Source organism: Bacillus rossius, chromosome 1 (assembly GCF_032445375.1).
Source record: "Bacillus rossius redtenbacheri isolate Brsri chromosome 1, Brsri_v3, whole genome shotgun sequence".
Classification (NCBI taxonomy): domain Eukaryota; kingdom Metazoa; phylum Arthropoda; class Insecta; order Phasmatodea; family Bacillidae; genus Bacillus; species Bacillus rossius.
In genome coordinates, this window is record NC_086330.1 from 62415760 (window position 1) to 62537655 (window position 121896).

The window sequence follows — 121896 nt, forward strand, 5'->3', positions numbered from 1 at the left end:
AATGTTATAATTTATTATCCGTTACTTATCTTAAATTTGACATTTCTCAAATGAAGTACAATTTATAACCATTTCCCAACTGTCACTTGCAAAGCTACAAATGATGTTTGTTGTGAGCACAGATAATCACGTCAAGTTGTTTACAAACACCGTCATCAGAACAACAGTGGCAGAAGGAGAAGTAGACCATATGCAACTAATAATTAGAGAACACTCAAATTAGAGACAAGTTTCATGAAGCAGACTATAGATGGAGATATCTCGATGAATATCTGTTTCCGATAACACTGCTCGGTCACTATCAGATTCAGCCTTCACGCGTGTCGATAAAACGATTTTGCTCTATTTCACACCGATATTTCTCTTGTCGATTATCCTCGCACTGAGAAGTCTCCTCGTTCACGGATAGAGCTTCCAAAGTTACTCGCCTAAAACCATATAGTCTCACCAATGACAGAATACATTGCTGGAATAAGGGCTCTTGGTTTTTTTTTTGTGCGTAAATTGTTTTAAAACGTACATCAATTATTCCATCTATACACTCTAACTTTTATTGACACTTAGATGAAAACATCACTGAGATGAATTATTTTATTTATATATCTACGGATGTGCCTATAAAACTTGATTATCAATAACTGTATTTTCAGGGCACATTTTTTGTAATTGTAGTTAGTTGTTTCTTTATGTTTTAATGGTGTGGAGAAATATAATATCCATTAAATCCATTAATCCATGAAAATGTACAGTACTTAAAGTTTATTAAAGCTGGCTCCTTAAAAACATAATTTTTGTTTTGTGCCGTGGTTAAAACAATATCTTAGGCTACATTTTGCGTGTTGTTCACGTCAAAGCCTATGTATCACAAATATTTACTACTCTGAGTATAAAATATCATATCAGTTGATTGACTGAGTTGTTAAAAAAACAAGGCTAAATAGCAAAGATGGCGTAAAGAGACCATACGACTCGTGCAAATGTATCCTTATTATACTTTCACCGCCTTTCACCGAACAGGGACTGTGAAAATTAAAAACTTAGTAATTACTTATAAATAAAGTTAAAATTACTCATTAATGTAATGAATATTTTTTTTGAAAGTACAAGCATACTTCCATTGCTTATTAGACTTCCCCCCCCCCCCCCCCCCAAACATAACATGTAAAATACTATTTTTGAAGTGTTAGGTTTTGTGTACACGGTAAATAATTTAAGACAATACATGAAATAAATTAAATTTCATTTTAGAGCTTTGTTGATATTTGAAATAACTTAAAGCTTACATCGTTGAAGTTATCACAAAATCTAAACTTTTTAAATGCGTAAGTTTTCAACTAGGTTACGATAGATTCTAAATGAATTGCCCTTAAAAAAAACCCTATCAAATAAAGGAAACATCGTAAAGGTTATGTAAAATATTATAAAAGATTATATTTTTTTCTTACTTTTGTGCAAAGGCATGCTGCAGAAAATGTTAAATAAGTAATAGTCATCATGACGCATGGCTATGTGAAGCATCACGCGCAGGTTTTAACACGTCGCAGGTAAGCCCCTGCGAGTTGTGCAGATACAGCACCGCACAGCAGCCGTGGTGTCTTGGCAGCAGTAGAGCTAGGGGCTACTGTTACCCACATGTCAGCTGGAAGGAACAAAACTCAATTGTGTGTGCAGTTTAAGTTTTCATATAACGATGGATTCCTTTTTACGCGTTAGCCCTATAGATTGAAATAATGCATCTTCACGCTGATAGTTCGTAAGTGTACAATTTTAAATTTGAAACATTAACACAAATCACGAATCATGAAAATTTGAAGTATTTATGTTATTTTCTGTTATACTTAGATATGAACACTCACCTCACAATGATTAATTCTCGTTTGGTTTATATTACTTATACCTATATACAAGATAATTTATAAACACGTTTTATGACATATGTGGCAAACCAAAACAATGAGAAACTTTAAAGTTTAAAATGTTTATTTAATTTTAACAAGATGGGCAGTATTTTAATAAAATACCTTGTCGAAAATCGGGTCCAAAGCCGGGATTTAGTATTTTTAAAAGTCTTTTTCGCATTTATCGGAGCCGTTTCATTATATAGTTTAAAACTTCGGTCTGCAAATGTAATGATTCGATAGTCAACGTAGCTGCTCCGTAAGCGAATTCTAGCGGTGGGTGCGAAAACTATGTATGATACGGTTTCCAGAAGTGTATTTGAAAGCACACAATCCTACTCATATTACAAAACGCGAAAGTTTGTAAGTATGGATGGATGGATGTTTGTTACTCTTTCACATAAAAACTACTGAATGGATTTGAATGAAATTTGTCCTACAGCTATCTTATAACCTGGATTAACACATAGACCCCATATTTATATGAAATTCCATCCCTAAGGGAGTGAAAAAGTGATAATTTCATTTTATAACAGAAAAAAATCATAGGTCAAAGACAAACAAATAGTGAGTGAGTGTCATTTCTCTATGTCTGACACACGATCATACACATAGCAAGGTCTGGAAAATTAATGTTTTTCTCCTTGGTGAGACCAGTCCGCTTAGTGGAGCTCGCAGTGGCTAGAAAAATAAAGGCGCTAATAACAGTTTTGTTCTTAACTTCGTCAATAGATAGAGTTGCCTCGAATTTTTAACGCACAATCGTTTGATGCGTTTGTCATGTCTTTAATTTTCGTTTGTTTGTGCCGTATGCGTTCCTATACCATTCATCCGATTGCGATGAAATTTTGGTGATTTGATATGCGCATGCCCATGAAGGTTACTGAGACGGTCTAACTATTTTTCAATAGTTGGAGCACGAATCGTGTCAAAAAATGTGTTTATTTCATTTTATATAGCAGCACTTCGTCTGTTTTTGTTGTATAAGTGCGCACACATGACACAATTTATTTAAATATATAAGAGATACAGAGATAGAGTGATATTTATAGAGTGAGATAGAGACGGAGAGATAAGTTGAGATAGAGTGAGGTATAAAGAATGAAATGGGTTAGATAAAGAGATATACCTATAGATGTTTAGAGCTATTTAGAGACTTATATATAGAAGATATAGAGATAGTGGGAAGTATATATGTAGATTTAAAGAGATAAATAGAGATAGAGAGATACATAGATGTATATAGATGTAGATAGAGATAAATATATATATATAGAGCAGGGGCGTAGGAACCGGGGGGGGGGACAGGGGGGACGTGTCCCCCTGAACTTTTTGGGTGGAGGGGACTGTCCCCCCCAACTTTATAGACCGTGATATTTTTATTTTATAATATTATTCCGCATTATTGTTACGATATTTGAATAAATCAATAATCTAAGCAATTTTAAGCGAATTGGGTACCATGCAAAACGTACCGATGTTATTAGAAATAGAGTTTACCTGCAGGACTACGCCCCTTCCACTTTGCAACCAGATATAATGTCTACTGTCATTAGACAGCTTAGCTCCCTCCCTCCTCGTGTATCATACACCTATACATATCGTCTGTGAGTGTACTTGCACATTCCTTGAATAATCTTAAGTATTTCGGTTTTTTGTTGTCGTTTTGGGTATTAGGAGTAGTGGTGTAGAAACATGTGTTGAGCAGTAGACCAGAGAGTTGTAGATGTAGAGTCAAACTACTTACGTGTGCATTAGCATTTCATTTTATCGACAATGAAAAGACGAAAAACTGTTTTAGCATATTTTTCAATAGCCAAAAGACAGTGTGAAGGTGCTCATGCTGAAACTTCATCGAACGGAAGAGAACCAGTTGTAAGTGGAACTGAGGTGAGTAACAATCTATCATGAGAAAAATTCTGGTGGTACAACACATTATAAAATTGATTATTAATTAATTATTCTCTCTGTAATAAAGTGGCAAACACATGTGTGTATTTGGTTGGGGGGGGGGGGATAGGAGGCGGTTTTGAATTACAATTAAACCATTACATTTAACACTTAACTCTTAACTGTGATTTTATGATTTGTAGTCTTAAGTTTCTGTCCCTTGCTGGTAGTAACTCATACTTAAACATAAAAGAGATAACAAAGTTAAAAGGTTAACTTAAGGATTTGTAAACATTGAAATAAAAATGTTTTTTATAAAGTCCACACAAATTTAAAAACCTATTTAACGGCTATGCATACATAAAAAATTCTACTAAACATAGAACAAGTATTCATGTAAATAAAAAGTTGGCCTTTTCTTAAAAATGCAGTTATTATAAATAAGTTACCTGGTTCGTTTCTCAGTGGGGTCATCCGAATTTTGGATGTGGAAATTATGCAGGCTGTTAGTGGAATGATGGAAGCAGTTACTCTGATAGAAGACTCAATCAGCAAAATGAGATCTGAAGTGGAATTTAAAAATATACTTACTGAGGTAAACCGTTTTACTACAGAGCACAACTTGAAAGAGTTGTAGTTACCAAGACAAAGGTAACCACCGAAACGTTTCACTGGGCCAGCAGATGTTTTTGAAGCAACAACCGTTGATCAATATTTCCGCAGAGAGTTCTTCATGATAGTCGATTCTGCTGTTAGTGGGCTGCATTCCAGATTCAACCAAGAAGGCATAAAGAAAATGCAGAAACTGGAAGACCGTTTGCTCAAGGGAGAAATTTGTGACGAGCTAGCAAGTTATCCAGAAGTGAATTCTCAGTTACTGAAGACTGAAGTTGAACTATTTTTGAAGAAGCATAAGCCAAAATCTGTTAAGGATGTATCAAAAATACTATTGAACTCGGTGCTAGAAGTTAGGCAGCTGTTTTCAAATATAGAAGTGGTTTTGAGATTGCTGCTTGTTGTACCCAGCTATTCTTGTTCAGCTGAAAGAAGTTTCAGCTCTCTACGCTTAAAACTTATCTCAGGTAGGTATGTTTGAGTTTTAGTGAAACCTTACAAAAATTATTTGGCTTTAATAAATATTGTTTTTGTAATTTCATGTGTCGGAAAGTAATTACCATTAAATTTAATTTTTCAGATCAACTATGACACAGGCAAGACTTAACCATGTAGCTGTACTACATGCTCATCAACATGAGCTGGACGTACTTGATTTAAACGTCATAGCGTCTCAATTTATAAGTAAGAATAAGAGACGGGGACATGTGTTTGGTAAACGATAACGAGCTACAGGCAGTCGGGAACTAGTACAGCAGAAAGACTTTAATACAAACAAATATATGCGGTGTTATTTAAGGTATCGAATAGTGACGTGTACTGGAGATTTTAAATGTGTAGCTAATCAGTCAAAGTAGTCGTGATATAAGATGTAGCCTATTAAGTGGACAAGAAGGCAAAGTTTATGAATTATAAACAATTTGTTTTAATGTTTCCAAGTGTACATGTCTTTTTTTTAAATTTTGATTGAAAATATCGTTTGTCAATTAGTTGTAGAAAATAATTTATAAAAATATCATTATGATTGTAAAATAATACTATTTAATTCCATCCGAGTAAAAAAAAAGAGAGCTTGTGCCCTCCCTGCCTTCTGCCCAACTTTATTTGTAAATTCTTCACTCATCAAATGTTATCTTAAGGAAACAATAATAATTTTTACACCCATGTACCCAATGGTTAGATACAAAAACTGCTTAAAAAGCGCTATTTTGCACTTTTAAAATCAAAATTTTCCGGTGGAGGACCCCCGGACCCCCCGTCTTAGTAGGAGGGAAATGGATTTACGTGACATCAAAATCATTATTTGTCCCCCCCAACTTTATGAACACAGCTACGCCAATGATAGAGAGATGGATAGATGATTTGTATATGTGGAACTACTTCAAACATATTACAAAACAAAACTGAATGAGGCATTGCAATGCAGGCCGAGCATTAGCTAGATAATGAATCTTTTCAATATTAGTAATCTCTTATTTTTCAGCTTTTTTCTATATTGCTTTATAAAGTCTAAATTACATATAGACCAGGTAAATAATTATAAACTGGCAGAACAACGTCTGTAGGGAGCTGAAAGTGATATAAATTAATTTTCACACTTGAAATTCAAATTAAGAAGACAATTACTAACTACATCTGATTTCGAAAAAGGTCCCCTTCACCCTGTGTTCAGCCCGGGTAACGCCGGGTATTGCAGCTAGTTTTCGTATATTTATCACGCTCGGTATTATTTTAAAGAATTCTACGTTACATTTCGTGCCCGAGCTTCATATTAAGAGTGTATTTGCAACATGAGAACATCTTCATTGAAAGGGCTCTCGGTGGCCGAGTGCTTGCTAACGCGTGGCGCTCAAGCGGCGAGGGCCGCAGGTTAGCGTCCAGCCCCGACATCACTCAGCTCACGAGCACTGATTCAGCCTGCCAGTTGTAATGTCGGAGGTCCCGTCGCCTTAATGTGGCCGTGGATGGGTCGGCAAACCATCCCATATTTATGCATTAAAGATGTCTGATTACGAATAGCATTTAGGACAGCCAAAAATCACAGGAAGAGTTTTATTTTCAGAACTTTTTAGATTTCATAATTTTGTTGTACAGTAAGTAGATTTAAAACTTATTTTTCGAACAAGTTATTCTGGGCAAAAGCCCGGCCAAGCCTCACCACCTCCTCCACCTGGAACTAAACCCCAGTAGGGGTGTACCAAGTGCACTACTTTAATTCCCAATTTTTTGGCCTATATTCCCATGTTTCCATTGAGTGACTTGATTTTCGTCACTCGAGGGCCATTAACCAGAATAACCTATCCAACCTGTTTTCACCGCCGGCGCTGCAGCCAGGTTATAGCTTTGTCAAATTTTCAAATATATATGCATTTCTTGTGTCCACAATTATATAAACCGGCGGTGGATATATAAAAACTTTTACCTCATCAATCCACGTGGAATCACCCCGCATGTCCCCGGTGACAGGACGATTACTAGTACCCGGCACCGAACCCATGCGGGGGCGCCGATTCCACAGCCAGCAAGTGTTTCTCTTCTTTTTCTTCCATAGTTTTATCATAAAATGCCAATCCAGTCCATCTGTTGCATCCGCAACCCTCTCCAACACCTGCTTCCAATTCCCTTACTTAATCATTCTGGTTCCATCAACAGTTGTCACTTTAGTGAGTTAATAAAATGCCAAATCCGAGCAAGAGCTATGTCTTGATATTCTTCTTCTTCTTCTTCTTCTTCTTCTTCTTCAACTATTGTCTCTTGTCTTACTATTCTCCACTATAGCAGGTGTTATTCTCCTTCTTGATATTCTTGAAGGTCCATTGCTGCCATCCAGCTATCGAACTCTTCTAATCTCTTGCCAATCTCATTGCAATAATTTTTCCATATCCTTTGACCCTCTGGATCAGCCAACAACCCAGAAATGTTCCAGAGGGACAATTGTAAATTTGATGCAAGGTCTTCATAACGTTGCCGAATGTCATGCACCTTAGAACATTCCAACATAACATGGATGGCAGTATCTGGAAGCCCGCAGACTGCACACATTGGGTCGTCCACCAAGTTCATGGTGTACAATTTAGCCTTGAAATTTCCGTGACCCGTGAGATACTGAGTGCAGTAATGGTCCACTGGAATAGTCCGTCTCTCGAGGCGTTCTCTAATATTCGGAAGTATCCGATACGTATATCTGCCATTGTTGGAAGAATCCCAACGTTGTTGCCATGCATCAAGAGTAAGTTCTCTGGCGATCCGCTTGTCTCCTTTTGAGACTGGGCCACCGGTAGCAAGCAATGACAATTCTCCTCGTTCCTTCAGGAGTAAGTCAATAGGGATTGCTCCCGTGACTACTTGCAAGGCCTCAGTAGATGTTGTCCGATACGCCTTAGCCACAGTTAACAATGCAGTTCTTTGTGCAGTAAGCAATTTTCTCTTGATGTGAACTTGTAGTGCTGCGTGGTACCAGACCACTGCAGCATAACAAACTACTGCAATAAAGGTGGCTTCATAAATCCTCATCATGGTATTATACACTAGCCCCCATCCAGCCGGAGCCACTGAACGCATTTCATGAAAGAGGATAGTTGACTTGCAGCTCGTTTCTTTGGCATGTGTGTTAAATTGACCACATTGATCCAACCAAACCCCTAGGTACTTCAGAGATGACACAGCTTTCACTGGTCTTCCGTCGTACCTGATCACCGGGGGTCTATTTGAGCTAAGTCTTCCCTTTAGCATAACAGACTCCATTTTATCCGGAGCTATCTTAAGCTTGCACCGCATGGTCCAGTCTCGGACAATGGTAAGAGCCTCCTCCGCCTTTTCTTCGAGGAGCCGTCTTGAATTGCCTGGGATGATAAGCAGGCCATCATCGGCATATCCGAAGATGTCACACCCGTATGGGAGCTCCAATCTGAGCAGTTCATCAAACAAGATATTCCACAAGAGAGGACCCAAGACGGATCCTTGGGGGCATCCCTTCGTAAGTACCTTATTGCAGGAGACATATCCCATAGTGCAAACACATGTTCTATCATGAAAAAAGGAAAGAACCAGTTTGTATAGGTTCTTTGGACAGTTGAGCTCCTTCAACCTCCACATAATCTGCGGCCACCAGGCATTATCAAAGGCCCCTGCAATATCCAGTGTAATAGCCATGACATACTGTGCGTTGGTGGTGTTAACTTTTTGCATCATTCGCAGAATTGCCTTTTCCGTGCTCCTACCCTTCCGAAATCCATACTGCAAATCACTCAGTCCATTATGGACATCCAAGAATTGAGTGATGCGTAAGGTTATAAGCTTTTCCAAGATTTTTCCAAAGAGAGGAAGCATGGTCAAGGGTCTATATGATTTGACATGGCCAGGATCCTTACCATTGCCCTTATATAAAATCTTCAATATTCCCTTTTTCCAGTCACTTGGGAATGTCCCCGTCAACAATGCACTGTTATATAGTGCTAGCAAATCCTTATGGACTTCTCCATAGACTCTAAGAAGTATCTCAGATGTCACATTGTCGTGCCCAGGAGCCTTTTTTAATCTCAGGGTCTTAACGACCTGCAATAATTCAGCTGCACTAAATGGGGCCGTATCCTCCGTAGAGGGAATGGCAATCATTGCTTCTCTCTTGACCTTCTGGTCTTCTGTGTCATTTTCTGGACTATCATCCGGAAGCAATTCATGTAGCACCATATGCAAGTTTGCCATTATAGATGGTTCCTCATTTTCATCCAGCAGAGATGGTATCTCCAAGGGTCGCTTAAGTTTGTTCACACATATCTTATATATCAGACCCCATGTATCAGTATTTCCAGTCTCCGTTACGGTTTTCCGCCAAGAAGCTCTCTTGGCACCCCTGACTGTTTTAGTATAACTTTTCTTGTTTCTTCGGTATTCCACGAGTAAAGCACTCTTCAACTCTTGATCAGTCTGCCGCTTCATTCGTTTCCGAAGAGACTTGAGTCTTGTTCTCTGATCTTGCAGATCTTGTGTCCACCAGCTATGACTCCTGTTCTTGCCTGAAAGCTTTTCCATGTGCTTGTCGCAAACTGCCATAACTGCTTCTCTAAGACGGACTGCGTCTTCTTCAACCTCTTGCAACATATTGGACCGATATTCGTCCATTTGCGATTTCAGCATGTTATTGAATGCCTTCCAGTTTACCCTCTTGCATCCGTATCTGGTTGCAGAGGGTTCATGAGTAGGTAGCTGGTCTTGGGTGGCAATTTCAAACAAGATCAACCGATGATCACTTGTGATCTCGTCAGTTACTCTCCAATTTGTAACTGCATGCTTTAATCTCCTGCATGTCAAGGTGACATCCAGGAAGGACTCACTATCATGGGCCGGTGACACATATGTGGCCATGGATCCAGGTTCATTAATGACTCTTAGGTCATTGGCAACTATAAAGTTGCTTACAAGTTCACCTTTATCATCCATAACTGGTGACCCCCAAAGGGGGGACTTCGCATTTATATCACCACCAAACAGTATTCTGCTTGTTCGTACATGTTGTAATATTTTAACCCATTCTTGCAGGTGGACCTCTGTTTCTTCAGCGAACTGAAAATAGGAGGAAACCACATTGATAATAGTGGATCCAATCTCTAAGCGCACGCACACATGATGCTCTCCACTGATCTTTGGTAAGAAAAGTGCCGTAATCCGAGGATTACGAATCCATACAGCTGCCTTGGGATTTTTCCCAGAGGTAAAAGTCCTGTCAGGCATGCCAACCAGCTTTCCACGTACAACATAAGGCTCCTGGATTAACACAACGTCCAGATGCATTTCCTCAGCAACCAATTGGATTTCAGTTGTTGCTACAGCAGACCTTTGAAGATTAATCTGCCCGATTAGGATGCTCTTGCTCAAGTTATCCATAATCGATTCGATTTAGTTCCCTCGACAAGGCCTTTTGGTACTCTGTGCAGTCTGTAGAATCCACTCTGTGGTTAAAGTCCTTTTTTAATCTCTTACAATTAGCACACTTCTCACCCTGTTCTTTAGCCTTACACTCCGAGTACTTATGTCCCGTCTCCCCACAACACGAACATGTCAATTGGTCTCTGCACTTGAGGGATGTATGGCCATATCCCTGGCACTTATAACATCTGGTTGCGACCACATAGTCACGAATCCTGCAAGAGGAAAACCCTATGTAGATATGGCCCTTAACTATCAGCATGTTCCGGGTCTTTGGGGAACACTCCACTACCAGGTGGACCTTATCCTTATTCTCTTTCGGCCCCCTGCGTAACCGAACTGTGCACTCAGAAAGGAACTGCTCTTGCGTCAATTCAGTACCTTTAAAATTCTGCTCATAGACAGTTTCTAATAATTCAGGCTCGTCGAGTTCCCTGGGAACATCATATAGGATAACCTTGGGTCCTCTCCCTTTAGGTGTCTCAAACCTTAGCCCGAGAGCCTTGAGTCGTTCTGCATTTTTGAGCTTCTCAATTGTTTCACTGTCATCGGACTCAATTAGAATCCCACCTTTACCAATTTTACGTACACCTCGGACCTGGAGTTGATCCTTAACAGGGTCCACATTCTGCATAATTTTGCTTTTAGTCACCTCACTGCTCTGGTTGACATCCTCTGGATATGCCACAATGACCTGCTTCTTAGGTCTCACAGTACTCCATTCTTCCTTATTCTGTACTGTTGTCTTGTCACCTCTTTTCAATACACTTGAGAAAGTAGGACGCAAAGGTTGTGTCTCTTGATCTTGGGTTTTATAGACTCTTTTAGAGTTTAACTCGCCACGCAATTCTGCATTGTTCAGGAGTGCTCGGTCCAACAGACCCTTAAGCTGTACAATTCGTGGCAGCATGTAATTGCCAGCCTCCTTGTTAACCTTTGATCCATCACGCGTTGCATAGTCCGTCAGATCCTTCAATAATGTTTCGGCCTTTTTAAGCAGGATCTTTTCAGGAGACTCCTGCTGATCAGAATTCCCATCATCCTCTTTCTCATAACAGGTTTTCTTTACCAAGTCCTGTAAGACAAGCTTTACCACTGAAGGTTCTTGACCATATATGATGGGATACACAGTTAGGATCCATGCCCTTTCTGCTGGAGTAGGTACAGGCACACTACTCCACACTGTTCGGCCATCCAAGATTTTGTCTATCCAATATGATATCTTATTTACATCAATCGGCTTTTCCAGAATTACTTTCTGTAAAGCCGGTCGCCTCACTCTCCAGTCACCCATTAGGGGGTCTGGAGGAGGGACCATCAGGTCTTCATACCATGTTTTAGTCATTTCAGAGTTCAGTATATACACTGCCCGTGCTATTGTGCCTTATTCTCTTAGCTATTTATCTTTGATACAGCCTCCGCCTCCCGGCGGGGGGGGGGGGGGGGGGGTTTAAGGCCCCCTTTACCCTCTTAGCCGTCAGGGGACTTATGGCAGGAAAGTCCAAAGACTTCTTCAGCTCAGTTTTAGACAGAGCCTAACTGACTAATTGCCACTGATCGTTGCCACCCTTCGGCCCACGTTGAGGGGGGGGTATTGTCCGACCTAGCTTATTGCGGCTCTCTACCTTCCGCGACACTCAATGACACTCAGTGAGTGGGGGTTGCTCGAGGTGCGGCACAATCCGTCGGGTGTAAACTAAGAGTACCCCGAGAAAACCCCCTTATTTTTCGAACAAACGCCATTGCTTATTTGCACAGTATGTCACAGAGAAACCTGAAGAAAAGACAAGGATACGAATATCCAAACACACACAAAAAAAAACCAAAATTAGCCGATGCCAAAAGTAAAATACGTAGACAGCACAGATAATTCCTTGGAAGAAATTAGTCAGAATACAGTATCACAGCACAGACAAACACAACGGGCTGACAAAGACGAGACAGTTGCAACAAGGACAGCAAATACAGGGAAATTACGACCTTTGACAACACAGCGACGAAAAGACGAACCCAGCGGTGATAATAAACAGATAATTTGAATAAGACAGCGTATAAGAGAATAAAACAGTTGTCTGACTCTCTACTTTTCTTGATTTCCCCCTTCCCCCTATTCAATATCGAGCATCCACTCTTGAGCTTCGCACATTTCATTTGGCTCTGTTGAGTCATTATCTGACCTAACCTACAAGTTGTGAGGAAATTTCACTTTGAAAATTAAGTTAAACCAATAGCATACAATTTGTTTTTGAAGTGAAACTTCTTTGCTCAAGGAGCTACAATTTTCAGGCGTTACGAAAATTCCGATCACACGAGGGGAATTGTTAGGTACGTGGTGGGGGAACCGGTAGAGGAGGAGAGTGCGTCAGAGTCGACGCCACTCCAACGCATGCACTAGCGGTAAAATGGGAAGATGGCAAGAAAGGGGGTGGGGGTAGGTACGTAGCGCAGCATGCTATATGCTAGTTTTAACGACCGGAAGAGATGGCGGCAGGGGAGAGGTAAAATGACGCATTAATGATGCTACGACATTCTCGTAACGCTGCTTGTGTTTGTCTACTACTCAGTTTTCGTAATGTCTTACGGTTGACGCAACCATATTTATATTATTTTATTTAAAGTATCTACAATTTATTTATTCGTGTGTAAAATAGTTATTGATTAGTGTAATTAACTTTATAAGGATCATTTACTTTTATGTGATCATTTTGGTTGAAATTGTAAAAAAAAGTATGGACCTAAGAGGTTAGCTTTATGAGTGTATTTTATCATTGGTATGTGCACATCGTGATTTTAAATGTCTTGTAGACATATAGACTTGTCATATAGACTTTATAAGTGTAATTTTTGTTTGATTGGAGTATTTTTTGTTCTTTCATTTTATTCAGCTGAAGAACGTGTTTTAACATCATGCCTAAAAATTAAAAAAAAAACTGATAAATATATTATGAAAGGCAACGTGGGAATAAACCGTCAAAAGAGGAGCCAAAAAGTGCCAGTGAACGGTGTGAGAGGACATGGTGTGGGAAAAAAAGTTATAATTTGAGATCATTCCCGTATCCTTACTATTCTCAATGATTATAACTTTTTCAATAAAAAATACTAATAATTTATATCTATCTATACATAATCAGTAATAAATTTCACTTATATCGCGCGCTGGACTCAACGTATAGTCTACATTTTTTATAAATGTTTTGTATTGTTAAGCTAAAATTAACTTTTGATAAGTTAGCAAAGTTTTAAAACTATTTCAATTTCCTAAATCTGTCCTCACTCCATGTTCTTTTACTCTCCCCAATCCTTGCACATTTTGTCTGTCTACAAAATTTAGGAGCACAAAAGCACTTGTGCTCAAATGAAACTATCAATAAAGTTTTCGATAAAGGTAACACTGTAACGGAATACGTTTCAGAGTTTTAATATAAAACCAGCATGATGCTGCTGTTGGGTTGTGTAAAAAACTCAGTAAATTACACAGAAAAATGGGAATTCATGTGGGTAATAGAACCTTTTACTGGCATTTGATATGTTAATCATAGAGGTAAGACGTTAGGGCGGCGCATTCTGCCCCACTATTCGCATCTCTTGCGATAAGTCTTGACGCGGGAACCAGTTCACTGCACTGTTAGTCCACCCGCCTCACAGCGGCGTCGTGAGGGAGAGGGGGATCCAGACGCTGGCCCTGTGTCTCTATTCACTGGTGGCTGACTTCTTCGAAGAAAGCATAGAGAAGCTTGTGTCACTATATGATAAATGCCTCAACCGTTATGGCAATTATGTAGAAAAATGAGTAAGACCCTGCTGAACCTTAGGTGGCAAAATTATTATGGTATGTAAAGTGACAGCTACAGAAGTCCCTGCATTACAGACAGACTCAAAAATAAATATGTATACGTTTGTTGTTGTAGCTAAGCATACCCCAAAGAAGTGGTCCCGCCTGAAGTGATACTTGCACCTGAAGTGACTGCCACCCGCGCTACACCCCTGTGTAGCGAGTGTATAACCCAACAGACGCTCCACCTTGTACCCAGTGCGCTCGCGCCCCACCCAGAGCCGCGCAGTGGAGGGGGTAACCACGTGACTGATCACACGACCTCCCTCCCCTCCGACCGTCCAGGGCGAAGTTGGAGTGAAAACGAGGTTCTGGATGGTCGTAGAACATAGGGGAAGGCGACCCGAGGGGTATATAAAACCCAACCTCGAAGCAGAGACCTACGGAAGCGCTGGAACGCCACTACAAGACTTGCCGCCACCCTGCATGGTCCACCAAGAAGACCGTCACTCTGCCCGAACAAACACCAAATTCCGGTGTAGGAATCAACCTCCTCGAAGGGTAAGCTGGACTTAGTCATTTTTCGTCGTCGGTCGGACTTAGCCCAATTCGCAAGGAGCAACGCCAGAGCGTAACGAGATAATTAGCGACTAAGTGCCAAAGTATTCAACGACGAGTAGAGTGTCGCCTGTGTGGCTACCAAGAGACTCGTTGGAAAAGTTGTTAAGGAGGGCACTTTGTATTCGCGTGTCCGAGACAGAGTCGGACAATAACAGTGGGCAACGATACGGGCAAGTGCATGTATGTAGATGACAGTGTGGTCAGACAGAGGCAGGCAAACCATGGGCAGTGAGGGAAAACTACCGATTTAGACCGGAGTACACTAGTATTGACACGCACATCATATAGGAGTAAGCACTTTGAAATTATGAGACATTAGAGTGTTTGTGCCAAGTGCGGACAGCGCGACAGCTCAGCCCAGGGGGATTCGTGGCCTGTCCTTCGCAACTCTCTTCGCAGTCATCAAGGGAACTTCTGGTTCCGGACAACTGCGCACCAGCGGAGTCCATCCACAGTCGAGAGGGAAGCAGGGCGCTGGATGGCCGGTGCGCAACCTACAGTGGCGCCGTCCGGCCGTATTGGACCCGATACCACCAGAGGTCTGCTACACGTGAATGTTTTTGTAAGTCACAAGACGGCTTTCAACTGAAAACTTTTAAAACACAATAATATTTTGGTAAAACAAAGACTTAATAAATATTCTTTTGTTTTATATATATTTATTTAATGTACTTGTGACTCGCTATTGGTGCTTAGAGGAAAGTGAGCAAAAGAACTTCAGAGATTTTCTATTCTTATGCAGTTAAATAAACTGTCATTTTATGTGTAATACTAATTGTTGACATATGTATTATCTCTGTGTTGACAGCCAGAAGGCATATTCAAGAGGGACAAGTCCAAGAAAGAATAATCATATTAGAAGACAAGTTGAGTGTATCGTATTAACATGCTCATTGTTCTGTTGCATTATTTCTTCATGTTAATAAAATTGGCTACTCTCACAACACAGTTTTCTCGTGTCGCTCTAACTAACTCCTTGTTTCCCCTACCCGGTGGCAACATGTTTCTACGAAGTGAAGCTTGAACACAGCCGGCGGGGCGGGGCGGGGTGGGGCGGGGCGGTGAGAGCCCGGGAGCGGGACGCTCGAAGGGCGGCGAGTGGATGTGGGAGGGGAAGTAGCGGACAAAGCAGAGAGCCAGACAGCTGTAACGTAATTTGCAGATTTTTCGACGCCATGCTTGTTTTACTTGCTAACCTCCAACGAAAACTCCTAATGATGCACTTGATTGGTTGGTTTCATAATTTATAACGTACGCGGTGGCTACACGACGATTAATTTTTTCAGCTATAAAAATTATCCGCAAGGCTAGAGATGGAGAAAGAGTGAAAAAGGGTTGGGGGAAGGGGGGGGGGGAATGAGTTAAATGAACTATTGGCTTCTGGACTGAGGCCACATCTGCGGAAATATTAATGGCATTCCCAACGTTTCAGCACGCCTTGCTGCAGCCATCTTCAAAGGGCAGCCACAGGAACAACAACAAAACCGTCTCCCCGTGAATTATTTTCGGAGGAAAGTAAAATAACGGACTAAAGTCCCCGTTACGACTCGCAACTCGCACGGTACATGCAAATGCACTGGAGACTAATATCGGACAGCTCCAAGATTTCTGTGTGAAAACCCGGCGTTGTTTTTACGCCAGTGCATACGTTTTGCCCACTATGAACAACATAGCTGTTTAATACATATGGTACCAACATTATGAAAACCAAAATAACTTTCTTATCTCCTAGAAAGCTTATTTAAAAGTTATACAGATTTATGGGAGGAAATAGAACTCCAGTGCTTCAGATTCTTTAAAAAGATGTTAATCGTTTGACACCAGGTGATAATATATATTAATGATTGATCTATAAAATATACACTCCCGCCTGCGTGGTTGGTACAGAGCTGTCTAGCGTGTTGTGTACGCGCGTGGAGAGAGGACCCCGGCCGCGGCAGGGTGGGGGAAGGGTCGCCAGGAGGGGCGGAAAGGAGGGGTGGAGGGGAACCCCCGACCCGGGACCCCGCGGTGACGCACATTCCAGCCTCACGCAGCGGAGGGTATTGATCGGCGCGGTGGCGTCTCCCCTCGCTCGCTGACCGTGAAGGCGCTGGGGTCACGGCCAGAGTTCACAGCCCGTCGCCACCGCTCGCGCGGTCTAAACACGGATTCACGTTAAAAATAAACACACTTTACACTTCAATAATCCTCTTAAACGATCAAACAAAATAAGCACATTTAAATATATTTTAATCCGGCATTAAACCGTATGTCCATAAAAGAACGTCTTAGATATACATTTTAATAGCATCAACTGTACGCGTTGTAGAGTTTTGGTTCAAGGTCACAATTGAAGAGTAACTCAAACAGTTTTATATAAGCGCATGCGCGAGTGCTGCTTTGTTGTTTTCACGCATTGCAGCGCCACCTACGCAAAATGACGACTCCTGAGCCTAAAGCGTTTTTGCGTTGTGCAAATGGCTAAGAGTGAATCTGTGATTTTCAGTTCAACGTGCTTATCGTTTAAAGTCCATACCGGTTTTAGTTGCTACATGCTGTAAAGCCAGATCACTGTTGCATTGGTCGTATTGGTCGAAATGACAGATCTCTTTTTTCCACGTTAACCTGACATAACGCCATGCGATTTTTTTTTCCTTTGGGGATTTATAAAAGATCGTGTCTACATTCCGCTGCTACCTAGTGATTTTCCAGAGTTGAGACACAAAATTGACGAGGCTATTGCTTCCATTACTCTGGACTTGTTAACCAAAGTTTAGTTCAGCCTCATTCTGCCTGCCTCTGGCCACTCCGCTACAAAACGCCACTAACGTCGTGTATGCCCCATTGTGTTTACATATGCCCTTCATGCACCAAATACTTCACCTTACTCGCCCGGCGAATAAAAAGTCTGTTATTTCACCAACAGGACTTTTCAAACATCAGATGCTATTCTACTCATCAAATACTATCCAATTACGATGAGCGAGTTTTGCATTCAACTCGCTCCGCGAGAATACAACTCGTTGGGCGAGTTCCCTTTAACAGTGGACTGACTGCCGGGTTACCTTGCTCCACCGCTGCACTAAGTGCCTTGCGGCTGGCGCTGCTTCGTCCTCCTGCATCGGGCTAGTCCGGAGTCAAGAATATAAGTGTTCAACTTCTTACCCGGTACAGAGGCCAAGTCCAGTTCCTTCAGGCAGCGCGTGGTCGGGCGGCGTGACGTAGTGGCGGGCGGCACGCCGACATCGTCTTGAGAGGTTCCCTCCCGCTCCCTCTCCCACTCTTCTACACACACTGTCCTGCCCTGGGCTCTCCGTGTTTCCAGAACAGTGCAGAAGTCGGGCGGAATAATACACGCCCGAACCATTTTCAAGTCATGTGACCTGTCACGAGGTCGCTCCCACTCCCGCCCCTCTCACGTGACTGATTCTGATCACATGAACAGAGGCTTCACAAGCTTACCGAGGAGTTAAGCAACTTTCTCCATGTCGGTGTCAGACGGTTCATCTGCATTCAGGGGAACAAAATCGGGAGGGAAGGAAGGACGTTGCGATGAACCAAGTTACACCAGCAACAAGTACGATTTTACATAAATAGTATAAATTAAACTGTTATACGATTGAAACCGGCACATTCTTTTATTTACTTCCCGTATAATTAGGTACGTTCTGTAATCCGGCACCAATCGAGCGGCTCGCGTTCGGATTTTGTTTTCGTGTGGACTCGGCTGTTGGCCCTAGCTGCCTGGTCGCATTACCGTGCTGCCGGTGGTTTAAGTTCTTTCAAAGTTTATCGTTACTGTCGTTTCATTTCAACACAGCGTTTCCTGTTTCCTAGATGGGTTACAGTTCATACCTTACATTTACACACTTGGTATTCCCGTTAACACTATATTAACGTTCTAATATTCCTGCATGTCGAGCCGGATTAAAGACCTTTGATGTATTCAGTAATTCGTTTAAACTATTAAACTAAACAATAAAGTGCACACTGGACGTTAGGCACATGTTGACAAAAGTAACCTGCGAAGAGCCTCCACTTTATTGTAATCCTCCCTCCCCATCACCAACATCGAGCACCCCACTCCTGACCTTTGAATTTTTTATTTACCCTCTGTTACAGGGTACTAGTTAGCTTTCGCAGGAGAATGATACTTAAAATATTTATTTACCAAAACTACCAACGTATTTTTGATTCATCTCGAAATTTCACAGGCCAAAATTACCGCCTAAGAGATCAGTTGATAACCTATTTTGCATAGGTGTTGCTCACAGTCGTGTGTGAGTCCTACTACCACTAGCTTATGTTTTCTTGATAGTGAACACAACTTAAAAGTGGTAGTTACCTGAATTATTTTACAGCTATAATTGTGTATTTTTGTTATTTTTAATTCATTTAGTTAAGAGTTTATACATTACTTAAATAAGAATTGTTTTATCCTTTTGAGAAACTTAAACATCAATTTAAATATCAATTCTAGCATTAATTGAGATCCTGAAGTCGCATTTTATGCATTTTTTAATTTAACTCGGTGTATGTAGTCTTAGCCGTAAAACGTTTTATTTTTATATTTCATTTAAAAAACAAAAACTCGTTTTTCAAAAGTCTGAAATATCAGGGAACACCAGTTTATTTAATTTTTTTAAATTTTTGAATGATATGATAAAAAATATATTTACACTAACTGCAGTACCCGGCGTTACCCGGGCTGAACACAGGGTGAAGGGGACCTTTTTCGAAATAAGATGTAGTTAGTAATTGTCTTCTTAATTTGAATGTCAAGTGTGCAAAATAATTTATATCACTTTCAGATCCCGACAGACGTTCTGCCAGTGTATAATTATGTACACACACACATATATATATAAATTGGTGGTCTGTATGCAATCTAGACTCTATAAAGCACTATAGAAAAAAGCTGAAAAATAAGAGATTACTAATATTGAAAAGATTCCATTATCTAGCTAATGCTCGGCATGCATTGCAATGCCTCAATCAGTTTTGTTTTGTAATATGTTTGAAGTAGTTACACATATACAAATCATCTATCCATTTCTCTAAACATATAGTTATCTCTATCTACATCTTTATATATCTATATATCTCTCTATCGCTATTTATCTCTTTATATCTACATACAGTAGTTGGTCAACTTCTGAAATAAAATATATTTGCAGAAATTGAGGGCTTTGTCCTGCTGGTGGTAAGAGGCTACCTATAAGATGACAGACTTGCCCTTCTACTTTAAAGGTGGGCATAAAATTTCTCTCTCTAATTTCTTTCGCCCCAAACGAAGTCATCTAAAAAAGGGTATTGTATCTACGCGCATTATTTTAAAAAAATGCGTGGAAGATGTGTGATTATTAGTCAAAAGGCTCTTTATTGGTTCTGGTGGCTCTTTAATATTAGAAAGAATAACTTTCCCAGATGCGCAGCACATACCGCTCGCTTCATCATTCCATTTTTTTAGCAAAACATTTAGGACAAACCTTATTCATTGCTCCGTTTGGATGCTGTTCTGATGAGCATAATCCATATGTGGATCGTAACTGAACGCCGATCTATTAGTATGAGCTAAAATTCTATTACGCATCCTAGTTGTTAACGACTGTTGTCTTTCTCTCTGTGCAATAAGTCGCTGCGAGCGTTTGGCGCTAGGTTCCCGGGCACGCGTTCGCGAGTTCCTAACTCTATTATCAGCAAGGCGCTGCGAGCGTTCGGCACTAGATTGTCGTTCGTATAGTTGGAACGATCTGGCATTTTGTGTTGAAAGACGAAGCGAACGTTCGGTGCTAGATTCCCTCGCGCGTGCTTGTGACATTCTGTCACTATTTTCAGCAAGGCGTTGCGAACGTTCGGTGCTAGATTCCCTTGTACGTGCTTGTGACATTCTGTCACTATTTTGAGCAAGGCGTTGCGAACGTTCGGCGCTAGATTCTTTGGCCCGCGATTGCGAAGCACACGCTCTCTGATTTGCGAGACGATCTGAATTTTCAGAAGATGATTCTCCAATACGTCATATTTTTGCTAATCTCGCTTGGGAGCAACTTTTAGATAGTTGAGACTTTTTTTTCTTAGGCATATCATTGACTTTTTTAAAATCAGATAAAATAAGAATAGAACTTTTGATAAATGCTTACTATTATAGTGTAGATTATAAAGAGGAAAAAGCCTCGTGCCACGACAAACGTAAACAAACCTATCATCCATAGATAACCATAGCGCGCGTCGCGAGCATGGCTGTGCCAGGCGACATTCCGACCTCCATGGCAAAATAATTAAAGCGTTTTAAACAGAAGTATGAATAACATGGTCTATCAACTTTTAAAATGTAAAAATAAGTTATTGTGACATAACGATAATAGTTGAACATATAGTATCGGAAAGTTTTTTGTAGTTATTGATATGTTCTTTAATATTGTAGGACATACTTTTGTTCTATCATCAATAGTTTCCGCAGCGCATGCGATGTAAGATGTTTTATGGCATTATATTTACACCTTGGGTTACGTTACTAAAGTTTTAGTAAGGATTCGTTATATTTTCTAGCAATAAATATAGCCTATGTTACTCAGGGTGAATGTAGCTTTCTAATGGTGAAAAATTTTTGAAATCGGCACAGTAGTTTTTGAGTATATTCATTACAAACATACACACAAAAATACAAATCTTTCCTCTTTATAATATTAGTGTAGAAGAGCCACATACGAGCGATTAATTTAAAACAGTTTAACATACAATTATATTACATTCGTTTCGTGCTAGGAGTGAAATATAAACTGTGTTTAAGATACTCAGAACCATCAATAAATAATAATTATTAAAATAAAAAAAATGTAAACAATAACCCACTGGTTATCAGAATTTCTTTAAAACTATGAGAAAAGCACAACATAGGTAACTACTCGTTTAACAGGACTTACGTGGTATTTCATTTCACCCGGAGGAGGGGTGAGTGAATAGAACCACTTTTCCCGCTGTTTGCTCACAAGTTCTTTTTTTTATGATAGGAATGATACATTTTTGTTAAGATTTGTGTGGAGGGGAGAGTAAATTACGCCCCTGCTCCTTAACGATAGACATAGACCGAATCTTATCTTCTGAACATGTTGGCCAACCGTAGAAAGTTAAGGCCTGGCTTTACCCACCATGTATTTTTTTTAAATATAATTACGGATTGTTATGAATACATTGTTCTAAAATGCGATTATACAAGAAAGTATGCATCAAACAGCTGACTTGAAGATTGGTTTAAAGCTTATTTGCGACAAAATACTAAAACGCACTGTATGTGGTGTGGCAGTTCACAATATAAGCATATTGTTACGAACGTGAGAGACCAAACCGCCTTGCCAGGTTCGGAGCTGGCTGGCAGTCCTGCACGGCGACTGACGTCACGTGCCGTGTCACGTGCCGTCCACTGACGTAAGGCCTGCCGCGCGCGCCTGGCCGGATAACAAGGGTCGTCGCTACCCCCTCCCCCCACTCGTAGCGCATCGTCCCTCCACGGCCTGTTATCACCTTTAGCGGCATATAACTCCGGGCTTACAGAGGCAACCGTTCTTCAAAATTATGTTTGTGCTTAATGTTTTTATTTACTGTTTTTGCAGATTCTTGTATTTTTTTTACTAGTTTTGTATTTCATGAGTCATAATGCAACGTGGCAATATTTTGAATGGTATGCCATTTTTAGGGCAGGGGCGCAACAACTAAATTTTCAAAGGGGGGGCAATATAACTTTTTATAAAGAATAATCGATCCCCCCCTATTGATGCGGGGGGTCCGGGGGTCCTCCCCCGGGAAAATTTGTATTTCAAGGTGGAAAATGGTGCTATTTAAGCAGTTTTATTATCTAAAAATTGATTACACAGAACTTTCTTTGCCCCCATTTGCCCCCACTTCAAGGTTTCAGAGGGGGGGGGGGGGCAAAATATACCCTTGACCCCCTGTTGTTGCGCCCCTGTTTAGGGTGATAATTTTTTTTTCACCTGGCTACTTGTGATTATGTGGATTATATTGGACATTTGAAATTTAAGATTTGGAATTTCCGATTTCTTAAGAGAAATGATTCATCAGGATTTGCACATCGTCAAATGAACTGATAGCAGGATCACTATCGCCATTCTCGATGTTTCGGGCATCGGGTCGGCCCGGGTATGTTCTCAGGATCATTCACTGCGAACTACCAACGCATCAGAAACCCCTGACAGAAATCTGTGCTTGAGTTACAGCATGCCAGTTCGTGTGTATTTACAATGGTGTAATAAATGCATTGAAAAGTCCCACTGCTGCTTCTGACTTCCGACATCTCACGTTCCTTGTTCGTTGTTGTATAACTTTATAACAAGTTCCTCGTAGCTCCGCAGTGAGACGGGAAACGATGTGACGTCAAGAGACGAGTGGTTTTCTGTGTTTGAGAAGGAGTGGGGAGGGGGGGGGGGGGGTTGTAACTGGGCTGGTGGCTTTCGGCATGTGATGATAGAGAAAATAGCACAAGGAGGGAGATATAGTAGTGCGATTCTTACAGTGGAAACCGAAGCCATGTTTTGCGCGACATGTGACGCTATTTGTTGCGTGGGCCCATAACTGCTAGCGAAAACATCTCGGCCCAGAGGATCAAATCCATATTGTTATATTTATATTGTTAATTTAACTACGTGACAATTAATTGCTAAGTAACAGAGATTTAAACTGTGCGAGAATACTTAATGTTGTTTTGAAATTACAAAAAATAAAAATGTTCTATGTAAATTAGTAGGAGGTGCAACATTTTTGGTATTCCACACCAAAAAATATGTGGCTACTAAAATAAAGTGAATTAATTGTCACTGGTTTGTTTGCCTGGTAATAGCTTATGCATTACTTCTCACAATCAATATAGTTATGTTAGTAATATATTATGAAATATATATCTAATGGGTGGGCCCAAAACTACTTAAATAATTCTGGGTAGGCTGTATTTTGGACTACAGCCGCCAGGGGTTTGTTTCATGAATTTCCATCGCGCTGAACGGTTGTGTTTGAAATGTTGTGTATGAAATAAATAAAATAATTGCGACACCAAACCGCGACAATCTCGGCCCATCGTTCACAACCACTGGCTCAACTGACTCCATTTCAACATCAGAATCATCAGAGAGCATATCCACGTATATTTCCAAACAATTTTCTGCATTCCCCCGTCGCTTCTCGCTGAGGCTCGGTCGAGCGCAAATTTCGCGCCTCGTTCGGGAGCTCATTTATCTCGGCGGCTACTTTTTGCCTCATTCGATACCCACGACACTTTTCTGCATTTTTAATTGCTTCTACTTGGGTGATTTCACGTTTCACTTGTTTTCTTTCTTTTCTACAACATAACCTGTTTCCGCTTAGGCATTTTGCGATTAGATGACTCCAAAACTTTATAGTTATTCCACTTAACCAGCACCACTCAGTGCTCACTTACAAGCGAACGACTTCAGCCAACCCGTGAAACCTTCCATTACACTCCGACTCCCGTGCACGAATAATACTCTGCTGTGATTTATAATTAAAGTTAATATAAAATGTCAGCATGTGGTGTAAACACCCATGTTGCACTGACTAAAAAAACTAATAATGCATGCCAAAACTGTGATTACCTTGACGTTCGCAGGACACACAGAGGAAATTGCAACGAACCCGTGAGCTCTTGCGAACCTCGGGACCACGAAACGCGCTATCGCAATGACGGCAGTGCTGTTTGTGACACACCCTGCAGAGATAAATGTCCGGAAGGCGGAAATGCTAATATTTATCGCTATGAGATTCACTCACGATCCCTCTCACCGGGTCTCACGATAATGCCATATCGGCCACAGAGAACACGGTGCACAACACACCACATTAGTCAAGGGTTTTATTTTTATCTTGCCGATAAGACAACACACACAACCGGGATCCAGTGTATATTCTTGTGCACTGCAACGACTCTAGCGACAAACGGAAACATTTCCAATCGTATGTTTACTGACATTTCTGCCTCTCTCCGTACAAATGAATTTTGCAACTCCAGATTTAAAATCAGATTACCTTTTACTCTCGATTCGTTAGCACCAGTGGTGTCTCTAGACTTTGCGGGGCTCTGGACCATTTACTTTTGTGGTGTCCTAATACAGGATGTCCATAAAATAATGTCCCTGTTTCATTGGTATTGTTACGAACGTGGGAGGCTTGACCTGGTGGCCCCGCACGACCACTGACGTCACGCGTGAGAACCTGCGGGAATTACAGCGGCCCGGCCTCGCCAACCCCCTTGCCCCCTTGCCCTCCTTCCTCGGCGCTGTTATATATCCCTTGGCGGCCTGGGAATCCTGCGTGGAGTGGCGTGAATAAGCGCCGCTATTCAGGATGCTTCGAGCGTCGGGTCGGCCCGAAATGACGCGACACGTCGCAACCACTCCAGTCGGTTCCAGAACGACTGCCAAGGGCACAAAGCAGTGGCGCCGGCCTCCGCGGGAGTTCCAACAGGCGAGTGGAGTGAAATGCGTGTTCGGCGAGGATGATGAGAGACCTCACTTGGCGACCGGCGCGACGCGGAGCGACGGGACCGTGCGTGTGTGACCGAGTGGCGCGAGACTGTGTGTGCGGACAGGCGCGAGGTAAGGGGCAAACCACTGTTGAGCTTAGCTCCAGTGAGGAACTTGAACTGTAGACGTAACAGATATCTAGTGATTTGTAAAAATACGTTTTTAAGTGCGAGTGATTTGTGAACAGACGTTTTTAAGTGCGACTGATTTGTGAACAGACATTAATTGTGGTGACTTATTTAGTGATGTAAATAATAGAAATAAATAAAACTGTATGAGTATTAACTGGGTTATCCTCACAAACCCGTTTTTCGTTTAATTTAGACTATTTGTAACAAATCATACATCAAATTGAAGGTAAACTAACCTAGTTTTTCTTACAAATGTTCAATATGTGCACCTTTAGTCTTATTCTTCCAATACTTTGATTAACAAGTCCGAAGTAATGTAAGCAATAGCCGCTTCGAAATTGTGTCTCAACTCTGGCAAATCATTAGGTAGCGGCTGAACGTAGACACGATCTTTTATAAAGCCCCAAAGGAAAAAAAAATCGCATGGGGTTATGTCAGGTGAATGTGGAGGCCGTCGAAATAAAGTTCTGGCATCTCGACCAATAATGACCAATCCAATAGTGATCTGGCTTCAAAGCACGTAGCAACTAAAACCGGTATGGTCTTGAAACGAAACGCTCGTTGAACGGAAATCATCGATTCACGCTTAGCAATTGCGGAACACAAAACGCTTTACGTTCAGGAGTCGCCATTTTGCGTAGGTGGCGCTGCAACGCGAGGAAACAACAAAGCAGTACTCACGCATGCGCTTATATAAAACTGTTTAGTTACTCTTTAATTGTGACCTTGAACCAAAACTCTACAACACTTACAGTTGATACTATTTAAATTTAGATATGGGACATTCATTTATGGACATGCTATATTTGGGAGAGCTGCCTTTTCGGGGAGCCGGGGGGTTTCAGGAATCCTCCGCCAGAAAACTTGAATAATAATTTCTTTAAAACACTTTTTCTTAAAGCCAAATTTGACCTTGAATTTCAACGATTGTATTGATAATTAATTTTGATAAATGTTTATATTCTTTCCTGATAATTTATACCCATGCTATTTTTATAAATACCATCGATAACATTCTGGTGAAATTGCGTTATTATAAGAGTCAATAAAATCTTTGAAAGGTGATGTTATAGAATCAGGAAAACCTAGTTGAAATGGAAAGTATATTTGCCAGTGTTTTAAAGTACACGCTAATACAATTTTTTAATTATTCCTTTTTCACTTAAATTCCTAATTTTTTCACAGAAAACTAGACAAACAACGAGGGTAAAAAGGCGCGGGGCCCTGCTATTCGCGGGTTGCCCAATCCTGGGGCCACCCCTAGTTGCCAACGAGGTCATAAGAGACGGAAATACATAACAAAACCAATCAGGGATATTGGGGAACGAATCAGCCGTGGTATAGGAAATGACTATTCCAGCATTCTCTTGGAGTGTTTTCGTGAAACAACGGAAAAAGTGAAATTGGAATGGTCTCACGAGATATTCAAACCCATGTTTCCTGCATGGCGACTCGCTTCTCGGGCGTAAACATAAAAAATACACATATTTTCTAAGGCGTGTGAGTTGGGCAACATGAAACAATCATGGATAACAAGTGTGTGAGTTTTGAAGAATAATTCGAACCAGCTGCAAACTTCAAAACTTGTTCATCTATGGATCCGTTTCAGTACAGCATTGAAGTCTCAGACATACTTCCATGCCGTTGCAGAGACATTACAAAGTTTCGTATACGTAATGTTAAATCTGCCACGACTCCATCGTCATTCACCGCATCAGGACTGGGGGTAAGACCGAGTACTCTAGGGTCATGTACTCAGCAGCTCCGATATTTATTTTCTATGTTTTGATCATACCAATCTAATAGCAGAAAAAAGTCCAGTATGAACCTTTTTAAATTGATAATACCAGCATTATATTTGTAAAATAACTTTCTGTTCTATAATCAAATCGATATTTTTCTATCATTAACCATAATTATTATTTACAAAATACTAGTGATTCGAAGGTACAACAAAAGTAAAAAACTATGTTACTAAGCAATTAATTTATTAATTTACTAGCTGTGTCCGCGACTTCGTCCGCGTGGAATAGTGTCTTTGGGTAGCATTTTTAATTATTTAGGCTAATTATTTTACAAATAAGACAAATACGTATAAATACTTTAATGAGCTATTTGCAGTAATTCACTAAAGAAAAAAAAATTAATAACCTTTAAGTTATTTGTATTTCACGAAGAACATTAATTAAATAAACAAAAATTCGTGTAAGCAAATCGAATTGTAATCAATTTACAGTGAATAATAATGAAATTGCAGCGGAAAAAATCAGTATTCGTATGCGTGTGGCACAGTCGTCTGCCCTCACGTGACTGCCCGTTCGGGTAAGCATACTTAGGCATATTTCCCCACCTACACCGCGCTCCGCCCCCCCCCCTCCCCTATACGTGTCAGCACAGCGCTCATTGTGTACGGCGCGGTGCTTGGCAAGTTCAACTTCAGTTTCACATTTTGTAATGATTCCGAAAATATTACATCAGAATAGCTCTAATATTTTGTCTCTTGTCGCAAACTTATAAAACATACACACAAACCTTACATATTTTCATACAAACTTTCATCCCCTATTCCCTATTGTTATTTTACACCCTTGGCAAACTTTGAATGTCATATTTATTTATATCGAATCAACAGCCTAAAAAATAAGTTTCAAGCTTCTAGCTCTAAAAATGACGATACTTTCATACAACTTTAAATCCCCCCCTTTCAACCCCTTACAACCCTTTTTTCTCATTAAAAAGTGGCCTATGTCCTTTCTCAGGCTCTAGACTATCTGTGTACCACATTTCATTTAAATCGGTTCAGTAGTTTTGGCGTGAAAGCGCGACAGACAGACAGACAGACAGAGTTACTTTCGCATTTATAATATTAGTAAGGATAAAGTATTATAGCAGCGATTCCTCTTGATGCTATATTATATTATGCTTTCTTGCCTGTGGTATTACACAATCCAAAAAAAGCCTTTGCCATCTACATTTCTGTGTAAGCAAGTGAGCAACGCTTCAAAACCAACAATGAACGAAAGTACACATTTTGTGACACCAAAATACTCACTTTCCTGTACAAACATTTTAAATATATTTGTATTTTTGTCATAATTTTGGGTAAGCTGTAAAAAATATTTAAAAAAAGTTTGAAATTTTTTCACATTTATGTTTTTGTCCACGTGTTGTGTTATTACGTGTACCTATTGTCAATATATGTATATTTTAAATTGTATGTTTTGTTTTATTATTTGTGTCATTGCGTGTTTTGTACGTTATTGTAAGTTTTATATATATTTTTTGAATTTCGGTTAACGGCCTTCAGCTGTTTGATGGCACATAAAACCAAATGAATAAATAAAATGAACCTAACGAACACAAAAACATAAATCTGTGAATTGTACACACACTGCTTTCAAGAGGACTGGATGTTGCTAAATATTTTCGACTAGAGAACTATAAAGCTGAGCTTGATGACCCCGGCAGGCGACGGAGGGTGAATCGAGTCCACCCCCCCCCCCCCCCTAAACATAGATCCGCCTGCGTACTTGCGTGTCCAGTTTTATTTTGACATAAAATACAAACATAATGTGTTTTGTGATGCTAAGCTGTATACAAATTACAAAAAACATATTTGATTTTGAAAATATGTAGGGCCTATATAACTTTTTGGAGCATAAGTCCCGGGAGCAATTGTTCTGTATAACATATTCAATTGTATTTTCACGTAAAAAATTAATTAAAGCAAGCAGTTTCATGTTTTTTTTTTTTTGCGATTAAAACGTTGTAATTACCAATTATTTTTTTATCTAAAGTACATGCACTATGAAGCTTTTATTAAAAAAAACTGGATATACGGAAAGGAACATTGTCCCCGCGAGAAATTGTTCCTTGTAACGTATCCAATTGCATTTTAAAGTAAAATATCAGAATGAAGTGAATGTAGTATAACCACAGTATATAATATTTGACTGTGAGAACGGGAGTGAGCCACCGGGAGAGGGCCCGCCGGAAGGAAGCGGCAGGGCCGCTGGTCTGTGTCAAGGTCACGCCCTGGCGCGCGGTAGTACTCCCGGGGAGGCCAGCCACGCCCATGACCGGGGCGGCGCGCGCGCGCATTCCGCCCGGAGCCCCGCGCATCGATCCCGGCGACCCGGCGAGGTCCCCCTCCAGGTGAATGACCTAATATGGTGCTGGCCAGGGGCGGCGCGGCGGCTCGCGTCTGTCTCGTCTCCCCCACCCCGGCTCCGGTCGCTGGACCCCGGAGCCCGGAGCACACACACACAGTCTGGCTGTCGCTAGCACAAGTTAATTACACTACATGTGCAGAATATCTTAACACTTCAGCAGCGGTCGAATCTATTCTAAAACAAAGGTTGTAAATACCAGTCAAGGTACGAAGTATATTTAACTCTCAGCGTTAAAAAAGAAAGAAAGAAGTTTTCTAATTGAAAGCTAACACCTTGCTTTTGTAAGAATTTATTTCGCAAATTTGAGACTTGTGAGCAAGATGGTAGAGAATGTGATAACCAGGGCCGCATTTATGCATAGGCCACATAGGCTGCAGCCTATGTGCCCACGTCGCTAAATCTGAATGGATGGTAAATTTGTGGGTCCTCCTACAATTAAAAGTCGATTCAGTTACATTTGTGAGCTTGTTCGGCTGAAAGGACAACTGATATGAGTCCCCTTTCATACATCTCGATCGCTTGGCGTGGTATGCAAACTGAAGAGGCTGCCGAGAAACAGAGCTGTCAGAAAACCAATTAAAAATATCACTAACTCTCTTACTGGCAAAATGCGTGCACAAGTAATTAGTATTGTTCTTTTAACATTTCTTTATTCCGTGTTTTTGAGGTTGTAATCTTAATTTATATGTTTAATTGATGTGTAGGCCTACTGTTTAATATTGTTATTAAAACATTTTCATAAAAACAAAGAAATGCTATCGCTAAATTAAGTATTTTTTTAAATTATGGAAATTTATTTTTTTGGGCTGTCAAAAATAAAAAAAAATAATCGATATAAAAAGGAAGAATAATTTAAAAGCTGAAGTGGCAAACTAAAGAATGGAAAAGAGTCAGAATATTAACATGAAGTTTTAGCTGAGTCATATTGTATGAGCGATCATATGAAGTTCTGCTGCTCCGATGATCATAGATAATACACCTGCCAGCCCGAGTAAGCCTCACAACCTTGAAGACGGCGAATGGTAAGTTCAATAAAAATATGCATTAGTGTTATCGAGCGCCTAGGCTGAAGTCGCTTCCCTTTATTGCTTGAAGAAGTTAATGAAAATATCGAATGTGGTTATTATTATTTTTAAAATAACCCCCCCCCCCCCCCACACACACACACATATATATATATATATATATATATATATATATATATATATATATATATTGGAAAAGTCGTAAAGCAAAACGATGTTTTAAGTTTAAATTATTTTAGGTATGGATTGGTGATTTGACAACACCTGAAAACTGCAAACCTACTTATAGTGGCACATGTAGGAGTGAATTTTTAGCTGATGCAAGCTTAATTGCTTCAACTATCATTAAAATATTTATAGCAATTTTTTTATGAGAAATACACTGCCAGTGTATCAATAATTTAAGCTTTTAAATAAATTGTTTACACTATTATGATTAATTTTTAATTGCGAATGAATAATCCTTAAATACTCATGCTTATTCTATATGCACTTTTTTTTGACGTGACGTCTAATAAATCGATGAACGCCGGCTGCATGCACGAGAAAGTGTCTCGTAACGCACATTGTCCCGTTACGCTGTGTCCCGTTACGCTCATTGTACGCTTGCGCCGCATCTATCTCTCTTCCACTAGATTGGAACAACCATTGATTTGATTTTTTCGAGGCACATTAAACTTGAAACACTCCCATTCGTTTCCTACTTTTCTATCATTGTCCTATCCTTAACAGAATATCACAGATTAGAAGAAGTTAAAGCAAACATGTGTAAAAGTTATAGTTAAAATAATCTCTTCGTTAAAGTAATAAACATATTTGAATTAATGAGTGCAAATAAAAGTAAATTTATCAATTAAATTGTAGATTTCATTTCACTCCTTCTTTGTATCCATACAAACTAGTGATAATTCAATAAAAATGATTCAATTTTATTCATAAAAGTATGCAATCATTTCATCAATGTTTTGTTATGACGTTGTCACGTTAAACTATCGTCCGTAAACCGACTTTACAGACAACCATTTTATTTTACTTGGGCAATTTCCCTGTGGTATAAAATAATATGTTAATTTTTTTTTCGGTACCACAAATTTCAGCAGTGGTTTATGAGACATCACCAGTGCCATTGGTTTCTCTTGAACCTACTCTAAGTGAAAATTTTTTCTTGGAAAATGACATTTAGTTGTGGCCAGAATTTGCGACACCAGATAATATAGATTAATGCATAAAAATAGGCACCACAGTACTTCAAAATTCTTGTGGTTATATATTTGACTGAATTTTTCAATCAAAGTGATAAAGTTCTAAAAGAAGTTTTACCAAAAAACACCGAGCAATTTTTTTTTAATTTTTTATTATTTTTTTTTTACCAGAAAACATGGTACAGTTCATGTCTCGGATTTTATCCTAGCAATGGATATGCTATGTATTTAAACTTTTTTCCCGAATATTCACACAGTTTATCTACTCATGGTGGTTATTGTGAGTAGAAAAATGCTGATTTACTTCTAACTTATAAAAACCACCCGAATGCTGCAATTTATTTTGCATGATGCTCTAAAGAAGTGGAGCATATTGATCGACAACTGATACGAGCAGAAGATGTAGCTAAATACTGGCGAGAAAATTTCAGGAGTGTGATAGTTTTTATCAGTGAAAGAGGACAATCAGAAACTTGGGTCACTAATAAATGGCAACTACCTTGGATTTCTGATTTGCAGATAGTTAGAGGAATACGGCGCTGTTGAAATACTTTTAACACTTATGCCCCAACCAGGGCCATTAAGCTAAATATATATATTTCGAGGCTTGAGCAAGTTTTTAAATGAAACGGACATAGAAACATAAGATCTTAGTCATTCTCATGATAATACTTCTTCAGCGAGTGGAAAGTAAAATGAACTTCAAGCATTGGTACTGGCAAAAAAATAATTTAGTAGTACCTATGGTACCTTGTGCTGGGCCTTTACTCATTCTTGTAGTGCAGGCTGCTGTAAATATGTCTGAAAGGACAACAACAACATGTTGGTCATGCCGAGCAGACACTACAAAAGGCCTATTGCAAAGCTACAAAGAAATATAAATACGCACTTTTCGAAATACCATACGGCAAAGATAAATTCAGGAAAATAAAGGGTTAGCGCTCTAAGTTTTTATTATATATGTACGTCAAAGATGGAAACAGGGCTCTATTCAGTATTTTGAAATGATATCTTTGGACACGTAAACAAAACTAGTGCAACTCTGCAGAACCCTAGACTGGACTTGAACGCAGCTGCCTCAGCACTAACATCGCTAACAAGCTTCATAGTTACAAAACCGTATAACTTCAAAAAATATGAGGTGAAAGCTGCTGAGTTAGCTGAAAGCACTGAATATGAGGGTGGAACACAGTGAAAGCGCAAAATAAAGATGCCATTGGCACCTCTTGACTGCGCCCAAGCATTAGAAGCTGCGCTGAATCAATGAGAAAAATTTAGAACCCAAAGTTACCTTCCTGTAATGGATCAATTTGCATCTATATTACAGCAAAGGTTTGAGGCATACAAAATAGTGTTAGTACCCGTTTTGGCTTTCTCAACTTACTTATCAAGATATAATTGCAACAGCACAACACTTAGGAAATACATTTAAAAATGACAGACAACCAATTATAAAATTAACTGAAGCACTTCAAGTCTATTTACATTAGTTAAAAAAAAAAAAAGCAATTCGTCAGGAGAGTAGTGAATAAGCTCTTCTTAGAATAAGTCAAAAAATGCTTTACTTATATCGAGGCCACTCAAAGAATGTATCTAGCACTAATGGTCACAAACAGCAGCGGAGAAATAAAACCAATTTCAATGTTCAACATTGAAAGTAATTTTTTTAAGAATACTATGTTATAAAAATATTTCATGTAACTTCACTGGTATGAATTGTAGGTCAAACCAATTAGCCCCCAAGATTATTTGAAACTTTCATTTTCATAATACCTAATTGTTTGGGAATACAATTTTTTGATTAAACCTATGTAAAATTATCTTATTTGTTACATTAATTTTATATTTAAGTTGTCTAGTGTTTACTTAAAATTAGAGTTTTTTAATTTTGGAAAAACTTAATTTTGCGTGTTAGAGAACATAGACATGACGAATTTCAACTTCGTTTTTTTTTAAATATTTGTTTTCAAAGCGCTGTTAATAATTATGTTGATCATCTAAATCATATTTTATTCTTTTTATTTTTATTATCTTATCAGTTCAATAATTTCTTAGTAAGTATTGACGTCGTACCTCTCACGAGGCCTGTAGCCCAGCCCCAACCCACCACCAGTAGACGCCCCTGCCTGCAAAACGCACCCACCGGCCAGTGGCAACGGTCAAATCAGCAACCCTCCCAACAGTCACTAATTTGACTTAGTGAGTTGTCACCTACAGTAATCATAAACTTACATCATTACAAAAAGGGATCAAGGCCATCACATAAATGGAAAATGATTTATTAAGGCAAATGTGAGTATTAATATTATTTAAATTTAAGGTTTTTATATTTACCGTTTTTATTCGTGGGTTTTGGTGCGAGGTGTCGCTAACTTCCTCCCTCGCGCCACCCCCTTCGAGCAGTCTTCAACAGACCGCGATCTGGGGAGAACATGCCGTTCCGTGGGGGTTTATCATCTTTGTTCAACCGATTTCGATATTTCTGTTAATTATAGATCAACAACCCTAAAAATGTTTTTAGGAGCTACCTACGTGTTCCCAGGTAACTTTTTGGTACCAGGTTAATCCCGACCGCCTTTAACTTTACCCCGCAATTTGATCATGCTGCGAGGTCAACCGATTCAGTCTTTTTAATTAACCTGTTTTATATTCACAGCTCCTGTAGTCAAGTTCGAGTCATGGTTAAATAAACAATTTACGAGATTGGCAGCCTCCAATAGAAACAAACTACCCCTAGCAAGGCTGCCACTAAGTTACAAGTGACTAGTGTAATTTGTTAATAAGTAACATAAGATATTTTCTGCCCATATCTGTAAAATGCAACGATGTGTAATAAAACAATGTGTTTTTAAAGACATTGTATACTATTATTTAACATTGTTCCTTTATGTATAGTCAGGGATTAGCACACTGTGCTGACTAGGGCCTGTGCTTCTAAGTTTTATCAAATTCTTAGCCTTCAAGCCTAGTGACAAGCTGGGGCCATCTACCCATGTAACAACAAATTGCTTATATTCAGAACTAGCCCAGTGCCCTCCTGAGTAAAATTCAGAAATTCAGCACCAGTAGCATCACTAGGACCACCCCGGGTTCTGACAACCAAACAATTGGTGATGGCAGTATAGTAATTTTTTTTACGATTTAAAAATATTAAAATTTTTATTTCCATGTTTATTTGGCTCTAAAATGCCACTGTTTCTATTCATTTCAGAAAAAAAAATTCTTCAGGGCCTAATCACAGGGATGAATCACAGGGCCTGAATCACAGCCTAAGTATTTACAGATCTTAAATATGGCCCTGATCAAAACACTTCATGAATCAAGTGCCCGATAGCCTTTTCATGAAAGGCACTGAAATAATGTGCTACAGTCATCTATGGAACCTTAAGCAGCCATCTTTTAGTATATTGCTTGCAAGAATTAACAAAATGCTTTTCTTTGTGTTTTTCGTGGTGGGTTTGAGTCTACGTTGGCATCATCGAAGATCAAGTGGACTGGGAAATGATTCGATGACATGTCGTGTACAACCTCGAGTTCGAATCCCGTGTTGACACGTTTGTTCAGGGCGATATCTAAAATGTCAGGCATGTCATTCAGTGTGGGCTCTGAGGGAGCATGTAAATGGTAGTTTTTGTTAAGTTGGTGGGTGTAGATTAGTCTGCCGTTCGCTGTAGCGTGCCTGCAGTTCCACTCTATGTGTTTGGCATTTATGTCGCCTACAGCGAGGAAGCTCGGGACCGTCCCATACAGAGCGTCCAGATCCGCCTCTCCGAGGTACCTACCTGGTGGATCGTACATTGCGATTAGTTTAATCTGTTGTCGGTTTATGTTTAAATTAATTCCGATGGCCTCCAGATGTTGGAAATCGGGAAGCTGGCAAGCAGAGTGTTTGACACTAGTTTGGACAGCAAGGGCTACTCCGCCACCTCGTGCATCTCGGTCGCGCCTATATATGACATAGTTCAGTATTGTCAGCCTGTCTGTCGGTGTTATATGTGTTTAGTTTATCGCAGCTATTTTTATTTTATGTTTATCCAGATGGTTAATAAGTTCCGGTAATTTATTTTTAAGGCTGCGTGCATTCCAGAATAGGAGGGAATTTAACTTATTACTAATGACCGGGGTTGTGACGCAACTCGGGGCCGAATTATTGCTGGTCATTAACGACTCCAGCAAGCGCACATATGCAGTCAATGGTGGCTCGAATTTTGTCAGCTATGGATTTGGTCGGGTCTAGCCAGATTATTAGAAGCTGGCACAGAGGGCCGATTGCACTCTGCAGTTGGACATGGCTTCGTGAGTTTGTATGGCCGCCTGGATATCCACGATGTGTGGTGCCTGTGCGCTGGTGGAGGGTGTTGGAGGGGCAGTTGGCAGCTCTGGTGCTGCATCAACAGCCATTGCGGCCACAGGTGTGGTTTGCGGTTGTGCGGGCATGGGCACTTTCTTCGCCTGTGTTGGGGCAAGTCTGGTCACTACCAACTTGTCCTGTGCGGGCTGTTGGGGCCTGTCGTATGTGGGAGGTGGGGGTTTGCCTTTGTCATTTTTGTGGCCTGTTGGGTTCTTCATGGTTGTTGGCCAGAACTGGGTAGTCCAGCTCATTATGGCTGGGCTCCCAGTGCTGCTGCAGGAGTGCAAACCTGTTGTCACTCATGGGCAGGTACTGACCTAGTGTCGGGGGCAGGGGGTGCCTCGGGGGCCCCCATGGGTTATGCCTCGGTGGGCCGAAGTGTGCAGGAGGCGCTGGTTGCTGCTGTGGGGCCTGCGGTGCCGCTTGCCTGTTGGCTCACATGGCGCGGCGAGACTGCTGCTCGCGCGCCTTGCAGACCTGGGGGGGAAGGTGTCTGCGGCTCGCCTTCTTGTATTCTGCGCAGCCCTTGTATTTGGCGCAATGCTGCAGCTTGCAGTGTGCGCACCTCTTTTGGTCTGCCCCCCTCCTTGTGGGCAGTCCGGAGCGCGATGGGGGCCGCTGCACCACCTACAGACCGGACTGGCGTTGCAGCCTTTGCCTACGTGGCCAAAATGTTGGTAGTTGCTGCATTGATTGGGGCTGGAGGGACGCTTGTAGTCATCTACTCGAATTAGCATTCTGGTGAACTCGCGCAGTGCATAGATTTTGGCACTGTCGCAGGACTGCGACACCTCGATCACAAGCACGTCGCACTTTTCGTGCTTCTGTCTGTTCTCTAGGAACCAACAGTTTTTGACGAGAATGTCGGCTGCGACAAACTCCTGCTGGAGAAAGTCATGTGGAGTGAAGCGGTGCACGCCGCGGAGCACGAATTTCTTAGGTATTTAACCATTCTGCAGGAGCACAGAGTGTTGAGCACATATGGCCTAAAGGGCCTTGATTTCATGGTGGTACACCGCAATACTTTGACGTCGTACCGACCATAGCCGTTAAGCCCGTGCTCCGCACCACCAGTACCGTATCCCGTTTTCGGAGCGCACCCCTAGCCCAGCCGGAGTGAGTCAAGCGAGCGCCCCGGGCGTGACCTCAATTAACTGAATTAAACATCAGGACACGAAACCCCGGGGGCTCGACAATGGAATACAATTCCCAAACGAGGCATTAAGACAAAGTGCGCGGCATGCACGGAACAAAAAGCAAACCTTGTTACTAGCCACAGCGGCTACTGGCCTTGATTAATTGGCCTGTGATAGTGGTCTAGCCAAACTAAGGGAATTCAAACCCAAACAGTGCACGTTGAGACAATTTGTCGTAGGCTGGTCGACTAGTCCCTGACAATGCTGCTGTCCTGCCGGCTACTCAGGGTTTGGTAGAGGGGGGTTTGGGCCGCATGGCCGAGGGACTTAGTCTCCAGAGATGAAATGAGAACAACTCGAATAAAGTTTGATGGTCCTCTATACTCAATACACTGAACACATTACATGGGGCTGCCGCGTTTCCGCCTGTGACTATTTCTAGGTGGGTCGAAACCCGGTTCCGCGCACTGATCTGGTTAAGAAAATTACGGGACGTCCCGCCTGTGACGACTATTACTCCCACAATAAGGAATATAATTCTAATGACCCGTGCGTGATAGGATGTCTGTCTGACTGTACTCCGCAGTGGCCAGAAAGAAATGAAAAGCACAGAACCTATGACGGCGAATGACCAGTTTGAAAAAATGAATCGCGACTCGCCCAAATTGAGAGCAGAACACACGTGCGTGAAATAATAAGATGAGAACTCGCGACTGAAATAGCAAATTAACAAGCTCGACTGCAAAGTTGAAAAAACGTCTCCGCACGGCAAAAGTCTAGAACCTGTGCTAATACCGCGCCCACTTTTCTCACCCTCCCGGAGCGGCGTCACCAACACGTCCATCGCCTCTCGTGCCGGGCCCACGACTGCCTCCCACTAGCGCGGAGCGATGACACTCGCGTGACCGCTGTCTGCCGAGTCCTGGCGACGACTAACTCCCACTCCCCTGCCTGGCGTGCAGGAGCGCCCGCGTCTCCCCCACTCCGTGAGCCCGCAGAACACTCTGATTGGTCACAGGCGGAAGCCACGGCCTTGGCGCCCGGTGAACAATTAAAACTTACATGAAAAACATAACCCTTCAATACAAAATTAATTATAATAAAATATAAGCAAAATATATACAAAAAACGTAAAACCAAATATATTTACAATAAAATAATAAGTCATATCCTGTAAAGAAACACAACGTCACACGTCACCATCACTTGCGTCGCACAACACATGCAAGAGATGGCGCTGGCGAGGCCGAACGGCCTGAAGGAGCTGGGGAGACACTTGGGTCGACGTCAAATTTATAGTTAAATTTACAGTTGCCAACTTGGTGCCGCTTTTTAAATTAGTAAATCAATTAAAACAACTGTTAAGCCTTAGGCAACTATTTACCAGGTGCAAAGTTTTAATCAAGCACCTGGAGTATGTTTTTTACTAATCATATAACAAATTAAGTTATTATAAGTTTTTGGCGCCGACTCACAAAGGAGGTGAAAGTTGCCTCCCTTGCGAAGCGTCCATCTTTCGGCAGTCTCCAACCACTCCGCGCCGGGAACAGACGTGTGTCCGTGGGCAGCATTCAAGTTAGTTTCACTGATTATTTTTATTCTGCACGATACTTTCATAACTAGATCCTTTTAATAATTCACCGCTGCACACGTCGACTCGGCACGTATTTTGCGGAACCGGGCCTATCCCGACCGTCTTCATTCTGATACCGCGCTGCGTATCAGATCACGGAACTTACGGTACTGGCCGACTCCAGCGAGAGTATTTTAATTAAGGATGCCGTGCATATGCCTGCCGGCTGCACTCACATAAGTGTTTCTTTGAACTTAGGAGCCTGCTCATCCATTAACTTTCGGCGCTCTGGCCGTCTCCAGCGACCATCGACCCACGTCCCGCGAGACTGCCGCGGTAAACATTTCAGTGTCGCGTAGTGTTGTGTTTTTTTTTTGTTTTTGATCGTTTTGTGACTGTAATTGTGTAATCGCTAGATGCTGCCAAGTGTTGGTGGGAGTTTTTGTAGCGGGACTGAACCGCGAAGCGAACGTGTAGAGCGTATCGTGTACCCCCGCGGACCCCCGGTGAAGCTCTTAAATTAAACGTAATTCTCACAAACACGTGTACAATCATTTCCGTAGTCTTCCGTCCTCCACACGGCCGAGCGGCCTTCACAGCCATGACAAAAACCGTTTAGGTTAGATTTCAAGCCGTGTACCTGGCGGGGCACGCGGGGCAGAGTACCCACGACCCGACATCAATGGCCTAGCAGCCCGCTAGCCTGGCACCCCTCTGGACAATAACAGCATCGCGACGCCCATAGCGCCCGTCAGGTACCTAGCGAACGTGTAGAGCGTATCGTGTACCCTCGCGGACCCCCGGTGAAGCTCTTAAATTAAATGTAATTCTCACAAACTCGTGTACGATCATTTCCGTAGACTTCCGTCCTCCACACGACCAAGCGGCCTTCACAGCCATGACAAAAACCGTTCAGGTTAGATTTCAAGCCGTGTACCTGGCGGGGCACGCGGGGCAGAGTACCCACGACCCGAATCAATGGTCTAGCAGCCCGCTAGCCTGGCACCCCTCTGGACAATAACAGCATCGCGACACCCATAGCGCCCGTCAGGTACCCCCCGGGCCTTTCACAGAGGTCGGTGACAGAAACTTGCAGTATTTACCTGCATCTCGTCCCGGCCGCGGTGTTGGCATGTGAACTTCTCGGCAAGAGCGCCCTTCAGTGTAGAGTACACCAAAGGGTATTGGTGTCCCTGATCAAGAAACACGAACAGGGGCTTCATGTTCATGCGCGGAGCCTTGGTCGTGGCCGCGGGAGTCTGCGGTTGTTGTGGAGGGGTGGCGGGGCCCGCCTCATCATCGCTGTTCGCACTGGACACCTCCATGTGCGACCGTTTAGCCCTTTTCGTTCGTTGTGGCTAGAGTTCAGCCAATCTAGTCCATGTTGCTAGGCCCTGCATGGGCTTCGCTGTCAGCAATGTCGTCAATCATTGTCACCTCACACCTGGGTGCACCAACTGACCTTCCCCGGGACTGAGTCAGCCGGGTTCGGGCTTGGCTATAGGAGAACTAATCTCCAGGTGTCGCCACGCTTGTCACACTTACGCTGTTACTTCGGCTACACCGTTACCGCCTGTGCGCATGTAGCAAACAGGCACCGTTCAAAAACTTCTGGGTAGCACTAATAAGTGCTAACCACAGCTTATGCGGTGAGCGCTGGGTAGCACTAAGAAGTGCTAGCCACAGCTTTAGCGGCGATCTCAAAGTTCTCGAAGAGCAGCTCCGGGACACGTCCTTCCTTTTTCCCTTCTAATAATTACTGAATGTTTAATACATATTTATACAATTGAGGAATTATATAATGACAGTGTACATTTAATAGTAATTTACAACTTTATGTGAATCAACAACAATTTTTTTAAATAGACATTGTTCTTGCAATAGTCAATAAAAATTACACGACAATAATTATGCTATTTTATATAGGCTATTACAGTACCGGCGAATCACTAAGATCACTTAGAGCCGTATTCCAAGACACAAAAATAAGGGTTTAGGGGCGGTATTCCAAGACGTTTCAGTAAGGTAGCAAATATGCACTGCCTTGTTGGGCAACTGCCGTACCCTAACTCTCGGGTCATATTCCAAAACGTGTCCTAACTTAACCCCTGTAAGGTATCAGATCGGCAGCCGTTTTAATAAACGAGGACTTGTGCGAGACTATAAACAGTTGTACTTCGTGGAATCCATCGTAATTTTAGCTTATTTTTTAAAACTATGGAATTATGATGTGAAATAAAATATTTAATTTTTATTTATGTTTGCTATTTTTTAAGATATTAGGGGGGGGGGGGGGGAATTGTAATCGTAAAAGTTCCGTTAAAGTTCAATAAAAAGGAAAAAATACACATACAGTTATGGATCAAATCGGCAACAGATAGGACACCAAAAATCAGTGACCTAAAAATAAGGGACTGGCCGTGTCCTATAGTACACTTGGAATATGGTTAGGGTACAGGTATTGCATATTCAACACCTAAACCCTTATTTTTGTGTCTTGGAATACGGCCCTAGGTGTTGAATATGCAATACCTGTACCCTAACCATATTCCAAGTGTACTATAGGACACGTCCAGTCCCTTATTTTTAGGTCACTGATTTTTGGTGTCCTATCTGTTGCCGATTTGATCCATAACCGTATATATTGACGACAGTCGTCGTACCCTCCCAGATGCAGAGGCCATACCTGGCCACCGACGTGGGCCTGAGGTAGTGTATTTCTCCCCAGTGAAGTGCGACGGCCAGGGACGCACCCGCGTGCGCCCTAGCGGGCCAATGAGCCTTTTTGTGCAAGAGATAATTCTGTGTTTTTATATTTTTCCCAAATGGTCACGGGCCTCAACGAGTATGTAAATAATGTAATCGTAATTTATTAATTCTGTAAATTTGTTGTTGATTAATGTTTCGTTTAGCTGTGTAAATATTCTGTGTTTCCTCAAGTGTGCTAGTATGTAATTGCAGCCTGGCCACCTCTCCCACGCCGGCCGATTTCTCCTCCCCTCCCCGCAGCCCGCGAGCTCTGGCCCGCTGGCGGGCGGGGAGAGTCAGTCGTGTTCAGGGCTCGAACGAGGACAGTCGTGTACGCCGCTCCGCGCTGCTCGCGAGGCGCGTACCTTGAGCTCGTGGCCAGTCTTACGTTTCTAGTTCACGGTCTGTCATGGCAACCAAGCTGCCTCCGCGAGTCATTCACCGTCTTACTGAATTTACGAGTTTTCGTGTGACGTTACCAGCCGAGAGTTCCAGAATGCGGACGTGCAATTACGGGTCTCAGAACCTCCATCGTCTTCCGAAACGTTACGTAATGGGACGTGCACGTATTGCGCTTCTTCACGGAGTAACCTTAAACGGGGTCAGTATTATGTATAAAAATTCCCAATCCATGTCAGGAAGTCTTAACGGGCAGTACGGTTTTACGGGAGTCCGGGTCGCCGCGGGAAGGGCGCTTGTTCCGCGACGGTTCCGCCAGGCTGCGGCAGGCTCTAAAACGTCAATAAAAGAGGCTCGTGAAATCGTCAATGCCGAGTTGTTCTTGAAACAGTCTACCACTATTCCTCTTCACCTAACACCTCCCTCCAGGTCCCGCAGTTCCCGGTCCCGGCCACGTTGGCCTGGACCCACACCTCACCGACGAGAGCAGTACGGGCATAACTGGACAGTCACGCAAGCAGGGAATCGGGGGCCTCAAGCCGAGGGACGTCAATATATTTATTTCCTTTTTAATGAACTTTAACGGAACTTTTACGATTACAATTCCCCCCCCCCCCCCTAATATCTTAAAAAATTGCAAACATAAATACGACTAAAATTTCATAGTTTATTCTTGTACAACCAAAATTAAATATTTTATTTCACATCATAATTCCATAGTTTTAAAAAATAAGCTAAAATTACGATGGATTCCACGAAGTACAACTGTTTATAGTCTCGCACAAGTCCTCGTTTATTAAAACGGCTGCCGATCTGATACCTTACAGGGGTTAAGTTAGGACACGTTTTGGAATATGACCCGAGAGTTAGGGTACGGCAGTTGCCCAACAAGGCAGTGCATATTCGCTACCTTACTGAAACGTCTTGGAATACTGCCCTAAAAATCTATTCCATCAGAAACCATACAAAACCTTATGTACAGATATTTTCAATTTGAAAGATGAAATTGTTTTCTCTAATATTGTTACTAATGAGATGTAATACAATATGACTTATTAATGTTATGTGCAATAGACAATCCTGCGTAAACAGTGTGAGTTAAAAAAAAACCATTTGCTTAATATTTTATTTTACAACGTAGTGTACTACTTTTTTTGAAAATAAACATGGGTAACGTGTTGTCTATGAAATATTTTCTTTCGTGAATTATCTAACACATGCAATATGCGTATCGAAACGTGTTATTTTTGCTCTTCTCGGATATATCCTGGGCATGGAATGCATTTTGTCCGTAATGACTCTAAGGTAAGAATAACTTTATCATATCTATTTGCAGTTTTTGGTTCGAAGTAGGTTTGGATGAATCTCATTCATTTATTCTATACCTTATAACCTCAATTTTGATAATAAATTATAAAATTTAATTTGAGCACACACAGACTCACGATACACGAAGAACATATATATATACAAGTCTCTATCTGAATAGGATCATATACATATGACGGTAAATTTAATGAAAATAAAATCAAATCAGAGGTGTTCAAATTAAGTGCAATGCTTAGTGTTAATTTTTACCTGATGGTACCTTAATTGCTAGGTGTGCGTTTTTGAAATCGAAAACAATGTTTTGTAATGGTTTATATTTTTGCTTTTTCAAGAAAAGTTGAATTACCTAACATAAGTTTTTCAATGTCAGTTCTATAGCAAAGTAACTTTTTCAGAAGTGAAATAATATCCCTATTTGATATACCTGTGATGTTATTACTTAGATTTTTTACCTGATTCTGCAATGGCTGTGATGTGTTATTATTCCTCAAATGAGTGTTTTTTTTTTTATAAGAACTCAGTGGTGATGGCCTCAAAGACAAGGGAAATTATGGTGTAAATTTGGTAAAATTCTTATGTCATTGCTTTTCTGTAGATAAAATAATAAAGTTCAGAAAAACCTTTTTTGAACACTAAATATGTTCCACTATTCACCCTGAAAACAGCACTTCTAAATTCCTACTAGTTTCTGAAAAATTACTGGTTACGAGGGGGGACCCAAAAAAAAAAACTGGACTGAGATTGTGCTGCCATTTGTAGACATAGTAGAAAGTTCTCCCGCTAGAAGGGCTTAGTAGATACCTTCACTAAACAGCTGCCCAGACGATGTCAGTTTGTAGGTTAATGTTTGATCGTAGTATTATTTTTCTCTTACTATTCTCATATTCCGCCTGCAAAGTTATTATGACAGATTTAAAAGAACATAGTGTGTGTTTGAAATTTTGTTTTTTGCTTGAAAAATTGGTAATGGAATTTTACCAAATACTTCAACAGGCTTTGAATTGTTTGTAATTTTGGCGATTGATGCATGTTAAAAAAAAAAAAAATGTAATTGAGTTTCAGTACTAACCAGAGATGTGTAACAGGGAACTTCGGTACCTAATGAACAAATTCATGTGTTCTCATGTTGCAAATACACTTACAATACACAGAATTCTTGAAAATAATGGTGAGCGTGATAAATATGTGCAATTTGTGTTTTCAACTTTATTTCTGGATGCGAATCACAGGTAGTTTCTGCATCCACCGCTAGAATTTGATGCTTGAGCATCTACATTGACTATCAAATAATTTCATTTGAGATCAAAATTTTAAACTATATAATGAAACTGCTCCGATAAAAGCGGAAAAGAATTGAAAAAATACGCAATCCCATCTTTGGACTTGATTTTCGGCAAGGAATTTTATTAAAAACTGCCCATCTTGTTAAAATTCATTTTAAAGTTGATACTATAAAGTTTGACTTTGTGAATTTTGGTTTGTGCCATTTGACACAGATGGCAGCACCATGGTTACACATTTCTATTCCATTCACAAAATTACTCCTACCAAGTGCTGTATACAGAGAGCTAAGATGTTACTCATGAAAAATATTTTAAGATATAGAAAATTTTAAAATTTTGCTAGAAAAATGGAAAGTTCTGGGGATTTAAAAATTCAATGATCTGTAACCACCATGATATTGAATGAGCCAGTTAGGTAACATAGTTCTCTTCTAGAAGTTATATCAATTGTCATATTCAGGTGTGGTTTGATAGCTGCAGTTGCAAAGGCATTTGTCACTTGCAAGGAGGTGTGCTGCCTCGTCTTACAGTTAGTTCATGGTAACATCATTAAACACCAGTCCGAGGGTGTGTCGAGTCTCTGTGGTCTTCAGTCTTCTGCAGGCAAGGAGTTAAACTACTGCCCTTGGCTTTTTTTTTAAACCCTTGTTATGAGTGTGGGGTCCATTTACAGCACAGTCAACAACACTTTGGCCATTCCCAAAATTCTTAAGGGTCCTGCCTACCTTGGCACACACATACGGTATGCACAGCTTCAGAAAAAAAACCACTAAATTTAAAAACTGCTTAAGATATCCGAGTGGTGTATGTTATGAAATTCATTTAAGAATACGCTGAGGGTGGACGTGTAGTTCTGTTTTATGTATTTTATTTATAAACAGTATTTTAGAGTGAAAATGGCTAAAACTTGTGTTTTCAGAATATTAAATTTAATTTTTTTTCTATGTGATCTCTGGATGTTTTATTCCTTGGCAATAACAGTTATCAATCATTTGAAAGTAAAATTCATTATTTGCAGCTTTTTTTTAACTGTCTTCATTTTCTGGAATTTACTTTGATCCTACCGGTTACTGATAAGGTGAAAATTTTATTATTGAGCAAATGCAGTCTATTCAGGCTTATCTGAACACTATTCAACACTTTAAAACATTCATGCTTGTGATTGCATGTGATTAAAAGAAAACGTCAGGTTACACCCTGTTGAGTTGGTAGCAAATCGACAGGTAGTTCCACACCTGAGAATCTTGTTGACAGTGCTATGTTAAACACTGAAATGTGTTTCTTTGAGTTTTTGATTATAAGAGTAAGATTAGGTTTGAAAGTAGCATATGTTTAATTGTGACAGTTCGACATTTTTGTGTGATAGATGCATTCATAAAAGTCACTGGGCACAAGGCAGTGTTGAATTTGCCATTTGTTGGACAGGTACAGAAAGTAGATTTAAAGCAGGGATACCAAAAAGTTTAAATTAAAGTTAAACTAACTATATATGTCCATATGATATGTTGCATGTGTTCATTCAATGTTCAGGTGTTCAAGTTTTGTCGGCCAAAGTGCCATGCAGCATTCAAGAAGAAAAAGAATCCGAGGAAAGTTAAATGGACCAAAGCTTTCCGCAAAACGGCCGGGAAGGAACTCGCAGTTGACCCATCTTTTGAATTTGAGAAGCGACGAAACATACCTGTGAAGTACGACCGAGAGTTGTGGGCTAAGACAGGTACAGTATAATTCAATGCGAGGAATCATTGTACTGATCATACAATCTTCCCTGGTAAGACTAAAATAAATTTATTTATTTGAACTTAGTACATTTGACCCAAGATATTTTAACACTTATAGTATATAGCAGTGCATTAAAACTAAAAATTAATTTGTAGTAATACATCATAAAGTATATATATCCTGTACAAACAAGACTGTGGGTCGGTGAAGTCTGGAGATAAAGTTAACATAGCAACGTTTTGTCAGTTTTGAAATTCAGAAAATGCTGTTATTTCATATTCACTGCTTCGTTAGTAAATCTAATTATTCTATTATTTTTTAAAATAAATACTTGCATATATTTGAATTGGAGAGATAAACTTTTTCTTGGTTAAACATTTAATTTAAATTTCAAACACTGTGCTGCCAATGTAAATTACCTTTTTAGTTTCCTCTTGCTATGATAAACTACCTCATGCAACTAGTATACTAGCAAAGTTAGTCCACGTGAAATAGTCAGTGTGTGATTTCTTAGACAATTATATATTTTTTTATCTTCCTAGATTTAATTATCTGCAACATTTCAATCTTTGCTCAACAATTTTAAAACAAAACTTCACTACAGTGTAATACTACGGTATTATCAGACTAACTGAAACTGTTTGTTATTGTTTTACGTTCGAGGTTAATACCGCTTCCCGGACTTTCGGCAGTGTTTTGTTTTGTTTCTCGCATGGCGGCGCGCGCAGCTCGTGCTGCGTCGTCATGACAACTGCTGATATAAATAATCGCGCTGCGTTTGGAACAGTTTCGACGAGCCTATGCTTGTGTAATAGTGACATTTTATTGGCCTAGTTAAAAAGGACGCTAACGTGTCGCGGCCGTGATTGGCCCTTTTCAAGTAACAATTTATTTTTAGGCAAGAGAGAAGAAAAAGAGTGGAAAATGACGCCATTTAGTGCGGGTTGAAGTTTATTCCCTCGGGGAATGTTTATACGTGGCGAGGCTAATTTTGGCGTTATTATTGTGAAAATTACGTCTGCATACAGGGCAATAGTCAGCGACGCCCTGATATTAAATGCAGAGGGATTGCATTCAATTTACGTGAGTGACGACGTATTTTCTGAACGATCTTAATCGTCCAGAGTTAAGGTATGGTCTGCATCGTCTTTATATTGGGACACTACTGTAAATTTTACCGTCAACGTAGTTGAACAGTATTAGGATAAACTTTGAGTTATTATCAAATTACGTGACTATTGACTTTCGGCAAATATCAGCAAAATTATTTAAAAATCCACAATTTACTCACACACAAGTTCAGAGGTCCAGAAGCTAGGAATTTCATGCTCGAGCAAGCCGGAGAAAACCCCAAAACTTTTTACTTTGTGAACACTTTCAGGAACTTAAATATTTTAATTTATTTTGTTTAAGAGTCAGGTTATCTACGACATCCCAGAGACTGGACTCATTTAGTTATTTAATATTTGTTGGTTTTGTTGATTCCATGACTCGAGGTTTTTCATGCTATGGTTAATGCAATAAAAATAATTATTGATAGTATTATTTTGTTGTTACATGTTGAATACCTCTGGTTCCCTGTTATTAAATCCTGCAATAGAGTTCATGAGTAATTTTAAAAAGAAAATATTAATTTCTTCAAGTACACGTTTGTGTACAGAAGGGAGATTATTATAATTTAAAATCTTTCTGGCGCACGAACGGTGGGGCCGATAGTGTGTATGTATTTGTATTGTTTTTTTTTTGTTGTAATCTGTCACTGTAAATATGGAAACTAGGGGAAGGAGTAAACATGTCAGCCAGGACAGCTCCAGGGACAGTAGTGTGGAGTCTACACACACTGTAGATTTATCTGTTCCCACATCACCTAGCCACGTACATAATTCAGACTTGGTTACCCCAGTAACACATGCTGGAGCAGCTAGCTTAGAAATGGCACAACCCCAAGCTACCACCACCCCACACACACCTTTGCTTGTATTGCCAGCTGCAATAAGTACTGAAACTAGTGCTAGCTTGCTCATTATGCTGCAAAGCATGTTGCAAGAGGTGAAAATTAACCACCAACAACAGCAAGCTAGTTTTCAAGAACAGAGTGCTAGGAGTGCTAAGCTGGAGGAGAGTCTCCAGGGCACTAGTGCTAGATTGGAGGAGAGTCTCAATAGTACTAAGCATAGCATCAAACAGCAGCTGGAAGTCATAGATAGCACCCTTAAAAATGAAATGGGTGAAGTCAAAAGTAGTGTGGCTGCTATTTCTGTGCGGTTGGCAGAACACGAAAGTTACACTGAGACACAGTTGCAGCTAATACAACAACAGTGCAGTAATACTACCACTAGATTAGCAACAGAGTTGACTACCCAGACCAGCCAGCTGAATCACAGGCTAAACCAATTAGCTGAGCAAGCTGCTCAGAACAGCTGTGGCCTGGATCACATTCAATCTACATGCCAGACCATGATTGAAAATGTAGTAATCAATCACACCTCAGACATGAGGGAACAGGTGGACACGCTAGTGAAAAGGCAAACAGAGTTTTCACTTGACATAGAGCAGCAGGTAGGCAAGCTACAAGAGAAGGTGTTGCAGTTGAGGGTAGAAAATCTCACACACTTCTCCAGTCACCCATGTAGCATTGACACCAGCCCTGAACACCAATACCAATGAAATAATCAGTAGCTGTGATTCACCACAGGTTGAGCAACCTGAGATCCCAATAACACGCTCCAACCCAGCTAACACACACACACCACATTGGACCCAGTTGCTGTAATGCACCACCCGGCACGCCAATGGTCAGAGGCGATGCCTAGATTATCTGCCCATGAAGGAGAGAATCCAATGAGATTCCTTCGACGCTTCGAGGAATACGCTGACATGTTCAGGCTAAGTGATGCAGAACGCCTGAAATGCATGGCAACAGCACTGAGAGACCATGCGTATTACTGGTTGGAGGTATTACAAAGTACCATCACTTCCTACCAAAACTTCAAAACACATTTCAAACAGCAGTTTTGGAATGTGAAAATACAGGGAACACTGAGGGCACGTCTGCATACCAAGCGGTATTATAATAAAAAGAATTGAACTCTAGAGACACACTTGTCTCAAATGTTGGAGAGGACGCGCTACCTCGAACCAGAGATGGGTGATATTGAGTTCATGGCGATGGTGACCTCCCAGCTACCCATCAAATACCAAGTACATTTGACAGGGCGTAGTTTCAACAATATCACTGAATTCCGCGAACAGGTCCTCGCTTTCGACCGGCTGGAGCGGCTGTCCAGGAACAACAATAGTGAGTTAGAGAAAGAACTCAAGCCTGCACATCCGAAGGCAGCACCACTCTACACACCTTGGCAGCGTGGTAACGACGGCAGCAAGGCCAACGTCCATTGTACGTCATGGCAGCCTGCAAAACCGTACCGGACAGGGAAGTGGAAGAACAGGAGGGAATTCCAACCTCAACACCAAGTGAACCGCCAGCCGAAGAAACCCTACACCCACAACCAAAACCAGTGGTGGGGAAGGCAGTACTGTCCTGAAAATCAAAATGGAAGGCCACCCAGGTGGGAGTACAGGAGTGACTCCAACCGTCAGCCGCCCAACAATATGCAACAGCATATGTTGCATTCCCCCGTAGCAGACACCGCTCCTGTGAATCAATCACCAGCGAGTTTCTCTACACTCAACCATCCTCCAACCACATCGTGCCCCATGCAGCGTGGATACTTTGCTCGGCAGCAGCCGATTCCGCCCAACTGCACTGTCACGCAGCCTCAGCAGACTGCGAATTGCAGCTACTCTCTAGCTGTAATGGAAGAGCATCAAAAGAATTATGCTCTGTAAGGTTGGATGTGTTACCACCCAACCTTATACCCGGATGTAACACACCTGGACATGACATGGAGGGGCTAATAACAGAAAAAGGAATAGAAGAAGAAATACAATAACTAGTACGAGACAAGTTAACAAGAGAAGCCGACCTTAGGAAGAAGAGGAAGCCAGCATCTAGGATCAGTAAATTTACTGTAGGAGACTTAGTTCTATGCCGAACAGCACCAACCAGTAACAAGTGGGCTCATCTAGCGAAGAAGCTATTTTTATTGTACTCAGGTCCTTACAAAATAGTAGCTGTAGAGAAATGCAACTGCTACACTCTGCAGGATCCTGATACAGAGAAGATTGTAGGGAATTACAACTTAAGTCAACTTAGGCCTTACAAAACACCTGTGTTGGATTAAAACACCAGATATGTATCATTATTACTTGTGTTATGCTAAAAACCATTGTATTATTTATGTTGCTAATGAAATTTAATATATATATCCTCGTGATAGGGATAAGACATGTGTATATGTACCTCATTGCTTCGATATGGTACTCTATTGTCGAAGAATTAGGGTGTTCGTCAGTTGATGATTTTATTCCAACTGATATTTTGTGCTTGGAGCATATGTGTTGCCTGAGTGTTGGTTCGGTACATTATCCTAGAGGGATATACCGAATATTATGTACTGTGTGTACAGTTACTGTGTTGAGACACAGTTATTACCACCCTGTTAGTCGATTTCGACCATATTAGCAATGAATATACACGTGAGGTTTGAATAAATTTTGGCATAAGATGTGTACAAACACAATGTGACATGTTTACAATGTATAAATAAGGCAGCACACAACTAAATACTACATATATATATATAATGGCCTAAAGATTAGTTGACAAGTTCCTACTAAATGAATACACTTGTTGTTATGAGTACTTACAGTTTGATCCAGGCTATTGCCTTGCCCCTACCTATGCTTCTTCGTCATCTCGTAGTTAATAATGCACTTTAATTGGGTTCCCACAGGACACCCAAAACTATAAGTGGATATCAACTTCATCCACACCCTTATTATTAGGATGTGAAAACACTCCACTTTGTATTAAAAAAAAGAAATGAAAGAGAAAGAATTTTAAAGATTGTCTTTAATGAAAAGCTTTAAAACACAAACACTACACTGGCACTCAATCAAGGATATTTATCTTGAAGTTATTGTCCTTACTTCAGAACTGAGTAGCATGTAATGTCTTTTCTTGTAAATAAGTGTAGCTATTGTGTAACATATGATAAGGGAAATATTCACATATGATAGATGAAAAGCATATTTAATATATTATTGAAAGTCCAATATTATTGGCAAATCTCAATAATGAAATTGAAGGTGATTATTTACTAGGTGATGATATTGTGTTGATGATATCAATGTAATAGTAAATATTTAATATATTATTTATTAATCACCTACAACAAAGGTAAACAAAGAACATGTTGTTATTGCAAAGTATTATGCAAGACTATTGTTGCAACTACTGTTTATTTTATGCATTACATTATTATTTAACAGAGTTATTATGTGTTTAATTAATGTTTATAATTGATTATTAAGTTGCTATGAATTATTAAGGTTATGAGTTTGAGGAATCTCGAGTCATTTAATTTATGTTAGATTAGGGAAGCAAGAGAAGAAGAGGGGTTAACGATAGCATGAGGCATGATCACAGGACGCTGTATATTCATATCGCACGAGTGATAAGAACTGTTTATAGGACGTGTGATTAACGTGTGTGTGTGTCTTCTGATTACCGACGAACTGAAAGAGATTTGTTGCTGTCCCCTTCGACACCATCTGCAGTGGTAGTTGCAGCAGCAGCAGCAGCAGCAGCAGTCCAAGGCACATGTAGAGTCATGTGTTGGACATTTGACTCAGCAGCTCGTACCGGTTGGTACGACCCCAGCGAACACGCCGCAGACCCAGTGTGTCCACATCAGCACGACACCACAGCATCCCTCGTGATGTCATTGGTGACATCAGATGATGCAATCATCGATGGACAGCACACTGGTCCAGCAGTCTTCACGACGTCGATCGCCTACAACAGTGTATTGTTGGCTGAACCGCCATCCCAGCACTGTGGTTTACACCGCAGTCGACTTCTCTGCTCAGCTGTCACTTACCATATATGGAGATTGGTGAGCCGTCTCCTACATCCTTGCTTCGCCTAATCAGGTAACTGATACTCCACAGCAAGTAAACAGATCATGTTTACAAACAACAGTGCGACTTTCCAGCCTACGAAGTGTAGTGTCGGTTGGCAAGAGAATAACGTTTTTCAACCGTCAACGCAGTGTTGCCAACTTGTGAAGTAACCAGTTCCAGTTATTTGTTTTAACGATCTAAATTGAATTTAACTTTTTGAACTGTGAAATATAAATTTATATCGGGAGCGGCACTGTAATACTACAGTATTATCAGACTAACTGAAACTGTTTGTTATTGTTTTACGTTCGAGGTTAATACCGCTTCCCGGACTTTTGGCAGTGTTTTGTTTTGTTTCTCGCATGGCGGCGCGCGCAGCTCGTGCTGCGTCGTCATGACAACTGCTGATATAAATAATTGCGCGGCGTTTGGAACAGCTTCGACGAGCCTATGCTTGTGTAATAGTGACATTTTATTGGCCTAGTTAAAAGGACGCTAACGTGTCGCGGCCGTGATTGGCCCTTTTCAAGTAACAATTTATTTTTAGGCAAGAGAGAAGAAAAAGAGTGGAAAATGACGCCATTTAGTGCGGGTTGAAGTTTATTCCCTCGGGGAATATTTATACGTGGCGAGGCTAATTTTGGCGTTATTATTGTGAAAATTACGTCTGCATACAGGGCAATAGTCAGCGACGCCCTGATATTGAATGCAGAGGGATTGCATTCAATTTACGTGAGTGACTACGTATTTTCTGAACGATCTTAATCGTCCAGAGTTAAGGTATGGTCTCCATCGTCTTTATATTGGGACGCTAACGTAAATTTTACCGTCGACGTAGTTGAACAGTATTAGGATAAACTTTTGAGTTATTATCAAATTACGTGACTATTGACTTTCTGCAAATATCGGCAAAATTATTTAAAAATCCACAATTTACTCACACACAAGTTCAGAGGTCCAGAAGCTAGGAATTTCATGCTCGAGCAAGCCGGAGCAAACCCCAAAACTTTTTACTAGTGATGGGCCGAGACTCGAAAATTCGAGTCGAGTCGAGCGAGTAGCATCAGCTCGGCTCGGCTCGGCATTCGAGTTTATTTTACTCGACGGGGCGAAACTCGAAAGGAAATTCGGGTAAAACTCTATGATAAAATATAATAAAATTGAATTACAATAAATTCTTAAAATCTCCTCACGTGACTTCGGCCGACACTAAAAATTACGTACGTAAGACCGAAACACGTACTTACAAACAATGACGACAATCGGCCATATTATTTATATTTTAGTTTTACATATTGCCAACTTAACAGGTGTGACCACATAGCAAAGAAGACGAACACATTTTTAATAAACAAAACACGAATTAAATTTTATAATCACAATATCGGCAGAAATATTACTTTTTTTTTTAGTAAATCCGTGCTACAATCGGCGCAACGTTACAATAATAAATTAACGGTAGCGTTATATTTGTGCGCATGTTTGCGACTGATACGCCACCAATCACGAAATGGCATTTAAAAATAACTTTGCTCCACTAATTTTAGGAAGTATAGGTTTGCGAACATGAATTTTTTTTCCGTGTTTGTTTACACTATTACGTTCGGCGAGATGGCGTTTTGTATAATTGTTTGCTATCCAAGTTAAGTGGCAAGTTAAAATTAATTATGAAGTATAAAGTATTTTATAAAGTGTAACTATTCCATACAAATACAAAAGCATGTATTGGTTAGAAGTGCCAGCTTGCGATTGGCCGGCAACGTAATGGCGTTAGTGTTGTAGCAATAATCTTTAAATGTATTATATTTGTTATGGGAACGTTTATTGTAATGTTGCGCCAATTGTAGCACGGCCTTACACTTCCCATAAGTGAAAGTTTTCAAAAATGTTCTAATGATTGTGTGAATCTTACCCTAACCTTCGCGCCAACAAGCCTAAATTATATTCAATGTTTTTTATTGACTCGTGAATGCTACAGGCCGCAGCTAACTCGTTCGGTTCAAAATAAGGTAAATATGTAGTTGAGCGGTATTTGCGAAACAAAAATGTTAAAAATCTGAAAATACTTTTATTACATGCTCTTTAAATTCCTCTTTTCATTAAAGCCGGCGAATATAAGAAATTTCAAATACTTTAGGAGATATCGAATTTTTTAATTTTCACAATTGGGCGATATTTGTTAAATAAAATTTAAAAATTTCGAAAATACTTTTATTCTATGCTCTATACCTCAATTATTGAATTGTATTATATCAGTTAAGAATTTAACCTAAATGAATTATTTGTATTAATACTTGTATTTTAAATATATTTGATTAAGTGGGCCATGATATAACAAGACAACCATCTAAGGACTCTTAGCAATAAAGTGCAAATATTCAAGCTCGACTTAAGTGTCAAAGATTCAAATAAAAATTCAGACTCGAATCGACTCGACTTGAATTTATGATCTACAAACTCGAATCGAATCGACTCGAACTAATTATTTTAAAATTCGACTCGACTCGACTCGACTTAAAAATTTGCAGGTTCGTACATCTCTACTTTTTACTTTGTGAACACTTTCAGGAACTTAAATATTTTAATTTATTTTGTTTAAGAGTCAGGTTATCTACGACATCCCAGAGACTGGACTCATTTAGTTATTTAATATTTGTTGGTTTTGTTGATTCCATGACTCGAGGTTTTTCATGCTATGGTTAATGCAATAAAAATAATTATTGATAGTATTATTTTGTTGTTACATGTTGAATACCTCTGGTTCCCTGTTATTAAATCCTGCAATAGAGTTCATGAGTAATTTTAAAAAGAAAATATTAATTTCTTCAAGTACACGTTTGTGTACAGAAGGGAGATTATTATAATTTAAAATCTTCCTTACAACAGCCAGGAGGGTAAGTCAAGGTGATGAGTTGAGTGTAGTGAAAATTGTAAATCTCAGGAGTGGGGCACTCAATGGTCGATAGGGCGAGGGGGAATAATAAAAAAAGTACTGTTCTCGGATGATTTTGTTGGTGTTTTATGTCACCATGTTTGCTACATTTGTGTATTTTATTGTATAGTTAATCATTGTTGAAGTTAATCACTGAAGTGTGAAGTTTCACTTGTAATGCGTGTCGCAGTGGAGGCCATGAAGCGGGTGGAGGAGATCCGGCAGCGACGCCAGAACCTGCACATCATGCAGAGGCTGCGCAAGGGGCGGGAGCTGGAGACGCAGCGGGACGTGACGGAGGTGCAGCGGGACATCAGTTTGGTGCGGTCGCCCGCCGCCGGCCTCCGGGAGCGCCTCCGGGCAGAGGAGGCGGTGGTCGTGGTCGAGCACGAGTCGGACACAGAGGTCAAGATGGAGGAGGAGCCGGAGGAGATCGTGCTGTGAAACCTCGTGGCCCCGTCTGTAAATACGTCCGCAGGTGTGTGTGTTGTACTCATCCTGTATTACCGCCAAATAAACTCGGCACTTTATTTTTAACTGTTGCATTCTTTCTGGTGAATTCTTTCAATATCTTAATTTTTGTTTTGCTTTGTTATACTGTTTTGCTACAGAAGCTGTAATTTTTACGTAGCTGGCAACTTGTATTATATGGCCCAGAAGTATTGTGTGTGTCAGGGGTAAGCAAGTCAACAGGGTAGTAAGGGAAGGAAGTGTGTGTATGTTAGTGGGAAGTGGCACTCTAACTTTTTGTACTAAACCTGGAAAGATGTTGACTATAACTTCAGTGAAGCACACCCATAGGAAAAGCAGCAGAAAGTTTAACAGTAAAAAATTAAGATTAATCAGCAATGATTTTAGAGAAACAATGAAAGAAAGTGAAACAAAAACTGTAACTTTTTATTTATTAAATTTTGTTATGCCCACCAAAAGTTGGGAGACTTTCAAGGTGGGCCCGATGTATATGATAGACAATGTAGACACTGCAGGTAGGCACCACCTGCATATAGGCAACCCATACCTGCAGGGATTACAACAGACAAAACCCAGTAATGTATGTGCAGCCTGGTTGAGTGAAAATCCGAGCAAGCTGCCTGGTCAAATGTGTCACAAGAGATTGAACCTGTAACATAAAATTGGTATTCCCTTCCAATAGGGAATTTAGAGAGGTGGAAGTGTATTTATTTGGGTTAGGGAAGTTCAAGTCCATTTATTTTATAAATCTCATTATGGTAACATGTTAGGGTAACATGGCAATATTAATGCAGGTACAACAAATGCAGAACAAAACACAAGAATTAATACTCATAATTTATGCCACAAAAACATCAAGCGGGTATATAAGGCTTACATCATCTTAAGATTTCAAGCCAACGTGCTAAAAATTCTAGCCGAATCATAAGGGATTTTGGGAAAACGTACATACGCATCATGCAATAAATCACCTCTGGGCGTCACACAAATGATACATCCCCAATGGGGGTAATACAAATACAGTGTTGATTAGAGGTGGTGAAAAAAGTTTGTAAATCCATTTTCATTCCTTGCTCAGAAGAAATGTATGACCTGTGTTTGAACTGTACAATGAGAAATCAGTGAAATTTTTTGTGCTTATTTAAAAAAAAACACACACGCACAAATTATTAACTTGTGGTTTGGTTTAACATGATGTCGAATAACTTGTACACTTATGATTATATTTTCTTTTACTTGCACATTTGCACAAGTAATTTCAGTTAGGAAAATTCAATCTTTTAATTAGTTATGAACTTATGAGAAAAATGTATGGAATAGTGCATGTAAAACAAAGGAGGAAAATTGTAACTGAAACACAGAGGTACAGAAGGTGTAGGAGATGCCTGGAGGGGAAGGGGGTAGGAAATTAAAATTTGGTGTTTGTACTGTGGGTACGAAACTATACCGAATTAGATTTGTATGGGTTTTAAATTGTTATTTGTATTTATTGTATTTATTGTATTTATTAGGGATGTGCGAAAGTGACTTCATCCACACGAAATGAAAGTGAAAGAAAATTTATCAAGTTTTGCGAAAGTGAAACGAAAATTAATTTTTCTATGCGATAAATCTATTCTTAACGAAAGTTAAGCAAAATTTTTTAATTAACAAAGAAAAAAAGTGTCCCAAAATTTGCTCTTCAGTAATAAATTCTATTACACAAATCATTTTGGTTCTTTTTGATGTATCTAAAAATGACAAGTTCATAAACTCATGTTTGATGACATGCTAGCAGGATACAATATAACCTAAAATGTCACTTGAAATTTTCTACAGATGACGAACCAATAAAATGCTTGTGTTACTCCAGTTTAAGGTTGAGATGCACTAAAGCTACATGAACTTGTTTCAGATTTAAAATTAGGCTTTTTTAATTATCCTATCATCTGTTCTGTTTTGGCACATCACCTGTCGCGCTAGTTGTTTCGTTCATGTTCACCACGTGTTGCATCAGGTACGCAAGAATAGGATATGTAATATTTAATATAATCAACATCCGCCCTAGACCACACAACACAGCCCCATGTCACTCGTAAATTTCAAGAATCAATCTAGATCTTTCAGCGCACAGACTATTTCCTTTACAGTCGTACACAATGTCGCAGTCTATGATAATATATTTATTACGTGCATGGTACTGAAGAAAAAACACTGACTACTGCGGAACGGCCGCCATCTTGCACCACTGTAACACATGGCTAGCTGTAGACCAGGCAAAGGGACATCGTCAAAACAAAACATAACAAATGGATGCTGCCGAGTGGTCATTACACGCAGTGACTTGTTGACCTTTTTGTCTAATTGGCTGTATATTATGAGGGTTTTATATGCCGGACAGAGTACGTAAAATTTAAATAAAGGTGACGACAATGTTTTTGTTTGGCCGTGCGCAAATAAAAGTAGGTACGTTCTTTGTTTATGTGTAATACCAGTCAGTATCAAAAGGGCACAAATTACAAAGGCATAAAAATTTACAACTTATTGCCACAAAATGTCACAAATATAACCGATTTACCTATATTCAAAAGAACAATCAAACAAGTTCTGTTAGAACATCCTTCCTACTCTCTGATAGAATTCTTTGACCTAATAACAGATAAGAAAACTAAACACTGGTAAATTTTATTTAAATACATCACAAAACGAGAAAAATATTGAGTTTTGTAAACTAACTCTTCACTCTGAGCTTTAGACTTCAGTTTACACAATTTCTTATGTACCTGTTATAGCGCGATCACTGAGTGGACTGTATGCAAAAACGATTACAGATGCCATTATACAACAACAATTTAACGGTGAGGCTACACCATAGTACTACTCACCGCCATGATGAAAAATATGACTGACTTCCAGCTGGAAGTCCAGGGCTGCCAACTATTGGCAGAGGATGCTGAATAATGGTTGCCACTACACAGCAGCGCGGGAAATACAATTTGAAGTATTCAGAGACTTCTCAGAAGCACTGATTACGTTGAGGTCTAATAAATGTTACTAACACAAAATTACACACACTAATATACAGTCTGAACAGTACCCATGTTTTTTTTTAATCTCTCTTTCTTACTTTTGAAATGTAAAAGTACTCTGTAATTTTTAGTTTTTGTGGTTCTACAGTTTGTTTGTATATATGTATATATTTGTATTAATTGACTTATTCTATATCCCGGAGTCCTTACCTCCATATGGGATCTACAGAACAAAAATTGAATAAATAAATAAATATGTACGGTAAATACTAAATAGTGTACTAACAGTTCTGGAATGTATGTTTTACGAATATAGTATCTACACTACTGTTTGAAAGCAAATGAATCAGGTAATTTTTCAAATAATGCATGATTTTGTTTTGATACCTAGGCCTACTGTAATCACGTTTGAATTTTGTTTACTTTATCGGCCATGTTTTATCACATTATTTTACAGTATTTTCATTAACGTGAGTTTTTTCATCACCACGTAAATTAATCTTAACAGAAATATTTTTTTCTAATTAATGTCTTTATATGATTTGCATATATTATTATGTTATTAGTAGTAACATATGCAAATCATATAGACATTACATTTTTATTAAATTACGAGTTCTTTTTCAACTAGAACAAACAAACTTCTGTAAGCTATTGATTGAACTTTCGTGTGGCTCGAAATATTTCGCTAAAAGCGAACTTCGACAGATGAAATTCTTACCGAAATCGAAAATGAAAGTAGCAAAATTTCGATTTCAGTTTTGGTATAACGAACATTCGCACAACCCTAGTATTTATATGTTTAATAAATAAATAGTATACAATCTATATCCTGTCTTTATTTGAGCAGTTTTACCCAATAGGCAATAGCATACAACATTCTGAAATTAAGGCTGTATGACCCAAATTTTTTTATTGTTGATTATAATCTGAAAACATTGTTTACATATAAACTAAATTTGGCGAGTGAACAATTGACTCTAAAATTGATAGTTTGTGAGATACGTGAGCTCAAAGTTTAGTTTTGTAACACTTCTTGCAGTACAGATCTCAAAACCTTTTTGATGAAATGAGCTAATTTTTGGTATAGAGCGAGTCATATGTGAACTACTGAATAATATCATACAAAATTTTCAAAAATTGACTAGTAGTATTTTTTGTGCATGGTCATAAATTTAGCTAATGTCACTTTAATATAAAAGCTGAAAAAAATCACTTAAAATAAAAACCAATATAGTTGTGCAATATCTACAACCATATACTTTTATAAGAAACAATAGAAAGTCTGATATTCGTATCAGTACTGCAGATCTGTACTACAACGTGAATGCATGTTTTTTGTGCGCCTGGAATTCCAAAATATATTGGATGCAACCCGCTGCTCATTTGGCGCCGTGAAGTCTGGCTGAGCATCAGCTGCCCCCCAGAGCGAGCAGGTAAGCGGCCCTTCTCCCAGCCGCGGGGTTGCCAGACCTGGCGGCCCTCCACTCCGGGCTGTATACTGTACCTGCTTGTCGCGTCGCGTGGTGTCCGATTGTCAATACGTGGGTCGCTAGTTTAGCTCAAACAAGTGCTCATCTTAGATGCAGGCTCTGCCAGTCTTGTGAAATAATTCGTAGTTTTACAAGCACTGGAATTTGTTGGTATAATGTCTCCCCATAAATTAAGGAATTGTGGCCATAGGCGGCATGGCCACTTGATTTTATATTTATTTTAAGTAATTTTGAATTATGGCTGTTACGTAATTTTAGTTTTAATATTTGCCCCTTTCCTTTTTTTAAAAGAAAGTATTGGTTTGTTATAAGTTTTATAAATCTTATTTTTAAATATGTTTTTATATTATGTTATTTTTTACGTTAATGGTTTAGTTTCTTAATATTTAATAATAACGCTTTGGACTTTTAATCATAATACTGTGTGCGACGCTTCCCCCCTGTGAGCATGCAAATGGACTGTTCCAAGGCTATAAGGTGGTGGGGGAAATACGTCAAGGGAGGACAGAATGAGCTGTGCGTGAGTCGTCAGCTGATCGCCGTGTGGCGCATGTGCGCTTCGGGTGTAACGGGCGCGATGATGGCTTGTGGTATTGGGCCGGGGCAAGCTCGCGAATACTTTTTAAATAAAATCAGCTGACGTGTATTGAGCATTGGGGAATACTTAAGTTGTCACGGGTGCTGCCAAAAAGAAAAAGAGTTCACGCTACATTTTCCGTTGAATGCAGAGTTAATATGAAGCATTTAGCACCTCTGCTAAATTACAGCCCGCTAAACTCCGGGCCAGGAGGTCCGGGGTGTGATTCGACGTACATCGTTCATCCAAGTAAATGATTCTGGCTCCGAACTTTTGCCCCTGTAACCCCGGGGCGTTGATTTGGACTTTGCCAAAATAAGAGTGAATAATCCGAAAAGTAACTTCTGCCAAAAGACCCTGCCCACAACTTCGAGTGTATGTTCCATCGTGGTACCCATTTTTAACGAACCTTGTATCATGCTTGCCGCGAAGCATCGTAAATTAAAAATCACCCGGGTGTAATTAAGACATTTTAGAGTCACATTTATTTTTATTAACTTTTATTTAAAAAGAATTGTAATTCATTGTGTGTGTGTTAGTATGTGTATATATATATATATATATATATATATATATATATATATGTATATATATATATATATATGTATATATATATATATATTTGGAGCTGCTTGTCATCAATGTTTGATTTTATTACAGTATTTATTTATTGGTATATACTAAAACGTGGCTCTATTAAAAGCCTCTGTAGCACTATAAGGCAAAAGGTTATAGGCATTATTGTAATCTTTTTGAGATTTTGTTTTCAATTAAATTGCCTGCCATGTTCATGCGCAAGTAGTCCCATTAAAGTTGTTGGTATTGCAAGTAATTACGTGTTTTTCGTTTTAAATACTATTACTCTGTTCTCTTCCTTTTCCAAAAGGTCTTTGAATAATTTACTTAAGAATTTTGGGGCACTCGTTTATTGGAGCAGCGCGCAAAATAATAATTTGAAATGTGAAGTGTTTAAGGCTGTTCCCAGACGGGTGTCTGACTTGTGGTGGTGTGACACAGGGGGTGTCAACCACGACAAAGTGCGCCGCTCTGCTGGGAAGAGCAGATTTCTAATAGTATTTGCGACTATTTTGTGTTTGAGCATGGCGGTAAATTGGGTATATGATCTTGAGCGGGGCGGAATTATGGCTAACTTAGAAGCGGCAGGAGTAGTGGTCGAAGACGATGATGACGTAGAGATACTACGACTTAAATTAATAGAAATGATAAAAGAAAATTCAGATGGGGGATGCGATAATATTCAGCCTGTTTGCACAGAAGAAAGGGATGTGGTGAGCCAAGTAGAAGCTAACCAATTAATTAAAGAGATTGATTCTTTGCCTTTTTTGCAGAAGGGTGGTCCCATGGAATTGCTAGAATTTTGTAAAAGCGTAGAGGAATTGTTGCAATTGCGCATTTTTACGAGCGCGAGCAGCCTTTTTAAATGCATAGTTGGTAAATGCGCAGGTGTGGGACGGACTATTATCGTGCGCGGACTCGCGGAAAATTTAGGTTGGAAAAAGGTTAAGGGTTTACTTTGGGATAACCTGTGTCTTAGACGGGTTAAATACGGGATAATCCATCAATATGTGAATCGGTTTCAAAGACGAGATGAGTCAATGGGTAGTTACGTGCATGAAATTTTGCAATATGCGAAAATTTTTGAAGATAATTTTTTGGAGGGAGAAGTAGTGAGTCTAATTTTGGAGAATATGAATCCCGAAGTTCGTAGGGAGTGTTCATTCCTAAAGAGACCTGAAAGGGTAGGTGAATTATTAGAGTGGGGCGCGAAAGTTGATAATTTAATGTTCGCGCGGGTAGAGTATGAAAGAACCGCGCGCGTTTATAATAAGAGAGATGGTGTTGAGGGTATAAAAACTGATACTGCTGAGCCAGAGAGGAAGGATTTTCAGAAAAAGGCAATTACGCGAACATGTTACCGATGCCATGCCCCAGGGCATTATGTGCGGCAATGTAAACACGAGAAGATGGTTCCGGGTTACGAGTTAAGGGAAAGAAAAAAAGATTTTATTAAATGTTGTATACTTAAAGACAATAAAAATGATGCGGGTAATTTAATGCCGCGTAAGGGAGCAAAGGTTGAGAATAAGGTATGTTTTTCTTGTGAGAAATTTGGGCATTTAAGTCGGAATTGTAACCAGAGAGATGGAAGGCCCAGGGATGGAGGCAATAGGAATAGTTATAAAAAAAATGTTAAATGCTTTAAGTGTGATATGTTAGGACACTTAGCGAGAGAATGTCACGAAAAATTGAAAATTATCAAATGTGGCTATTGTGTGCAAGAGGGACATCTCGCGTGTTGGTGTAGAATAAACTCGCGTGATAAGAAATATAGGTTTAAAGAAAAACACAGATTAATGGTAATGCGAAATATCAATAATTTTTGTATGAAGGTTGAAGTGGGTGATAGGAAGGTTACTAGCCTAATTGATACGGGAGCCAGTCTAAGTTTTGTGAATCAAAAATTCGCGGATGAATGCATGAAAATAAAAAAAGGATTAGGGAAGGGAAAAGTGAACCCCTGTTACTTCAAAATTCAACTGGCGGACGGTAAGATATACGAAAGTAAATCAAGCGTTATTTTGCACATAAAAGTTGAAAAATTTTCATGGGATCGAAAATTTTACGTGATACCTAATTTGATATTTGATTTAATTTTAGGTATGGATTTCCTGAGCGACACTAAGGCTATTATTGATTGTAAACAGAGAAAATTGAATTTTGGTTTTGAACCTCGGCATAAAATAATGCTAGAAAAACCTAAGAAAAAAAAGATGGTGTGTGGGGGGATAGAAGAGGCACGGGAAAGGTTAAGTGAAAGAGAGGCCGACAAGATACAGCAGGTAATAGAGGAATTTAAGGATGTGATTACTACTCGGATAGGGAAGTGTGAGTTGGCCCCATATGTCATTAAATTAAACGATGAAGTGCCAATAAAATGTGCCCCATACCAGTGTGCTCCCCCGAAAATGAAGGCATTTAAGGGTATTATTCGAGATTTACTCGAACAGGACATTATTACGCATTCGGACTCACCGTATGCCTCTCCCGCATTTTTAGTAAAGAAGAAAAGGCCAGGGGAATCCAGGCTTGTGCTGGACTATAGATTTTTGAACCAGAAGGTGCTATTAGATCCCCATCCCATGCCGAAAATAGAAGTTCTATTGCAATATTTGAGCAAGGCTAAATTTTTTACGATTTTGGACCTGAATTCCGCTTTCCACCATTGTATGTTGCACGAATCCAGTCGTAAGTACACGGGGTTTGTCACCCCCTGGGGACATTACGAGTGGAAACGAGTCCCCTTTGGGGTAAATTTTGGTGCACAATGCCTTTCACGTATTCTGGGAAAAATTTTGAATGAAGAGCAGTTTAAATTTGTGCTTAGTTTTCTTGATGATATCTGTATCTATTCAGAGTCTTTAGAGGAGCATGTTGAACACGTGAGGGTAGTGTTAGAGAAATTACGATCTGCGGGATTTACCATTAATCCTGACAAAGTTTGTTGGGCTAAAAACCAAATACATTTTCTCGGGTTTGTGGTAGGAAATGGGAAGTTAGAACTGGACCCCTTGAAAGTGGCACCGATCGTGCGTTTCCCCCCCCCCCCCCCCCCCCCTAAGAATGTAAAAGGGGTTATGCGTTTCTTGGGAATGGTAGGGTTTTTTAGTAGATTTATTCCGAATTATGCGGAAATTTGTGCATCCTTAAATCATCTCAAGAAAAAAGGTGTAGCTTTTATATGGGGAGAGGAGCAAGGAAAGCCCTTTCGGAACCACCAATACTCTCGTTGCCAGACTTTGACAAAAAATTTATTGTGCAGGTGGATGCGTCTAGTTTAGCATTGGGCGGGGTGTTATTACAGGAAGGTCCTAAAGGGTTGCAACCGGTGATGTACGTCAGTCGTACCCTTAATCGGCATGAACGTAAATATAGCGTTTATGAGAAAGAGGCTTTGGCCTGTATTTTCGCTGTAGAACGTTTTGAAAGTTTTTTGGAACATGCAGAGTTCGAGCTTTGTACCGACAACCAGGCGCTCACATGGTTATTTTCCCACCCCCGCCAATTAGGGAAAATAGGGCGGTGGATAATGCGCCTAACCCGTTTTAAGTTCCAAATCAGACACGTAAAAGGTAGTGAAAATGTTGTTGCCGACGCGTTATCCAGAATGTATGACCCTCAAGATTTTGAGGCTGAGAAAGAATATAGTGAGGTGGATGATTTAGATGCGAGTAGTGAAGCTGAGGATTTGGTAGTTTGTAACGTGTTGGGCGAATTTCCCGAATGTTTTGTAGATTTGAAGGAATGGCAAAGCAAGGACCCGGAAATTAGGGAGATCCGAGCGGGTATTCATGAACCTAAATTTAAAGATTTTCAGGTAATTAAAGATAAAGTGTATTTCGTAAAAAATGGAAAAAGGTTAGTATATGTGCCGAGAGGATTAATTAATATGGTCATTAGATATTTTCATGACTCAGTAGTAGGGGCTCATGGGGGTATTGAAAAGACTTTTGAAAAAATTTCGGCCAAATTTTATTGGCCTGGGATGCGGTCTGACGTGGAGCAGTATGTGAGACAATGCGAACTTTGCCAGTTGGCCAAACAGCCACGTAACACTAAAGTGGGAAAATACTCTGTGGAGAAAATTACTCGACCATGGGAAAGGGCGTTTATTGACGTTTTTGGTCCCTTACCCAGGTCTATGAAAGGGAATAATTGCTTACTTATTCTAGTAGATGGTTTTAGTAAATTTTGCATATTTTTGGCCATGCGCGATATGAAAAGTGCTCAAGTGGTGAAGAATTTGGTGGAAAAAGTGTGGAGTTTATTCGGGGCCCCAGAGCAACTAATTTCGGATAATGCTAGTTACTTTAATAGTGAAACCTTTAATCGTATGTGTTTAAGCTGGGGCATAAAGCATATTAATACTAGTCCATATTTCCCAAACCCGAAGTTGGTAGAAAGAGTAAACAAAAACGTTTAAGTTGCCCTAACCATTTTTCACCAACGCGATCAACGCAAGTGGGATGAATATTTACCTTTTTTAAATTTGGCTTTTAATACGACCAGGCATGGTGCCACAGGAGTTACCCCCGAGCATGTATTTATAGGACGCGAGTTATGCCATCCATTGTTAAATATTTGGGGGTTGGAATCCGATAATTTGCTTATACACAGGCCCCGAAAATTAGAGCAGCTGTGGGAGCAAGTTGCTGCAAATTTGGATAAAGTGAGGCTTAAAATGAAGTCTCAATATGACAAAGACCGGCTACCCAACCCTTTCACTGTGGGTCAAGAAGTAGTATGCCGTCAATTTTGGCAGAGCAACAAAGCCAAATTCCGTGCCGCTAAGTTGCAAAGTCCATATGGGGGGCCGTTTATTATTAAGAAATTTCTAGGTCCAGCAACAGTGTTGCTTGAAGAAGTAGGAAATAAGTTAAGAGTGCGAAAAGCACATATTACGCATCTTAAGAAATTTTGTGGTAAAAGGAAATGAGTATGTAAGTTTTGGAAAATTTTATTAAATTTCTATTTAGTTTACTGATTTAAGTTTACCATAGTTGTACCTGTTCCACGAGTGTGTTCTAATTACGTGTTGTTCTATCTTGTGAAGCATACTAAATGTGCCTTGAGACTTTTGAGACTATTTCTAATACTCTCCCTTTCGAATTTTCATACTTGCCTTATTATATGTTGCTTTAAGTGTTCAAGACTTATGTGGAACTTAGGTAGCTGTAAGATTATGTATTTTAGTTACAATTTTTAGATTCTTTTTTTTTGGCCGGGGAGATTTGTGGCCATAGGCGGCATGGCCACTTGATTTTATATTTATTTTAAGTAATTTTGAATTATGGCTGTTACGTAATTTTAGTTTTAATATTTGCCCCTTTCCTTTTTTTAAAAGAAAGTATTGGTTTGTTATAAGTTTTATAAATCTTATTTTTAAATATGTTTTTATATTATGTTATTTTTTACGTTAATGGTTTAGTTTCTTAATATTTAATAATAACGCTTTGGACTTTTAATCATAATACTGTGTGCGACGCTTCCCCCCTGTGAGCATGCAAATGGACTGTTCCAAGGCTATAAGGTGGTGGGGGAAATACGTCAAGGGAGGACAGAATGAGCTGTGCGTGAGTCGTCAGCTGATCGCCGTGTGGTGCGTGTGCGCTTCGGGCGTAACGGGCGCGATGATGGCTTGTGGTATTGGGCCGGGGCAAGCTCGCGAATACTTTTTAAATAAAATCAGCTGACGTGTATTGAGCATTGGGGAATACTTAAGTTGTCACGGGTGCTGCCAAAAAGAAAAAGAGTTCACGCTACATTTTCCGTTGAATGCAGAGTTAATATGAAGCATTTAGCACCTCTGCTAAATTACAGCCCGCTAAACTCCGGGCCAGGAGGTCCGGGGTGTGATTCGACGTACATCGTTCATCCAAGTAAGTGATTCCGGCTCCGAACTTTTGCCCCTGTAACCCCGGGGCGTTGATTTGGACTTTGCCAAAATAAGAGTGAATAATCCGAAAAGTAACTTCTGCCAAAAGACCCTGCCCACAACTTCGAGTGTATGTTCCATCGTGGTACCCATTTTTAACGAACCTTGTATCATGCTTGCCGCGAAGCATCGTAAATTAAAAATCACCCGGGTGTAATTAAGACATTGTAGAGTGACATTTATTTTTATTAACTTTTATTTAAAAAGAATTGTAATTCATTATATATATATATATATATATATATTTGGAGCTGCTTGTCATCAATGTTTGATTTTATTACAGTATTTATTTATTGGTATATACTAAAACGTGGCTCTATTAAAAGCCTCTGTAGCACTATAGGGCAAAAGGTTATAGGCATTATTGTAATCTTTTTGAGATTTTGTTTTCAATTAAATTGCCTGCCATGTTCATGCGCAAGTAGTCCCATTAAAGTTGTTGGCATTGCAAGTAATTACGTGTTTTTCGTTTTAAATACTATTACTCTGTTCTCTTCCTTTTCCAAAAGGTCTTTGAATAATTTACTTAAGAATTTTGGGGCACTCGTTTATTGGAGCAGCGCGCAAAATAATAATTTGAAACGTGGAGTGTTTAAGGCTGTTCCCAGACGGGTGTCTGACTTGTGGTGGTGTGACACAGGGGGTGTCAACCACGACAGAATGGTAGACGTTATTTTAAAAGTAAAAGAAACAAGTTGTATCAAGTAAAGAAGAAATACCAAACTACACTCGCACTGCTCATTACACATGCTCCTCCTCGTGGGTACGCCACTTTTTACGGGGGAGGGCCCCCGGACCCCCTGCCTTAAAGTCGGGGATAGGTGAGACAGCTTACTCACACAATTACTCCACCACACGACACTGAATCATACTATTAAACTAGCATGGTACTTTGTTGAATTGCATCAATTTCAAACAACAATTTTAAAAAAGTGTGAAATTGCACTTACAAATTGCTTGGTAATAGTACGTGTTTGTACTTTAATTCTGGAAAACACGTAGAGTAAGTGTACCTAATTCAGTTCAAATGATCCTTCGAATCCTAAAATGTGGAAATACCGAGATTAAAATATACAAACGTACATATTTATGTACTAGAAGGTGATTTTAAATTACACTTTAAATTATACATGTAAGAACACAAACATCAAGCAATATTACTCGTTATTTCAGGATTTTTAACACATTGTCATTGTAATAATACACCGATATAACTATAAAAATACATGTATTGCAGTGAATTTTTACAATTAAGTGTTTTCAAATTTACACAAGCGACTTTCATAAAAATACTACCATTACGTATAAATTATAGTGAAGTTTTAAGTTTGGTCCACCCTATAAGAACACCTCAAGGGTGAAATATGTCAAAACAAAATTTCAAAATGCATACTTTCGTACAACACGTTATTAGTGTGAACCATTAGCGAATTACTTTCAATTTAAAAAAAGCATAAGCAATCATCATAAAACATGCAGATATTAATCTAAAAGTTTATTACCTTCGATACCTATAAATATATACTTTGCTAAACAATGCAGCTATGTTATTCAGTAGGTATGCAGTGTAACAAATTTATTTACATTATTCAGTCTTTGCAATGTATCGGCGAAAATAGGGGCAATAATTCAGACTTTTCTTCAAATACACCACTGTCAACGATATCCTGATGGGCTGCCCTTCCAAGGGGCAACAATTCAGACAACCTTTCAAAAACACTACTGTTAGAAAAATCCTGATGGGCTGCCCATCCAAAGGGCAGGTTTTCAGAATTATTTAAACTCTTAAAGGAACATGTTTTCAGAAATTGGATGGGCTGCCCTTCCAGTCGCTGTACAAACAAACCACTTCAGATAAATCCTGAAGGGCTGCCCTTCCAATGGGCAACAATTCAGTCGCCCCAATATTTTAATCCAAGTGTCATCGCGTCGGGGGGTCGCTAAGCGAAATAAAAACAGAATATAAATAAATATAAACTTAGCAAAGCTACAGTATAAAATTAAATACAAGTAGGTACTCTATAGGCAACGTAGGTAAGTAATAAGAAAATATAAAATCATCTATCTTAACGTCTTAATAAATACAAGTTTTCTATGTAGACAACGTAAGTAGGTAATAAAACAAAAATATCAAATAGTTTATTTTTCAGTCTTAATTAAATTACTGTGTTAATTCGCAAAATACACACAACTGTCTATGATATCTGCCCTCTCGTGTCTGCCCGCTCAAGTCAACCGTACTATAAGAGAGGGCGCCAAACAGAAGAGGTTTATGAATTATACCCAGCAACAGTAAAAAAAAATACTTATTTTGCGAAAGATGATAGCATCACACATGAAATTTTTTAGGTCGTAATAAAGTGTTTATCAAATGAGCTGTGAGCAAATTTTGTGGATTATTTAGCGAAGTGATCCTCCGATGTGATGACGCTTGGATCAAAATATCAATAGGTAATTTTAATTAAGTTAAATGGCTAACAAACACATTTTCTTTTTTTTCTTTTTAGAGGCTTTCTTTGTTTTTTATTAATTTTTATTTAGTTCAGATACTGTTAGTGACATTCTTATTTTAATAGCATACATACGATCAAACTAAGTTTAGTAAATTTTCTAAGGGGCCCACAGTGTATGCATAAGATTAATTTTCTAACAATTCAATTTAAAATAAACTACCACCACGTGCTCAACCAGCCATCATCACGGAAAGAGAAAGTAGTAGTTTTGTAGATGATTTCTAAATAAAATATTCAATGTCTTAGTTAAACTGTTCTCTAGCACATATAACTACCGCATGCAAAAACCTCGAGCAGTATTTTAAAATTTTGCTACTCGAGTTATGTTGACTGATACGTGCAAGTAACCTATGAGCATTTTCAACTGTTGATGCATTGGATACTTGAGCGGAAATACTGTGTCTAGAAACAATAAACTTTTTCAGGACACTAATAATTTGGTGTACGTCTGGTATTCATCCCTGCTGGATTTAATTAAGAATATCGGAAAATATTATTAAGCATTGTGTTACGCCTCAGGAAAAAATAATACAAATAATAAAGATACAACTGAAGTTTACTTTCTTTGAATCACTTAACATAATAAAGTATTTTAACTCAAATAATCGATTTTCTGACTTTGAATTTGAAATTATGAAAGTAAATTCTTTGACTTATTTTAATTTAAAATTTACTCTTCGCGGATGAATGTGTAGGTATAGTCAACATCAAAATATTACCTTATTAACAATTTCTCAGTTAATATTTTAAAAATGTTAAAATTCTTAGTCTCATAAGTTATAATATTTAATAGGAATTAAATAGTTCATACTTGAAAACTTTCATAACAGATGGACACACAGCAGTAAATTAAAAAAATAATAATGCTAGATTTATCAATATCGATTGGAAAATAAATGTAATTTTTTACGGCCTATGGTATGGACATTATGTGTGTTGTTCATGACAATATCAGAAGATAGAAAAATTGTTCACAGCATATTAGTTTGCGTTGTGCTGTTAGCCCAGGGGCTCTCAAGTGCCGCGGGGCGCTCCTGTTCACTGTTCTCCGGAAACTAAACTAACTTGCATTCGCAATAAACCGTTCAAATCGTGCGCACTGCACGCATCGCTCACTGCGCTGGCTGGTACTCACACTCGGGTTGAATTCGGAAATGAGATTTCAAATCAGCTTGTAGGTTTGCACCTCTACTTAACTAACAGAAAGTGTGTTCAGCAGACGTGAACATTGCAAATCAGGTGATTGAGTAAATTGCCTGGAACCTACAAAATGTGCAATAAAAGCTGTGAACTCTGATCAGCTGGTTTACAATGTGTACATGCACTGACCCCACGGGCTGTCAGTTAAGTAGGATTGCCACCCACGAGCTGATGGAAATATAATTTTTGAACACAACGAATGTTGGTTGCTTTGTTTTAATTTTGTCGCTTTGTGATCGCGCAAAACGCCAGTCGCAAAATGGAAAATTTTCTATTACTTCAGTAGAAATAAACAATGAAGAAAGATTGCAGTGTATGTTCTGTTTGAAAATACCAAGTAAGCGAAAGCGACATCTCTAGACCTTTCACCCTACCATGGTTGAAAAATATCACGACTTTGTTAGTAGGAAGTTGCAAGATTTACAAAAAAAAGTGTTCACTCAACAAGCCTCAGTACTAAGCAACGCACTGATAACATCTTTCAACGTGCTATGCAGGGTGGTGAAGTGCAAATGACCTCTCGCCATTGCAGAAGAGCTTATTGTACGGCTGTTCTCACCATGGTTAATATTAATGGTAGTAAAATCGGCGGGAGAACTAATTTCAAAGATACCTTTATCTAACAACACTATTTGTCGAAGAATCCATCATATAGCTGAGGATGTCAATGGTTAATTGAGAAAATAGAATGTATGTAATTTGGTCTGCAACTCGATGAGGCTACCGACAGTAATAAAGATGCACATCTTACTTGTTACTTACGGTTCTGGGTGATAATATTATTGTTAAATACCTTTTGTTCTGCAAAAGTATCATTTGATACACAAAGGCTCAAGACTTGTCTGAAATTCTTGACAAGTTTTAACAGAAAATAATTTTGATTGGGAAAAGTGTATCGGCGTAAGTGCTGATGGTGCACGATCAATGTATGGCCGCTATTGAGGATTACAAGCGCTTATTCGTAGTAAAGCACCCCGTGCTATGTGGACTCATTACATCATCCATAGGGAAGCACTGGCATCGAAGATGATGAGCTCTGAATTGAACTTGATTTTAGAACGTGTCATAGACGTAGTAAAACTACCTAGCCGCTGACAGCCAGTCTGTTCAAAAAACTATGCATGGGCATGGGAGCTAAGCAAACAGCCATACTTTACAACTGTAACTCACAATGTCTATCACGTTCAAATGTCTTATCGCGTGCATTCAAGTTACAACAAGAAATTCACACTTTTCTGGAAGAGGAAAATCATAAAAACTCTAGATATTTCCAATGACTTGCGTTTCTTACAAAAATAACCCCTGTCTAATTTTATTAAGGGAGAACAATGATCACAAAAATATTTGTTTGTGAAAATATGGAAATGTGGACAATACTTCAGAATCCCTCGATCGGTTCGTCCCTTCGCTTAACATAACGTGATTCTATTACTTACAAAATGTAGACCAATGATTGGGGAAAATACAACGAGAAATCACTTGGTAATAATAGATAAATTAGTTTTTTTTTATATTTAAAATTCACATCACTGCCACGTCCCGGCGGGGTCAAACCAGAATTTTCCCAAGTGGGATACGTGGCGGACGTTGCCGTGACCTGTGGGTTTCCTCGGGGTACTCCTGTTTTCACCACCAGTTCATTCCGTCACTGCACCATAGGTCTATCCATCTCATCTCATGCATACTTCAGGCTGGCCGGAACGACAGGTCTGTCCCTCGGGTAGGGCAGTCGGCTCCAGTGAGTGTCAGCCCCATTCCACCCATGTAGACCCTGCCTCAGGTTGGAAACTAAATGTCCACTTTAATTTTTTTTTCAATTTGACCTTCGTGTGGTTTAAATATCAGCCAGACACAGACTTGACCACTGCAGCACTGCGCAATAGAGATAAAACATGTTTGTGTACGGAACTCCCGGTGCATTTATGATTCTGTTGTAGGATAATGTGAATTAAATTTTCATATTCATAAAGATTTATTTTAAAAATCTGTTATATCAGTCCTAGAGACATACTGAATTAATCAATCATGTGCGTGCAGTGTTTCATATTAAAAAAAAAGTTTAGATACAACTATACGAGAAGAGAAAACTGCCAAAGGCATATGTTATTACAAAATTTATTTCCCAAAACAATTGAAACCCTTGTGTAAAAACACAAAATACATTTTTCAAGCCATGTTTTAGCTACAGGTCAGTGATGAAAACCTTCAATTATTCATTTATGGTCCTTCGCTTATTCTTTGTGAAACTGGCGATTCTTTACATAACAATTTATAGTAAAAACAAAAAAAAATTATCTCATGAGCCTTATTTACATACAGTACAAACATTCTTCATTTTTAGAACTCAACGAAGCTTAGAGTTATTAATGACACACAACACGCATTTGATTGTGAAACACATTTAATTAAAAAAGATGGGAAATCACACATTAAATTGTTAGAGATTACTTCTGGCATAAGTGATAGAAAATTGTATCCTCTGGGGCTTTTGATAAAATTACAACCTATTTAAATAAGTTTCCAAGGCTTGCTTCAGTAGTTTATCAATTTATTTACTTTATGAAATCAAACAGTTTGCAAATAATGCTGCCTCTTTCAGTATATTATTTTCCCTTCTCTATGCTTTAAGTGATTTATACGTTATTAAACCTGCTTTAAACTCAAAGTATTATAATTCAGTATGCAATTATATCTTGTAGTAAAATCTGAGAATAAACGTACTTTTTCGATTTACCTCAAAGAATAAAAATTGCTTGTTCTTACACCAACTACACATTACAAACTACGAATGTAGTGAGTCATCATAATTTTTTGTTTTGCTGTTGGTTTTGGGTGTTTTTGCTATGGATATGGCCCTTAGTATTGGTAACATAAATGTGTAAACTGGAAACAACTTTAGCAACTGTAAACATCTTTGAAAATAGTTTATTTCCTACATTGATTGTACATACAAGTATAGAATAGCTGTACATTAGTTTGGATTAAAACACACAATGTAACAGGGAGTTATTTTGTATCCACAAAATATTTTCTTAGTGTATAATTCTGTGTATTAGTAATAAATTAAAAGAAGTGTGTAAAGGCTTATCTGAAAACTGTTGAAAATCCTGCGTACTATCTCAACGGCGAAACGGATAAATGTGCAATATTACAATCTTCAAAATGCTACCAACATGCTACTTACATAAAGAAAAATAAACCAATTACAGGAGCTGGCAAGTTAAATAATAAACATTTAATGAGACGTAAATGCACTAAACTGTACTTTCGCACTTTCATTGCCTACTTGACTGGATGTTTACAAAACAATTTTACATTATACGTAGTTATGGGTAGATATATTTTCAGGGGTAATTTCAAAAGTGTTTAGTTGTGTAAATGGACGGTATGTCACCGCAAAGAAAAAATTGCTTGCCTGTAGCTAGTTTTCTTAAAATTGATTTTAAACCAGTTTAATATTAATCAAAACATATATACACTTTCAGCTGTACAATTATGTACAGAAACCTAACTTCTTAAATAAATTTTACTAAAAAAACTTTTGTGTCTCATTCTTACTGAAGCCTTTTCCAAGAAACATGTCACCTTAATAAAACATATTGAAAATTTGTTTAATCCGAATTCTAAGTAATTGCGTGGCTAAATTATTCTGTTAAATAACACCCATTTATTGTCCTTATAAAAGAGACATTTCAATAGCAGGGTAAAAAAAAGTCTTACTGAAATATATTTAGTAAATTAATACGTTTTTGACATGATCTTTGATTTCTGGCCGATTTGTCTTTAATTTACATTCGTTTTAAGTATTACGTTTTTTGCAGATGAATTTTTTTTTATGAGAGTGCAACCATTTTCTTATCGCTTACATTTATACGACTCTTCCACAAGCTTATGCGCTTCACACTGAAATCCAGCGTCTGGTTCGCCTAGCAGCGAGAGTAACTCGGGCAGCTGATGTCTTCAAACAACAGAAAGGCAGGGATGAATGACCTGCTTCCAGGAATGTCTCTACCTGCTAGGTTTATGTTTGGTAACATGGCATCCCGCCCCCCTTCCTGGCACTGGACTTTGGGGATTAACTTACCCGGGAATGCCCAAGCCTAATAGACAGAGAGGGCCAACTCGGGACAGAGACAGAGATACGAGCGACCCTGCTACCTGAACAGTACCACTAGCGCAGACACGCGGATTTCTCCAACAGTGGAGCGAACCCGGCGCCGTTAAAGAATTGTGCATTGTTTATTGCATCACTGTTCGTAAGGCTGGAATATATATTAAAAAAAACCTTCTACCAATATTTAAATGCTAATTACCAGGATGTCTTCAGGTCACAAGATTAACGAAAAAGTTCCGAAATAAACATTAACAGAACTTAAGTGACAAAAACTTTAATTTTCAGCAGCATTATGCTAGCTTTCTTTCTTTTTTATTTTTTTTTTTGACATTTCACTTCAATTTTTCTATTAAGTTGAATTTTGATTATTCTATAAAAAGTGATTTTGGGATATAAAAGAGCTGAAATAAAATTTTATTATAAGGTCGTAAAAAAGTCCTGAAATTGATTCATTAAGTACATATTTATAGACACCCTGATTGCTGAATGCAAGTACTGATTATTTGAAGTTTCACCACATTATTTATGCAGGAAATCAAACAGAAAGTAAAATGAAACATAAAAACTAGTAAGAATTAAAAAAATATATATATATACTATTTTAAGTAATGTTACTCTCTTATTTCAGTTCCTCGGATCTTACCTATGAGCACTGAATGGAAGCTCAGAATGGTATTTTATTTTACTTTCTTCCCCCCCAATCCCTAGATGTGTCAATGCCACTCATAGTTCTTATGATTGCAGACAGCGATAGTGACGGCTAAGGCTCCGGATGAGTGCAGCTGTAATGTGCACACGCCCTAGGCAGGTCAAGGACGTCGCAGCGGCGAGCGAGTGATGATGTCGGCCGCGCGCTCGGCCATCGCCACGAGCACGGAGTTGGGGCAGCCGGAGACGGGGGTCGGCAGGATGCTGGCGTCCACCACGCGGAGCCCGTCCACCCCCACCACCCTGCAACACACACGCACACACACTCGTGCTGTACCCATCAGGCTCCATCTCACACGCCATGTCGCTTATTTTTATTATTATTATTTAAGGCACATTCATCATGTCAATTTATCACAATACAGGGTTCTTACGCCTCCTTTATTTCCTTAAAAATGTAATTTATTTGATTTTTATTGCTTGAAGGGCCTTTAAACATCACATTCACAGTGAATCAAATTAATCTTCTTAGTTAAATATGTATTAATTCAAGTCACGTAAAAATTATAACCCCATTGTGTTGTACATTTTATTATTTTGTTCTGGACACTGCAGCAAAGAAATTTTTCGCACATGCACATTATGCATGTTTCACAGTGTTTTGTATTTAGCTCCTCATACACACTTTGTGCCTGTGTTTCTTTTTTTTCAATGGTGAAGCAACAGATTTTTTAAAGTAATAATAGTTTCTTGTATGGTAAACTGTGAGCAAAAAAAATAATCTATTGATATTCATGTAGATCTGAGGCATTTAAATCTTAAAAACTCCTTAATTTTTATTGATACAAAAAGGTACGAACCATGCAATTGCATTTTAAGCTTCGTCAATTTTTTTTTACCAGGTATTTACTAAGTGAAATTTAATAGCAGTATGATCACTTGCTTGGAATTTTACAGCTCGCAAATAAGACTTTAAAAATATTTCATGAAAAAATTTCTGACCAGACAAATGCAGAGGAGGTTTCGTGATAAATTTACAGGAATAGCCTTTAAGTAATAGTAATGACAATAAAATGAAATAAACAACTGGTGTTTAAACATCTGCAAGTCTTAGAAAATAACAACTACAAATAGAATACACCTCCGACTCGCATAGCACGAGTTCAATTAACGCGTTTTTGCATAACACGAGAACAATTTTTGTGGAATGGTTTCAGATAGTGCGAAATAAAACCCGCATAACGCAAGGTGAGAATTAATTTTTTGGTATAAATTTACTGCCGCGGGGTGTCGCCGCATCGTCGGATACATTGTGTGAATGCCGCTCGGGCAGTGTCTAGCCGAGCTCGGCGCGTCAACTATCGCAGGAAAAAGCCGTCTCAGCTGTCATGTTATCGTACCCGCGTGTGTGCGCGTGTGTGTGTGTGTGTCGTTTTCATGACTCAAAGCGCTTCCCAGGCGACTGTAGATATACTAGTTATCGTCAAGCTTTGTTTTGTTGTACACTTTATAATCAGCTAGTCATTTTGTTGTTGTGCGTGGTAAAGTTCGTAGTACATATGTAATAATTATGAAACGTGCAAAAGTAGTAGAGTCTGATAAAGTGGTAGCAAAAAGAAAAACTTTTCTTTAGAAACGAAGTTGGAAGTTGTACGGCGTTCTAAAAACCATGAAGGCAACAGTGCAATTGGTCGCGCATTGGGCCTAAGTGAATCTACGATACGGACCATTGTTATATTTTGGAAAATAAATGAAGCTTGTAAGATTGTAGAGGAGAATGATCCAAACGAAGAAAGAAGTGACAACTTCAGAAAAAAATCTATAAGGTATGTCAGGTGAACAAAGACTTGTACGAACACAAAAAAAAAGTAAAACACAAACACGGCTAGAAAGTTTTTTGCGCCTGCATCGACTTCCAAACGAGCAGACCTTGTGAAGGAGGCTACGGCGCCGGCTTGGGAAAGAGAAGATGAAGGTTGTGACATGCCAGCTACCCCTCCCACTTCAGGACAGGAAGTTGATTCACCCCGTGCTGTACACGAACACAAAGACAGCTTGTTTACATTTTCACTTGTGGAGGAAGAAGCGACTACATTCACATTCGCTTTTTCTCCGGACAATCTACGTTAATATTTCCATTTATGTAAAGCAATCTGCAACTTATGTCATGTGTGTTTACGAGTTATTTTTTTTGTTTTAGGTTTTTTTTTTAAACAGACACACGTAAGAATTTAGGGGAAAATTCAAAGGTAACTTGGTGTGTGTGCGTCCAAACAGTTGTGCCATGTTTCATTATTGTTCTTAGATGTTTTTTCCTCAAAGTTAATATGACTGATGCTCTCTACCATTGCGTGTGACAGTTTTATTACCTTCCCCTCGTACTTAAAAGGATTTTTTTGTGCGTTCACTAAACCGTACCATGTAAAATAACATTGTTATTAATGGGGATAGCGGAACTCGCGTAACGCGAATTCACATAGCGCAAGTATTTCTCGGAACCAATTGTTTGCGGTATGCGAGTTCGAGGTGTACATAATTTAAAATAAACATGAGAATATTTTGTTACTTCAAAAAACAATATTATGAGGTTAGGCCTACAATAGCTGAGTTACCTTTGCTTTAAATATTATTTTTACCTACTCATCCATTATCTTTTTCTGTAAATGCCGGCCAATGCTCCCCAGTAAACAGAAAGGCCAGAGGATATGAAGTGACTAAATGCTGGGTGCATGTGGCCCGTGGAAGATTTTTTTCTCTCTGGCTTCACTAATTTTTTTTTGCCCAATGTTTTAGGTTGGAAATTTGTTCAGACTGATGTGGAGTTTATACGAATAAGTACTTAATCTGATAGGATATTAATAAAATAGGATACCATAAACTAAGTAATTTTCTGTTCAACTTCAGTAAATAATTACCTATGGGTTTCCAGTCATTTTAGTTTACAGCAAATTTAAGTAAGAACAAGTAGTATTAGATTAAATACCAACCACAGGTTTACCAGGACTTTCAGTGTTAATGATTAGGAAATTATTATTTTTAACCTATTTTTACTAACCTACTATTTTTTTTTATAAACTATCCACCATCTCAGTTGGTTTGGACACTGAATACCAGAACCTTCTAAAAAAAATACAAGTAATGTGAAACAATGTCAGCAACATTACAAGAGACATTCATTATCTTACCAATTTAAGTTTTTTTAAAGCAAATAGACAAAATAAATTGATTCAATAAACTTCGAATTTAGAAACTTATTTGTGATACGATTTGACCTCAAAATGCTAGTTTCGCACATGCCAAATTAGGTTAGCTAAAACGGACACCATGCAAGGCAGTAGTAGCTAACTCATCAACGCTTGGGCAGTAGCCCGCCACACCAATAGAAAATCACTGCTTAGTGGTTATATAAGTTGAAATAAAACAAGAAAACTTATTCTATCAAGATTTAAAATTGTGAATTATTTTTTGAAATTGCTATAGGTGAGAGTTGTGATTTTGTCACATATAAGACTCTGTTGCTCAGTCTCCCAAGCCATGTTGATTTTTTTCATTTTTTCCTTATAATTTTATTTTAAGGGCCATTCATAAAATTTTAACTCTAGAGCTTCTTGAATTAGTTGTTCAGCCACAAATATTCACTTAGTGTAATATTATGGGTGCAAAAAGGTGCACAAGTGAAGTTAATTATGAAATATTGTGCTTTTTTTTTAACCTTTATGATATTACCCAAAGTGAATATCTATTGAAAATATTTTTGGCAGAACAACAAATGAGAAAACTCAACATGTGTGAGACCAAGCCTTAAGCTTTATCACATACCAAAATGGCATGAAATCAGGAGAAAAGGGGAAAGTGAATGTTAGTTGTTAATACTAAATACGCCATACACTTGCTGGCTGTTTTTAATGTTGGTCGTCAGTCCTTGCTGCTTAAAGGTTTGTCACCTGAGCCAAGGCTTGCTTTCTGCAGGCGTATTTGTACCGTCACAGACTCATGTAAGTTAGTTATAAATACAACACACACCAAGAGTCAAGTTATTCCACCAAAAATCTAACTCAAGCATTAAGTTAAACGATAGTGGCCAAAAAATACATCACCATACATTTAATCAACAAATCCAGGGCAGAAAAAATTGTCACTTAAATATTCACTAATACAGTAAAACCCCGATTTAACGAAGTGCTATGGTTACCGAAAATGTTTACTCTAAATCGATGTTTCGTTAAATCCGATTTACCGATTTTCAATGACCCCCGCACTCATAATCGCGTCTCTACGTTTCCATATCGTAGACAGGGTCGACGCTGATATCTTGTGCTGCCGTGCTATCTCAGACTTCGTCAACTTTCCATCTTCAACGTTTTTGATTTCGCTCGTACGGCCCCCAGTTCGTACATACACCTCAATCGTACATACAGATTTTTTCAGAAACCGTGAAAAATGAGGCATAAAATAAAAAAAAGTTTAAAAATATGTAAAGTGTAAGAAATACGTTAAAGTTTATTAAAATACAGTCGCAACCTGCAGCGTTTATAACAAATACGAGCTACATACACATTGCGTCACAGTAAAAAAAAAAAAAAAAAAAAGCAGCAAATTGATGGAAATTTATCGTCATAGCGCGCCGTACGCGGAGAAAGGTCATTATTGTACTCGGTCAGCTGCTGTTACGGCGCGGCGTAGCCGCTGGCTGACTCTCTTTGTTCGCTGAGCTGCGCAGCACTTATAAAAAACGTATTCCAAAAACTAAACACAGTGTACAAAGCTCTTACTGAGAATAATAGAGCTGTAGCAAACCGTATGTATTCGGTACTGAGTAACGGGTGCGCCATCTAGTACTGAGTAACTAAACGTTACACAAGGCTGCATCTCGTTACTACTATTTTTCGTATGTTTTACACATGCGCGCGCATATTTGATGAATTTGTGTTACAAAGAACGATGTTTGTTTATTAAGTAAAGTATAATTTGGAAATTCGTCGTCAAAGTTTTTTACTGTTTATTAAAGATATTGTGTGTGTAGACAAAATTTGAGATTGGAACAGAAACAACGTAAGAAAGAATTGTTTACAAATTAGAAATATGTATGTTTTGTTTTTTATTATCGCGTATTTTCACGGTTTTTTGTTCTTATCTTAAAAGAGATAATATAAAAAAAAGCCGCTCTAATGATATTTAATTGTTTCTTGGTTAACAAAAACTGTTAATTATCAAATATTGTTAATTGTTTATATTCAATTTATTATTATTTACGCAACGTCAATACTGTACGCGTACGCAATACGACTCGATTCGTTGCTGCAACATAACATAGCATGTTATGCGGTATCAGAAATAGTAACGAGTACTTTTACACCTCTAGAGAATAATGATAATGGCATATTGGTGTGACGTGGTCACAAGTTGAACAAAACCTGGAGGATGGGAAAGGGAATATTTGGAAACGTGTGATTATTGGCTAGCACTGTTACTATGCGGGCGTGTTTGGAAGATAACGTGGTGAATCAAGCCAAGAATGGGGGAGGGGAGGGGGATGCGGACAAAGAAACCCTTCATGAGTTCATGTGTCGCGGACAGTCTATCTATCCAGGCGCGCCCAATGGCACGCACCTACGCAATTCAGTTACAGCGCCTGGAGTTTTTAAGCAATTTGAACAATTTTTTTAATTTTTTCGTATTTGGACAGATGATGCAAAGGCACATATTAATATATAGTACCTCCATTCTATTACTGACACCACAGAGTGTATTTTTTAATAAGATTCCATTACTATTTACTTTCATTTTTTGGAAATCTATATTATTATTTTAATAAATTGGTGTTTTTTGATGGTTCCTGAAAACCTTTACGTTAAATAGCTGTTTTCGTTAAATCCGTGTTCGGAAAATCGGGGTTCTACTGTATTGTAAGTGTGAGTGTATTTCTTTGTAAGAAATATGCTCTGAAACTAATGAACCTATTTCTAAAATTCTTTCATTATTATATCACACCCAAAACCACCCAGCTAGCAAATGGATTGGCCTAGGAGTGAACATACATGTTTCATTTACCCTAGAAGAAATGAATTGGGTGCTGAAAATTATATAAGTTCCATAAAGAAAATGTCACTGTCATCGATTAGTTCCTGAAATAAAGTCTCTCAGACACCAAACTGATATTAACATATTTTTATTAATACTTGAAGAAAATTCAGTCATCGTGGCAGCCATCTTGCGACCACAAAAAACTGTGCATGTAGGTAGAGTATACAAATTTCGTACATACCCTCTTCTCTGACTCCAAAAACAAACTCGTTGACTGTTTGCAAGTACCAAAGGATGATTATTAAAATACTGTTCACAATTATGTCCCATGGTTGCACACAGACTTATGGTACAGCCGAAGAACTACATCCTCGGAAAAAAGATGAGTTCAACACTGGACAATTGGGTAAAATTACCCCCTTCAATCGGAGGGATGGCAGAGAAGCACAGGTATGGACAATAAGTTAATGTCACACCACCGAGCTCTGCCATCTACACTGTCAAAATGACGCCCGCTGTCGCAGCTGCCCAGGAATTGCCAACAAGGTTGAAAGTTGGATTCTGGTGAGCCATGCATTTCTTATGAATGCACTAGACTCTGGACTTCACCTGTCATCAAGTAACTGTAGTGATGACTTGTATAAATTCTAGATTGAAGAATACTTTTGACACCCCTCCCTTCCTAAACACGTGTGCGGGCCACCACAGACGGCTGAGATAGGCAGAGCCACCGACCACAGCGTGTCGCCCATTGCAAGGGAAACCGCACCGAGCGATGGCGACTCTAGCATAGCCTTCCCGACCGGCTGCTACCCCTCGCCTACCTCCTCTCCCACTCGGCTGGCCTAGCGCACACGGCACGTGGGCCGGCTGGTATTCTGGAAGTGATTCCCGGAATACCCTCCCTTCCGACGTCATGCCCCTCGGAGGGGTATTAAAGCCCGGCCCTTCGCAAAGGAAAGCCTGTCTGTGTCCTACAGGCACCACCGGCAGCCGAGCCCAGCTCACCGCACCACCCTAACTGCTGAGTCTGCTCACCGTGCTAGTAACTCTCTCCAACCAGAGCACTCTGTGCTGACTGCGCCGGGCATCTAGTCCATTCGTTGTCAAGGTCCGAGTGCCCAACGCGCACCTATAAAAAGAGCCGAGCGAGAGAGAGAGTCGTCACGCTAGTGACGGAGTCAGGAACTGCCTACCTACAGGCCGTAGAGTAGGAGAAGTCGAGCGATCTTTGGCAAGTTTGTAGGGGGGAGTCTGTGGACCCCTGTTTGTGTACTAATAAATCGGTACATTGAAACCTTTTGAGTCTTCTTTCCGGGGCGAAAAGACAGCATCCATGAAAAATCCTCCAAAGCCTCGAATCAGCCAGCATGCACCACCTCCAAGTGGGACCAGCCAACCTAGCAGCCACCGCAGCAACCAACTTTTTCGTGGGTAAGCAACCACCAGCCCGTGCTGTTTTCCCACAGGGTTGGAGCCAAGAAGACCTCCCAGTCAAAGTCAGGTGCCGGTGCACTGCTCCCCTCCATGCCTTACCCTATCCCCGTGGAAGGTGATTGACAGAACGACCTGGGATTGTGCGGTGGCAGCACGCAGAGAGAGCGTGGCAGGTCCCAGCGGACCAGCAACCTTCTTCCCGGCACTAGTCCGACTTAAGGCCCACGCTGACCCCCTCCACCAGGGACTGCCACCCTCCCAGGGACCGTTATGAGCTGCTGATGATCACCTGCAAGGCATTCCTCGATGGCGATATCCCCCGGAGATAATCAGGTCCTTTCCACCCACTCCCCCAAGATACATCTACACTAAGGCTTAAAGTACCAACTGTGCCGTGTATTAAGTATTTAGGCACGTTTTATTTAAAAATTTTGTAATCTTAAATATTTTTGGAAATATTATTATTTTTTTTCTCTCATCTTATTTTCTTTACGGCCAGGCCCTCAGCCTCTGTTCTCAGAGGCGAGCTGTTTTTCTTTCCCAGCCTCATGCTAGGCTAGCATTCTGGCTAATATTTCTCCCGCCTCCAGGCACGTCGGAGCCGGTAACGTTATTTCTTCGCGGGTCTCCTTTTGCTAAGAGCAGCTTGTGAAGCAGTGCTGAGCCCTGCTAACTCTGTCACGAATCGGTATAAGGTTCACTAGCAGCAAGACACGACAGGAGGATCCCGTGGGCCTTGTGTCCCACAGACCATGCGTTTTTTGAAGCCACCCCCCCGCCTGCTCACCCACCCTCTCTTCTCAGAAGTGGCTAGGAGCGACGACCGCTCGAGTGCGTTAACCGAATTCAAGGCCATCTCAGGCTTCACAGCCGCAGTTACGATTCTGCACCTTAACGATACCTAGCGACGGCTGTGGTAACTAATGCCACTGGTGAGGCGTCGGCAGCGCCGACACTACCGCGCTCGCGCGGAGGTAACGACAACCTCTCCCCTCCGTATGTCTCAGGCCGCTAGGTGGCACCACTGGTTACTCCATTAACCCCCTAGCTTGACACTCTCGTCGGTCACTAGTCGATTTATTAGTACTTCCTCTCGCCACCAAAAGATAGCGCCTCAGTCGCGCAGTCACTCCAGTAAGATCTAATTTTTTTATGCCGGACACCTTCGGGTGGACTCGGTAATTTTCGGCTCAGAGCCTACCCCCCCCTCCCATTCTCTAGAGACCCCGCGCTTATGATATTCTGGTGATATCGCGCTCTGAACTTACTTCGGTGCGCGCCTCCTGACTGACTGGTACCATTTGTATCTGCGATCTTCTGTGAATCATCGACATCGTATATTATGTAGTCTTCTCAGACTAAAGGGATGGAGTCCCTAGCTAAAATTATTAACCAGTCAGTAGTTTAGTTGAAAGTAGAGAAACTTAGTATTTTTATATTAATAATTTTTTAAATTAATCATGATGACTTCCGTGGCTACCGCGAATCGTGGTTCGAGTTTGCGGAGACGAGACGCCCTCTCCTGAGCGCCAGGACCAACACCCTGTTTTGGTAAGTCTTGACGTCATCCCCCCCCCCCCCCTTTTATTTCCCTCTATTGGCCTTTTGCGCCATTTAAGTATACTGTCTGGAAACAGGTCTAATTCTTTGGAATTTGGACTTTTGTTTCAGACAGGGTTCCAAGTTTGGGGCAACCAAAATCCTCTGCCAGAACCTCTGGAGTCGGTTCCTGCGCAGTATCCAACATCATTAGGCCTACTACCTTGATCACCGTCTACCTACAGCCCCGGGTGATACCCGCATAATTCTATCTTTTTATTCACGAACCCAAGATTAGTGTAACCCAGTTAAGACAGCGGACAGTAAAAGGCAGTTCGAGGAGAAGAAATTTATATTATGTTTTGGAAGGACTATATGTACAAACTTTAAAGTTACCAATGTTAATTTCAGTCTTGTTGTTAAATATTTTAATTTTTGTTATACATTAAGGGCCGGCTCTATCGTAAATAACGTTAAGGAATATCATATAATAAGTGTAATTGTGAGTTATGTAAATAAGATCACTTATCAATGATAAACAGTCTTTACTAAGGAAAATTTAATCTATCAAAAAAAAAGAACAATGATTAATAAAATAAGGAAGTCTATAGACGTAACAGTTGTTTTTATTTATTTAATATATAATAACGATCCTTTTACTCCCAAGTATTCGTAGGGAGTCTCTAAATTTTCTTTGTTTACTTCTAGTGTCGCCTCTGTTGTTGACTTTTATAGTTATTAGTTGAGGGCCTCAGTAATCAAAGCTTCCAAATCTTTTAACCTTATTATTTCATTATTCTTTAAGACACTTGGGGTATTACAAAATGGTAGCAGAGCGTGGTTACGTCTATAGGCATACCTAATTTGAAAGGGCATACCTAAAATTAAAATTAAAAAAAAAAAATTGAATAAAAAAATTTTTTTTTATATTTTTTTTGTCACTTAGAATCTTTTTGTAGTAAGTAATTTGTGAACTGTCCGCTGATACACGTAGTAGCTAAATTGACCCTTGAATTTTAAAATTATCATAAGTTTTGTGTGTTTACATTTGAGTGCGCACTGTGAGCAGCTGGCTTGCTGCCCGCCCACGCAACTCGGGCCGCGCGCGTGGCTTATCAACAGAGACGTGTCCGCTGGACAAGATACTCCCTCCCCCCACACCCCTAGTTAAAGGCGCTGCGCGCCAAGGTCAGTCCTGCCGGCTGACGTGACGTTCATTGTAGGTACCCCGTTGTGCAAGCTAACCTGACAGCTTGTTACACCCGAGTACACTATTCATTTCCCGACGCGCGTAGTAATAATAATAATAAATTATGAAGGCACATACTTCCCACGCAATAAAGCAATTGTTTTAATCATAAGCTAGATTTAAGTGTATGCCTAAGTTTAAAGTTTAAAAGATAATTTTAAGAGGGTAGTGTTTTGTTTTGTGTAATACTATCAATCCGGACAGGATGATTACTCCGGAGCTATTACTAGTAGATGAACTAAGTTATGAGTTGCAGTTGCGTAATTTACCAACTACTGGAAATGCGCAAGATCTGCGAAAAAGGCTTCGAGCCGCAGTACGTGATAAGTTACCTACCTCAGTACATAATCTAAATTTAGAAATACTCGAGGAATTCAACATAGCTTGCACCAAATTTTACGACATAGCTGCTTTCGTAAGTTATTCAGATGTGGAAGAGAATTTGCCCAATGTAAAGCGACACATTATGCGATTAGAGCATGTCACCAGACGACTGGAAAATCTTGTGGTACTTTCCGCAGATGTGCTCAATGGTGTTTATCGAACAGAGCTAAATCGTTGTCTGCAACAGACAAACGCCTTCCAAATTAAATTGAAAGCTAGGGCAGCCCAATTAGAGACTCAACAGGACCTCCGGGCCAACATTGCCCAGGCAGAAAACCTAGGAATGGAAACACTAGGAAATGTAGAGAGTGAGAATCCGGAATTTCCCCAGGAAATAAGGCAACCCGACTCACAAGTATCTTTGTGCCAAACAAGGCAGGTTCCGCCCATTTCATCAACATCTCAATCATTCGCAGTTTCAACCCCTCCCATCCCAGCAGCCACCACTCAAATTCCCTCAGGCGTGCATGTTTCTACAGCTCCCATCACCAGTGTCACATTTTCCGGTAACTTGCCTGCAAACCCACATCCTTTAACACAACAAAATTTGTTTTTCCCATTCGCCACAAACCAGCCATATTTTAATCCATATTCCCAGTTTCATTCTTTATTGACATCCGGGCAAGGAACTCCAATCCCTACCATCCCCACCGCGCAAATTGCACATCCTTCATCCCCACCTCCGCCATCAACGCAGAATCAACCAGAAACAACATTACCAGTTACGCCAAGGGCAGCTGAGTATAGCTGTTATGGGAAAATTGCCCATCCAGTCGAGAGATTACTTGTTGGTTTTCCCGAAACAAGTGGTCTTGACCCAGATAAATTAATCGAATTCATAAGGCACTTACTTAAAATCAGACAGAAAGGGGGCATTCCTGACAAACAGTTGTTGGAGATAGTTTTTCCCTACACCCAACCACCACTGAGTGAAAGAAGGAGTCAAGCTATAGAAAATAGTTACTCTTTTGACAAATACCACGAAGAAATTTTGAATTTTTTTATACCTGCCAGACTTTTGACAAATTACCGTTTGGAATGGTACAACAGGCTACAGCGAAGTAATGAAGCATTGCCACACTATGTAGCATCAATCAGAGAAGCCGCGGCGGTTCTCAGATTGGGCGTATCAGAGAGCGAAATAGTTAGTTGCATAGTAGACGGACTAAATCAGGCAGAGCGCTCACGCGCTGTTTTCCAGGCTAGGCCACGGAGTTTTGTAGAACTAGATCAACTTTGTATACAGGCCATGAGTTACGAATATGCAGACACTCAGAGAAACAGGTCAGCGAAGTCCGTGGATAAGCATGATTCTCAGGCAGAAACTGCAAATAGTTTTCCATACACGAAACAACAAAATAGCCACCCACAACAGAAAACAAACTACTACAGAAATAATAAGTATGGTTCAAACAAGAACATACAACAACAAACACCTTTCTGTAATTATTGCAAGCAAACAGGACATTACATTGAGCAATGTAACCACAAAAATTTCAAACCAAATTTCAACAAGGCAAAAAACGCGTAAGGCGGTGGCCAGGCAAATTTCTACCTGGTCCACCTAAAACTTCATCCGAGAGGAATTTTTCAGTGCATAATGGGGATACTAACGAATCACAACAACAAAACAAAAATCAAAAAAGGCATAACGCAGGAAAACAAAAACACAAGAAAAATAAACGAAAGAAATACACAGAAAACGACAGAAAACACAAACAGAAGATTATAACACATCAAATTAATCATAAAGAAAATTCTGAGAAATTCACAAGAATTTGCAAAACATGTGTTAGCTTGACTAACCAAGGAAAACGTAAGTGTCACAACATTTTCGGTCACGTCCGAACTGTATTACCATACACTAAAGCAATGTTTGGCAAAAATCAAATTATTGGTCTGATAGATACAGGAGCTACTCGTAGTTTTATTTCAGGCGATTTGTTTAGGGAATTACAGAAGAACAAGCAGGTTCTGAAAACAGAAGTCACGGATGTGCGCTGTTTTACTGCAGCGGACGAACCAATTAGTATATCCAAAGTGGCTATAGTGAAAATCAGGATAGAATTATTCACTTGGAATTTCCCTTTTCTTGTGGCAGAAAACTTAGCCACGCAGCTTATTCTAGGCTCCGACTTCATCGCTAAAACAGGTATTTTGATTGATCTACAAGCAGGAAGTTTTGTATTTAAATTTAATAAAAATCTTGTCATATCATTCGTGGAACCTGAAAATAAAAGGTCAGGACAAATTACTAATGTTTCTACCAACACTGACGAGAGAAATTCTTTGTCCCTGGATCATCTCGAGCCCAGTAAACAAGTTGCTATTCGAGATTTGTGTAATGAATTTTCAGATGTGCTAACTAAGAAATTAGGTCGAACTAACCTAATTGAATATCAAATTGAATTGACTGATACCACGCCAGTCAAAAGTCACCCTTATCAACTTTTAGGTCCTAAAATGGAGATTATGAGAAAACACGTACAGAAAATGTTAGATAATAAGGTAATAGAACCTTCTAATTCTCCTTTCAGTTCACCTGCATTTCTAGTACCCAAGGACACGGAACAACGTTTCGTCACTGATTATCGAAAACTGAACAAACAGATTAAAATACCGCAAACACCCCTCCCAGATTTGAACTCCGCCTTTCATTGGTTTAGTAAGGCCAGGTATTTCAGTGTGTTCGATCTCAATTCGGCGTACCATCAGATCCCACTCACGCAAGACTCAAAACCTATTACCGCATTTTGCGTACCTTGGAATCTTTACCAGTATAATGTGGTACCTTTTGGCTTGGCCACAGGTGCTCAAGTACTCACACGACTTCTTGAACAAGTAGTAGGAGATTTTAAATTTAAATTTGTTTACAATTATTTGGATGATCTTGTAATTTATTCAGAAAGTTTTGAGGAACACATCCAGCATCTGACTCTTGTCCTTGAAAGACTGCGCAAGGCAGGCCTCACTGTAAATACAAAAAAGGTAAAATTTGCTGCTTCCGAAATATCTTTTCTTGGACATTTGGTATCACACAAAGGTGTTACAATTGATCCAGAACGAACACAGGCCATCAGGGAATTCAAACCACCTAAAGACACAAAGGGCATAGCTCGTTTTATTGGCATGGCTAATTTTTATGCCAAATACATACCAAATTTCGCCGAGCATGCGGCACCTTTGAATGCATTACGTAAGAAAAATACACAATATATTTGGGGTCCTGAACAAGACAAGGCATTTAATTTCTTGAAAGAAGCCATAGTGAATCCACCTGTTCTGCGCATGGCAGATTTTAGTAAACCCTTTATTTTACAGACAGACGCCTCAAGTGTTGCTATAGGGGCGGTATTGTCTCAGGAAATAGATGGCGCCAGGCAACCCATTGCCTTCGCCTCACGTACATTAACTTTTCAGGAAAGGAAAGCATCTTCAGTGTATGAATTGGAATGTTTAGCAGTAGTTTTTGGTATTGATAAATTCCGACAGTTTCTGGAACATAGGGAATTTCTATTGGAAACTGATAATCAGGCACTCGCTTGGCTGTTAGCTCACCCTAAACAATTAGGAAAACTTGGAAGGTGGATCACCAAAATTTCTTCTCTCAAATTTAATATTCAACATATTCGCGGTACTCAAAACATTGTGGCTGACACACTTTCTCGAATGTTCGAGAACCCCTCCGAAACAATATCTCAGGAGGAACCTCAGATTTCGTGTCAGGCACTCCTAACCGATTTCCCCTTAGCTTTTCAGGACATACAAACACATCAACAAGCCGACCCATATTTGGCAAAAATAATTGAACAAGTTAAAGCGGGTACAGCTCCGAAATTTTATAAGTTAGCTAAAGGTCTCCTACAAAAACGTACACAACAGTCAAGGCACTTTAAAATTGTTCTTCCACAAAATCTGCGTGATATGATTTTCACATATTACCATAGTTCACCTCTCGGTGCCCATTTAGGTATTTATAAAACCATTCAAGGTATCCGACGCCATTTTATTTGGGAAGGAATGCACCGGGACATTACACAGCGAGTTAAGTTATGTAAGCTATGTGCACTAAGTAAACCTGCACAAAATACACAGTACGGTTTTCTTGCCTCAGAAGTAGCCGAAAGACCTATGCAAAAACTTTTTATTGATTTTGTAGGGCCATTTCCTCGATCCAAATCCGGACACTCTATGCTTCTTGTGGGCATAGATGCCTTTTCGAAATTTGTTTGGCTTATTCCACTCCGTAAGGCTACAGCTGACACCACTGTGCGTGCATTACAAAATCACATTTTTAAAACTTCAGGATTACCGAACATAATTGTATCCGACAACGGAACACAGTTTACATCCAGAACTTTCAAGAACATGTGTTTCTCGCATGGTATACAGCATGTGACAACATCGCCATACTACCCTAAACCCTCGCACGCGGAGAGATTTAATAGAAATCTTCGTTCGGCGCTCATAGCGTTCCACGCGAATGCGCAGGAAAAATGGGACAGTAATTTGGTGTGGTTACAGATGGCATTTAATTATGCCCGACATGAAGGACACAAATCCACCCCATTTGAGATTATGTTTACTTATAAGCCCAACACACCCCTTTCCAATCTTTGGTCTCTCGAAGACCTACTGCCGGATGATCCCAAGGACATCACGGAAATTTGGAGAAAGGCGCGTAGGAATTTAAATTGGGCTCACCAAACAAGTCAGAGAAGGTACAATAAGTACCGCTCCCCTAACCCCTACAGGGTAGGTGACACGGTAATGTGCAAAGCACACCCGCAGAGTAAGGCCATCGATAAGCGATCGGCAAAGTTATCGTATCGCTGGACTGGACCATTACAGATCCAACGGTTTCTAACCCCAGTGACTGTGAGTCTAGCCGACCCCAGTTCCGGAGAGTATGTGACACGAGCGCACATCTCCCACCTTAAGAAAGCGCATCCGAATTTAAAATAGGAGCGATTACTTTCTCTAAGCCTGGGCATGCCAGATATAAATATATGTATGTAAGACTCAATAAGGAGTTTAACTGAAGAATACAAAACCTAGGTAGTAACATTAAGTAACAATAAAAATCCATGGTACTAGTTTGTAAGAAAACTTAATATAAGGTGTTAGTTTAAGTGGCCACTTAAGTTAATAATTTTATTTAAGATAATGAATTTAATCATGTTAGTCATTAAGAATGTGCACATTAGTTCATAAGAGTGTTTAATATTTTTTTGTGTTTTAGCATGTAAGTAGTAGGATACAGGCGAACCTGGTAACTCGTCCTACTGAAGTTTTTGGTTTCTTGTTTTTGCTTTCCCCTAAGCTCCGCTTTAACGCGGGGGAGTATGTGCCGTGTATTAAGTATTTAGGCACGTTTTATTTAAAAATTTTGTAATCTTAAATATTTTTGGAAATATTATTATTTTTTTTCTCTCATCTTATTTTCTTTACGGCCAGGCCCTCAGCCTCTGTTCTCAGAGGCGAGCTGTTTTTCTTTCCCAGCCTCATGCTAGGCTAGCATTCTGGCTAATATTTCTCCCGCCTCCAGGCACATCGGAGCCGGTAACGTTATTTCTTCGCGGGTCTCCTTTTGCTAAGAGCAGCTTGTGAAGCAGTGCTGAGCCCTGCTAACTCTGTCACGAATCGGTATAAGGTTCACTAGCAGCAAGACACGACAGGAGGATCCCGTGGGCCTTGTGTCCCACAGACCATGCGTTTTTTGAAGCCACCCCCCCGCCTGCTCACCCACCCTCTCTTCTCAGAAGTGGCTAGGAGCGACGACCGCTCGAGTGCGTTAACCGAATTCAAGGCCATCTCAGGCTTCACAGCCGCAGTTACGATTCTGCACCTTAACGATACCTAGCGACGGCTGTGGTAACTAATGCCACTGGTGAGGCGTCGGCAGCGCCGACACTACCGCGCTCGCGCGGAGGTAACGACAACCTCTCCCCTCCTTATGTCTCAGGCCGCTAGGTGGCACCACTGGTTACTCCATTAACCCCCTAGCTTGACACTCTCGTCGGTCACTAGTCGATTTATTAGTACTTCCTCTCGCCACCAAAAGATAGCGCCTCAGTCGCGCAGTCACTCCAGTAAGATCTAATTTTTTTATGCCGGACACCTTCGGGTGGACTCGGTAATTTTCGGCTCAGAGCCTACCCCCCCCTCCCATTCTCTAGAGACCCCGCGCTTATGATATTCTGGTGATATCGCGCTCTGAACTTACTTCGGTGCGCGCCTCCTGACTGACTGGTACCGTTTGTATCTGCGATCTTCTGCGAATCATCGACATCGTATATTATGTAGTCTTCTCAGACTAAAGGGATGGAGTCCCTAGCTAAAATTATTAACCAGTCAGTAGTTTAGTTGAAAGTAGAGAAACTTAGTATTTTTATATTAATAATTTTTTAAATTAATCATGATGACTTCCGTGGCTACCGCGAATCGTGGTTCGAGTTTGCGGAGACGAGACGCCCTCTCCTGAGCGCCAGGACCAACACCCTGTTTTGGTAAGTCTTGACGTCATCCCCCCCCCCCCTTTTATTTCCCTCTATTGGCCTTTTGCGCCATTTAAGTATACTGTCTGGAAACAGGTCTAATTCTTTGGAATTTGGACTTTTGTTTCAGACAGGGTTCCAAGTTTGGGGCAACCAAAATCCTCTGCCAGAACCTCTGGAGTCGGTTCCTGCGCAGTATCCAACATCATTAGGCCTACTACCTTGATCACCGTCTACCTACAGCCCCGGGTGATACCCGCATAATTCTATCTTTTTATTCACGAACCCAAGATTAGTGTAACCCAGTTAAGACAGCGGACAGTAAAAGGCAGTTCGAGGAGAAGAAATTTATATTATGTTTTGGAAGGACTATATGTACAAACTTTAAAGTTACCAATGTTAATTTCAGTCTTGTTGTTAAATATTTTAATTTTTGTTATACATTAAGGGCCGGCTCTATCGTAAATAACGTTAAGGAATATCATATAATAAGTGTAATTGTGAGTTATGTAAATAAGATCACTTATCAATGATAAACAGTCTTTACTAAGGAAAATTTAATCTATCAAAAAAAAAGAACAATGATTAATAAAATAAGGAAGTCTATAGACGTAACAGTTGTTTTTATTTATTTAATATATAATAACGATCCTTTTACTCCCAAGTATTCGTAGGGAGTCTCTAAATTTTCTTTGTTTACTTCTAGTGTCGCCTCTGTTGTTGACTTTTATAGTTATTAGTTGAGGGCCTCAGTAATCAAAGCTTCCAAATCTTTTAACCTTATTATTTCATTATTCTTTAAGACACTTGGGGTATTACACAACCAACCAAGACCAGCAGGCAGCTCTCTTTATGAGATTGTCAAACGTTAGGTGCACCTACTACTAATTAGGATTTTAGGATTCAGGAAGTGTAACGCAACACTTCTGACAGCTGAGTGGTACTTGAGACTTAATCTGTGGTATTTGGTGTTGGGCGTTTAAGTAAGAGAGCGGACGAGAAAATGGTGTGAATTGTAGCAGCAGCTAGGACATAAGAGTATGAGTAGTGGCAATAGTGAAGACAAAGTCTGAGTACACCCTCAGTAAACTGACAATATTTTCTGCGGTGTTGGAAATATTTTTTTTTGGGGAGTTGTGACAAAGTACTAAAACTTGCAGATGTAATTTAATTATGCCATACTACTGGAGTTGGATGAAAAGAAAATTAAATATGTAAATTGTTTGTATCAAGAGCGAGTAAAGTACGCAGAGTCCTGCATGGTACAGAAAGTGTTGGCTGTGAACTGTCTTGTGGTCAACTACAAGTTGCAGTGATCGTTGCCCCGGCGCCGCAACTCTTCTGGAGGATGCCTTCACTACTGGCGCTGAACAAGCCCTGGAGAGCTGTTGGGGCCGTGGTCTAGTAGTTGCCCCCTGGATGTCGTGGAATGAGTGCCGTACCTGGTGTTCACCTTGCGGTTGGAGATCCAAGCGAGTTGAACGAGCAAGTCAGCGAGTTCTGGCGTGCACCGACTGCATCAAGTTCCGCTTTCATCGTCTGGGGATTAATTCTAGAACTGCTAAAACTTAATTGCTTTAAGACTTGAGCATTCCAGGCAGGGTCCCCACCTTGCAAACCAGCTTTATTTTTTTCAGCAATTTGGAGAATGCTTGTGAACACTGATAACTATTGTAAATAATATTGGATCTGCATTTTAGCAGATATTTTAAATTTTTTTAATGGTACCCATTGTATATCTTAATCTTATTGTATTTTCAAGTTGTGATCAGTCTTTGTATTAATTGGAAATTTACTGTTAAAACTCCCTTGTTGTTTCATGTAGAGTTTGCATATACACATACTTGAAAATGCTATCTCTTGGAATAATTATGGCTCGGTCTCACATGCCATTTTGATTTTTTCATTTATTCATTATTACTTTAGCTTTAACCATTAATATTTGCCCTAGGTCTTAAACGTTTAAAATATATTTAAATATTTTTGGCCACTTAATAGTCATGTAAATGTAGTTTTGTTTTAACAATGTGCCTAGCTGTCTTGGAGAACACAGCTAGTTTGGAGTCACACAACAGAGTATGCATAAGTGTGTTGTGTTTGCTTGTATTGAGGCCCGTGATTGATGCCATGTTATTGTTCACGGAGTTGGCTCATCAGACACAAAGTCCCTGTAACGAAGACGAGACTTATCAGTCTTTACTAGCAGAAAGAGTTATAACTTATAAGGTGTGCCACAAAAAGGTTGATTTTTTTTTGTATACAAAATCGTGTTGTCAAAACACGTTTTACTTCACTCATGCTAACATTCTTAGATTCTTGTGCTCTGTTCCTATTGATAATAAGGGTGAGGTAACAAAATAACATATCTGAACTTGAGATAACAACTGTAATAAAACATTCTACATTCTTACACAATGAGATTTGAGTTTTTTTTGGAAAGCATTCCATATTTCAAATAAAAACTTATTTATAAAGTATGTAAATTTATTTTTATTAAAAAAAGATACAGTAGAACCCTGTTATAATGTTTTTCAAGGGAGCATACAAAAAAAACATTATAAGTAGGAAAACGTTATAAGCAGGAAATCTCAATTTAGCACGTAACAATGTTCGAGCTTTGTACCAATGGACTCACCAAGCTATGTAAACATCTTTAATGTTAAAACCAAATATAGTATACTTGATACGTGAATTTTTTGTAACAAGCCAACAATTTTTCAACTTCGTCTTGTTCCCTGGTTAAATTTTGTTTGTCTTTAAAGATACACTGCCACATTTTGTCTCACAGTTTGTGAGACAAAATTGTCTCACGATTCATGATGACAACATTAAGATTGAGAACGTCTACTCCTTCGCCACCTGAAAATGTTTAATTTTGGGATTCCTAAGTATGAAAGAAAAAAAAAAATTACTTGTAAGCAATAGAAAACACTTTTAGTTATGCCCTCGCTCAATGGTTGGCAACTTAAATATCGTAGGACTATGTACGTGCATCTGAATACCCATTGGAATGGCAAGGAAGAGAAGAGTGGACTAAGGGTGCCAACTGACACGTAATTATGAACATTGTGTACCTTCAGTATATTGCATAAAATTGTATTTTAACAAACTTCATGTATTGTATGGCAGTGATTGTAAACATAAACATACATAAAGGAAAATTTTGATCGTAATGTGTTGGAATAATTTGGTTTTAAAACATTTTTCCCCCATTTATTGAATGTTAGAAAGCAAACATTATAAGCAGGAAATGACACTATTTATGAACGTTATATGCAGGAAATAAATACATTGTCCTTATGGGGGAAATATTGGGACTTTACCTCAGCTCGGGGTCAACCACCACGCCCCGGTCGCCCGCCCGCCCCACGCGGCACGTCCCCCCGGGGTGGTGACCGGTGATGGCCGCCGTGCGCACGGCACACCCCAGGTACCGCGCGTCGCCGGGGCCCGCGCACCGCTGCAGACGCGGCAGGTGCAGGCGCGCACCCAGCCGGCGGAACGGCTCGCTTGCGACCACGTGGGCCGCCAGCTGCACCGCTGCAACCACCGCGGGGAAACACTGACAGTTGTTGCGTAGGCAGGGCCGGTGCAAGGTAAATTGGCGCCCTAGGCGAAAAACCATAATCCCCCCCCCCCCCCCCCGGGCAGAACACTCCCAAAAAAATTTTCCTTGCCTCAAAATACATCACATAAGCCAAAGATTTTGTCTACAATCAAATGTAAGCAGGCTTGTGTTTTTTTTTTACTTTTTTACTTATTACAATCCATAAACAGGTCACCGTGGACTTTAAATAATTACTTATATCAATATAAACATTTCAAACTGTTACACAAATCCATTTTCATCTAATTTCAATAATCGTTAAACATATTATATGAGCTTTAATGTGTCGTGCTGCGCCGCCCCCAGCTACTTGGTGCCCTAGGCGGTTGCCTAGTTCGCCTTTATGGACACGCCGGCCCTGTGCGTAGGATGCAGACAATGTGCTATCACCACCACAATGTACAGAAAAGTAAGGTTAAATGCATTGTTAGAAAGGATTTAAAGCTATCTCATAACAATGTACCTGAAAATGCTGCTATCTCTTTGAGTACTCGAGGCTCTGTCTGACACACCATTTTGATTTTTAAAATTTTTTTTCATTACTTTTTTCCAAGGGCTATTTCTAAAATGTTAACTTGATAGCTCCCTTGCATTTGTTGTCCTGCCACAAATATTTTCTACATATATATTCACTTAGTGTAATAGCATGGGTGTAAAAAGTTGCGTACGTGATGTTAATTACAAAGACTTGTGTGCCTTTTTACATCCATTTATTATATTTCACTAAGTGAACACCTGTTAAAAATATTTGTTGCATAACAAATACAAGGGAGGTATCAAGTTCAAATAAAAAAAAAATTGGTTGTCTGTAAAGTCGGTTTACGGACGATAGTTTAACGTGACGTCATAACAAAACATTGGTGAAATGATTGCATACTTTTATGAATAAAATTGAATCCTTTTTATTGAATTATCACTATTTTGTATGGATACAAAGGCGGAGTGAAATGAAATCTACAATTTAATTGATAAATTTACTTTTATTTGCACCCATTAATTCAAATATGTTTATTACTTTAACGAAGATATTATTTTAACTATAACTTTTATACATGTTTGCTATTTAACTTCTAGATTGTCGAGAATGTTTACGCTTTTTAGCAATTACACATTTAACGACGAAGTTTGTTCGTCGTGAAATTAAACGTAGAATTTAATAAAAATGCCCTTGCAGTTAATGAAATAAGTATTAGTAAGTTTAAGAAAGAATTTCAGCTTTAATCTCCAACCCAGACGCTCGTGGTGCGCTGGGGCCCCGAGATTAAAATTCATTGAGAATATTTTACATTTTTATGTCTTCCAGTGCTCAAAATGATATGCAATTGTGGCCCCGGGCACAAAATTGTATTTATAATTCATTAATAATAACAACCCTCGCAATAAACAAAGGAAAATATGTATTAACGAGTCCCTGGTTGCAGCGGAATCGGATAGATAGCGCAATTCGTTTGGTTCGTGTCCGTCACCGTAGATGACAGCACTGTAGGGGAATAATATTATTTCGTTTTTATAATATGATTTTATAACAAATACGCATCCCAAATACACCAAACTTATTTATAATGTGTTACAATATTTTTTAAAACATTGTGCAAAAGATTCTGGGTGTAATTTGAATTATTATGTGTAACTGTAAAACACCATTGTTCGTACAAAAAGTATTTGAAATTTCAACATTACTTTTAAATAACCGCACCGATTGTGCTGAAAATCGGTGGACGATTGTTAAATTACATAATATTAATAATTCAAACGACGAAAACATGATTGAAAAGTCAAATAGATGGTTGTTCCAATCGAGTGGAAGAGAGATGCGGCGCAAGCATACATGAGTGTAACGGGACACTACGTAGTGGGACAATGTGCGTGCAGCCGGCGTTCATCAATTTATTAGACGTCACGTCAAAAAGTAGCATCTGCCGGCGAGTGCAGTAATAATAGGTTATGTTAGATATTTGATTACAGTTATTTATATGAAAACTTGTTCATAATTATATTCAAACGAAAAGTTACTGTGGTTTTCATTGCTTATTACAAAAAAAATTTCGGCAATAAAGGTTAATTATTCTTGCATTTTAAAAATCTGAATACTAGTATAATTTCAACTTCAAGTATTTATTCTTTTATTATTAAAAAAAGTAGCATCTGTCGGCGAGTGCAGTAATAATAGGTTATGTTACAACTGACTAAAAAATTATGGTGATTCATATAATTGATGATAGATATTTGATTACAGTTTATTTATATGAAAACTTGTTCATAATTATATTTAAACATTATAGCTAAACGCCAGTTTTTAAAATTAATTACAAGTCATCTACACGTGAACTGTTTCGTCGACTGTTTATAAAGTGAAGTGAAAAGTTAATGTGGTTTTCATTGCTTATTACAACAACAATTTCGGCAATAAAGGTTAATTATTCTTGCATTTTAAAAATCTGTTACATACTAGTTTAATTTCAAGTATTTATTCTTTTATTATTAAAATAAAAATGATTAAATTTTATTCATAAAAGCATGCAATAATTTAATCAATGTTTTGTTATGACGTCACGTTTAACTATCGTCCGTAAACCGACTTTACAGACAACAAATTTTTTAAGTTACTTTTTTTCTTTTAATATTTTTCCTCGAATATTGAATCCTTAGACTTCTAAGGATTTGATCGGCCCTTCCCTAATAATAGTTACGGATACTACCCAATGAAAGCTAACATGCACGCGAGCCACCGACGGCAGTGCTCACCCTGGACCATGCACTGCAGGTCGGCGGGGTGCTCCAGGTAGCGGGGGTCGATCAGGGGTGGTTGCGCGGGGTCCGTGCCGGCCACACGCACGGTGCCCCTGCTGCGGGGCTGCAGGCACGACGCCAGCATCACGAACCCCTCCCGGCTGCGGTTCCCGCTGAACGGGAACTGCGCGCCGAACGTCTGGGCACAACACCACAGCTTCCATAGTCCATAGTCCGCTTGCTCTTGCAAAAGCGTGACTGTGAAACGGGTTTGATGTCATAACTAGTCTTATGGAATACTTTCTGTATATTTTAAAGTTTCCTTCTTATTACATGCATGTAGGCCAAATCTGAGCAGCACACAACAAACCAGTCTCCCCTTCCAGAGATGACTTGTTGTGTCTGTTAAAACCCACATACAAAACTATCGGGCCGCGTGGGTACCACCTGGAAATATCCGTGGGCCCCCCTTGCGAAACACACAGATTTGCACCCCTGGTTGGTAATGGTGTGTTTACACATTCACCTTGACAGCGCACTGTTGACTGTTAGTGAGTACGACACCGCAATTGTAAATTTGACAAACAGTAATGGCATGGCAGACTTATCGTTCACAGAGATGGCCGATAAGCACTTGGTGTACAGGAAAGCAAAAGATTTTGCAGCAGAAGCAGTGTGGTTTACCCAGGGGTGCTTTCACAACAGATGTATGCCGAATAGGAAGACCTCCACATGGCTTAACCAGCGACTGCTCCAAACTATGAGTTTCATTACAAAGGGTCATGTACATCAGAATGCTGGTTGCTATGGCTTATGGTGGATAAAATGCCTGTGCTCGGCTTGTCATCTGCTTCCTGCTGAGCATTTAGAACATCACTGTACTGCAATCATGCCTCCTCTCAGCCAATTGAGTAGTCCCCTGATGCAGTGAAATTCACATTTGAATGCTTCATTTCCTGCCTGTAACTTGCACGGTTGCATTTCTGGCTATATTATGTTCCTTAATAAAAATATCTTGTTTTAGTATTTCCGAGCATTCTGTAAACTATATAGATGGTGGGGAAACCATATGTAATATTTTATTTACTATGATATAAATAAGTATTAAATTTAAGAACATAAATTGTTTATTTAAAAACTGAAATATCATAACTATATTCAATATTTTGTACGAAACTGAAAATATTCATGACATATGAATGTTCAGCTTTAATTCATAATTTTATGACATGAACCTAGGTTAGCTCTTGGTGGTCAAGCTTTATCACCCGTTCTCATAGCCGTTCTAGGCTAGTTGTAACTTAGATTCTGTAATACAGAGTTATTAATATTTTTGTTTGGCAGTAAATTACTGTAGTAATTGAGGAGGTTGCTGCAATAAGGGCCCATGCTCTAAAACAATGTTCTGAGATATCAAGGTGCAAAGTTTTCTTGGTGGTCAACACACTTATGTTTAGCTCCTGTTTTCACTAAACCCAGAATAGTTTTTCGTTCACTTAACATACTTTCACTCATTATAAATACAACTATTAATACACAAACACATATGTAAAAATAGTAGGTAATCTAATTATCTGGACACTTTCACCAATTAAAATAGTTCTCTTCAAAAAGGGCTCATAACATCATCACATAAAACTTTTCATACCAACACAACAAATTAAAATTTCTGGATAATATTTGGTGACCATAGAGATTAAGATATGTAGAATTCATTTTTGTATTCTCCGGGCCCATGGTCTCATAGGCCCTTATTGCAGCAACCTCCTCAATTAACAGCTCCTTAAGGTGATACCGGCAGATCAGACCAAGGTTTTTGTTTAACAAGTAGGAAAAGGAAACGTGGTGGATGATACTGCAAACCTAAGGGTTTTATTGTGGTACTCCTGTTCTCCCACACAAATGCATTCTGTCATTCCTCCATTGGCATCACTTCACCCTTGGTTCACTCAAGTGACCTCAGAATTGTGGAACTTGCTTGTTCAAAACGACATTTTCACTGGACCAACAACCTAGAGATTTACAGACAGCTGAAGCCATGCTTTTGCTGCCAAATCTATAATCTGATTTGACATACATGTGGACAAAACCAACTTGCCGTAAACCCTAATTCATTCATCCATTCCTCAACTCATCGAGGTACGTACACTGTTGTATACCTTCAACTTCAGTCCTGTTGTGAGCTCCACCTTTACATGAGGCATACTCATGAGCAAATTGGAGGGCCACACGAGTATTTGCGCTACATGCACTCCTTACTATACTGATACCTACACATCTCATGACGCACAGTGATCAGTTTTAAATGGCGAGGGTCTTAACTTACATCAGGTGTGAGGTTCACAATGTCCCGGAGCAGCTGCTCGTTGGTGGAACCCAAGCCGAACAGCACCAGCCCAAGGTTGCCAGGAGCCGACCCCACACCCACTATGGACGATGAGGCCAGCAGCCCTGGTACGAACATGAAAAAGAAAAGTCTGTACATCGCTAGGTTGTTGGCCCAGTGGAAATGTTGTTTTGAACAAGCAGGCAACAATAATTATGGCTATAAACAGAGAACAACATACAAGACAAACTACAGTATAAAACAACTGAACAAATGATCAATTATTAAAAACAAAAGAAATTATAAATGTATTAAAATGCAAATTTTTTAAAATTGTAAAAGGAAATATTAAAAATATATAAAATAAATATTTATTTATTAAAATTGATATTCAACTGTTTCAAACTAATTTTACTGTCTAAAATATTAACATGTTCATCAAGGTTGTTAAAGTTTGTAATTAATCTATAATTACCTCACACCAGTGGCTCTAAGAAGGGGAGTTGGACTAGTAAATTTAAAACCGGCAGTTTCAACTACTTATTTACAACAAGACACTACTAAGCAAAGTTTTAACACATCTGCAATAGTTAGTTCCAAAATATAATGGAACCATTTTGAGGCTGCTGACACCATAATTCAGGGATGTATTGCCATGAATAATAACATATATTGGTGAGTGGTAGTATGGTTTTTATGCACGTTTTTACTTGTTTTCTGTGTGTTTGTGTTGTTACATTCCAGGTTGGCTCAGCTAAGCAACCCAGAATAGCTACAAACTACTTTAATCACTTTAAAAGTTTACATATGATGATTTTGAAGTATTGTTTTTAAGTTTGTTTTATTGCCAACATTAAAGCTGAATTATTCCCTTACAAGAAAGTTTTTTATTATTTGTATTTAAAATAAAAGAGTTTTTTTTAAGGCAGTTCTGTTTTATTAGTTCTCAAAATTTCTTACTTAACACACACATTACATAACAGGTTCAGAAGAATTATCACATATCCACTATAGCTCCTTGCTCAATTACAAAAAAAATTAGAGTTTAATGTTGAACAAAGGTACAATATCCTGTGGATATGTCCCGGGAAAGTGATGACAGTCACTGTGGGCCGATACCGATGCCTGGGGTCAAATTTTGAGTCAGTCCAAAAAGACCAAATAAAAAGGTTGATATTCAGCCTGGCCTCGACCAGCAGGGGTGATATTCTCTATTCGTAATTCAGCTAGATTTTTCCGTGAGCTGCAAACGGCGCAACCAAATATGGCGACAAACTAGCAACAACCAACTAGCTGATCAACGAAGTATTCTTCCCTTTAAAAGGTGAAAACAAAGGGGGGGGGCAACCCCGTGTCAACTGACCAATCACAAAGCAGAACCAGGTATCTGAACATATAAGGAACAATACTGGAAAAACAATTTTTTTCTGAAAGTCTGGAAAAACACATCACATCACCGCATGGCTCGCCCTGATTGGCTGGCGAGCCAGCGCCCAGCGAAAGTTCTAGTCCGTTGTTGCGCAGTTGTGCACCTACGTGCTGGGTTTTCCCAACGCACTAACTTGAGGCGTGAAAAATAACTTACTGGCAACAGAGTTTCACGCTTGTGTCTCGCCTATGTCTTCCTTTCTTTTTAAAAACTTCTAGAATGTTCTAGATTGTTAAAGTCTTACTGCCCAGAGGATGCTTTAAAATTGCAAAAGTTAATTAACACACATACGAGTTTTATATTACCATGCAAAAAAGGAGAAAATAAAAATAATAATAATAAAACTTCATTAATTTTTATGTAGGACCTAACCAAAAAAAAATAATATTGGAGCACAAACAAAATACCTTAAATCACTATTTATAATTGAAGAAACATGAGTATAAATTAAATATGAAACATGAAAAAAACATCAACAATATAACACATTCTTAGTTAAAGGTTATTAGTAGCAGTGGGCAGGAATTATGATATATTAAGTGTATTCGTCTTTGTCCATTCTTCAGGTTTTCACTATGATATACAGTATAAACCCGCAACGGTGTATGTGCAAAAAATATCTCCATAAATAACAAATCATTCAAAGGACATATTATTCGAACTTACTGAGCAGGAAAACTTCTCAACAGATTTATTGTTGTTTCATGCCAAGCTTAGACTTGACAAATAAGTTTTATTTTTGTTCGACAGCAAGGTCATTAGCGATAGAATCAGACAGCAACACAGGCCAATAGTGCTACAGCAACCGGTATGTTTCGGGAGTGACAGCGAGAAGCCACAGAACACTGAATTGGGTCGCCTGGACTAGGCATCACAGCCGGGGCCACTGGAACGCTGGTCCAAAAACAAGCACAGCACCAGTCTGCAAGTGTTTGAAAAATATTCAATATTCGTGAATAATCTGATATTTGATTCAACATTTCAAATCCAACTAAAATTATTTTTTTGAATTTATACTTCTTTAAGTGCTTTATGGAAAAATGATGAGAGTGAATTTTTATGATGCGCACACATCATGCAACAAAATTTTTACAGGATGATGGCAGACCGACATGTATGAACATAAACCCATGTATAGTCACTTTCATAATAATTAGGGGACATACCAAACATATTGGTGTGCCAAATGAAATTTCATGATAGTGTCTACCCTGGAATATATTTGGTAAACTAAAATAGTCATAGTAAAGAGTAATTTCAAATTTTAAATATCCTAAGAATAATGGTATTACAATATTTATAATACATATTCTTCAATCTTCGTAGTGCAGTGGTTATAGTGTGCAGCTGATATGAAATGTAGTTCAAAACTCGGCATTGGAAATTTTTTTAAACTTTATTGAAAATTACAGATTACTGGATTATACTACTTGTGCTTTAAAAAAAAAATATATGAATACATACATTTTATTTGCTATAATGTTTTTAACTATATAGTTCAGCCCATTGGCTTGATTATTTTAATCTAGGTAGGCTACATCTTTTGTTAGGAAATGAATTGCCATGAATTTGCATAGGTAATATCTATACTAATATTATAAAGCTGAAGAGTTTGTTTGTTTGTTTGTTTGAACGCGCTAATCTCAGGAACCACTGGTCTGATTTGAAAAATTTTTTCAGTGTTGGATAGTAAATTTATCGAGGAAGGCTATAGGCTATATTATATTATCAATAACATTAGGGATCCTTACTAAAAGTCCAATTTAGAATCAAATGCGTTGGAGGGGATTAGATACAACATGCAGTACACGTACGAAGTGTGTGTTGACAATGCCGCAGGCGCTAGAAGTTTATTTCCTATTGCCTATTAACATTGTTGCCATGCACTAGATGCCTTATCATTCTTAATTTTCCCATACAAGTAACAAACACCCGTGTGATATTAACAACGAAGCAATCAGTACCTTCATAAGAGTTCAATTAGTATTTAAATACTTTTTATCACTTTAAATTGCAAACCTAAACTATTGTTTTTTTTTCCTCTCTGTTTTTAATTTTATTGCCCTTTTTTTCAAATATATATATTTTACAGACTTGAAACTTCACAGTAATGTTCCTTATGTTACGCAGGATGACATTTTCCGAAAATTAGATACCATGGGTGGTTAAAACCAGGCAACAATGGGTACTTTGAGAACAGGATTTTGCATTGTTCATGCCTTCTGCGTCTCCATGGCAACGGGCATTGCGCGGCAGTGGCGTACCCACAAGGAGGGGCATGTATAATGAGTAGAGACCCGCGAATTTCGCGGATTAAATGACCTTCAGGATAGACTCCAATATCCTCTACACACTCGGGAAAATGCCCACTGTTCATTGGCTGTTGACTTGTGAGTCGCCTCGACTGGGTGGCCTGTGATTCGACATTTCCATGAGTGAGGGCCTCTAATTGGCCCTCAGTCCTCCAGATTAACACAGAACCAATGACAGAAGCAGCACTAAGGTATAATTATTTGAATTTTAGCATAACACGAAATGAATCCGTGAAATTCACGGGTCTCTAATAATGAGCGGCGCAAGAGTGATCTGCCTGTAGACTGCCGTAGCGAAGTACGGGTACATCAGTTGTACGTTGCGTGCACGAGTCGGGAAACCATCGGTGCTATTCATTTTCTCTCCGGTACATTATACATACAGCATTGTAATAAATTTTCACTGAATTTTTTTTATTTACCATTACTGTAAATGGGAGATGTGGCTTAATTTTTTTCCATTAGTATAGCCGTGCGAAGCCGGGTCGGGCAGCTAGTAATAAATAAAACTTTATATAGTATTAACTTTTTGATGACTTTTAACACGGTGGACAATAATTTAATAAAATTCCTTGTAGGAAATCAGATCCAAGCCAGGATTTAGTATTCTTTCCAAGTCTTTTTAATTTTTATCGGAGCTGTTAACCTTTCGCTCTGCAAATTGAATGATTCAATAGTTGACGTAGCTGCTGTAGTAGTGAAATATAGTGGTGGGTGTGGAACTACGTGTGAGTCGCGTTCAGAAATTTAGTGATTGATATTGAATACTGGACTATAAAACTAAAATAATTTATTTATTTATTGTGAATATTAGTGATAGATACTGTGTTTATAAACTTTTTCAAGTGTGTTTTCAAGTTTATTTATATAAGTGATGTGTTCCTGTATATATATTTTATTTGTATTATAAATTATAAATAATTACATTATTATTAATAAACAATTAAAATTTATCTTAATTATTTTAATAAGGTAAATAATTAATTTTATACGCATGTTTATACTAATATTCATTACTGAGTATTTATTTAATTAATTTTTATTACAATAATTTAAAAATAGTTAAGTGTCTAAAATCAAAAAGAAGTATAACGACTAAAGAGCATACGTAAATACACCCACTTTTTTTTATTATTCCTTACCATTAGATACGGACGGAAAGTGGAACTCATTCACAAAAAACAATTAAATGAAAATGAAAAAAAAAAAAAATATTTTTAATGTATGAATCTAAGAAGATCTTAATGAAAAATTTGGACCTGTGCTTAGGAACATTATACATATATGCTATTTATATATAGAAAATAATTTGTGATGATTAAAACATTAAAAATAATACATTTTTATTTTTATATTAGTTAGATCAACAAAAATTTCAAAGTTAAAATTTTTACTTGTTTAAAAAAATTCATTGCCAGGTTTTTTTTATTTAATTTAATTGCATCACTCTACTAAGGTTTCATATATATTTTTTTCCTTTTTCATTTTACTGTATTTTTAATAAATTTTTTTTAGAAACCTGTTAAGTGAGAAAAAGAAAGATTCGCTGTAGGTTTAAAAATGATTTGAAAAATATTCAATGCCAGTAAATAATTTGGTATTGAATTTGAAATTTGATTCAAATAAAAAAATAGATAAAAAAAAGCGTATGCGTGGCGTCCAGGCACAACAGAAGTGAAACTTCTTATTCATTATATTATTAGGTATAGGAAACATAATTCTCTTCAGCTTCACAGATCAAAAAAAGTATATGCAAGAATGTGAGTGCTAAATTATGCTATCGCACAAGTAAGTATGCAAGTTGGCAAGTGTGCAAGTTTGCAAGTAGTATGCTGTGTTATTTCTACCTCTCCTCTGCCGTCTCCTCCTCTCCACGTGCCTAACTATTCCCCTCATGCAATCTGATATTTCGTAACGCTCAAAAATTGTAGCCCCCTCAACAAAGAAGTTTCATTCAAAAAAAAAACATGATTGGCAGAAGCCTACACAGTGCAGTGCAGGGGAGGCACGAGAGCGCGAGCACGCACCTTCTCCAGAGGCGATGTACTTGAGGACTTCAGCGAGAGTGAAGACCTTGTCGAGCGTCGTGCTGACCGGGGCCTCCACGCTCACGTACAGAGGCATGTTCATATGGTCGTGCAGGTTCTTGCCCACCGCCAGGTCCGCCACGACATCCACCTGCGGGCACCGACGACATTCAATAGTACACATTCTAGGTACTTCTATGCGTGGAGCACAAGCCAACTTCACATTAGTTTGTTCGTTTAGTTTAGTTCATCAACCACTCTCTTACTATGTGCTTACTAATACCTGGTTAACCAAATTCACGACTTTTTTTAAGAACTGTATGAAATAATTAAAAAAAATTTTTTTTTTACATCACAGCATCACTTTTATATACAATCAGCAAAATTATATATAATAGGAAACAGATATGCTATTCGGATGGAATATACTGATTTTCATATTATAAAACTAAAATCATTACATATAATTTCCATAGATTTAAGTGGCCAGTTGCAAACTAATTTAATTTTCATGTGCTTCTATGATTGAGGTAAGGTATCAAAAAAACAAGCGGAAATGGAGGTCGCAGATGTCTTGAAGAGCAGGCAGTTCTGGCAGGCAGAGGAAGGAAAAATTTGTGGCGATGAATCTCAAGAGGCAACAAGACGGTTCAATGACTGGCAAACCCATATCTAGCCACGAAATGATGTGAGCATGACACCGATTGGCAGCAAACGAGACTCAACTGCAGCAGTATCCAGCAGAAGTTGTGAGATGCGTGACTGCATCTGGTTGCTTATGGAGATAGTTGGCAGACACTGCGTCTGTGAAGAGGTGGACGACGATGAAGGAAGTGACGTCTGCGGTAGTTGCGGTATGCAGCATGCATCAGGTTATTTTAAGGTTCTTACTAAACCAGAAACCAGAATAAGAGTATTTAAAAGGGTTGTGTTGAGCAGGGCTCTGGTAAAGCAGCAATGGTTCTGTATCTCAACCGACAGCAGAAACTTGCAGAGAACTGTGTTGCGTGAAAGACATGCTTGGTGGAGGCTCACCCCCAACTGGCTCAGCTCGTCTCTGGGACCGACGCCGGAAAGCAGCAGGATCTGAGGGGTGTTGACAGCCCCGGCGCTCAGGATGACGTCGCGCCGGCTGCTGACCTCCCAGGACTCCCCAGCGGGCCCCTGCAGTCTGACACCGGTGGCCACTGCTGCGATCGAGTTGTCATCCCGTAGACGTGGCGCAAACTCCACCTGTGCGGGACGTGTTTGCTGCACTCTTGCTATCCAGTTTTCAAGTATCATGCTTCCCAACATGGCTAAGTTTATACATGAAAAGCCAAAAATAAAAATTTATATCTACATTATATTATGGAAGAACTCTAATTTCAAGATAGTAAAAAACAAATAAGAAAAAAAACTAAACAAAGAAAGAAGAAATTAAATTAAAAAGCTTTGCATGATAATCAAAGAGCTAAAATAAAAAAATAAACATTTTATAACATAAATACACAAAATGTGTGAAAACTACAAGTAGAAGCTTATCTGTTATCTACTTTTCCAAGAAATATAATTCACTGTACACAACAATTTGTTATATATGATAATATCATAATTACCTGTAAGTAACTTAGTAAGTTTGAATTGCATTTTGTTCAATAATATAAGTATGTTGTCTTACACTGATCTTTCCCCAATTCTCCAGCTAACCCGGGATTTTTTCAGTATTCTGGATCAAGTTCTACTGTATAAGTGCAGAAAAAAATCCTTTTATAAAGTTGTGTTTCTTACATGAAAGCCACTATATAGTTCTTTTCATGATCAGAAAAGTAACACACTCATCTAACCATGGAGAGTTTTATTTTCCTATTTGGGTAGCTAAGGAGCTACAGACCCCTTTTCATTATCACAGCGGTCTCCAATGGATGCCAGTATGTGAAATGTGACCTGTCATGAAATGCCTATTGGTGGGGAGGAAATGGTATCACTATTAATAGAGTGGGGGTTTGGGGGTTCCTTCCCTTATAAAATTTTTTACTTAAATAATGCCCATAATATTAGCATATTCAACTTTTACTTTATTAATTTAAAAGTATTAATAAGGAAAATAATATTTGGAAATATACTTATTTCTTATAATACTACCAACAAAGTAAGTTGACAAAAAAAAAAGGTTGCTTTGTTTCTATTGAATGTCTGATAATAATATAGCAAAAATACAACCTAAGTATTCAAACAATTCTAGCCAAAACTGAATAGTTTAATCTCTGAAGCAGGTATAGACTGCATCAATTCATTATTCTTATGGCTAATATGTGATTTAGTAAGTTTCAATTTGATTACTTTCATCATTCATTTGTTTTGCACTTACATAGCCACTGCAATGGAATTAGATTAACTATTTACACTTTTTTTCTCAGAAAATGCAAGTTTTAAAATCTCTTACTAAATAAATAAATCTTTTAAATGCTTTAAATGCAACACTACTAAAATATATTCTGAATTTCACCATTGGTGGTTTTCATTGAAATAATCTTAAAAATGATTTAAACTACATATTGTGGCTCACTGCAATAATTATGTTTACTTAAACATGGTGGTTTTGTAATTTTATGTGATGTAAATTTTGCAAGTTTTGTTAGATACAATCTCTCTTATTTCTTAAAAGTGTGAGGAAAACACCAAAATGTATTTTTTTTAAACTTAAATTTACAATGATTATTCAGTTTCTACAGTACAGCTCAAAAGCTTTACCACGTACACTGCAGCACGTATGCACATAGTGGTAAGCATAATAGGTACATCTCCACCTAAGTTCACTGTTTTTTTTTGTTAAGTGGAATAAGAATATAATGTCATAATTACATACATATTCGAGTAGAAATTCACAAAAAAAATGATTCCTTTAAACATTTTTTATTACAATATCGTTAAAACCAAAATTTCAAATGACTTAATCATGTTTTCAATTCACACATTCACATTATCCCATCAAAAGGCTGTCAATAATTCAATTGGTGCATGAACATATCTGATACAATAATAAACCACATGCTCTGATAACATAAAAAAATCATTGCTCATGCACTCGTAACCTTTTTCATCAAGAGAACACAGAAAGATAGCACAGTGAGAGAGCTTATACGGGTGACTCCTGCGTTCCTCTGTGCTCATAGTAGATGAAAGGACTAGTGAGGAGCGCGCCAGTCAGGCAAAAATCAAGCGTAGCACCGCACACGTTACAGGTCAACAACAGAGCTAGGGAATTCTCTCAGGTGGTGGAAATTACTGCCTATGAACCTAGAATGATGTTATACAGTAAACTCCCGGTATACCGCGCCCCGATAGATCGCGGAATCGGGTATATCGCGGGTCAAACCATGTCCCCCAATCAGAAATGAATAATAATAATAATAACAACACAGTAGAACCTCGTTAATTCGTGATGGTGGGGACCGAGATAATCACGGATTACCGAATTTCACGGACTAGCGATTAAAAGCCCGGAAGGTCTTGTCAAGCTTCTCAGACACCGGCGTGCAGCTGGGTAGGCCAAGGTCATGTGACGTAACATCTACCGAGGCTTACTGCGCCTTGGCAGCAGATGGATAAAAAATAGTAAACTCTCCATTATTCGTGTTAATTGGGACCCGCCGATGCCCGGATAATTAAAATCCTGTAAAAAAAAAATTAATAAACCCGGATAATCCGTTCACGGTAAGGACCGTCTTCGAATTAGTCTCGGCTTAAAAAAATACGGCACTGCCTAGCCATTAGTTCACGGTCATTTACAACAGCCGAAGAGAGAAAGATAAGATCGTGCTGAACTTGCACACATAAATTTTGGGTACCCCCCCCCCCCCTTAATCCAGCCGAATGCCAGCCAGACACGTCACTCGCCAGGCGCCTGCCGTGCGTTGGCGGGTGGAAACAAACAAAGGGAGACGGGAAGCAGAAGTCAGGACATCCCCCTCAAGTTTAAAGAGTGACAAATGTGACAGCTGAAAGGGGGACGACACAAAGGGTCGGTACAAACAGCGTTGGGAGTTTGGCGGCCCATGCGAAGGCTTGCAGTGTTTGCCGGCCGCCGGCCCGCGTGACGTTAATTTTAAGCGCTGACAATTTTTACTTCTCTTTTTTTTCTGCACTTTTAAATCGTCCCGGATTATCCGATTCCCGAATTAGCGCGTCACGGATTAACGAGTTTCTACTGTAATAATAATGGAATAAATGGTTGACAGCCGATTAGGATAATTTTGCGTTGTAACTCACAAACTAAGCATCGGGCAGAAAAAAACCTAGGCGTAGAAAATGTCCGCAGTGAAATTCTAAACAAGATATCTCCGTACATTATTCCTCTATCTTGTAGGGTTTTCAAATTATGGTCCAATCCAGCCCAGTGTTATTTTCTAAAACACTAGTTCTTAACATTTTTTTTAACCCACAAATGAAGCATCGGACAGGGGACCCGATAAAGCCTACCGTCCAGCGACATTATCCAGCGTGACTCGGCTGGAGATTGATTTTGGATAGGCTTGGTTGTCGGCAAGCGCTGGGAGGGGAGAGGCGAGCCGAGAATATGCGACCAAGACACCCGGGTAGACGGGAGGAGTGGAATATAAGCGCCAGTGATGAGAGGGGCGATTAAGCCGAAAGGGGGGAAGTCTGGTGACCTTGAGTAGTTCACTCATTTCCGTCTGCACACTTCTCGTGGTCACGTGTGTTGACAAGCGGAGACATATAAATGTTTTGTTACAACTTGAACCTACAGACGTAATATTATTCGTTGTATTATACACGTTCATCTTTTTACTTTTGTATAATGTTTTAACATTAAATAGTAAAGTAAATCAGCTAGCGTATTTTTAATCTTTGCCGAGGAATTCCCAGTGGTCCAATACTTACGTGAACCATACTGTACCACTTTTGCCGTGAGCTAGTAAACAAGCCCCGGAAATGTTTATGTGTAGCGGCCTCACGACCTTTAACCAGAGGCTGGGGAATATAACACTTGCCGATCCGAGCCACACACACTCAGCAACTCGACACAGCGTTTGATGGAATAAGTAAAGACAACGTTTAACAGACTTTTTAATACGGCGCCACTGATTGCGCTAAAATTATTTTGGCGCAATTTTTGTATCCCACATGTGACCATTTATGATTTACTGTAAGCATGGATAACAATGTTTAACTAACCACTTTACACGATAGACAATTCTTTATTTTATATTGTACGAATGCTAGAATCGTTTTTCACGTATCTGCTGCATACTTCTACAAAAGACACGCTATCTGTAAGTACGTAAATCTAGAATTTTTATTTTGTCAATCAAACTCGGTACTTTGCGATTCATATTCGGTTTGAAGTATTACTATGGCCTTTCTATTTAGAAGACTTTGACCACAGAATCGTGTGTAACCGCACACACTGCACTTACTTTGTTACGGACACTCAGACGAAGCAGATACTGTGGCTGACACCACGAGACTGGCAGCAGCTTGTGTGCCGCACGTGTGTATGGCGGCGTGTGGCGCGCTCGTAGGCCGTGCGACAAACTGTGCGCGGCGTGCGGAAAAATAAAAAATAAAATTCAACATTTAATATTTATCTTTAAATTTATTATTTTTATTTTTTCACCCGCGTTTAGTGAAAACTGCGGATGCAAAGTCCGCACAAAGGCGGGCCGTCTATACTGTGCGTGCTTGCCGACCTATTAGAACACAGGCGGTGTTTTATGCCTTTTGACCTTGGTCACATCGAAACATCGCGGTTATGCAACAACGCGGGTAAAAGTTATGTCCCCCGACAACCGCGTTAAATAGGGAGTGTACTGTACATGGAAACAGTACATCTGTATTACAACAGCTATGATGATATTTAACTTGGTGTAGACAATTTTTTGACAAACTGTATTTGAAAATGTGGTAGGTGCTACATAGCACTGCCACTAGCGGCTTCACAGCTAGAACATTTGGCATAATTATTTATTTATTTCCACAAGATTTCTCGGGAATGCCTATGTACAAAGAAAGGATGCAGTTGCAAAACCTGACATTAAATAATTCAGAGATCGTCTTGGAATATTTAGAAATTTATGGTCACAAATACAGAATATTTAAAGTTTCATACGACTTTCAATGAAAGAATAGTTTATCACACAAATTTAAATATTTAAGTAAACTTACCCATATCATAAACACACCCTAAAAAAAAACACGAGCCTGGGTGGGTTTATTGCCATGACTACCCCCGTCCCCCACCAAACTGGAGCCATGCTTGACGACACTTTTGCATGCTATGTTTCATCTCAAATTTTCTGAACATATGTCTACGGAGGGTTATCTAATAGCAGTAAAAAGTTACACCTTTTACAGCTCAAAATTAACATTTAATAAACATCTTTTGATGAAATTTGTGAGCCAACTAACAAATTAAGGAGAGCCATCGGAATAAATTCACGTGGAAATTCCTTAACTGACAGTAGTGACCAAAAAAATGAAATACGTAAGGACCTCGGCGTGGGCCGGCGGCCCCTGGTACCTTGGCGACCAGCGTGCCCAGAAGCACGTGCAGGTTAGGCCTGTGCAGGGCGGGCCTCAGGTAGGCGTCCAGCGAGCCCCAGCGCTGCCCGCGCCGGACCGTGCTCTGCGCAGGCCCGAACGGCAGCCCCAGCAGCCGGCCGGCCTCCGCGAAGGCCCGGGCCAGCGGGGACAGTCGCACGTCGACCGTGGTGACATGCATCGTGCCTCCCTCCAGCTGCGCCGCGAACACCGCGTGTCACCCTCCGCGCGTGTGTCACATGTGCCGAGACATCTGCGGCACCACAACTCAAAAAACAAATCTACAGACTCTAAACATTACTGCGACCATAACTGTAAATGTGATCTGTGTGTACCACATTACTAGAGCCAAGATTTTATGCTGTTATAAAAAAAAGCCAGTTTGATCATTAAAAAAGTGGAAATTGTCTTTATCATCATTAAAAATGAAAACACGTGTAATAATAAGTACATATGAAGCACAATTTCATTGATCAATTGATTCAACCATTTTTGGTAAGACACTTAAAATATTTACATAAAACAATAATACATATACTGATGAAAGTAAGTTCAACAAAAAACTGCAAATAAAAACCAATAATAAAAAAACTCTGTATGCAATGTTAAGAGACCAAAATCATTATATTTATATAAATTTCCTTGTTATGATGATTCTCTGTAGGCCTTTACCATGTCTGTCTGGTATCAGCTATAGACTGATTTTATTTACTTTTAAAAAACCATAGGTAGAAACTAAATAATAATTTTTTTACTTAGTAAATAAAATTTTAGGTTTTAAATAAAAACCAAACTAAAGATTTATGATTTGAATTCTATATTTTAAAAGCTTAAATGAGATGATTGAGGTGAATATTGCTAAATTTTGGTGTTATGAGGTGTTACTGACTTCCGGTTCGGTGTTTGGTGATGAACTGACTTCCATTTCACTGTTTGGTGGTGTATTAATTTACATTCCAGTGTTTAGAGGTGTACTGACTTAATTTCGCTGTTATTTCTGTTTTATTTATATTCACTGTAAAATCTTGCCTCTACGCATTGCTTGTAAAATTTCTTACAAACTCTATTAACAATAAATAGACTTGTAATTTTCTTGTTATAAAGGTTAACCCAAACCTTGAAAAATATTTTGAATTTCTTGTTATAAAGGTTAACCCAAACCTTGAAAAATATTTTGAATCTGAACCAGCCCTGGCGGTAACCTACAAGATTGTGTCACTTGCCCAATTCTGTGAGATTAACCATTAACAAATAAAAATAATGGTTACAATTCCACAGTAGTAAACAACATGACCCTAAAATGAACAACATTGCATGAAAATTTCCTTGTATTTCCAACATAACAAAAAGTAGCAAAACATAAGTGGTCTTAACCCATAAATACTCTATATAAAGCTCCCAAAAATTTGTTTTCTGTTTATCATACATCATTTGCATTAATCACGTAAACGTGAGATCAATCTTACAGTATCTGATACTTATCCTAACTGCAAGGAAGCTGTTTTCTTGATGTGAGCTGATTTGTATTCTCAAGTGCTAGTTACTATGTCGATCAGAGTTGGAAAAAAAAAACCACTCAAAAATTAACTTGATTTAATGGCAATACCACCTGGCCCCAATTTACGAACGAGCCAACCATCATTTGCCCTGAGTTCCCGTTTTTTGGGACCGGAATAATTTGAGGTGCGAATAAAATTGGACAAAATAATTTGAGGGATGAGAAAAATAAATTTTTTAACATATGGTAATGATTTCATTTTCAAATACATACATTTCAAATCCTATCATTTAAAGCACAACAGAAAGAAGTGTAATATCCTTGTAAGAGAAGTACATAACCTGTTGCATGTTGACTGACATTTGTACGATGAGGGGGCGGTGAAGGGGGTAGAGTGGCTGGGGAAGGCCAGGCTGTTTATTGTGTTGCGATGTGAGAGAGGGGTAATGAAGGGAATGGCAGCGTGGCAGCATGGTGGGGATGTTGCAGTGTTAAGGGATAACACAAACCTCTCTGTCTCGCTCCCACCACTCTCGTCTCTCTCGCAAATGTGATCTGAGAAGCTTATGTGTTTCGAAAACCTTAGTATTTAGTTGCATAATGCACTGTTTTAAAACTGATGGTAAATAAGTTTGACTTTGTAACATTTTATGATGTTTGGGGAAACTGGAAAAGGAAGGAGGGGGTAGGGGGGATGGCTAAAAGATTATCTGCCCGGAGTGCTTGCTTGCTAGCTGAAATCGGGGCCTGAATAACACCATGCAAGCATTTACAATAGGAAGATTATCAGTGAGCTTTCACAGATTGTGATTGGGAAATAATTAATATGCCACCATTTTCATTACTTGATTGTAACTGAGACAAGACATTTCCAAGCTAAAACAACAATGGCTAAGACAACACACATACTCCATATGTGCGAGTATGAAGGGATAATTTCATCACTATCTATCGCCAAAATTTTCTGTAAACATTGACGTGGTGTTGTAACATCTAATTGCTATTGGCCTGGCTACCTCCTCCCCCACTCATCATCAAACCACAAGTAATCCCTATACCAACAGTGATGCTAAAGTTCACAGATATGTAGTGCACATTTAACAGATATCATTTAGAGGAAACATTAAATGGTGGATAATGATAAAAAAAAAAAGCACCGAAATGGAATAAGATACGCCTCGTAACATCAAAATCGAAGGCAAAATACTAAAATCAATCTGAATTACCTATTTCATTAATTAAAAATTAATTTTATTTCTATAATTTTGATTTTTTCAGTAATAAAAGGTATTAGCTAACATTGAAGTAAGTTAGAGACGTCAATATGCATCTGACCACAGAGAAACATGACAAGGAAATGTATTAGGAAGTCAGGGTTCCAGCAATGCACACTGCACCTTGCAGGGCTGGTCGCGGGAAGTGTCGAGCGGGCAGCGAGGCCCGTCCCTCTTGAGGAGCGCCCCGTAGCCGCCGGGGCAGCGGGCCAGCAGGCAGTCGGGACCCCCCTGCACGCGGCGGATGTACGGCCGCAAGTGGGCGCTGCCCCAGCCCTCCGCCCCAGCCGCCTCCCAGGCGTCCAGGTCCTCGTCCGTGCCGGGGAAGTGCAGCAGGTAGTTCATCGCGCCGCTGCCGCCCAGGCCTTTCCCGCGCGGCCAGGCGGAGCTCTGCGCACGGCGCACTGCCCCCTCGCTCTCCACCAGGTGGCAAGGGTCGTGGGGTCTACCAGCACCGAGCCCGTGACAATCTCGGAGGTCCTGTCGCCTCAAGACCCTGTGTGTAACTGTGTGGCGTGAAACCATATCTTTGTCTTTCTTCAACTGATTGACCACTTCTTACATTTTCAAAGAATATTTCCTTCATATTTGATGGAAGGAAACTAGTTTACATGGTGAATAACCTGAACCTTTAATAACCCGGTTTTCAGTGAGGCAAAAAAATTGCAAATCTTATGCTGAAAAATGCAGAAAACAGTTGTGCTCTGAGAAAATTTAAAAGTTAAACGTCAAAGCCTTATTGCTGCATATACTGCATGCACATGTTTTTTTTATTGTAGAAAATGTACATCAAATACAGATTTCCAATCCCCTTTAAAAAAACAGAAACTTAACTCCCAACGAGTTCATGTTTTGGTAATTCAAATTCTCTCTCAAATTTATTTTAATGCAAATACAGAAAAACAAGACCAACATAAGTTTTTCCATAGCAAATTTTGATGTTAGTCAAGCAGTTAAGAATTCTGTTTGGGGCTGCAAGATTTAGTGTTACTTAAAATTTTAATGTAAGGTGTAGTTAAAAACGGAACAATAACCAACATGCACCATATATTTCCTGGCAGTTAGACGACTCCTACAATTAAATTTTTTTACAGGGTACTTTCATAGGGGTTGTATACCTTGATATTAAACAGGTATGTCAAACATAAACAAAACTGTTATGATTAAGAAATGATTAAATAAATGATGATATACCCAGGTATTTAAGTGGATTTCTCAGGCACTTACTTTAAAAATAGTAACCAAAGGCTTTGGTACTACACTCATGTAACAGTTTAAAACAGAGCCCATATAGTTCAGTTGCATTATAGAAAATATTTTATGAGATAATATTTTGAGTCATTAATTTCCAGACTGGTATGACATATCACCATTTTCATCCTACGGCTTGATGTCTTGAAAACTATCCAAATTGACTTTGTTAATACGTAACACATTTCGAAAGCTTCAGTTCTATTCTTTTCCATAAATGATTCACTTCATCTGAGAACACACACACAGCATAATTAACAACAGCACCATTCTGCACTTGCCTTATTCCACAGCCCGAATGATGACGTAGCCTGCGGCACCGTGCAGTACCGCCAGTCGTTGGCCGTGCCTTGCAGCAGGGTTGCCAACAGAGGGACGGTGGACAGCCAGCTGAAGTGCTGACCTGCCTCTACCAGCAGCACCGATACACTGCCATTGGCGCTCAGCTGATTGGCCATGACGCAGCCAGCTGTCCCACCGCCCACTGTGGGTGAAATGCAAGTTTGGCTCCGTTGAAACATTTGAATGAACATTTTGACGACTTGGTAATTAGAGATGGACAAAGCACTATCATTGTGAAAAATCGAAGGAGGAATCATCCATGGCCTATATCAGTGATGGCCAATGGCGGCTCGTGGGCCGAATCCAAAACATGACATAGTTTGGTACGGCTCATATAAAGAATTTAGTAACAAAGAAATGTTATTAGTTTTAATGTTTAGTATTAGCCATCTTTGTTTGCATGTATGTAGAATAATTAATAAGTAAACATTGTTATGAAGCCATAATAATCTCACAGAAAGATTCATAAAAATTGTATATACAATTTTTTTGTCATCTATTTGTTGTTTCAAGGTAATTATTTTTAAATTAAATAAATTTTGTTTTTGTAAATACTATTTTTTTAAATAATTTATTTATCTTTTTTCATACCATGCCACATATTGTGTTTAGCCTATGGAATAATATTACATTAAAATAACTGCTGTTCTAAATTTAGCATTTATTCATGTGTATCTGGCCCTCGGATTAGTTTCAGAAACAATATCTGGCCCTCGTAAAGAGTGTATTTGGCCAACACTGGCCTATAGTAAGAAATTGTCTCAGCATTTGCTGAAGTGATTTCGAGAAACTATAAAAAACCTAAATCAGGATTAGGGATTAGAACTCAAGTTCTGCCAAATGCAAATCCAATGTTTTCCTGTTACACAACCTCGATCAATTTAAAGCTGAGCGAAAGGACTTTAAATCACCTTTTTGAACCAAAGAGAGTAATAGAAATACCGTGGAGTCCCGATAATCCAAAATGATTGGGACCAAACATTTTTCGGATTAAGAAATTTTTTGAATCAAGCAAAATCATTCTTAAAATAAACTTAAATTACAAAAAAAAAACCACATGATTACATAAATATGTATTATAACGTGTGTTTACACAGTTTATTTTATAAGTTTGACAGAAAGAAATTTATTGCCCTTTTTTTTGCACTAAAATAACAATTTTATAGAAGGATGCACCTAGAACTACTGAAACACTTCTTCTACTGCACAGCTGTGGTATAATACTTACCAATAATGTAGTCATATGTGGTATTAGGTGTGGTTATTATTCCAATTCCCATACGCTGCCACGAGTGTAAGATCATCAGCAAAATTATTGTACACATCATGAGGATTGCCACAAATGTATACACCAGAGCTACAAGCCCTAGAAAAAACAAAAACAATTTATTTTTGAATGAAAAGACTTTTTCCAGAAAATGATTAACACTTGCATACAGTTTTTTGAACATACACCATTGAAGTTTTGTAATGTTTGTCATGGAAAAATTCATCACTTCCCGAACACTTCAAACTACGACAGATCTGGTGTGTGTAAATATGCAGCCAAGAAAACAAGTGTTATTTAAATTGTGCACTAATGCCAGAGTGGACCAAATATTAGCGCCTTATATTTACTTCTACAGCTGTGCACAGCTCTTTGCTTGTTATATTGTATCAAACAACTTGCTTAATCAAGAAGATACTGACATTGCTTGTTATTTATTAACTAGTAGAAATCAATAGAAATGTAAGGAAAAAAGATAAACTTTAGTTCTCCAGCATATGGATTGTGCAGCATTTTTTTCTAAGGCAATACTACTAAATCCACAAAGAAGTAAGAAAATTATAGCCTAATATTTAAGTTAATTTTTTTTGATAAGAAATGATGTTCTAAGCCAATTGGTAATCACATTTTATTTACAGAATAGGTATTCTAATTAATAAACTTTTTTTTCCCTTAAGACAGATTCTTCAAAATGACCTTCACTCCCAGTACTTATTTCATTCACAGATATGCACAGCAGATGTCCTGAGAGCAGTGTTGAATCCAGAAGCTGGCAGAGGGGAATTGTGTTCAGAAATTAATGTGTTTCTTTTCATTTTACCCAGAAAAAGTATTTCATCCCTTGTATGCTGCGGTCAGAACGAAGGGGCTTCTGTCTGTGGATGCATATTTGCCATCAAGGGCATACGCAGGGCATGGGGGGAGGGGGTGGAGTGACATATATCCCCCCCTTCCCCAGAAACCCTAAATTTTTTTTTATCATTTTCACTGTCAAAAGTAAAGAATTTGAAAGTAAACAAGAGACAAAGTGGTTCTACCCTACCTCCCTCTTACCCACCCACTTGAAATGAAATTCTGTGTATGTTCCTGTCTGCCATGACAACATATCCTTTTTCAAAAAAAAGTTCTTCTTTTTGAATCTCATCACTTAATTAGTATTAATTAATGCAGGGTTTCATGTCAGATGAACATCATAAAAAAAGTACAGAACTCACAAACTCTTTCAGAGTAAAAATAAACGTAAACATCACACAACTCAACTTGCAGAAGAATACAAATACAAGCATGTTGAGAGCAGCATTTTTTATAATAAAAAAAACCCTGTTTTTTTTCCTTGTTCGAACCAGGTTTTTTATTACATTTCTTATTTTGGTTCTCACCGTGTTCAAACGAAAGCCACACAGATCCTGCTTTCTCGTACGCATGTTGACCGGAAAAGTTTTAACATCAAAGAATTGAAGTCCAGCAAACCTGCACATCTGACTGGGACTTAACCAAAGAATACGAATTTACTATTTCATATTTTAATTTCAGAGGAGTATTTAGCTGGGTATGATTTGCAAATTATTGAATAGTATATAATTTTTTTTGGAATTAAAAGGTATTTAAGGAATTAGACCTTTAATCATTAAAAAAAAATATATATATATTCTATTCTTAAAAATAAATTATTAGAATTTTTTTTTATAGAAACCCCTTGGTATAAACCATGGTTTAAAGTGTTTTAAACCATTGTTGTTTGAAACAGCCAACCCTGGTACAGAGTATGTTCGTGAGGTTAGTGAGCAGCCAATAGCAATGCTTCATACCTGCTCTCTTGATGAGGGCAAGGGACCCCATGACCACAGCCAGCGACAGCAGAATGTTGCATCAGGAGCGGGGTGAGCCGGCCAGTGCGACTGTTGTTATGGCTTCCTTTTAACTGGATCAGTCACATTCGCTGGTTCCCTCTTTCCCCTCTACTCACTCCCCAACCAGGAGCTATGATACGGCTTGTTTGAACATCACACGTGCCATGCCGCAAAGGTTTGCCTCACACTTTAAAAAACACTGTATCATTTATTAAAATAAAATTAAGGAAAAAAATTGTGAAAAATTATTCTTGCTCACCTATTATTCACACATTATTTTCAAAACTCACACAAGTACAGCCAATTAACCACATTTCACAAATACGAAACAGCCATTTTTTTTAATCTTATACTTACTTACTTCATAATACATGTTGTTTTATAATATTTAACACAAAACCACACACAAAAAAAAAATATATATATTACAAAATTATTGTGACAAAGAGAAGAAACACAAATATTGGACATAAAATTTAGCCTGAAAAAAAT

At 39.2% G+C, this 121896-nt stretch overlaps 2 protein-coding genes and 1 long non-coding RNA gene across 6 annotated transcripts; 2 read left to right on the top strand and 1 right to left on the bottom strand.

Annotated features, from left to right (window-relative positions):
* Positions 1–43157: 43157 nt before the first annotated feature.
* On the top strand, positions 43158–55817 carry LOC134536757 (probable ribosome biogenesis protein RLP24). The gene is made up of 3 exons (XM_063376671.1): positions 43158–43292; positions 46130–46316; positions 55471–55817. The coding sequence occupies exons 1-3, from the start codon at positions 43212–43214 to the stop codon at positions 55722–55724; spliced, it is 522 nt and encodes a 173-aa protein (XP_063232741.1). The 5' UTR covers positions 43158–43211; the 3' UTR covers positions 55725–55817.
* A 6621-nt stretch (positions 55818–62438) lies between these two features.
* LOC134536740 (neither inactivation nor afterpotential protein G) lies at positions 62439–121392 on the bottom strand. 4 transcript variants are annotated; one of them, XM_063376647.1, is made up of 11 exons: positions 121363–121392; positions 119516–119653; positions 118227–118429; positions 116818–117084; positions 113903–114118; positions 108415–108612; positions 107380–107530; positions 101612–101736; positions 99301–99484; positions 96272–96488; positions 62439–76121 (listed from the first exon to the last, which is right to left on the bottom strand). In XM_063376647.1, exons 2-11 carry the CDS (start codon positions 119613–119615, stop codon positions 75980–75982), a joined length of 1803 nt encoding a protein of 600 aa, XP_063232717.1. In that variant the 5' UTR covers positions 119616–119653; positions 121363–121392; the 3' UTR covers positions 62439–75979. The 4 variants fall into 4 exon arrangements, with proteins under 4 accessions (XP_063232717.1, XP_063232726.1, XP_063232708.1 ...); XM_063376656.1 differs by lacking the exons at positions 119516–119653; positions 121363–121392 and adding an exon at positions 119199–119221; XM_063376638.1 differs by lacking the exons at positions 119516–119653; positions 121363–121392 and having other exon boundaries at positions 118227–119261.
* Positions 91125–96121, top strand: LOC134536767 (uncharacterized). The gene is made up of 2 exons (XR_010075873.1): positions 91125–92960; positions 93079–96121. It is a non-coding gene; the product is annotated as an uncharacterized LOC134536767 (long non-coding RNA).
* Positions 121393–121896: the final 504 nt, after the last annotated feature.

Excerpts from the sequence above, each read along its gene's own strand:
- LOC134536740 (XM_063376638.1), bottom strand. The coding sequence starts at position 118,544 with ATGATTCCTCCTTCGATTTTTCACAATGATAGTGCTTTGTCCATCTCT. Across the intron at positions 108,613-113,902 it reads TGGGCACGCTGGTCGCCAAG|GTGGAGTTTGCGCCACGTCT; the intron begins GTACCAGGGGCC and ends CGTCCCGCACAG. Across the intron at positions 107,531-108,414 it reads ACGAGCTGAGCCAGTTGGGG|GTGGATGTCGTGGCGGACCT; the intron begins GTGAGCCTCCAC and ends CGGTGCCCGCAG.
- LOC134536757 (XM_063376671.1), top strand. The coding sequence starts at position 43,212 with ATGCGTATCGAAACGTGTTATTTTTGCTCTTCTCGGATATATCCTGGG. Across the intron at positions 43,293-46,129 it reads TTGTCCGTAATGACTCTAAG|GTGTTCAAGTTTTGTCGGCC; the intron begins GTAAGAATAACT and ends TTCAATGTTCAG. Across the intron at positions 46,317-55,470 it reads AGAGTTGTGGGCTAAGACAG|TGGAGGCCATGAAGCGGGTG; the intron begins GTACAGTATAAT and ends TGCGTGTCGCAG.